Source organism: Engystomops pustulosus, chromosome 2, assembly GCF_040894005.1.
Source record: "Engystomops pustulosus chromosome 2, aEngPut4.maternal, whole genome shotgun sequence".
NCBI lineage: Eukaryota > Metazoa > Chordata > Amphibia > Anura > Leptodactylidae > Engystomops > Engystomops pustulosus.
In genome coordinates, this window is record NC_092412.1 from 215,684,275 (window position 1) to 215,828,453 (window position 144,179).

General features: G+C 42.3%; 3 protein-coding genes across 5 annotated transcripts; 1 reads left to right on the top strand and 2 right to left on the bottom strand.

Moving 5' to 3' along the window:
• Nucleotides 1-6,152: 6,152 nt before the first annotated feature.
• RPA1 (replication protein A1) lies at nt 6,153-39,389 on the bottom strand. 2 transcript variants are annotated; one of them, XM_072138115.1, is made up of 17 exons: nt 39,228-39,389; nt 39,051-39,098; nt 35,423-35,501; nt 32,108-32,216; nt 30,702-30,790; nt 26,873-26,944; nt 25,802-25,925; nt 23,104-23,206; nt 21,691-21,759; nt 21,408-21,600; nt 21,186-21,325; nt 19,565-19,713; nt 18,015-18,144; nt 16,477-16,653; nt 13,656-13,763; nt 12,616-12,702; nt 6,153-7,288 (listed from the first exon to the last, which is right to left on the bottom strand). In XM_072138115.1, exons 1-17 carry the CDS (start codon nt 39,261-39,263, stop codon nt 7,178-7,180), a joined length of 1,824 nt encoding a protein of 607 aa, XP_071994216.1. In that variant the 5' UTR covers nt 39,264-39,389; the 3' UTR covers nt 6,153-7,177. The 2 variants fall into 2 exon arrangements, with proteins under 2 accessions (XP_071994216.1, XP_071994215.1); XM_072138114.1 differs by having other exon boundaries at nt 25,802-25,928.
• Nucleotides 39,390-39,406: 17 nt separating this feature from the next.
• SMYD4 (SET and MYND domain containing 4) lies at nt 39,407-65,231 on the top strand. 2 transcript variants are annotated; one of them, XM_072138111.1, is made up of 11 exons: nt 39,410-39,651; nt 46,834-46,990; nt 49,727-49,871; nt 52,477-52,566; nt 54,435-55,335; nt 57,363-57,545; nt 57,983-58,140; nt 58,907-59,039; nt 61,241-61,357; nt 61,459-61,582; nt 62,493-65,231. In XM_072138111.1, exons 2-11 carry the CDS (start codon nt 46,857-46,859, stop codon nt 62,635-62,637), a joined length of 2,130 nt encoding a protein of 709 aa, XP_071994212.1. In that variant the 5' UTR covers nt 39,410-39,651; nt 46,834-46,856; the 3' UTR covers nt 62,638-65,231. The 2 variants fall into 2 exon arrangements, with proteins under 2 accessions (XP_071994213.1, XP_071994212.1); XM_072138112.1 differs by lacking the exons at nt 61,241-61,357; nt 61,459-61,582; nt 62,493-65,231 and adding an exon at nt 59,813-60,571 and having other exon boundaries at nt 39,407-39,651.
• On the bottom strand, nt 63,071-121,238 carry SERPINF1 (serpin family F member 1). Its single transcript, XM_072138116.1, has 8 exons — nt 121,118-121,238; nt 83,290-83,372; nt 78,332-78,512; nt 77,132-77,287; nt 75,945-76,145; nt 74,400-74,542; nt 65,237-65,447; nt 63,071-65,118 (listed from the first exon to the last, which is right to left on the bottom strand). The coding sequence occupies exons 2-8, from the start codon at nt 83,362-83,364 to the stop codon at nt 64,856-64,858; spliced, it is 1,230 nt and encodes a 409-aa protein (XP_071994217.1). The 5' UTR covers nt 83,365-83,372; nt 121,118-121,238; the 3' UTR covers nt 63,071-64,855.
• Between the last annotated feature and the right edge of the window lie 22,941 nt (nt 121,239-144,179).

Here is a 144,179-nt window from a genome sequence, read left to right on the forward strand (position 1 = left end):
TCAATGCTACTATTTTGGGGACTTTGTGACTTTTTAATGCTTCAAGGGGTTAAAGTACAGGTATATCAATTAACACCACAAATTGGTCAGACATGCTCAATTCTTCCTGCACCATGTCAAGAAATATATGAAAGCAACATAACTCATCCCACCATGTTGTGTTTTGCAGTTTATATTCACATCAATATAATATCAGACGGCTAAAACTGAAGTGACTTGTGCGAATGAGCCCTAATACAAGTGACTGCAGGATGAGAAAAGGAACAGCGTGGCAGGAAGGGGTTACTGGGGGTGTAATCTTATGTCTGAATTAACAAAATGTAAAGTGATAAAACAAAGGAGAAAACTAAATAAAACAAATATTTGGTCCAGAACAGCATTGACTCTTCACTTTTTTGAAGAAATTCTACCTGAAGGTTCATGAAGACGTTGAAGAACTACAACCAGATCTTCTGTGGATGAAGATTGTGGATTCATTTCATTCCATACAAACTTTATAATGTAGCGATCCGGGTTCTGTGGGAGCCGTATCATCACTACTAGGACTCCTTCTTTATGCTGGAGACCAAACCCAGCCAGACCCAAACATGGATCAATCATGGCTGACAAATGCTAAAATCAGGACCCAGCAAGGCCCAGAAAGAATATAATCAGTGATTCAGCAGACTGGCCCCATACCTATAGAAACTACTCTACCCCAGATACTGACAGATCCTAAACCGAACAAGCTGGCTATCAAGTATGGAGAGCACAGACAGACATACTGTATATGAGACAGCAGCACCATGCCAATGGTACCAGGACTGAGGGTAAAGTCCACTTCTTTCTACACAACTCCAAATACTCAGCAGTGAGGGACACTCATTTCAGGAGACTCTGAAATCTCCTCTCAGGCCGGTGCCACACGCACCGCTTTGTCTGCGTTTGAAAACGCAAACGCAGACAAAGCCGCGCCTAACGGGGTGGGCCGCGGCCCGATCGCATCGGCATTTCTATGGAAACGCCTGCGATTGGGAACAAGCGGACGGTGTTTTGCGTTAATTTAATCCAAAACAACAATGGCTTGTTCTCGATCGCAGGCGTTTCCATAAAAACGCTGATGCAATCGGGCCGCGGCTTTGTCTGCATTTGCGTTTTCAAACGCAGACAAATCGATGCGTGTGGCACTGGCCTCAGGCTTCTGCTCCATGGCAGGGGCAGAGCAGATCTCTATCCTGCTGGCGGAAGAAGATACCAAAATGGCACAATGGGCTTATTTACAAAGGGTCTGCAGCCGCACTTTTGTTGGTTTTTCCGGCGTTTTCAGGATTTGCGCCTCCTGGACAGGTATTTAACTGGGGATTGTGCTGCATGCGATGGGATTGTGACGCAGCTGCGCTGGCTTTCATGCGACAGAAGTCGGGGATGTGTGCCGTCGGACGATCTGACTGATTTGGACCTAGCGGGGGTTTAAACTTTCAAATTGTGTCGTAAGCCCAAGCACTTACATGCACCAGGAAGAAGATGGTGAACTCTGTTGGAACTGAGCGGGGAAGTGACACATGCAGTACATCGGGAGCACAATCTTAGTGAATCGCGGCACAGTGCATGATTGTCGGACAATGCACTTTTGTGAACTCCGCAGGACTGTAGACTAAAAGATGTGGCATATACCAAAGACTGCAGCCCACGTCCCATTCAGTCTCCCAAAATCCCCTATTCTCTAAATGCTTTGGCAATTTGTATTTGGTTCTGCCAATAAAGCTTGGAATTTAGTGGAGTTAGAATAAACATCTATCCCTTCTTTTAATATTTTGTAAATCGTTCTTACTTTGCAGCGTTTTCGGCACATTTGCACAGCGCTGTTTTTACCAATAACAGTCACCTGCTCCGAGGTAACGTCCCCCCCCCCCCCCGTACTCTCGCAGACATTTGAGGACATGAATGAATGAATGATGTCTGTGTTGCGAGCATTTCCAGATATTTACCCAGCCTTCATGCAGATGAAATAGGCAATTATATTTATATATGCTTAGTAAATCTTCTGTACATCTCTGGGTAAATATTAGCTCATATAAATGAGTTTGGATGCATGTTTGGTTAGCAGCGGCTTTGCATAACCCCTCCCATAGCAGAAACACTTTTGGAAGAAGAAATTAAACACTGCAGAGGCGGACGACTTTAACCAGTCATTGGAAAACGAAAATTCTGAGAGGGTTAATGACCAGGTGATGGGGCTTCAACTTTCCAGTCTGCCCAAAGTGGCATGTAGGGCAGAAAATCCCCCAAACTGGAGGATAAGTCTGGCCCAATGTGTTGTGATCCATTGCAACGGCTAAATATATACAGCACAGGTATATTACATGAGCCATTTTTTTATTTTGCAGCAATTCTTGTCACTGTACAAATCATCCTTATGGGGCTTGTAGGAAACTACATCTTTTCCTGTTCACAGAAATTGCTGCAATAATTGCAAACATTTGCTTTCTGGTAAAAACATATATATGTTAAGTAGATCTAGGTGAGGGTGAAGACACGTGGCGTTTTTAGGACGTTTTTACTAAGTGCGTTTTCAGATCGTAAAAAACGCATCCGTTTTTTTAAAACGCATGCGTTTTTGTCCGGTTTTACAAATTTAACCTCCTGATCCCCAATATAACCTCTCTATCAGCCATTCTAGTTTACGCCACATGGGCATAAAGAGGCGCGACAGCTGGCAGCATTCTGGTCCCGTGTCTGTGCACTTTCTACAGGCCTGCAAACATTTACCCCTAAATGTTCACAGGCTTTTACACAAAACTACGGCAGGTCGGACCTGTCTCCAGTGCAGCACAGATGAGATATATCATAAGGTCTAATCCTCATGAGGTATTTGCACGTTAAATCTCCCCCCAAAGTTTCTAGAGAGTTTGGCACTGAAGTATGGGTACCTACCTTCCACGCTAGAAGCACAATGTGAAAGTTAATATACACTCACCGGCCACTTTATTAGGTACACCATGCTAGTAACGGGTTGGACCCCCTTTTGCCTTCAGAACTGCCTCAATTCTTCGTGGCATAGATTCAACAAGGTGCTGGAAGCATTCCTCAGAGATTTTGGTCCATATTGACATGATGGCATCACAAAGTTGCCGCAGATTTGTCGGCTGCACATCCATGATGCGAATCTCCCGTTCCACCACATCCCAAAGATGCTCTATTGGATTGAGATCTGGTGACTGTGGAGGCCATTTGAGTACAGTGAACTCATTGTCATGTTCAAGAAACCAGTCTGAGATGATTCCAGCTTTATGACATGGCGCATTATCCTGCTGAAAGTAGCCATCAGATGTTGGGTACATTGTGGTCATAAAGGGATGGACATGGTCAGCAACAATACTCAGGTAGGCTGTGGCGTTGCAACGATGCTCAATTGGTACCAAGGGGCCCAAAGAGTGCCAAGAAAATGTTCCCCACACCATGACACCACCACCACCAGCCTGAACCGTTGATACAAGGCAGGGTGGATCCATGCTTTCATGTTGTTGATGCCAAATTCTGACCCTACCATCCGAATGTTGCAGCAGAAATCGAGACTCATTAGACCAGGCAACGTTTTTCCAATCTTCTACTGTCCAATTTCTATGAGCTTGTGCAAATTGTAGCCTCAGTTTCCTGTTCTTAGCTGAAAGGAGTGGCACCCGGTGTGGTCTTCTGCTGCTGTAGCCCATCTGCCTCAAAGTTCAATGTACTGTGCGTTCAGAGAAGCTCTTCTGCCTACCTTGGTTGTAACGGGTGGCGATTTGAGTCACTGTTGCCTTTCTATCAGCTCGAACCAGTCTGCCCATTCTCCTCTGACCTCTGGCATCAACAAGGCATTTCCGCCCACAGAACTGCTGCTCACTGGATGTTTTTTCTTTTTCGGACCATTCTCCCTAAACCCTAGAGATGGTTGTGCGTGAAAATCCCAGTAGATCAGCAGTTTCTGAAATACTCAGACCAGCCCTTCTGGCACCAACAACCATGCCACGTTCAAAGGCATCAAATCACCTTTCTTCCCCATACCGATGCTCGGTTTGAACTGCAGGTGATTGTCTTGACCATGTCTTCATGCCTAAATGAGTTGCCGCCATGTGATTGGCTGATTAGAAATTAAGTGTTAACGAGCAGTTGGACAGGTGTACCTAATAAAGTGGCCGGTGAGTGTAGTACTGATCTTAACATCACAGGTCTCCACCAAAAACAGAAGGTTTTTTTTTTTTTTTTACTATTACTGCAGTAAATTCCCAGACTGATTGCAGGTCTAATGACCCAAACTAACAATATCATTGCACCTATGCACAGGGTGTATAAGCATCTGTCCTCCCCTGCTTTTAGTCACACCAGTGGGGCTTCCTCATGGTCAGACTTGTATAGGGTAGATCCTTGCATTAGGAAGCACTAGAGAGAACACTTACTTTCTTGTGAAATATCTTTATATACTGCACCATCAAAGCTACACACATTGTGGGAACACAGTGAATCACATGACACAAGCTTTGCGATCACCCGCAAGTATTACTATACATTTTACTTCTACAACTCATTTTGGCTGTGCAGCATTTAGTTGTTGCCATATTTAAGATTGTCACATACATGGAAGTGACTTGTGCCACTTCTGTGCACACATTTTCTTGTCTAATGCAATCCATAGGGGATATCTATCCAGTACTATGCTCCTGAATAGTAAGATTTCATGTATGAATAGTAGAAGCCATGCTTGATGACCTGGATTTTGGCCTGGCACCTGTACACATCATAGCCATAAATCCTGACAGTGAGTGGTTAAAGGCCACAGAGGAAACTCATTTCGCACAATGTATATATGGGATTGTCACAAATCCAATACACTACAATCATACTTAATTATGGGGTGTTTTTGCATGTGCAGAACCCCTAAATGCCAGGCTGCCCTGTTTCACTCCCCACAAGTGAAATTATATACCATTTTGGGAAAAGATGCAGGTCCATCAAGTCCAACAGATTAACAAATTGTGAACAGTGCACAGATGGAGCATACACACCGAGTCCCCAGCCTGTGTGGGGCCCCTCAGAGGACATTCAATACCCTTTTTCCTTCTAACAGAAGTCCAAGCAGAGACAGGCAACTATCCCTGCATTGTGTGATAAAGGTCTTCAGTGGCAGAACCCTTTTCAGGCTATCCGGCCATACTGCATAATGGCTACCTGAGGGTAGACCACGGCCACCATCACTTGTATCAGAAACCAGTTAGTTTTGTGTGTGTATAATGTCACATTTTTACCTATGGCCGAGAAAAAGGGGGGTGGATGGGCGGGGTCGGAGTTCAGCCTTTGCATTGCAAATGTTGATTCCCACATGATCCAGAGCAATCTATGTAATAAGTGACATGTCATTAATTTGTTGACAAATTTCTCGCACACTGTGCATGGGATTGTGCTAAATTACACACTACAACGCTACTGTATTAGGCATCTTTCACACAGCCGCAGCCCGGGAAACTACACAGCAGCAGCTGCTCACCCCTCCCCTCTCCATAGCGGAGCACAGCCGCAAATACAGGAAAAAAGCATGCCATAGCCACAGACAGATCTACTTCCCTGCAATGGCTGTTTAATAGCAGTACAAGGCCGCATTCACACGGTTGTAATGGGGACCAATATGTGGCCCCATATTCGGTCCTTCGAAGTATATGATCTTATGTGAACATGGCCAAATAACATGCAGTACCCAAAGTAAATGTATGGGACCACCCTGATATATAACATAATATAATGCTATAATCAGACACTCGCCAAGTTCTCCTGCACTTCGGACTGGAAGGCCTAACAGGATTGAAGTGGCTGGAGACCTGCAGCGGATATAATGAAGCCCTCACACAGGCTGCTAACAGCTACTGAAGTATCCCACTAGCAGAATTACACATTTCTAGGCAAATTTTAAATCCTGCTTGGTTTCAGAGGGCTGTGCACATGTCAATAAAGGCATAAAAAGCTGCTGCCTCAGTTCTTTAAGACAGAGGAGGCTGAGAATCCTATCTTACAGCGGCAAATGGTAATAAGCCTGGGAAATGTCAGATTTGCCGGCTTTATTTTGCTTGCACCTTTTAAGAGAAAAATTGATTGCTTTCTAGAAGAAATTGGTTTATATATTAAAAAAAAAAGCAAAACACACATGCAAAAAAAACTAAACTTTTTATTCAGTCTTCAGAATAAAAAGGGAACATTTTTTCTCTGAGCCGATTAATTCCATTACAAATAGAAGAGAAAATAAAAAAACACAAAAAAGCAGCTCAAAACATAGGGAAAGGCGGCGAATGTACAGACCGCAGAACTTCTGCAATTACACACTGTCAAAAAAAAAAAAAAAGGGAGGAAAAGCACAATATTAATTTAAATGAAAAATAAAGCAAAGCTTTGTAGTTGGCCAGATTTCCCCAGGGGCCAGAGAGTCAATGCTTATCAGAGCTTCTCAGAAGAGACAATTTTGATTAATATCAGGACCATCTGACTCAGTCTATTAAACCCCGAAGGAAAGTCTTCAGATAGAAAAGATAGGTCTTTGATTAATAATTCCTCCATATTGTCATTCCAAGCATTTGCTAACTGTACGGTGCATCTCCCCCGCTGCAAGCAGAGGTTCTCACTGCGAAGGCAATAAGCCCCTGGACATCGCAGGAGCGGCCCTGAGCTTAGGGAACCTTTAAGTGTGTTAAATGGGGATGTGGGTGGGCGTCCGATGGCTCAGCAGCAGCCAATTACTTCCATGGATGCTAATTAAGTCCTGGTAAAATGTAATTAAGCCTTCTTGTAAATTAGCATAAGACAAGAAGGCAAAGTATGAGAGTTATAATTAGATAAACATATTTACAATAGTCGCAGGCTAATGTACAAGATGTCACCCTCTGAGTGCTCCTCCAGCTCATCGGCAGTAGCACTGGGCTTTAGAGGGAGTGTTCTGCAACCTCAGGAGGGACAGAGACCTGCTGCGTGGGAGGAGGGCAGGAGCTAACCATTCTGGCAGTGTGTCTGCAGGAAATATTCTTGTGTGATGGGAAAGATTGGTTTATTATCAATTACAAGTAACAGACTTTACACATTAGCTGAAGATACTCGAGGGCACAACCCAGTCGCCGTCATATCCACATTTTTTTCACTAGTTTCTCAGGGAAGAATAGATCTTTATACATTTAGCCACCGCTCAGGCTCCTTGAGAGGCCAATTTCCGGATATTCATGATAAGACGTCTAGAGTATTCTTTGTGATCGACTTGCTTCACATCCATGGCTGTGGCCTTGATACGAGACTCATCCTAAAAGGAAAACAAAAAATATGATTACATGGCAGCACAGTGAAAGCTCGAAAAGAAAAATGCACCTAAAAACTGAAATAAAACCTAAAAGAGCTGCCCACATATACTCTCCCCTCCCCATCTGATCTAGAGGGACCTGTGCACTTGCATCGCTAAACAATCCTCGTCAGATCAAGAATACATGTAACTCCTGTAATAGCTTCCAAAACGTACAACATTGTATCAGCTTATATTTTAAAAAATCAAATACATTTTCCTAATATTTAGCTTCGACAGCCAGCATAATCTCCTGCGAAGATCCTTCCAGAAGGATCATCCAACCAGGTTTATTCTGTTACAGTCACAGAGCAAAGTTCCTAAAGATGAATAGGGATGGGTTTGATAGTCTAAGGCAGTGATGGCGAACCTTTTAGAGGCCGAGTGCCCAAACTGCAACCCAAAACCCCCTTTATTTATCGCGAGGTGCCAACCAAAAATTAAAGCAGTAACTTGTTGCTCCCTGTTCAACAACTTTCAATCATATTGACCTCCTGAGGACAGCAACACAGTAGAAAGATGGGAAATTTGCATCATTTTAGCTTCTTTCCAGTGTCCCTCAGTACAGAGAAAATCGTGGGGCCTGCAGGAGGTCCTCCAAAAATAATTCAGCCCTTTCTATTCATTCTCCCTCTTCCTACAGTCCCAAGTGGAGAAGTCCGTATCAAAATATGACTGAAAGCAGCATATTTTAAGTGGCTTGGAACTGCAGGAAGATTCTTTGAGTCTTGTCTGGTGTGCTGGGGCGAAGGCCGGGTGCCCAAGAGAGGAGAGCCATCAGAACGCTTCTATGGCTGCGCTGTATGAGAAAGACTTCAGGCTGTAGAAACAAACAGATATTTTTTAAAAAATCCTATTATTGTATTATGAGTACTAAAAGATGAAAAAATACTTTCATAAAATGTCTTCCACAGCATATGTCAAACACAGTATAGGGATCTCGCCCCCATCTGGGAAACTGTGTTCCTTTGACCCCCGTCACACAGCATGGGTCACATGTAGAGTTTATCATGTATGTACAGCCACGGTCAATGCAAACAGAGTGCAGAAAATATGTTTGGGAGCACCACTGCTCAGCTAAGCATAGTGGCCACTTATCAGGTTGATGGACTGTTACCAAAGTCAATGTAGATCCAGGCACCAATAATGTGGTAATCGTCCATCCATAAATATAAGATGGAGGCCACGGATAAGAATCAACCTTTGGAATTATGCTAATGAGTCTGAAGGGTTCTGGGGGTGTCAGAGCCCCTGTGTGCTGCAGCTTCAAAGGCTGTTACACTGTCTTGCCCTCCTTGCTGTTCCATAAGCAATCCCCCCTCCCCCCACTGCCTGCTGTAATCTCACTGCAGCAGAGGAAGATTAAGAAAACAGAAGGAAGAGGAAGCGCTTCAGCGCTTGCTTCAGGCTCATAGGTATGGTTTTAAAAGTTGATTTTGGAAGGAAGGAGGACATGCATAACAAATATAAGGAGATTACCATAGTCACAGCGCCTGGGGGATCTAAGAGTAAGCATCCCTGGTTTACCCATGCTTGATTTTTATGGTAGATTTCCTTTAAGAACTGTTGATATGCGGGGTGCCAGTATTGGTGCCTCACCCTCCCCCAATTGCCAACCACATATGACAAATTTACATGATCCCAGACAAAGTTAGGTGAAAAATTTCACAGGGATCAGGATTATTTAATATATCAGGAGCTTATACATTGTATCGTATAACTGATGACATTTACAAGCTTTGACGACAGCAGCGACCTAGAAGTGCACGGCCTGACACCGATTTCCATGCGGCCAAATTTTCTCCAGTACACAACGCTCACGTCTTAATGGTGCAGAACTAGTAATGAAGCACTAACAATCTCTGAAGGCTTGGAGGAAGAGCTGTGCTGTGTGTAATGCAAAACTAGGACCATAGCAAGAAATGAAAGTGGCGGCTGGTAACCAGTTGGGCAGCGGGAGATGTAGCCGCCAGATCACGCAAGAGATCAGCGTCATGTGTCTAAATTCACATCTTGAAACAAGATACAATTTGGCAACCTAAGGAGCAAGAATGGGGATTTCGGCTATTAACATTCAACCTAACTTTATATTCACATAGCAAATATTCAATAATCAGCTTCACAAAAGAGCTCTGAAATTATACATCACACACAAATAAATAAAAGCCTAGATTATTCACATTTAACGTGCAGTTGAGAACCACTTTGTTTTCCCAAAAGCCTTAACAAGAGAGCAGTGGGAGCCACATAACTGGTAGGCATGTTATAAAATAATGCCTTTTGTGCCAGCGCCTAGGAATCGCACAGGCACAGTGTGACGGCCTATAATTGATGTATATCTCTGCCCCCTTTATTATATTACAGTGTTTTGTGAGTCACATGTGTTCGTTTTGTAATGAATTCCAATGAAGAAAACAAATTAATTTGCATAAACCTAAAATAATAGGCCATGGGTTAATTGAAAAGCAAAACTCTGGGTCATAAAAAAAATTTAAGTCCAATTTTAGTCAGATTATCAGGTTTCTTTATGGTCAAGTCGCTGTATATGTAGTACAGTAATAGAACGGGTATTAAAGGGCTAAGGTCTTTAGTTATCACCCCATTAAACTACTATCCACAACAGGTACGCTATGAAATGCACTTTCTAGTATTCTGTCTTTCATGTTATATCTCACCCTTTTACCTACTAAAAAATAAAACTCCTCCAAAGTTATGTGAAAATGAGTTAAATTTAACCTGAGGCTACAGGGGAAGGTCTGTTCAAATGCCCCCATCGTCAGTTCTCTATAGCACCTAGATACATGCTCCCAGTGTCAAACTGAAGAGAGGAGTCTAATCTTTCAGATCACATGAGAATGGTGGTTCTGTGATCTAAAGACAAAGTTGGGAGAGAGCTGCAGATAAACATCCGCTTCTTACTTAACTTCCTGCATTTCCATTGCTGTAGATAAAGTTTTTGAGACCAGGGCCTGGGAAACCTCAAAGCATATGCCAAATTTGGTCACCAGTTGATCACAATGGGGTTCAGGGTGCACCTTTAGTGCCATCTCACTTATGACACAGTCTGGGAAGACCACCAAAATAAGATGGCTCAAAATTTCACCTGTATGACAAATGCTCATGAAGCGGATGACCCATCTGTAGAAAAATTACCTTAGTTTGCATTGTTCATTTGTGATTGTTGAACAATTTCTATATTATGGGGTTTAGGAGCGCCTCATCCACAACCCCTGTAGTGCAGACCAAATTTGTTCACATTAACCTGCGACGATGCCATGCATGTCATGTGTTAATAAGCACATTGCTTTTGAGTGTTGTACTTCATGAAATGTTCCAAAATAGACACCTCTGGCAGATTGAAAGCTCTGACATTTGCCTCTGTATAGGTAGTCAGTGGCAGACTTCACTCATACAACCTCAAGCTAATATATTATACACTCAGGCATGAAATGACCCGAGTGGTTCAGTTCAGTTACCATGTCTATCCCAAAATTCAGCCTCCTCGCCATTAAATAGGCTTTACACATCTACCCTGAACAAGGATCTGTAAGACTGTAAAACCCTCAACTGAGCGCTGAACTTATTTCTGGATCTAGAACACAAAGCCAAAATGTAGTCATTGTGATGTAGACATGCCAAGAGTGGTAGTTCATCCAATGCTATCACAATGATTTTCTATCTAAAACTAAGAGTAGGCGGTACTTCTCATGAAAGCAATTAAAATACATCTTGGAAGCTGGCGAGATAACAACAACTGGGTAAAATTGACACACACATTTGTAACTTGCAGCAAGCTGGAACATTACACTCAGCCCACACATGTACCGGGAAGCTGGAACAGTCTGCTAGTGCTAGGTGGCCTTTCCTGGAATTCGCTCGTATGGAGGCTTAACCATTTTATTACATGCAAAAGCCACTTCTACAGCGGATTCTTAAACTTTGAAGGAGATTGTATGTGAACTCATCTATTACTAAATAAAACAGGTAAAATTGTAGGCCAAGGTCACATCGTGTGAGATCTGCAGTTATTTCCTTCAAAGTGCAGTCTCACGTGGCTTTTAACATGTGGGTTTCAAAAGTCACCGCAGAAGCTGGAGAGATTTGCCCAATTAAACAGCTGTTAACATTTGTTTACCAAACTCAAATGTCAACGGCCAACGAAAAGATCTCAGGCTGCATTCACACATTGCAGTTAAAACTGCATCTCGACTGCACGGTAAGCAGTTCTGGGGGTATAGGTGCAGGTAACATTTATTGATCAGGTTTGCTCTTCAGTTCATTTCTTTCATTAAGAAACTGCAGCTAAAACCGCATCAAAATGGGATGGATGGATGGATGGTCATGCAATACACAAACATTTTTCTGGGCACCAAACGATGGTTCAGACACAATGGTGTGTAGACCGTCCAGAAAAAAAAAGTCTATATTGCATCTGTTTTCTTCACATTCTTATTAAATAAAGCCTGAGCTGCAAACATGGGGCAAGAATAGGACCTGCCCAAAGTTTGTATGACTGCATCCGTACACATTGTCATGTGGAAAATACGCATAAAATTCTGCATCAACTATGCACAGTTCTTATGTGCATTTCTGTTAATTGTAATAATTTTGCTTTAAAAATTCACATCTGTTTGACAACTTTTTATTTCACTTGCTCTGCTGTCATTTCTCACAAAAATCCACAATTACATTGCGTTTTGAAACCATATCACAGATGAGGAGAGATTAGCCCAATTACATTGCTGTTAACATGTGTATTTACAAAACCCAATGTTAACACGTTTTGTAAATAAAACATTAACACAATGTTAACATTGTGTAAACACATTGCTTTAACATTTTATTTGTACACGCAAATGTTAACAGTAATGTAATTAGGCATAACTCCTCTCCTCAGCTGTCGTATTGGGTTTCAAAATGCAATGTAAATGCCTCGTGTGAATGCAGCCCAAGGGCGATATACCCACTTATACCGACTTGTCAACCAATGGAATTTCACCCACACAATACAGAATCTCTATGAAATCTGTATTATCTGAAAATCTATATTTTACCTCCTCAGGGAATGATGCAAATGTGATCTGAATAATTAAGAACTTAGCCTCAGATGTTGAAACAGACCCAAAACATTTCTGGAGACAGATTTGTGAACCATTGCAGGTACACTCCCTCTGCAGTTACCAAAGATTACTGCACTTATTTCTAACCACCGGAAAGAAAGTTATTGCATACAATGATTTCATTCATATGTGGCACAAGCAAAACTTGCTAGAAAATCCTCATGTACTTACATTGTAAGTCTCCAACTTGACCCGAACTCTAAAGGTGTAAGACCGGAAGTTTGCGTTCTGAAATACCTCATCGTAAGCTTGTTCATTCTGCAATGAGAACACAAGACGAGCTGTCAGGAGAAGCTCCCTCTGTCCAGGAACTAATTGCACCTTTAAACTTGTCAAAATAGCTCAGCAGCCATTTGGGGGGAGGTGGGGACAGTCCTTTTCTCTCTTCCCAGAAGACATTTACTCGACAAAGAATGTGCTCGCTCTAAGTGTGGACACCCACAGACTACTTTTAAATGAAAAGCAGCAGAGAGCACTTTTACCCTCTGGAGAGCAGACAAATCCGTTTGCATTCAGATATAGTGAAAAATCTTCTGAGGGGGACGAAAAATAAGTGCTGCTTTTACTGAACAGAATCTCACAAATCCGCTCTCACAGGACACAGAATAGACGTCTGATTGAACTTCACAGATCAGGAGGGCAGGACTCCATCACCTCCACGTTCTCAATGTCTATGGGGCCCTACATGAAGCAGATTCATACCAGACTTTACTCAATATACATTGTTAGTGATAACCCAAATCCTCTGAACAGTGAAGGTAAATCAACTTTGGCATTGAAAGAAAAATTTAAGTAAAAAACAGCTATAACATGAATTTCTGTCCAGAGTAAAAGAATAATATCACATAACTGCAGACCAAGTCGGGGAAGTAAGAGCTCTCTACACAGAGACTATGGCAATTGGGGCCACATTGCAGGCATGTGGAGACTTAAAGCCACTGATACTCCACTAGGGGATTCTGGGAAATATGCAAATATGTTTCTCAGGATGGTAAAAGGAAAACATTGCCTCTTAGCTACATTGTAAGACTGCAGACAAAAGGATTACATATAACATGCTCTACAGCTGCACTGCCAGAGGCAGCCACTAGAGGGAGTGCACGGTTATTAAATCCAGTGTATAACACATTGCAATAAGCTCCTTCCAGCTAACATTTCGTTTGGCAAGACCTTAGCTACCATCAGAGCCCTACACAACCAAATCACCATACCTTTTCCTTGAGTTCTCCAAGGTAAGCTGCATTTTGACCAAGTATAGACTCTGCCGACTCCTGAAAACATGTGATCCATTGATTCTCTCCAAAATCAGCAATGTTTGCCTAAAAGAGATAAGATCAAATAGTTTATCATAGAGAAGAGAGAGAGACTAGCAGCAAGTGGGTTTTAATTACAGGAACAAACCCAGCACATGTTAAAAAGTCTGTGCGTTGGTCAGATTTCACGGCCCTATCACAGTGCGGCAGGTGGGATTGGGCATATCATAGTCATATATGAGGCATGGAGTCCCTTCTTAGGTTCTGTATTTCTGGTAACTGCTGTGTAGCGGAAGAAGGGCTCCTTACATCATATATAACTATTTTGCTCAGATTCCTTTTTTGGACATCGTGGTCGATACTCAATATTTGTCAGTATCGTTCAAAACAAGTTTTTCCACATCCTCTGGACAGTGGACATGTGTCTGACCACCGAATTATTATTTATGAAGGTACATGACTGCCCTGTGTGAATGGGATAGGAAGTAATCCCTTATGTAAGGTGCCTTTTACACAAACTTTTTCAATCAGTTGTGGCTGTATGCTCGGCCGGGTGAGCATACGTTTGTGTGAAAGAGGCCAAAGGGTGATGCCAAACATGGCGCTTTTAGTCCGTTTTTAAGCATGCGTTTTCAGTCCGTAAAAAAACATGCATTTTTGACAGTTTTTCCCAATTATATTAAGATAATTGGGAAAAACTGAAAAACAGATTGAAAACACATGCTTAAAAACGGACTAAAAACGCCATGTGTAGAGGATAAGCACTGCTTACAGAATAACCCTGCATCAAAAGTTTGCTTTCATTAACCATATTGATGCACAGACAAACCAAGCGAGAAAGATCTTGACGTAATCGCTAGAAAGACATTAAATAATGACAAGTCTTTGGGTACAGAATCCAGGAACACTGAATATAAACCTTCACAAAGCTGCGATGGAAAGCAGAAAGCTCTACGAGAGGTATTTTTAAATATAGCTTCTGACATCACCGCCTATTGTGAGATGCACGGATCTGAAGCTCGCGGTCCATCACAGCAGGCTACAAACACAGGGTGCTCATGTCAGAGGGCAAAAAGAAACCACGAGTTACAGCGAACAAGACGAGGACTCGAATCACAAATCCACCAAAACAGCCTGTTGTTTCTACGTTCCACAGCATCCGCCTGCCATTGTGGATCATTAGGGATTGGGGACGGCTGGATTGTAAGCCGTTGCAGCTGCCGAGGGGTTGATGAATATAATGAACCCAAGAGAAGAAAGCAGCGCAATCTCCCTACTGGGGTCAGGGCCAATGAGCACTTGTATAGAAGTGGGGAGGCTGCATGTGGAGAAGTGGAGCACACACAAGGCAAAACAGGCTCTGCCTTTGAAGCAGACACGACTAAGGCAGGAGGGGCAGGGCACAACTCCTGAGAGTGGACTAAATATAGACCTACATCAAGTGTAGGACCATGCAAACATTTCATGATCAAGATTGATGAGATCTTTCATGTAAGCATTGGTAACTGCATACACTAGTTAAACAACAAGTTTTTTTTTTTTTTTTTAAACAGCTTCAAAATTTGTGTTTGCTTCTAGAACAAGCTGCTTGGTAATTGACCCACACAAAGACACCCGGCACAGACATCTGTACTAATACAGTGCAGATTCAGTGATGTGGTCTTTACACAAGTACAAAGGCTTCTCGGAGGAGAAACTTGGCAGGAGATTTGAGCTTTATATCTTGGATTTTGGATCAATGACAGAGTGAGTGAGCCGTATTTATACAAGATCGTTCAGCAGCACTGGAATGAGATTGGAATATCAGTACGGCTGCAGGTCTCCGAGCAGTTATGGAGAATACACCAAGCGTGCCACACATTAGCGCCGCTGCTGAGGGATCTTTAACTAAACGCATTTAGAAGATTTGTATATTGTCAGGTCTGCTTAAATGCTTTTCCTATCACTCAAATTGTTTAGCTACAGCCAAAACAGAGAAACTTTCTGCAGTGTAAGGCTCCTGCACAAATATATTTCTCCATGCTCTACCTGTTAATCTTGGTTGTATGTATTTCTATGGGCTCATACACACGGATGTGGTTCCTACATGTATGAACTGACTGCACAAACTGTTTCTAGTGCCATCTGTGTATGAGCGCACCTCATACCATGGCAAACAGACTATGGGTCCGTTTTTTTTGCAGTCTGAAAATTAACACATTTGTGGGCAGGTAGACACATTCTAGGTGACATTTTTGGACCACAAAAACTGGAGCTCAATATTTTCAGCAGTTGCCATAATGGTGCATTTGGTGGTTTTAATGACTTTTTGCCAAAATCTCCTAAAGAGACTACAGAGTGGGAAATATCCAATATAGCAAGGAGTCCCTGTCTGCCAGCTGGACTGCAGAGCCAGTACCATAACAGTTTGACTGTGACAGGGAGCCCTTGCATTATACTTCTGAACGATGCAAGGACACTTGTCTACTGCATTGTGTTCAGCATGTGGGGTAGGACCAGCATATGGGTCCCTTTCCATGGGATAAACACGCAAATGCACAGCCATCCTGAGATTGTGGCTGATTTAGTCAGTAAAGGTTTTCTTTCATTTGTACCAAAGTTAAGATCTGCAAGTATCGGTATAGGAATGTAAAATATTGGCAAGTTTAACCACTGTGGCTTATTTGCTTCCTTCGACCAATGGCTACAAGAATGTAGGTGAAAACACTTATTCTCAATAAAGGAACAATAAGGCTTGCACTTCCAGGCAAAATTATCTCACAAATGTTTTCACACTCACCGATAGGATGAGGCGGTACTTAAAGTTGGGAAACTCTTTGTCGCACTTTTCACAGCGGAAAAGTCCATTCTGTTGGTCGATCACCTTCTTATTACAGTCTTGAGAAGGGCAGGCCTGATACAGGCAGTTCTCTTTCCGGAGATAGACAATTGTTGCCACGCTGGTATAATAATCTGCCTGGAAGGGATAAGGAACATGGACACCAAAATGTAAACCAACCCACATTATAATGTAAAAAAGCTCAAGTCATCAGTAGCCTGGTGCTGGGAAACGTATTTGTTTGCTAGCCATGTATACATCTCAGACACTGCTCCCAGGCTCCATTAACTCAAATGAGCTACCAGAGCCGACCATTTCTCAGAAACTAATTGCATCACTCAACCCATACAGGATCTGCAAGCAGAAGCTGAATGGGGTGGGTGCTGCTATTCCTCTGAAAGGAAGGATTTTAGGCTCTTCCACTGTGAGAATCACCTGAGCCACCTAGTAGGCAACTTTTCATTAAAATAAATAAAATAAAAAACCATAACATATTCAAGAGACTGTACATTTCTAGGCACCCTATATTACAGAGCAACAAGGACAATGGGGCCAATGTTTTAGGACTGGAGCACTCTGTCAGACCTATTAATCAGGGCCCTTGGTTTTGACCTGTGATTAAAGGACATCTACCACCAGGATGAAGGATTGAAGCGCACCTACATGCCAGTTTGTGCCCCCCCCCCCCCCCCCCGGCAGGATTTGCTCTCGTTTGGCTTCTTATGCCCCGTTTTTCCCCAAAAAAAATAGGCTTTTAAAGTTATGCAAATAAGCCTGAGGGACTAAGGCTCCATAGTTGTTAGTGGAGCACGGAGCCCATCTGCCTCATTTGCATAATTTTTAAAGCCTATGTGTCTTAAAAACAAGGGCATAGGAAAAGAAGAGCAGATCCTGCCAGAGGGGGCACACACTAGTGGTGGTAGATGTCATTTAAAGCACAGCACTTGCATGTCAAAATTTATGCCAGGTCTGCTTTGGCCTAAATTTCAGCTATTACCTGCACCAATTTTTTTGCAAACTGTTTGTGTTGCATTTTGAAACAATGCAAAAGGCTGAGGGGATGGGGCTTGTTCGTGTGAAAACACATCAAACACTATGTGTGAACATGGCCCAATGGAAAGGCCTGCACCTGTTCTGTATGTTCAATGCCACAAAATGGATTCCAGCGCAGAACTTTAGACTGTCTTACATAATTCTTTATTCGTGCAGCAGTAAAATCAGGTACAGGTATAATGAAGAGAAACGATCAACGCGTTTTGGCTGTTAAGCCTTAGTCATGATCCATGAATCCATTTTGTTGCACTGTGTTTGGTCCGTGCATAGGACGTTCCATGAACACGCCGAGAGTAAAGGAGTAGAGCCGATAAGGACTTTTTATTTGTTCTGTATGTTCGATCCATACAGGTTGCTAACACTTGTTATGTGTGTATTGCTGCAGCACAGGACACAGGCTACAAATCCCCATAATCAATCTATACAATGAGCATTTTAATACTCACTTTTTCTCCGTGGCCCAGGTTTTCATTCTTAACTTCCAGCAAGGACTTCCAATTTGTGTTTCCTCCTCCTGCGCCTCCACGAGATTCAGAAATAGATGAGCCTTCGATGACTTGACCCTCCGAATCAAACCTTGACAATGTAAACTTTGTGTTAATACAAGCATAATGTAACAAAATTCAACATAAAAAACCACAACCATCCATTTGATAAATTCCCTGTGAGGGGTTTAGTAATGTTCCCGGATCAAACTGACACTTAAGACATCTCAGAAATAATGGGCATTAGACATTCATTCTGATTTGTGTCAATCAACAGATAGAATGTATATAATAGACACATTTCTTCACAAAGGGCAAACTTATTTATGTGCCAGCATTTTACTGCTCTGTATCAGAAGTGGGTCTCTAGATGCTACATGGTACCACATAACAGAAAGGCATCCTTACCAGACTGCAAGGACTAGAACAAAACCTCAGTCAGGGGACTCCTATGAATGGTAATATGCGCTTCTGTTTTCAGGCTCTTTAATGCAAGTCTGCAGTTCTACCCACAGCTAGGTTTTTGATGTGTTCGCTTTTGGGAAATCATTGTAAAACGACACTCCAGTAGCAAACGGGTTAAGCTTGAAAAAACAATATTTAACCATTTGGCGTTGTTAGAGTGCCCACTAGTGCTCGCACATGGAAGTGTGGGTGAAGGAATTAAGAAGTTAGAAGGAAGGAACTTTAAAATTAAAAAAAAAAAACTTATTTCTCTCTATCACTTAATCCAATATCTTTAAACGATCATTTCATACTAGAGGTCATTTTTAGGGATAGAGGAGTTTTTTCATATTCACAAAATAAAAGCTTTTTTTCCCTTAATTGCTGAAAGTATAAGCAGCTCTGTTAACATTTACCCCACTGCATTCACTTCAAGCAATGAAGAAAAATGCCTTCAGGGTGCGTTCACATGTTCAGTTTTGGATGTCCATACCAGGAGTGGAGTTAAAAATGAGCAGGAATAGTGGCAATTATGTGTTCGCACCCATTATGATCCACACCTGCTTTTGGCTTAGGGATGCTCCCTAAGCTGCCAATGATTAGACACTTGCGTCTAGTTTTTTGGCAGAAAAAGTATCTTTTTCTGATAGTTTTGGCTTTATGCTGCCTGACATGCCACCTTGGGCGTGGGTGAGGGGAGGGTGAATGCCCTGAATGGAAGTTTTTACTAAAGTCTGTCAGAAAACTGAGGTCTCCAAGCTGAAAGTTCAGCAGGCAGAGGGATTGTCCCCTGCATTATATATTTATATAAAATGCAGGGACTCCCATCCACTGCACTTCCATACAGGCGCAAATCGTCCCCATTCACCAGGCAAAAGGTGGATTTTTGAGGTTTTTAAGCATGGGAAGATATGGCTTATATAAAAGTCTCACTCTTCTGAGATTTTTCCCTAATGCTCTGTGGTTGACAAGCATTTTTGCGAGGGTTTTAACTACTTGGATTGGTTCTGCTGTCCTTCCCCATTACTTGAGCAATAGAAAAAAAAAAAAAAAAATCAATGTCCTACCATCCTCTGAGCTTGAACGCTTCGGGTAAATCTGGATTTATCATTAGAGTGCTTGACGATAACACAGACAGGGACCGGCCTCCGAAATCAGAAAGCCGCGCTCCTTTAATCGCCACAACAGGTTGTCTGGAACCATCAAATTTATCAGCCTATTTTGACCAAAAAAAAAAAAAAAAAAAAAAGGCACAACTCGATAAAACGATAATTATTAGAACAGAGCAAGTACATCTGACTTCAACTTATACCAGGCAGACTATCAAGCACTTTGATCCCCAAGCAAATGGGACCTACGTGCACCCATTAAGACTAAAAACAAAAACACACGTGGTTGGTCCATGAATCCTGGACCACACAGGTGGCCAGATTTAAACAGATTGAACACTATGCCCTGAACAGCAAGCATCATTGTGCTATAAGACACAAGGAGTGCCTGCTTGATGCAGAATAGCAGCACCAAACTACAATTATGATCTCAGTATGGCCCTGTTGTCCAGGGGTTAGGAGACATCACTTTTTATCATATTTCACCGATGCTTGAAGTCCCTTTGCCATATTCGGTCAGTGTAATCTGCCAATCTACAGACCAACAGTAGGTGTTCTCCTTAAGTAGAGATTGCCAATTAAGGCCACCTTAAAGCCATAGATTCTCCATTAGGGAATTCTGGGAAGTATGCAAATATGTTTTCCAAGGTGTAGAATGGAAAACAATTCCACCTTTTGCTACCTTGAAAGGCAGCCCCCTTAACACCAAGTATGACCTACAAGAAGTCTTACAACATGATGTGGGATTAAGCCAAATCAGTATATCTATTCCAGAAGGAACAGACTCCTAACTGTAGACAGCACTGTTTCCACCTGATTGGGTCTCCTCAGTACAGTGTAGGGAACTGGTTTGGTTGTGTCAGAGGCTATAGACTAGGGTCAGAAGTTAAGAGTTCTCATTATGGACAGTTGGCCAATTAAGGCCGCCTTATAGGCCTGTGGAGACTTAAAGCCATAGATGCTCTGCTAGGGAATTCTGGGAAGTATGCAAATATGTTTTCCAAGGTGTTAAATAGAAAACATGGAAATGGTAGTCTTAACATACTTTGTGTTAAGGGGGCTGCCTTTCAAGGTAACAAAAGGAGGCATTGTTTTCCATTTAACACCTTGGAAAACATATTTGCCTACTTCAAAATCTACAGTCCAGGACACAATATAAGGCTACCTTCACACTGGCCAAGCATACAGCAGAGTGCTGGAGGCATGAGCTCAACTCTCAATAGCGAGGCACGGCTCCCGGCAAAAATACACAGTGCAAGGTACGGCAGCAAACGTGTGCTTACTGTACTGCAGTTGGGCGCTATAACGTCCTCACGACAACAGTGTGAAAGGAACATAACACAGGAGAATATTCAGTGGAAGGCTAGTAATCAAGTAATTGCTATGCAGTAAACGTAAGAACTTCAAAAGGAACGTATAGACTATGCGGCCAATGTAAATCTGTATCAGTCAGGAAATCCTCCCAACACATAACTTTTGACGTTTACCACTGTCAAAAGATTCTTAGAATTAGAATGGGACTCTGTTATAACTAAAGCTTAACATAGAAAGTGTTTTTGCTGTTATAAAGAATACATACGTCTTCACCCCATAGAGTTGTGGAAACCACTTTGCCAGATGTATCCATTAAATGAATTGTTCTCTTTGAAACTTCACGGTTGTTTGATTTTATCGTCACCTTTGTGACATCTTCAAAACTCTTGCAAACTCCTATGATGTCTGCAAAGCAAGACAATGTGAAGGGATAACGAAGGGTCTAGGAGATCAAAACAACCTGACAGCTAGTGAAGAGGATACAAACCTAATAGTGTGTCTTTATTCTTATTTTCAAGCTCAGAAATGGGAACAAACTCAAACTGCACCATAGGGACATCTGAAGAGTCATCACAAGGGATAACAGTGGTCTCACTGTTGAAAGTCATCTCATAGTCATTCTTCACTGCCGTATACTGCTTGTTAGCAATCTTCAAAGTGCCTTTTGAGAAGTAATATACCTATCCAAATATAGAAATAAGGGATACTTTAAGCAAAAAAACCTTGCACATCACATAGGATAATTCTTAACTATTCACACCAACACATACCTTATTCACTTCAATGAGAGAGAAAAACTTGTCAGCTTGATCATTGAAGGCAGTAGCCCGAATCTCTCCCTTAAAACAAAAGGAATATATAAAACTCATATTAATGCTAAAGTATGTGATAACCGAGTTTCCCCACAATAGGTTCTCAAATCCTATACAGAAAGATATCCATCACATTAACCTTTAAAGGGAGCAGCACAAGACCCGTCGCTGAATTCAGAGGTGGGACATAGGAGGATGAATCAGACACTTACCCCCAGAGTTTGTGTGAAAGATTAAAGATTGGGGGGGTAGATAAAAAGCAAACATTTAAACACTGTTGACGCGACCTGACAACACCATGTAATAATTTGTATTGTAAATATCTATGGCCCATGTGTGCATCAAGTCAGTGATAAGTTAAATAAGTTAATCATCTCGATCAGGACTGTGCATGATGTGTGGGCTACAAAGTATTCTGCACCTAATTGATGACAAAGATGTCACCACTCGCTGCCCAAGCTTTAGGCTGACTCATCCGCCCCCTCTATACCGAGGGCAAGGAGAGCTAATTATTTGATAACAGATTTCTGTTCTTGCATCAGAGAAACAACATCTGCACATAAAAAACATTTTACTCATTGCGTCTGTCTACAAGTCACCAAGAATAGAAAAGTGTGACGAGTCTGGAACAAGGTTAGGAGGGCAAACACTAAAGCAAAGCTGTCTCTGCAGCAAGGAACAGCAGCCCACGGCATCAGCCTGCCAGCAAGGAGCCGCGTTTCCTAGTGATGTCAATACTATATTGTGATCATTGTAAAAAAAAAACCACACATGAAAAAACACTGCTGCTTTCCTCCAAGACAGTCCCTTGTCTCATCATGGGTAGTGCATGGTATTGCAACTAAGCTCCATTCATCTGCATACAGATAAGCTGTAATACCAGCATCAACCATGGACAAGTGCGGCGCTGTTTTTGGAAGAAAGCAGACATGTTTTTCAACCTCAGGGCAACCCCTTTAGCAGATTGTTAATGAAGAAAGTAATACCACTTCCAAAAAAATACCTTCTGTCAGCCCAAATCCTTAATCTCTCATTGTTGACAGACAAGTTTAAACAAGAAGTCAACACATAAGAGCATGGTCAGTACAAGTTTGCCAGAGGAGGGAAAAACTCACACAATGGGGCAGATTTATCAAGTGTCTGAAAGTCAGAATATTTCCAGTTGCCCATGGCAACCAATCACAGCTCAGCTTTCATTTTACCAGTGCTCATGAATATTTTAAAGGGGAGCTGTGATTGGTTGCCATGGGCAACTGGAAATATTCTGACTTTCAGACAGCTTAATAAATCTGCCCCAATGTCTCTGCTTTCTTACATAGGATCATAAATCATGTGCCCCAATAGAAAAATCATTATGCGCAATCTACTTACACTTTCATCCACCATCTCAATTGAAAATAACTTTCCATCCCCGCGGGAATTGCTCCAAGTACGTATCTGGCCTTTATTGGTCACCCGAGCTCTAATAGTCCACCTATAAAAAGAAAAAAAAAAAGTATCAAAAAGTAAAAATCACTACTTCGGCTACATTCACACAAACGTATGGGGGGGTGGGGGGGTGTTATATATATATATATATATATATATATATATATATATATATATATATATATATATCCCCCATACACAGCGCCCTATGGGAGCTTAAAGTAAGCAGCTCCTACTGCTACAATTGATGCAGCAGTGATGACACTAGCAGACACCGCCGCGCTGTACAATAGAAACGCTGGACTGCGCTGTTGGCGCCTCTTCTCCCCTGGAGCACCGCTCCTACTCCATAGGACGGCGGTGACTGCCGAGCTTCATGCAGCAGTCACGATCCTAATCCCACGCCCTCATGAGTACATCGGACTGCTTACAGCACAGTACATTGTTTCTAGTGTACAACACGGCAGCGTCTGCTAGCGTTATAAGTTTCCGATAACGCTAACAGTGTAACACTGCTGCGTCCGTTGTAGCACTAGGAGCTGGGATTTTTTTTAGTACGTAGCTCCTAATGCCTTTGTAGAAGTGAAAGGTCCTCTTTAAAAATTGATGCAAATGAACACGAGGGGCTTAGGGCTCCATTAACACCTATGGAGTCTGAGCCCCTCATGCTCATTTGCACCATTTTAAAAGCCTCTGAAAAAACCAGGACATAAGCAACTAAAAAAGCAGATCTTGTCAGAGGGGGCACCCCCCAGTATATGTCAGTGTTTTTGGTTTACAATATTTGATCCTGGTGGTAGCCAAGGCCAAGAAAGCCCCATATAATGAAATATCCTGCAGCTCCCACCATCCCCTGATAATGAAATGCTTATTTTTTGAATAAGTTTTCACAGGTTTTTTGTGGCAAAATTTGGGGCCCCAGCTTATACTCAAGTACATACGGTAATTCTCCCGTGTTAACATTTCGGGTCTGTCTACATTTTGAGATGGGGGATTTGTGAAGCTTCACATAGAAAACCTGAAGCAGTTGCAGACCTGATTATAGGGCTAATTATAATAGGGCCAAGCACTTCAGAGTTCCAACATTTGCACAAATAATTTAGTTACTGATCATCAATGTATACTTATATTTGCAGTGGAATTCATGTATTTATACAAGTTTATGGCGTGTGTGTAATATATATATATTTATTAATCTGGCATCCACGGCAAAAATATTGTAATGTATAGGAGCTCATTGAAGGAAGGAGGGGCACAAAACATTACATCTCTTCTGAAATTAGACGGAGTGTAATGACAGTACAGGGCAGAGGCAGCGAGTGTCGTACCACAGGAAGCTTTTATGGGTTTGAGCACAGCCAACAAATCTAATCAATTGCAGGTAGTTTGCATCTCCCCCAATCCTTTCCGTAAAGCAGCGCACAGCCTGCACACTGAAAATTCGATATTCCAGACAAAGGTAATCACAAAAACTACTGAAGTGGAAATGGGATAAAGCGAGATAAAGTGTGCTACGTTAGTGTTCATGCTGGCAAACAAGCCCGCCGAAGGGTTCACTGTACCTTGATGCATTACAGTTTTTTTTTTTTTAAATAAGACAAACTATTTGGTAGTGGCGAACTATAGCGGACAGATTTGCAATAACCAAAAGTACATGATGTAAAAGGATTTAACAACCCCATGGTGGGTAAGCTGTGGATAACCTCCAGTGTGATACAGGCAGTGCAATAATTGACATGTTGTGGATACTAAGCCCAGTGCCTACATTAATTTCTTTTCTTCAATAAATCCCATCCATGATGCAGCGACTGTAAAAATGCTGCGAGTTAGCCACCAGCAAAGTTGCTCCAGCTAAGGCCATCTGCACAAGAAGGTGTTCATTGAATGGAAACCAACCAGTGTGCTGGTCAGATCTTGTAGAACGAACACAATGGGATGCGAGTTCTTGCATCATATAGATGTAACTTGTTACAATGTCTGCGCGGCTTTAAAAACTGATACAGGGGGTCAAACTTGTAGCCATTGAATTGCACTGGTTTCCAGGTTAAATAAAGTGCTTTTTCTGGACTAATACATGGCAGTTCGTCAGTAATAAAACCACCAGCCTTATTCAAGTGAACAGAACATGCACCAATTTTCTGGGTGTCATAACCACTCTGATCTAATTCTGGACAAATCTGTGTCAATAATATATAAGAATTGTGACACCCCAATATGCACACATTTAGGTCCCTTCACACCCAATATTAAATAGAGGAGGAAAAAAAAGTGCAGCAGGCCTTTTACTATTATAAAACGAACCTCCCGTACATTGAAGTCTATAAGGAAATGGAAGTTGAAAGGAAAGACCTTCCTCCATCAACTCCCATATTGGTTATGCTCTCCTAAAGCATAACAGAAAGCCCCAATACAGATGTGAATCAGCCCTAACCAGTAAAAATACACACAAGTGACTGAATGAAGTGAATGAAAATGAATGAAAATGAATCACATTATCCAGCATGAGCCGGTTTATGGTTTTGGACCATGTTTGTACAGAATTAACAGATCTATCCGAAAAAAGCTTTCTTGAAGCCTCACTGTTATTTTACACTCAAGACACAGAAATGTAGCTGTAATATATGTACAATGGCTCACTTACTTTGATTGGTATGGGTTAAGGCTGGCAATTGGCACCACTTTTGACTGAGAGCCACCAGGTGTATTTGGTGCACCCCCTCCTCCAAATGGTTTAGACAGTCCTTTGTTCATAGATAAAGGTGGAGCTGCTGGGAGATAGAAAATCCATAGTAATCTCTTAAGGATGATCAGCAAAACAAATAAAACACACTTAAGGATGCAGAGTTATTAGACATATATAGAAGGCTATGATTGAGTAGAGTTTTCAGTTCCTAGTTCTACAACCACATAAGCTTTTAAGCGTATGCAATATAATGAAGCAAAAAATAGAAATATAAACCACAAAGTCCATAAGGAATAATGCAGACAAGAAAGAGGTTTAAAGGGGTCTTTTAGATGAAACATTAGTTCTGAGATCATGACAGTCTGCAATGCAGATGTAAAGGGAAATACAAAGACGGATACAAGAATGCCCTAATAAGGCAAATGGAAAAACATCCTTTGTTTCGCTTATAGAAATCAACAACTTTATGTGGCACCTCACAGACACCTCCTTGCAGATAACAATGCAAGAATTTTATGGCTGCTCAGTGTAGGGACTTTTTTTGAGCAAGAATAGAGATATTTAATTTAAAGGGGTTGTACCAAATTCCTGTCCTTAGATTAACAAATGTTTTATCACAATGAGTTTGACCCATGGTGTCCACAACAATTATGAGATCCATGGGATGAAATTCATAACAAAAACACTAAATATTGTCAGCTCCTTGGTCACATAATCTAAACATGTAATCGCCCCAGCACCTTAAAGAAAGTTATCCATGGCAAATGTATAAATGCCTAGCCTCGTGTAGTGGTGGTAGGTTATAGATACTGCAGGCGCAGCCCCCACTAATGTGAATAGAAACTGTGCATTAACCCAACACTGAGCATCTACTTCTAAAGGTTGAGATCCATTTTATTAAATTGAGTTGGTGTCACTGGTCATAACCCTCAGCAGATATTTCAGCGGTACCCTTAGCAAACACCAAGCTTACATAAACTTTCGGGAAATATTTTGTACTATTATCACAATTTTATGTAGTCGTCTTACCAGAGTTTTGTGCAGGTTTGCTTGGTGGAGGAGGAGCTGGAGCAGCTGCAGCAGGTTGGGGCGCTCCTTGTCCTGCAAAAAAAAGTAAAGGTTTGAAAAAAAAAAAAAAAAAACAATTTTAAGTAGGTTAATATGGCGTGTATAAAGACACTGCCTTAAATTTTGTGCCTGTAGCCAAAAGAAAATAAATGGATATGAGCAGCAGTTGTAGGAGGTCTCCAGCCGTGCACCATGACAAGCCACTGGGAGCAGTCACATATTGGGATGTCACTGACCTAGGCGGATAGCAAATCATCTTAATGTGCATTTTTTAGGCCAGTATAATGCTTGTTTTATAAGACTCTAGATTTTAAAAATTATTTAGATATTATAGACAAAATGTATTTTGAAAATGCAAGTCAGTACTCAAGTGCCTTTACAAATTAACAACGAAGTGTGAGGATAAACTTGGAAAGGTGACAAATGCTAAAAATACAGCATTAGGTCACATCCAGACGGCCGTCTGTTCCCCGAGTCGGGTGTTGGGTGTAGCCCAGCCGGGAGGAGGAGGGAAAGCCCTGCTCTCCATAGAAAGGCAAGTGGCCCTGCCCAAATCCACCAAAACAGAGGACATGCTCTATACGTCGCAGTGCCCCTACCCAGCTCAGTAAGAGTGTGCTGACAGAACTGCAACTGGGTGCCACAGACCTCAATGGGGGCTGTGATCAGGTCACAAATTATGCAGCCACATCAAGTCCCGCATTACAGTCATGTGAATAAGCTCTTACATTTCAAGCTGGATAAAGCATATCAATACAAGGATGTGAAGAAAGGAAGAGCCTCCACACTAAAAAGTACTACAAACACCACATCAACAAGCAACGTCATGTTCAGATCTAAAAGACAATGCACAAGATGAGATTCCCATGCAGGCAGATGGCTGTGAACAACAGATGTAGTAATACGCAGGGAGGACAAGTCACAAAAGAATTATCATAGAGATCAATATACAATCACATCCGTTACACTACTGGGAACATTCAGAAATACTGACAAGTAAACCTACTCCTACACTAAACTAAGATATCAATCATATAAATTAGATTAAATTAGGTTAGAATCATCCTCCTGAACAGGTGGCAAATATCCCAACTGTACTGACTTATAGGTTCAGTTTTACAATTGAGATGTACAAGTTAAGCTTCATGAAGGTGATGGAGAACTACACCTCACTCAACCTGCTCAATAGAGTGCAAAGAGCCGCACCTCTGATATCTATGATACATCTTCAAGGACATCTACCACCAGGATGAAACATGAAACACTGTAGGCAATCTGTTATTTTTTTCCCTTTATTTTTCTCTAAATTGATTTTTTTTCATATTTTATCAAATATGTCTCATAAATGCATCCTAAGATCAAGGTATTATATACATATGGCAATGGCATAAAACAATGTACCTTTGCATTTGGATACATTTCTATCATGCATCATTGAAAAACTCAAAAAATGATTGTTCAAAAAGAATCCCTCTAGGTAAATGAGCCGGAGGGGCTCCAGACTTCATTAACAGCAATGGAGCCTGGAGCCCCTCAGGCTCATTTGCATACAGTCCTTCATCCTGGTGGTAGATGTCCTTTTTAAGGAAGCTACTGAAAAATACCTCAACATGCCATTTGTTTAGTACAACTTTTAACCCTGTTAGTGAGAAGCCAATAACTGCAGTGCCCATCACCTTGTGGTTGCTCAGTTTACACAATACCTAGAATTCACCTAGAACTATGCAAGAGTTGTCTTTTTCCTTTAATATAAATATTTCTTGTACTATTGCAGCCCTAGCCTACATCTTTTTCAAGCTGATCCGATCCTACCAGAGAAAAATGCAGCATGCAATACTGTGATCCAAGTTGCGCATGAAAGTTGCCCACTTATGGCAACGTGAAAAATAAATAAAGAGCCACTCAGACGCCACCCTAGTCAGTATTTCAAAGAAAAACCCAGTGCTAAGAATATCTAATGTGAAAATCTATCAGCCAGGAAGGTACTTTAAAGGGGTTTTCCCATAAAGACAAGTTAGGCCCTATCCATGGGATAGGGCCTAACTTGCTGATCAGTGGGGGTCTCGTGCTGAGACCCCCAGAGATTGAGAAAACGAGAGGTCCAACCAACCCATCGCTGCTCCCAAGACTAATGGGGCAAACTACCGTTCTGCTCCATTAATCTCTATGGAGCTGATGGAGATCGCCGAGCGGATTCTCAGGAGCAGCGAGGAGTCGGACAGACCTCTAATTTCGCAATCTGTGGGGGTCTCAGCACTGAGAACCCACTGATCAGCAAGTTAGGCCCTATTAACTTGTCTTTATGGGAAAACCCCTTTAAAGTACCTTCCTAGCTGATAGATTTTCACATTAGATATTCTTAGCACTGGGTTTTTCTTTGAAATACTGACTAGGGTGGCGTCTGAGTGGCTCTTTATTTATTTTTCACGTTAGGGCCTAACTTGTCTTTGTGGGAAAACCCCTTTAACTTCAAAAATAGATGGATGACCCTACTTCCCCCCCCCCCCCCAATTCTCCTATTTGCAGGGTCACGTGCAATTTTTTTTACATGTTCATAAGAAAAAAAACAAAAAAAACTTTAAAAGGTTAGTCTATTTTGTGACCACTCACTGGTGTACACCACCTGCTATGACAATATTTAAACAGTAGGGATTGCGGTATAGTAGTGAAAGCGAGTGTAATAAAAATAACTTAGTCAATATTTATGACTAATTATTACTTATGTAACACATGTAAAAAAAGTAAAAGCTGATGTCTGTAGTTGAATATCGGCATATTGGCAGTTCCATACAGCAGCATGTCGTAGCAGTGAGATCAGTCAATAAGGAATGAGGCGGCAGGGCAGTGCCTGAGATTTGAAGAGAAACAGAAGCGTCAGTGAAAATAAGTGTTCACTGGCAGCCTGGGAGAAATGAGGAGTCATTTGCAGGATAAACGAGTTAAGCATGCTAATTTGCATAATAGATACAGTGCCTCACTGGCAGCCGATTTACTCATTTTAGGTGATATGGGTAGGACTTGCAACCCTTTACCAGGGTGCATTGTTGGCTTGAGAGGTGGAGAGGGGAGGGGGATTCTGGCGACAGGTCTTCTTTAACAGGGGATTTTTCTTAGGTTAAAAAAAAAAAAACAATGGTTTCCAGTTTAGGCTACTGAACCATTGTTAGTGCCGAGAAGGAAAGCTCAAAATTGTAGACAATTCTGTGCACCTAGTCCCACTCTTCAAAAATGCTGATGTCCATGGCGGAAAACAATTATATCTACGCTTGGCTGGCTTATTGCTGCTAGCTGTATTGAAAAGATGTCCGGGTTGTTTAGATCCGAAACTTATGCCCAATATCCACATTTTACATCGAATGCAGGATCCCGATTCAGTTATAGGGCACAGTTCTGCAATGTATGAACATAACCCCATGTTGCTGAGGGTCAGGGGTGTTGGTACACTATGGAGAACATCCGGAACTCCAATGTACTGAACTGCCAATAAAGCTTATGTCCCCTGAGAGAGGTGCAATAAAGAAGTGACTAGGGCTGGGGGTGCAGTAGTATTATAAAGAGACATTAGTCCATCGATTACCCCAAGGTTAAGGTGTACCCAATTGTTAAAAAAAAAATAAATCATACATATATATTTAAAATTGATAACTCCCACTACCGCTGCCCATAATCAGGCAATGGACCTTTATCTGCTTACATTCACAACCATGTCTACTGCTCATATTCTGTAGATCATAGCTCAGAATTTGTTTAAAAAAGGAGATTGTAATTTTTACAGCACTAGATTCATTACCATCATTATAAGGTTGAGGATTCCCAATCTTTCCATGGACCGAATCAGCTGGCTTCAGCACATCCATTTCCATTATTATAATTATTCGCCTATTTAATAACAGAGAAGACATGTAAATTTGGTTTATTTATATGTTAAAAATAGCGTAACCTTTTGTGAGAAAATATTGCAACAGGTAACAGACACTAATAGCCTGTAAAGTTGCAGTACTATGAGTTGCAGTGCTATTCAGACTCATTAGCATAATTTACAAAGTTGATTTTAGAAGAGAGGCGGCCATGGATAACAAAGAAAATGACTACAGTCAGTATCTAGATCTATGAATACGTGCCCTTGGTTTATCATGCTTGATTTTGACAGTAATTTCCATGAAGGAAATCTACCACCAGGATGAAGGATTATAAACCATGCACACTTACATGGTTTACAATCCATCATTGTGGTAGATTTCCTTTAAATATAAATGATCTAGATATAAGATATACCGTATATACTTGTGTATAAGCAAAGTTTTTCAGCCGAAAAACATACCTTCAACGCAAGTCTTTTGACGCCCCATGGCGTCATAGTGTGCGCCTATAGAAAGAAAATAAGCTGCGCCGATTATCGGGAGCGCCGCAAGGCAAGTATGCAAGTTTGTTTTAAACAACAAAGGGCTGCAGGTAGCATTTCATCAGAAGAGGGGGGGGGGGTGCTGCTGCATGGGGCATTTGATAACTGGGCTGTCTGATTGCATGGGACATTTAATCATCGGAGTGAGGGTGGGCAGCTGGATGCATGGGAATTTCATACTCAGGCTTCATATTTCAGGCTTATACTCGAGTCAATAAGTTTTCCCAGTTATTTGTGGCAATACTAGCGGCCTCTGCTTATACTCTGTAAATGTTATTTTATAAGGAAAGGAGAACATTATAAAAATATACCAGGGGCTGAGCTCTAGAAGCCAGAAGTAATAATTAAAAACTGTATCCTTATATGCATATAACATGATTTCAAAATCTGAGCGAAAAACAATGGTTGGATGTCCACAAACATGACAAATTATAGATTCAAGCACTTTTTCCTGTTCTTATCATGGGACAATAGCCTTGAGGCCAGTCAGGTGCTGATCAGGTACTTATTCCTTACTAGAACAACACACCTTAGTAGGTGTCTCCGGCCCATTCCCATAGAACAAAGACCCAAGATGGAAAACACAAAGAACCAAGTGTTCCAGAAGCATATAGTAAATGAGGCATTGAGCAACACCACATTAATAGAGAGAAATCAATAAATTCCTCTAAACAGCACTGGAGACAATACATAGATACATGAATCTTTACTGATGAGAATGGTCAGGGCGAAGCGCCATCACATGGGAGAGATGTGCACACCAATACACAGAGCACTAACAAGGGGCTGAATACCTTCCATCTTTCAAGTTGTTCACAATGTATCGGGAGACCTGACAGATGCAGTTTGTGGCAAGGAGGTTGTCATCCACAAGAGAGTTCAGCTGTGTTGCCAACATAAAAGCTAAAACATAGAAAATGTACAAAACATAAAAAAGAGCACTTGGTGGAACAGATCTGCGCACTGTACTTCAAACACATCAGGGTGAACCAGCACATTAGAGGCATGGCAGCCATGACTTTTTATGACTACAAATTGTCTAGTAGCAGCACTAGAAAAAAGATAGCACACTGAGATTTAAAGGGAACCTATCATGCACATCTATCCTCCCAAATTGAAGGTCCTATTGTAGCAAGTGGCTCTGCATGATGATGATTGAAATGAGTCAGCGGCTCCTGTGAATTATAAAATGAATCCCACAATCAGAGGTCGCATTAACGCCTCACCACGCGTCATAGACGCGTGATGAGGCGCCATTACCCCCCAAAATAATTGCCATGCGTAAAGTTACGCATGGCAATTATTCCCTGTAGCGCGCAGGCTGAGAGGCCCGGCGCGCGCTGCAAAGGAGGTACAAGTCAGTAGCGCGATCGCAGCGCGCCGGGCCGCTCAGCGCGACACAGTTTCAGGGGCGCGCCGGAGAGACCCGAAGTGAGTGCAGCGGCCCCGGGGGAGACTTGTGGGCTGAAGATGATGCTCCCCGTCCCGCTCTACCTGCCCGCAGCTGCCTGCGTTTATGTGATCGAGGAGACCTAGAGCAGTGCTGGGTGAGTGTATACAGTGTTGTGAGTGTCTGTGCAGTGTTGTGAGTGTCTGTGCAGTGTTGTAGTGTGTGCTGTGCAGTGTTGTGAGTGTCTGTGCAGTGTTGTGAGTGTCTGTGCAGTGTTGTGAGTGTCTGTGCAGTGTTGTGAGTGTCTGTGCTGTGTTGTAGTGTGTGCTGTGCTGTGTTGTAGTGTGTGCTGTGCAGTGTTGTAGTGTGTGCTGTGCAGTGTTGTAGTGTGTGCTGTGCAGTGTTGTAGTGTGTGCTGTGCAGTGTTGTAGTGTGTGCTGTGCAGTGTTGTAGTGTGTGCTGTGCAGTGTTGTAGTGTGTGCTGTGCAGTGTTGTAGTGTGTGCTGTGCAGTGTTGTAGTGTGTGCTGTGCAGTGTTGTAGTGTGTGCTGTGCTGTGTTGTAGTGTGTGCTGTGCTGTGTTGTAGTGTGTGCTGTGTTGTAGTGTGTGCTGTGTTGTAGTGTGTGCTGTGTTGTAATGTGTGCTGTGTTGTAATGTGTGCTGTGTTGTAATGTGTGCTGTGTTGTAATGTGTGCTGTGTTGTAATGTGTGCTGTGTTGTAATGTGTGCTGTGTTGTAATGTGTGCTGTGCAGTGTTGTAGTGTGTGCTGTGTTGTAGTGTGTGCTGTGTTGTAGTGTGTTGTAATGTGTGCTGTGTTGTAATGTGTGCTGTGTTGTAGTGTGTGCTGTGCTGTGTTGTAGTGTGTGCTGTGCTGTGTTGTAGTGTGTGCTGTGCTGTGTTGTAGTGTGTGCAGTGTTGTGAGCGTGCAATGTGCAGTGTTGTGAGCGTGCAGTGTGCAGTGTTGTGAGCGTGCAGTGTTGTGAGCGTGCAGTGTGCAGTGTTGTGAGCGTGCAGTGTGCAGTGTTGTGAGCGTGCAGTGTGCAGTGTTGTGAGCGTGCAGTGTGCAGTGTTGTGAGCGTGCAGTGTGCAGTGTTGTGAGCGTGCAGTGTGCAGTGTTGTGAGCGTGCAGTGTGCAGTGTTGTGAGCGTGCAGTGTGCAGTGTTGTGAGCGTGCAGTGTGCAGTGTTGTGAGCGTGCAGTGTGCAGTGTTGTGAGCGTGCAGTGTGCAGTGTTGTGTGTGCGTGCAGTGTTGTGTGTGCGTGCAGTGTTGTGTGTGCGTGCAGTGTTGTGTGTGCGTGCAGTGTTGTGTGTTGTGTGTGCGTGCTGTGCAGTGTGTGTGTGTGTGTGTGCGTGCTGTGCAGTGTGTGCGTGCTGTGCAGTGGGTGGGTGGGTGCTGTGCAGTGTGTGTGTGTGTGCTGTGCAGTGTGTGGGTGGGTGGGTGCTGTGCAGTGTGTGTGTGTGTGTATGCGCGTGCTGTGCAGTGTGTGTGTGTGTGTATGCGCGTGCTGTGCAGTGTGTGTGTGTGTGTATGCGCGTGCTGTGCAGTGTGTGTGTGTGTGTATGCGCGTGCTGTGCAGTGTGTGTGTGTGTGTATGCGCGTGCTGTGCAGTGTGTGTGTGTGTGTATGCGCGTGCTGTGCAGTGTGTGTGTGTGTGTATGCGCGTGCTGTGCAGTGTGTGTGTGTGTGTGTGTGTGTGCTGTGCAGTGTGTGTGTGTGTGTGTGTGTGTGCTGTGCAGTGTGTGTGTGTGTGTGTGTGTGTGTGTGTGTGTGTGTGCGTGTGTGCGTGTTTGTGTGTGCGTGCAGTGTGTGTGTGCGTGCTGTGCAGTGTGCTATGTGTGCGGTGTATTACCAAAATTTTCATACTCCTCAAAAATGGTGAGAGGAGTATTTTTACCCTTTTGGAAAAATGTTAGTGCGACCTCTGCCCACAATGCAATGTAATCCTGCGAGTCAGTCAGGTGTTCCTCAGCTGAATTAGGCTGCTGCACCCCCTTCCCTCTAGTAAACACCACCCCCGCTAAGCTGCAGCACAGAAAAGGGTATGAATGATAGGTGCAGGAAGGGGGTGCTGCAGCCTGACAGACCACTATAATAAGGTAGGACCTCCAATTTCAAGGGCCTAACACTTCCCTTCAAGTCTGGCAGTAACGACTGCCTCCAATAGCCCCGAGGACATCCACAAGGAGGGACATGTTCATTGCTTAGAGAAGCATCAGGGAGCTTGGACATTTGTGCCTGAGATGGAAATAACCACCAACAATTCCTATTTGATTGGAGTCTCTATACAGATTCTGCACAGCTGAATTTATTACCATGGATCCTACAATTTCCAGCCAATGATTATACAGGCAGTCCCCTACTTAAGGACACCCAAATTAGAGACGACCCCTAGTTACAAATGGACCTCTGGATGTTGATAATTTACTGTACTTTACCCTACAATACACAGCTAACAGTTAAAGGTGTCTGCAATCCAGCTTTATTGTTAATTCTGGTGCTTATGAGAATACTACTTTTTTTAAATCCAATTAAAGAGCACAAAAATTTGTCTGGAGTCACAATTTTAAAAAATACAGTTCTGACTTACATACAAATTTAACTTAAGGACAAACCTACAGAACCTTGTACCTAACCCCCCGGTATGCCTATACTGTCATATTGAAATATTATATTGATGCCAAACTGATATTATGACAAACTAAAATAAATGAATACTCACAGGAAAGAGTATTTAACCCATCGCTCATCAGCAGTCGATAGCGCGGAGGACCATTGGCTGTGTTAATTGGACGAATATTCTAGAACAAACAGAGATCATTTTTATATCAGACACCAAAAAAATTGTGGTTTATTTTAAATTAACAATAAGTAGAAGTCTTGTAATAGTAAACCTCTGACCTGCTTAAAAGGTGACAAGTTTTAGTGGCTGCATGCACACATGCACCTTCTGTGGCAAATCTTCACTTCAGAAAAAAGCAAATGAGGGCGAATTGCTTTGGAGGACATTAGAGATCTTCACACATGATGTTAACACATGCTTGTTTTCAAATGCATAGTAGCACCACCTAAGTGCCCCAAAAATGAGATGCCAGTGGGGCACTGTAACTTAGACGGTTTTCTGATATGCAAATTAGCTTTTGTGACTCATCTCAGGCTGACAGTGAGCCACGCCCCATTATTCTGACTGACAGCTCTGTGCCTCTTCAAATCACTGCCCTGCCTTAGGGACCGCCTGCTAATATTCAACTACAGACATATAAAGCTCCATTTACTTATAGGAAATATTGTGCACACATGTCTTGAATGTAACACAAGGCACCGTGTAAAAAAAAATTGAGTGACATCACTGCAGGTCCTTAAGCATTCTAACAATAGCAAGTTGTACACCATGTATGTGATCACATGAAATCATAGTCTCCATGCAGGATGAGGAAGAATAGAAGTTCATAGAGGCTGCTGTGACTTCACGTGGTCAGATACATACATGGGGTACAGTTTGCTGATAAGAGGCTAAAGGACCTGCAATGATTTCACTCAGGTCACATGAAATGAGGCATGGTGAGGAGTAGATGGGAGGGGCCGGATGAGCAGGACACGGCCCCTCTGATGCCAGGTAATCATATATAAAGGTGTGTGTGTGTCCATTTACAATCACCAAATTTTGCACAGCCACCTGACTCAGGGAGCGTCGTAGACCACATTTTGAGCAGAAATTTTCACCCCAAGCTTTCCTAAATCCACTTAATAACCACCATATAAAGGAGCCATTGTCTGCTGCTGCAGCAGTTAGATGCTGATACGTGATTGGTTGCTGTTCTGCCACAGCTCATTAATATGAGCTCTGAGCTTTGGTTGGTTACTATATGCAATGAGTACAAGATGCTTATGTGTGAGGCAAGATGGATAGGGATACATAGATGGGGGAGATTTATCAGAAATGTAGAACTGTTCCAGTTGCCTATGGAAATTAATCAGATCAGCTGTAATTTTGTAAACAGCTGTGCAAAAATGAAACTTGAGCTCTAGAGCAGTTCTGCTCTCAAACACTTCTGATAAATCTCCCCATAGACAAAGTGACAGAGTGTCAGAGGCGGTCACTGAAAGAGCTCGCCACTGGAAATCACCACACATTAGTTTTGATTCCTTTAAAGCTAAATTGTCTTAGATAATGGTTAATAACTTGTCCCCTGCTCTGAACAATAAGATGTCCCTATTTATTGGCACCTAGGATCCCTGGATTTGTTTTTCCAATAGGCCTTTTTCCTATTGGCTTCTTCCTCGGCTGTGTTTCACTGTACCTGGTAGATACCCGTTCTCCTCCCGCCCCGTTCCCTAGGTGTGTGTCGAGTCCTCTGAACATCCCAAGAGTGTTGTATGCCTATGGCAGAGTCATGCACTTTTGAGAAACTACTTTTTGTACTCCTTCACTGCAGGTATTTTTGCCTTATTAGAGAGATATAATTATTGCCTAGGATAAGCCTTATGTCTAGGTTCTACGGATTTGCCATCTGTTTTACACGTGATATTGTATTCACTGTTCAATAACTCTTGTATGGTAGTTTGTCGGCTAATAAGTCAAATAACATCCATCATGATAAACCAGGGACATTACTCATAGTGGTTATCTTATATTTGTTATTCATGGCCTCCTTGCTTCTAAAATCAACTTTTAGAATTATGCTAGTGAATCTGATGGGCTCTGGGTGGGAAGTATTACCAGAGCTGCTTAGCGCTGTTACAATGAACAGAGGTCTCCCATTTCTACGTACTTTGTTGCTGCTAGATTACAGATTACACGTTCTGCTCATTTTAACAGCCTGTGAATCTACAGCACTGATCGTCTCTGGTAATGGCCCCCAGAGGCCTTGTGGTTGATTTAAATAAATTGAAAAAGTTGATTTTATAAAGAAGGAGACCATGGATAACATAAGATTATCAGTCACACTGCCTAAATCTATGGGTTGGAGTCCCTGGTTTGTCATGATAGATTTTCTTAGAACACAACGGAGGACGTTTATCAGTAGTCACCTTGGGACAGTGCCAAGTCTGTCTTGGGAGATTCACTGCCCCTTCAGATTAAAGCTAAAAATATGGCTTTGCGCAGAATTTTTTAAAATCTATTAAAATCTATATAAATTTGGCTTCCCGTGATCAAAGGCACACAAAGAGGTAATTTGGAGCGCAGAACTGATACTTAAAAAGTCCATCTCCAGCAATGGATAGACAGTCTTGAGGTTGGATTCCTCAGCCATCACTCAGAGCATGGAGGAGGGGCTGTGGAGCGGCTCAATGCACAAACCAATCACCGACTGAGAGCTGAGCTGCAGTTCCCCATTATTTAAAGTGTACGGAGTCTCATTCTCACTAATTGTTGGAGCAGTGGCTCAGGCGTGCGTTCTATCCCTCCATTCTACGGGAGTGCTCGGCTATCTCCGTCTCACCCATGGTACTGAATGGACACATTCGCCACCTGCGTCTCAATCAGTGAGAACTAGATCTCCATTCACTATGGCAGGGGGGGGGGATATGTCTAACAATTATCCTTTGTAGAAAAAAACAGAACAATAATCCAGCACTTGTTTAAAAAGATTAGTAGAAAAAACAATATTCTTGGAATAAAAATCGGGATAGATACAAAGCAGTAAATTGTCATAGAGCAGACATGCTTTTAGTCTAAAATAAACAGTAGCAGACCTACGCATTTCTGACACTATATATTGTGGTCCTTAGTCATGGTAATTATCCTTGCTACAACTCCTTAAAGGGGTTATCTAGACATATGAAAAACCTGGCTGCTTTCTTCCACAAACAGCGCCACACCTGACCATGGTTTATACCAGTATTGCAACTAAGCTGCATAAAGATGCATGGAGCCGAGTTGCCACACCAGTACAAACCATGGTCAAGTATGGAGATTGATAAACCATGGCTGCTTTCTTCTAACACCAGACAACCGCTTAAAGAGTTTAGCCATTAAGTTTTACTTTCTAAGAACTTTTTAAGTTCCTAATGTTTTTTTAGTGTCAGAAACATTGCATTTTTCTGTATTACGCTTAAAACTATTATTTTCTTTTCCCATTCAGGTCTCCGTTCAAATTCAGTTGTGAAAACGCAGTAGCCGGCTATTTCACACATTACTAATGTAATTTCCATGACAAAAACACATTTCAAGCAATAAAAGGCCAAAAAGTGCCACAAAACACACCAAATTCACTAAGGAAAAAAAAACCTATAGGAGGGAGTGTGTCACAGCACAAAGTACTACCTATCCTGTCAACCCTGACACATAGATCGTGCCAGGTGTGAACACTCCCCAACAATACAAGCCCCCATCATGAGGTACTCACAATGACCTGCAGGGTGGGCTTGCTGGAAGAGTCGCCTTGTAGGATGGCCTGTAAGAGATAAAGAGATAGTCACTGAGCACAGGGGGGCCACATGTCCGCACTACTCTCCATAGATGTGAGTGCAGGTATATAATGACATATGGGATGGAGAACATATAGGCCGCAGTGGTCACTTACCGCTATGGCCCCCTCACTCAGCTTAGGTAGTGCCATCCTGTGTGGACTGCTGTGCCGCGCTTAGTCAGGACCTGTCTCTCTCTAACTGCGCGCCTAGTTCCCCTCAGTTGCCTGGCGCCAAATTCCCACGTCCAGTCACGCTGTGAGTGACAGTGACGTAACACCGGAACCACACTGACCTCCGCCGCCATTTTTGTTTTGGGCAATGGCAACCTGAAATCTTATTTCGAGTGCCGGGAACGGAGCTGTGACAGTGGAGTTCAGGTTAGACTAACCAGCAGTAATGATGGCGGTATTGGTATTTACAGATCAAGTCTGTGGACGGACTGATCACCGCCCACTTAGAGAAGGGCAGAAAGCTCCCGGGATTGCGGCGCCAAATCTGACGAGTCACGTGACAAGTGCTACAAAAGGAGCCCAAAAAGTGAGTGACTGCTTATGGCGGGATGCTGTGTGACATGAGGAGGTTACCGCACAGTACACTGAGCGCCTGTTATAGGACAGGCATAGTATTTTGCATGGTGGATATGGGTTGCCCTGTCACGAGCGTTTTCTCTCATTTGTCCCCACCTGTAACATCCATTATTGTATCTTTCGAATGCTGTGGCCCTTTTCAATTCTTTACTCCCCACCTCCCCCAAAAAGGGGTTTCATTTTTTGTTAATCTCTATACACAGACGTATGAGGGCTGACTTTATGCGGGACGAATTGTACTTTCTAGCGGCACAGTGTAATAGGCCACACAATGTACTGGAATAGCGTTCAAAATGCTTTGGTATCAATGAAAAATCTCTGCTGTTTTTTTTTTTTTTTTTTTTTTTATGCCTTTCTCATTGTGCTCTGACGTGTTCACTATATTTGGGTCAATCCGATGGTAGAGATAAATTTATATAGTTTATTTTTTTAATGCCTGGAGTCAAAAGAAGTTGGAGAAAAAAAAATCCATATAGACCTAGTTTAACACTCCAAACTTTCCTGTACTTTGGTGTATGGACCTGCTAAAGGTGTCATTTTATTGTGAGATTTTGACTACTCTTTATCCAAGGGGAAAGGGTTTTTTTTTTTTTTTTTTTTTTTTTTTTGTTTAAATATAATTAAAAGTAAAAAAAATTGTTTTATAGGGGGTTTGATTGTTCAATATACTGCAGCATTACTGTACTGCAGTATATTGTTGTTTTGCTACATCTATAATATGGAGAGAGCTCGGCCCATAAACCTGGGATTTAAATATACTTGTGTGTGTTGTCTGTCCATTGCGGTTTGCCTCCGTTTTGATTCTGTTTTGTCCCTGCGTCTGGAATAGTAACTGAAAAAAAAAAAATGACCTGTCATTAGTTTTTTGGGTTTTTCTGTGGACCTATAGACTTCTATTGCCTTCCATGATCCGCTTAAAGGGAACCTACCACCACGAATCTACCTATAAAGGTGGATCAATAGGACGTGAGGATAGCCCTTCTAAGGGCTAATCCTCACGTCCCTGCGCTGTTTTGTGAACTTATATTATCACTTTATGCTAATTTTGTTATGCGGCTACTGGGAGCGTGGAGTAGCTGTGACTACACGGCGCGGCTACTCCACGCCCCAGTAGCCACTTTACCCCTCCTACCCACAATCTTCGGCGCGGAGCAGAACAGCGCGCCTGTGCGGTCACTGCTCCGAAACAGGCACGGGCCTGCTGTTCTGCGCATGCGCAGACGGCAGGTTCGTCGGACGAGGGCGCGCAGCTGCAAGGAGCTGCGCGTCGAAGATTGTGGGTAGGAGGGGTAAAGTGGCTACTGGGGCGTGGAGTAGCCGCGCCGTGTAGTCACAGCTACTCCAAGCCCCAGTAGCTGCATAACAAAATTAGCATAAAGTGATAATATAAGTTCACAAAACAGCGCTGAGATGTGAGGATTAGCCCTTAAAAGGGCTATCCTCACGTCCTATTGATCCACCTAACACCCGATCTATCTTTATAGATTTGTGGTGGCAAGTTCCCTTTAAAGGGGATTCCCCACAAAGCCACTTGCTGATCGGCAATCTCCTTTGGCTCCTTAGAGATGAACACGGCAGTCCGACCATGCAAGACCGGCTGCTCCGCTCACCTCGGGGAGGGGTCCAACTACGGTTCATTAGATCACTGTTCTCAGGATCTGTGTTTATTGAGAAGCTCACAGATCAGCAAGTTAGGCCATATACTATATATAGGACCTAACGTATTTTGTGGGAAAACCCCTTGCCGATCATTTCGATGATCATGTTCGCAGGCAGTGACAGGGTCTTAGGGTGCAGTCACACGTTGCAGTTAAAACTGCATCGCAATCAGCTTTGAGGTGGTTTTAGGTGCAGTTTTGTCAATTGAACAGGTGAAAGACATGAACTGAACGAGTGAATGACATTTGTGGAGCAGGTTTCCCCTTCAAAATCAAATTAATTCGTTCAGTTCATGTCTTTCACCTGTTCAATTGACAAAACTGCACCTAAAACCACCTCAAAGCTGATTGCGATGCAGTTTTAACTGCAACGTGTGAACATACCCTGAAAGGCACAGTGTCAGCCTATGCATGTGCATACTCAGCTGATGCTAATGTACTGCAGGGTATAATCAGATGATTGCTTGTTCATGTCCCATGGTGGAGCTAATAAAGCTTTTTAAAAAAAATGTTCTTAAATAAAAATTAATAAATAACGTAACAACCCGTAGAATAAAAAATTATTATTGAACCTGCTCGATGAACACCATAAACAACTGTTAAAAACCCTCATAAAAAAGTTAGTACATTTTCAACAATAGGAGATACCAACCCCAAAATGGTAACACTGGAAAATGCATCTCGTCCTGCAGAAAAAATGCTGTCACATGGCCCCAATAATGAAAAAGCTAAAGTTTTATATCCACCAACTAAACTAAATCCTGGCAGCTGCAGGACGCTGTGCCTTGCTCTGCGTCCATAAAACAAGTAACGGGGGGGGGGGGGGTCTCTGTAATCGGGAGAATTTGCATAACAAATTTTAAGATGAGTTTTCTCTTTTTATCTATTGGAAATGTGTAAATTTTAGGGCTAAATGAACGTAAAACCGACAAAGTTTCACTCTTCTAAATTTCATCTCCATTTTGATTTAATTACTACGAAGATCTCAAGGCTTTAAAAGCTGTTTCTGATAGTTTGAGGGGTGCAGATTTGAAAATGAGTTGATATATAGGGGGTTTCTAATGTAATATATTTAAAATTTTAATTAAAGGAAGTCATGCATTATGAACCAAACATACGTTGAGAATGATGTAGCTACACTGATGCAGAAACATATCTTTTTAATCCATGAACTGAGCAGTTTTGCTGAAAAAACAATGATAAAATGATGATAATGAAGCTCTGTCCCTCCTTTTCCTGGCTCAGCGCTTTTCCTCATTAGTTATGCACTGCACCAGAGAATGATGTAATCACAGTGTTTTCCCTGAGAGGCAGAAGTAATCCCCCAGCTGCTGTGTATGAATCATCCAAGTCGGGTTGATAAGTCCTTTATAGACTGTTCAGAAAGCTCTGTGTAATGTTTATCAAGGGCAGCCCGAAGCAACCGAGCTCTCTGAAGGACCACTCACAAGGATTAAACAAGATATGTTTCTGCATCAGTGTAGCTAGAGCAGTCTCAAGATATGTTTGGTTCATAATGCATCAAATCAGATGGTAGATTTCCTTTAAAAACAAGAGAGGAATAGATTCTCATGATAAAGACATAGTTTTGCCCTTCTACAAATCCCTGGTCAGACCACACATGGAATATTGTGTACAGTTTTGGGCACCAGTGTATAAAAAGGATATAGTAGAGCTGGAACAGGTGCAGAGAGAGAGAGCGACCAGGATTATTAGGGGAATGGGGGGATTAGAATACACTGACAGATTATAAAATTTGGGATTATTCAGTTTAGAAAAAAGACGGCTGAGGGGAGACCTCATTACAATGTACAAATACCTGAACGGACAGTACAAGGATCTCTCCAAAGATCTTTTTATACCTCGGCCTGTGACCAGGACAAGGGGGCATCCTCTGCGCCTAGAGGAGAGGCGATTTTACCATCACCATAGACAAAGGTTCTTTACTGTAAGAGCAGTGAGACTATGGAACTCTCTGCCGCAGGAGGTTGTTATGGCCGACTCTATGTACATGTTCAAGAGAGGCCTGGATGCCTTTCTGGAGAGAAAAAATATCACGGGTTATGGGGATAAAACATTTATTTAATTCTTAAAGGTTGGACTTAATGGACTTGCGTCTTTTTCCAGCCTTATATACTATGATACTATGATCCCTAAAAAAGTAAATTCTGAAATCTTGAACATACAGAAAAGCAATGTTCGATTTGTAAGCCACATGATATAAAGTAGACATATGGGAAATGTTATTCAGCAACTCATTTAGGGGGTAAAACATCTGCCTGAACCAAGATAATATAGAATTTTGAAAATGGCAAATTTTTTTTAAAAAATCATCACTTTTTATTTTTTCTGATACTTAAAAGCAAAACCTATCAGCCAAAATTTACCACTACAAGGAATCACTTTGATAAGTAAAAGTGTTCAAAAATTCCCACCATATAAAGCGACGCAAGTCAGAATCCAAAAAATGCGACTTAGCCGTAAGCTATGAACTGGCTGCTTCCTGAAGGGGTTAAATGAAAAACTATGGACAGGTTTCAAAATTTTTTTCCATGGACAATGGGGAAAAAAAAGATAATGTGAAAACATAAATAGGAAACAACGAATCAGTAATGCATCCGTGAAAATCGCTGAACCTCAGATGTGAGAACCACGGTCAGTGGTAAGGCAATAGTTAACTGGTATATGTAATTGTCCAATGATGTGTCTGTTATGCTGAAAGGTGACTGGAGAGGGGCTACCACCTGACCAGGGTGAGTATAAAAACCCCCAGGAGAGGGGGAGAGAGAGACCGAGACCCCTTCTTGTGCTGCCACAGTGATTAATCCCAGGAACTTCTAGTGACTCAGGCCTACTGCCTGGCACTCAGGGAAAGTCCGGAGACTTAAGCCCGGACTCAGTTCCATCTGAACCTCCCCAGCCTGCATCTACTATCAGGCTGCGTGCACCTTTCCTGCGGACCAACTATCCATGAACAAATAATCTGCTGTTATCATGTTTGCCCGTTGCCTGCTGTTCAATAAAGAACTGTAAGTTGATTTGCACAACGTTGCCTTCGTCTGATCCCAGGATACGGCTGCTTAACACCCCGGGCTTCCCCATCCCTCACCCAGGGATTCACCCTACAGACACCTCAGGGGTTGCCCAAGGGAGAAACCAGTACATCAGCCTCTCCCTCCGTATTTATTGCACACACCACCTGCTGGAGACCTGCCTCCAGGCCCACAAGAAAAGGCTAGGCCCCGGTGGGGGATGTTGCACATCCAGTCTATAGAAATATGTCCATGGCCACACAGGTGCACAATTGATACATAAAGTGAAAAATTGTATAACTTTCGCTTACACAAACCATATCAATTATTTGCTGAAAGAGGACAACCCCTTTTAATAAAGTATATAAGTCAATAGATAATAGTAAACTTTGTAATTTACTTTATTAAAGAAACATGGTCCCGTGTCCTTCTTTTCCCTATTAATTTCTTCCTTATGTAAAGGACATCTACCATCAGTTTTACTCTTTAGTCTTTTAATCTATGTATTCCCCCGTTCTAATACAAGTTCCATCCATCCACAGTGCATAGAGCAGGTGACAGTCAAGACTGGTGATGTTGCCGGATCGCCCAGACTAATTAGCATAATTGTTATAACGCTAGATTGTGGTATAATAAAAAGAAACCATAAGGAGCATAATTCTTTAGGAACTTCTTAGCAGGACACTTCTATCACAAATCGCTCTTCTGTCCTGTATCCACCGACAGCTCAGAGATAAAGGAACCGGATAAAGTGTCTAATGACTTAAAGGGGTTTACTCATTTGGCCATATCCATTTAATTCATCTGCCATATACATACATTTCTTCGCTTGGAGGTTATTAAAAAAAATGTTCCTGTGTGCAGATAATTTCCCATAAATGTAGCCATGTTGTCCCTTAGAAATTGGACAAATGTCCTTGGATACGACCACTGCTGCTGGAGGGATTGCAGAAAGAAACAAATAGTTTTTTCATATGAAATGTCAGAGAATTACTTCACGCCCCACAGCCGACGTGTGGTATTAATTGCTAAATACAGGTGGTCAGACAGCGCTCAATAGTGTCTGGCCACTGCTGCCAAAGTCCTGGGGTGGTCGTATCCAAGGACAACTATCTCATTTTTAAGGGACAACCTGTCTACATTTACTGGATATTTTTCTCACATTTATTAAATGACAGATGGTGACAACGTATTCCAGATGGACCGGAGAGGGGCTCCACATGATCGTATATATGTGTGATTAAATAGAAAAGCAAGATTTCAGCAAATAGCATCCTTTGTTTTTCATGTAAACAATTGAAATACATATACAGTTGGCCAGAGCCTCTCCCTATTTTTTTTTGGAATGCGTTTTGAAACCAAATCCAGTCGGAATGTGTGAACACAGCCTAAGAGAGCTGAATCATCAAGGTAAATATTTGTGTGAGGAAAGAGTTAATCATTAGCCTCCTTATCTGTCTGAGGTAAAGGGCCTGCAGAAGGCAGATTCAGGCTACGTTCACACATTGCATTTACATCGCGTTTTTAAATGCAAAACAAGAGCTGAGGTTTAATAACACTTTCAAAACCCTAGTTTGTGTGAACCAGTCCTTACAGTTACGATCAGAATTGGTCAGTCTTGTATAGATTACTGTACTGGATGTATAGGATTCGTATAAACTCACTGACATGTTCTAGTTCCATACATCCTATTGTGGTGGAAAGTGATGTTAAGAAAACCTTCTATTCCTGAGAACATTTTGTGACGTTAGTCTCTAAGTGATTAAGATTGAAAGGTAGAGTGCTCTCTGTCATCTCGCGGGGTAGGGTGCTGATTACCGTCTGGGTGAAATCAGGCTAAATATTATCTGCCAGGCAAATCGTTCTCCATCACTTCTATTGTCCTCCCCCAGCGAGACCTGATCATTAGCGCAGGAGGCCGCTGAATTAGCATACACTGAGTGCTAGGTGACAGCAGAGAAGGCAATTATTTCATTAATACTTGACATAACTGATATGCAAAATATAGTCATAATCTCGTCTCTTTCTAAATAAAGTTATTTTCGGGCTAGCCTCTTTGTGCTATATACATGGTTCCGGTGCTTATAGCCTGGACTATATATATATGTGTGGTGTGTCTTTTGGAGCGCAGTGTGGATCTTGCAGCTCAGCAGTGGTCCTACAGATGGTCCTAGAGCCCATAGGGGCCATCACTGCATAATTGTTATAACCGGCTGATGTTTGTTATTGAGGTGGGAAGCCACCCTACTACTTCTGTGTAATTATAAAGCACTTAGCTGATGGGTTGTCTAGCAGTTTAGATGCTACACATGTTTTCCAGCACATTTCCCCACCCTATTTGCATATTCCTTACCTAGAATAGCAGAGCATACATGGCATAAGATTATAGTATAGACCTGCTTGATACAACTGTGTTATGATCTTATTGCTCCCTGTTTGCAGATCTGATTTACTTTGTGTTGGTGATGGAGTTTCCTGTCGCACATTGGCAGGACTATGCCCGGCTCAAGTGGTCACAGCTCTCCCCGCACGAGAAGGCAAAGTTTTCTCCAGAATCAGATCTGAAAGACAGCTTCAGCTCTTGTTGGTCACACCTCCAGTAAGTAATAATTCACATCCCCTGAGGAAGCCTACCTCTACTACTCTGTTTACCTTTATGTTGTCTAAGAAAAGGAGGTGCTTTTTATTTTTATATATCTTTTCTATTTTCTTAGGCCCCACGGGGGTTGATTGCAGAAATCTACCATCTAAATTAGGCAGGCAGTGTGACTGTAGTAATCGTATATGTGTTACCCATGGCCTCCGTCCTTCTAAAATCAACTTTTAAAGTTATGCAAATGAGCCAGAAGGGCTACTAGTGTTATCACCAGAGCCCTTCCATATTGTAGTTTCACATGCTGTTACACTGTCTCTCCCTCCCTCCCGCACTTCCCCCTCTCTCTCTCTCTGCCTGATGTAATCTCACTGCAACAAAGGATGTTTCATCACACAGTGGGAGGGGTTGTGCTCCTGCACAGTGTAACAGCCTGTGAATCTGCAGCACGATGGGGTCTGGTAACACCCCCAGAGCTCTTCTGGCTGAGCATAATTTTAAAAGTGGATTTCAGAATCAGATCCCTGGGACTGAACACATTGCAGAGAGTGGAGTGCTTGAAGCATACAGAAATGTGATGCAAGGACCCCCTCTCTGTTGAGCAAACTGTAGCACCAGTACTGTAATACAGTGTCGGGCTGCAGTTCGAAATATTTTCATCATATTACTTCTTTTCCCGTGCAATGTGTTTCAACCGTGGGATTCCATGGACCAGCCTCAGGCTGAATTCAGATGAACGTGTGCTTGCCTGGCAGTAGTTTTTACGGCCGAAAACAAAACATGCTCTATATTTATTGCGCTGACAGCCCAGTTCAGTGAGCACACGTTTTGCTCAGCATATTGCGCCCAGGCGCCATAGGCGTCTTTGGAGACATATATTCGTCCACAAACTATATTCGCCCAAATATACGTCCCCACAATCATTGTCTGAATGTGGCATTAAAGTGGGATTTACCACAGTGGCATATGCTGCATGATAAATATGTGCCATTATTACTGCGTATGAAGCTTTCTGAGTCTCAACTTTTATTTTTGGAAGATAATCAGCTATCTCCATCCGAGCTATTTCTGTATGTGTACGAGGAACTTAGGAGTCTGAAGGCTGAATGTTTGGGGTTTACACTATCAATTACTTGACACCAGAAGAGCCTCTTGAAGTTTTGGTGGCCGCAACTTGGGTCATGGCTACTCTCTGATTAGCCACATCCAAGCGAGTTGAGCCTCTTGCCTCAGGAAGCACTACCTGCAGCAAGATAGTGGTCAGCATCAGGAAAGCAGTCTCCTGCTACAAAGCAGCACCTGACACTTAAAGGGATTTTGCCACGAACAATAGTTAGGCCCTATCCACAGGATAGGGCTTAACTTGCTGATCAGTGGGGGTCTCAATGCTAAGACCTCCACATATCACGAAATGAGGATTCCCACGTACCTCCAACTGACCCCTCATCGCTCCGTCAGACTAATGGAGTAGACGGCCATACATGACTGTTCTGCTCCTTTAGTCTCTATGGGGCTGACGGAAATTGCCATGTGCTGCGATCTCCATTAGCTCCATAGAGATTAATAGAGCATAACGGTCATGAGTGGCTCTCTGCTCCATTGGTCTGAGGGAGCAATGAGGCTTGGTTTTCATGATCTGTGGGGGTCTCAGCACTGAGACCCCCACTGATCAGCAAGTTAGACCCTATCCCGTGGATAGGGCCTAACTTTTGTTTGTGGGAAAACTCCTTTAAAAATATTGGGGCAGATTTACTTACCCGGTCCATTCGCGATCCAGCGGCGCGTTCTCTGCACTGGATTCGGGTCCGGCCGGGATTCATCAAAGCAGTTCCTCCGCCGTCCACCAGGTGGCGCTGCTGCGCTGAAGTCCGCTGGAATGCCTCGAAATACACCGGCCTATCCAGGATGAAGGTGAGTGAAATTTTCGCGACACAATTTTTTTTTTAAATGCGGCGGTTTTTCCGAATACGTCGGGTTTTCGTTCGGCCACGCCCCCCGATTTCTGTCGCGCGCATGCCGGCGCCGATGCGCCACAATTCGATCGCGTGCGCCAAATACCCGGGGCAATTCAGGCACAATCGGCGCAAATCGGAAATATTCGGGTAACACGTCGGGAAAACGCGAATCGGGCCCTTAGTAAATGACCCCCATTGTCTCTAAACACCCAATGTCTACTGGATGGGATGGAGGGGGCACCGTACTCTTATTTGCCTCACGCAGCAAAGCGTTTAGGTTCACCCCTGGGCACATCTCCCTCCCATGGGACTACTCCGCTTTATAGTACAAGTCATAAATCTGTCTTAAATGTGGAGCAAGACACGTTAGTTTTAGAGTACAAATTAGAATTTTGCTCTGTAAATCCTCCATATTACATTTGGCTAATATATTACAGATTTTACTCAGTTCTTGCCTTCCGCTGCAGATTTGCTGACGTGTAAGGTAAAGAACCAGCAATCCAATCTACAAAAGAGGTTGACGGGTTTCGGGTCAGTACCTTTTTGTAAAGCAGTCAGTCTGATGTGTTACAGATACTATACGTCTAGGCTGCAATCTGCTGTGACTTGTACAAAGACTATAATATGTTCCCTATTCAGTACAAATGTCAAGAGATGGTTTTAGATCAAATGATGAAAAGAACATTTTGTTGCTGTAAATGGGTGAATACTGTTAAGCAGAAGGGATTGGGATTGCATTTAGTGGGTACACACAGTACAAGCACCTGTCTCTAATTTCTCTCCACAGGCAGGAAGAAGAGGAGGTATTAGAGAGGTTGTGCAGCGATCTGAGCGTTGGGAAAGAACCTCGTGCTGTGCTATTCTACAAGGAAGAGGGAAATAAGAGGTTTGGAAGAAAACAGTACACAGCTGCGGCAGTGCTATATTCCAAGGTACAAGTGGCGGTGATTTAGGAAAAGTGAAATCTCCATTTTCTTAAATGTTGATTCCTTTTATGCTAGATCGCAGGATGTAAAATTGCTTTGCATTCTCAAACAGTCTTTTGTAGTTATTATTGGCCTCCTATCAATGCAGCTTGAGTTTGTCATTTTAATAGCAATTTACTAAGGCTACATAAACACCACTGTCCCTAGTATCCATTACAATAAAGCATGATAAACCAGGGGCACTTACTCGGAGATCCAGGCCCTGTGATTGTCGTAATCTTCTTATTTTTTATCCATGGCCTCCCTTCTTTCTAAAATTAACTTTATTCTAATGAGCCAGAAAGGTGCCTGGGAGTGTTAGCAGAGCCCCTCCATGCTGTAGCAACACAGGCGGCTACATTGTGTCCAACTTGCGCCCCCACCCTCTGCCTGATGTAATGTCACACAATGGAAGATGAGAAGTTCTCCTGCGTGGCACACGTTGGGTGGGCTGGAGAGGAGGAAGGATGAGCGCTCCTCACCATAGAAAATAGTGCCACATTACCGTTATTGCGGCCAAAGAAAGAGCATGTTCTATGTTTTTTGCGGCCATGGCACGGTACAGAGAGCACAAGTTGTGGCACCACAAACACATGTGCTAACATGTTGTTAACGTATTTACGCTGCATTTTGTAAGCACAAATGTTAATAATAATTTAACTGGGGAAAGCTGTTTTAATGTGTCTCAAAACGCAGTGTAAGGGTGAAGACACACATGGCGTTTTTGGGCCGTTTTTGGGCCGTTTTTACTAAGTGCGTTTTCAGATCGTTAAAAACGCATGCGTTAAAAAACGCATCCGTTTTTCAAAAACGCATGCGTTTTTGAAAACACATGCGTTTTTGTCCGTTTTTCATTGCGCAATTTCGGGAAAATGGACAAAACCGCATACATTTGAAAACGCATGCGGTTTTGTCCATTTTCCCGAAATTGCGCAATGAAAAACGGACAAAAACGCATGCGTTTTCAAAAACGCATGCGTTTTTGAAAAACGGATGCGTTTTTTAACGCATGCGTTTTTAACGATCTGAAAACGCACTTAGTAAAAACGGCCCAAAAACGGCCCAAAAACGCCATGTGTGTCTTCACCCTAAGGCTGGTCACACCCGTAGCATTTTTGGTGCATTTCTTTCATTGCATTTTTGCACCCTTGTTAAACGCATCAGTTTTGCATATTGGATTTTTAAAGGGTTTTTGGATAATGTGTCTTAACTTTGTGTGTTCTCCCTTGCGTTTTTTTTTTTGCCAATCAAAGACATCCCTAGTTGCTAGTTCATTGGCATCACATCCATGTTAGGCTGAGCTGCCATGTGGAGAACACCTAAGGGTGAAGACACACGTGGCGTTTTTAGGCCGTTTTTGGGCCGTTTTTAGTTAGTGCGTTTTCAGATTGTTAAAAACGCATTGGTTTTTTGACCTGTTTGGATTAAGATAATTGGTCAAACCTGTCAAAAACACATGCGTTTTTAACTATCTAAAAACGGCCCAAAAACGGCGTTTTTGAGACGTTTTTTTGTCCAAGTGCGTTTTCAGATCGTAAAAAACCGCATGCGCTAAAAAATTCATCCGTTTTTAAAAAAACCGCAAGCATTTTTTGAAAACGCATGCATTTTTAATTGCGCAAATTCAGAAAACCGGACGATCTGAAAACGCACTTAGTAAAAACGGCCTAAAAACGCCACGTGTGTCTTCACCCTAAGGCCGGCGCCACACGTACCGCTTTGTCTACGCTTGCAAACGCAGACAAAGTCGCGCCCACCGGGGCGGGCCTCGACCCGATCGCATCGGCGTTTCTATGGAAACGCCTGCGATCGGGAACGAGCCGCCGGTGTTTTGCGTTAATTTATTTTAATGCGAAACATCGGCGGCTCGTTCCCGATCGCAGGCGTTTCCATAGAACCGCCGATGCGATCGGGCCGAGGCCCGCCGCGGTGGGCGCGACTTTGTTTGCGTTTGCAAGAGCAGACAAAGCGCTACGTGTGGCATCGGCCTAAGGCACCAGCCTAAGGGTGATGCCACACATGGGAGTTTGAACCCGTTTTTGGGCCGTTTTTACTAAGTGCGTTTTCAGATTGTTAAAAACGCATGCGTTAAAAAACGCATGCATTTTTGTCAGTTTTTCCGAAATTGCGCAATGAAAAACGGACAAAAACGCAAGCATTTTCAAAAAACGCATGCGTTTTTAAAAACCGGATGCGTTTTTTAACGCATGCGTTTTTAACAATCTGAAAACGCACTTAGTAAAAATGTCCCAAAAACGGCCCAAAAACGCCATGTGTGTCTTCACCCTTAACCTAAAGTTCGGGTCAGCTCATCTCTACTGACACCTGAATTTCATTCCCACACACATGGAGAAAGTTTATCAGAACAAATTAGCTCACGGGCATCGTCCTGAGTGCTGGTCACAGTGCACATCGGAGGAACAGATAACTTGTATGAAAATACATATATATCTCCTTCACTATAAAACTGTTCATGTACCTTTCTACTGGGCCCCAGGAAAAAAAAAACATTTTCAGTAGACGCATAGTATATTAATCTATCATAATTGTACCCGTTGTTCCCGTCCTGCAGGGTATCTCTCATGGCATCCCTGGCACGGAGGAGCTTGCATTGTGCTTTGCTAATCGCTCAGCAGTCCTCTTTCACCTTGGCCATTACTCTGTGAGTATTTGCTGTACATCTCTACTGTCATTTTGGAGGTTTGTCCTATATGAGATCTCGGTGTAAATCATGATTTTGGTGAGCCCCGTGCTGTAGATCTGGGTATTTCTCAGCCCTGTCATTTTTCTTATTTTTCCTCTCACCCTCCCGCTGCTGTACACTGTGATGTCTCCCTCATTCATCTGTCATTTCTCCAGCGGGGTCTTTCAGTGCTCTATATTTTTTTTTTAATCGTGAAGACTTAGAAGCATATAAATAGCTTGTTCACAAGCCGCAGGTAGCGCCGTAATTGAATTATTTCTCCAAAGACCTTTTTTATCTTAAAGGTGCAGAGTTGACAATTAAATTACCTCTTTGGTACTTATCCGGCAATTTCAATGATTCCTAACTACAGAGTAAAAGAACATTTTTTAATGCAATTACTTTGAAATTGTGGCACATTTTTTCCATAAAGTTAAGGTCCGAATCATAAGCAGCAGGAAAGTTCTAGACTTTTCCTATATTGAAAGTTTAATAATCCCAGAAGAAGGCAAAAGAGACGCCTCTGTCATGGTTGTGTGTATATATATATATATATATATATACGCACCTGCACTGTCCTGTATAGCTGGACCAAGCAGGAATAAAAGGTGCAAGGCTATGAACTGAATTTTATAGGGGTTGTCCCAAGTTTAGAAGTTATGCCCTATCCACAGGACTGTAGGACTGACATCTTGGTCCCCACCAAACACGAGAACAGGAGAGGGGGGATGCCGTTCTCACTAATGGGTGTAGTTGCAGTCTGAAGATGCACCCTGTCACTCCATTATATTTTATGAGAGTGCCCAGGATGGAAGAATGGGATCCCCACTCTCCGGATTGAGAGGGTCTCAGCTGTCAGACCCTCACCAATTAGGAAATTACCCCTATCCTGTGGATTTCGCATAACTTCCAAAGTTTGGACAAACCATTTAACCACACAAACAGAAGCATTCAGGAACTACACTTCCTAGCAAAAAGGTAAAAATGGGTCCTTTATAAGTATTTATTTAGACTGCTGAATGGTGTGCCTTGCCTAGAAGCACAGGGGCTTAGTCTTAATGGGGTTGTACCCACTGTACAAAGTTTTCCCTATGCACAAGTCCGACAGCTTGTACCAAATGCTAGAACAGGACCCCCAGCAATAACTAATGTGTGAAGCGCCAGGTTGAGCAGATGTCCTTCCAATGCATTCACTATGGGAGTCCTGGAGATAGCTGAGCACCGTGCTCAGCAATTTTCAACAGTCTCATACTATTGAATGGAGTGGAAGGATACATGCTCAACCTGCCGCTCCACCCATTGGTGATTGCTGGGGGTCCTGTTCTCACTATCAGTCCCAGCAGTGGGATCATCTTGTTAACCCCTATCTTGTGCATAAGAAAAAACTTGTACAGTTGAAACAACCCCTTTAAGACAAAGCCCCTGTGCTTTTAGAGAAGGCAAACCATTCAGTGCTCTATCTAAAGAATTACTCATAAAGAGCCATATTTACTTTTTTGCTAGAAGTGCAGTTATTGTATGCTTCTGTATGTGGTTAAAGGTGTTGTCCCAAATTCCACAGGATAGGGGTAACTTCCTAATTGGTAGGGCCTCCTCCATCCGGAAAGTGGGGATCCCATTCTCGTGAATGGACCTACAACTCTCATTGATTGCTGGTGCTCCTGTTCTCCTGATCGCTGGGGGTCCCAGAAGTAGGACCCTCACCAATCAGCTTATTATTTCCTATCCTGTGCACAGCTGGTGCAACGCTTCTAACTACTGAAATTTTGACATTCATCTGCTTACGACGTCTTACAATGTTGGATGTGAGATGAAACTAGTGTCAGGCTGTGTGTTGTCTTCTTCAGGCATGTCTGGAGGACATTGATCGGGCACAAGAGAATGGATATCCTCAGCGACTACTCAGCAAAATCCTTCAACGACAAGAAAGTTGTTTGCAGAAACTGAAGCAGTGTGACACTTCTAACACTAAATCCCATAAGACTGAAAGAAATCAGGAGAAAGTGACGGAGAACCCGCTGCTGCCCAATGCATCGCGCTCTCTGAAGCTAAAGTTTAGCACTTCTAAGGGGCGCCACTTGGTGGCTTCTGAGGATATCGCCCAGGGTGAGCTCTTGTTATGTGAGGAAGCCTATGTCACCGTAATAATCCCTAACAGAGAGACAATCACAAAGAAGAGCACATGGGATCTTTCAGTCTCTCTCTGTGATCTGTACTGTCACCATTGCCTGCAGAGAGCAGCGGCTCCTATACCCTGTCCGCACTGCAGCGTAGCCAAATACTGTACTAGTCAGTGCATGGACCAGGCCTGGAGCTATTATCACTGCATTGAATGCTCTTTGGGAGGCCTACTTCTTAATTTTGGAGTATTTTGCCACACAGCACTAAGGACAATTCTGCTGACTGGTTACAGGCAGGTATCAGAGGTCTTGTCACATGAGACATCAGATCCAGTTCAGGCACCTATTCAGCCATATCCCGGTGACTATAGATCCATATTCAGTCTCCTGTCACATAGCGGACATCACAAAGGGGAGCACGTATTTCTCTGTGCACTCACTAGTGCTGCCTTGTGCAAGAAATTGGACATTGGTCGGCTGAGCAGCATGGGAACAGCGCCGCCTACTGACGAGTCTATGTCACTACAAGACGACGTGCAGATACTTGGGTCTGCGGTTCTTCTTCACCTGCTTCAGCTCCACTGTAATGCCCAGGCTGTGACTGTAATACATGATGAAAAATATGAAGGTAAGTATTATTAGTGGTAGTAATATACCAAAATAAAAAGCCCTAGTTGAACCATGTAAAGTAATCAATACTCTACCTCTTAACGCTGTAATATTAGAGGGTAGATTTAATCAAATTTATTTATGGCTCAAGATTTTTTTGGACTATTGAGATACTAGGTTAGCTACTGGGGGGTGGGGAACCAAGTGTTAAATTGGGCTTCGCTACCACAGGGGTGATGGGTGATAGCGGCCATTGAAAGCACAGGGTTGTCTGTCTGATTCATAGGGCGCCTAGCTGGGCAGCAATAGTTGATGTTTGTAATTACAAAACTTCCACTTAAAGTAAAATGAAATGCCAGGCGGTGGTCCTAATACTATGTAGAGATCCAGGGTAATATTTTACGTGTAGTACAGCGGTACAACCCACCATTGAGGTAATTATGTGGTTCTGGTTAAAGAATCATCCTTACTGTCAGGTATTGGGGTGTGCTTATTCTGTACCTGACAACAAGATTTCCTCTTTTGGTTATAATTAAATAAAATCTACCATCAGAATCCATCATGATAAACCAGGTGCACTTACTCATGGATCCTGGCCCTGTGACTCTGGTAATCTTCTTATGTATGTTATCCGTGGCCTCCTTCCTTTCAGAATCATCTTTTAAAATTATGCTAATACTGATTAAACCTACATACAAGGTTTGCGTTCTTAGAATATTTGTAAAATCTGCCTGAATAGAATGTTTGAAAGCAATATTCATTTTTAATCTCAATAAAATGGGCTGAAGAATCAAATCTCAGACTTTCTCTGTGTGTCCCCCAGTGGTTATATCTTGGTAAATGCCACTGTTGAACAATGGATATAAAAAAAAACACAAGTTGGGCACACTGGGGCACATAAACTTACCTGTCCAACGAAGTTCCCCGAAAGTGCATTGTCGATCACGCACTGTGCCGCATTCACCAAGATCATGCACCCGATCCTGCATGAGTCACTTCCCCGCTCAGGTCCGACAGAGTTCACCTTCTTCTTCCTGGTGCATTGGATTGCGACACAATTTGAAAGTTAAATCCCTTGCTCAATCCGAATCAGTCGGATCGTCCAACGGCAAGCCCCCCATTCCCCCCCCCCCCCTGATTTCTGTCTAATGAAAGTCAGTGCAGCTGCGCCAAAATCTGATCACGTGCGACCCAATCCCAGAGCAGACCTCTTTTAAATTCCTGTCACTGCTGGTACGTTCCTAAACACAGAGACCCACACTAATTGAGGTAAAAAAACAGAGCCAGCTTGCTGTTATGTTGGAAGCAAGCTCAATGCCCTCCCTGTCTGACACGTTTCTGCATCAGCCCTTGTAGCTGATGTGTCATCAGAAGCAACATCGGGTATTCACAGGCATAAAGTACAGACCTCAGGGCTTAAAACAGGTACATTGGTACAACAGTCACCTGAGTCTACCAGTGCTATGAGCACTGTAGCAGACATAAATTTATGCTAAGGAGCAAGAAGGACTCTGGGGGTGTCTTACCAGAGCCCCTCCATGCTCTGGCTTTGCAGGCTGTTACTTTCCCCTCCCTCTGCCTTCTATAATCTCACACAGTGGGAGGGTGGAATTGCTCCTGCACCGTGTACGTGTAATAGCCTGTGAAGCTACAATTCTGGTAACACCGTTCTGCCTCATTAGCCTAATTATAAAAGTTGATTTTAGAAGGAATGACGTAATGGATAAAAAAATTCAACATTTAAAAGTTAGAAAATTGTAAAAATATTTTTCAACTTTTTTTTTTCCTGAATTGTTACCCCCCCAAAAACCCAGCCAATCAGCAAAATGATACTACTAATACACACTACAGTGTGTCGCGAGAAAACAATCTCAAAATCAGTTGGGTAAGTTAAAGTGTTAAAAAGTTGTTATGACACGAAAGGCACTGGTCAGAAAAAAAAACGAGCTGAGTCTTGGCTCGAACTGGCTGTGTCCTGAAGGGGTTAATGGTTTTATGTATTGTTGTTGTTTTTTTTTTTTTTTATTGTTCTTCCACATTTAACAGCGTCCACTACTTCACTGGTGGAGAGCAGCAAGAGTTCACGTCTAGCCACAGGACTCTTCCCTGTCCTGAGCCTCCTAAATCATTCCTGTGACCCAAATACCAGCGTGTCCTTCCAAGGGAGATGTGTCATGGTCCGAGCTAACAGAGCAATCAGAAAAGGAGAGGAAGTCCTCCACTGCTATGGTACGGGTTTCTAGTAAATTGTACTTGGTAAACCTCATAATACTTTTTGTTAGGATTCAAACAGATGATGTGGTCGGACCGGACTACTTGGACCAATCAGTGCAGAGGATGGGATTCATAATGATATATGATACAAGGAGTCTCCTCTTCATAATAACAGCAGGGAAGAAGGGACTCCTTGAATCATCATGCACAGTGTCCTATCCTCTGCATTGTTGTGGGTCTAAAAAATTGAGTTAGTGCATGGTCCATGATTCACGGATCGACCACCGTCATCTGAATGCGTCTTTAGTCTGTAGCTGATAATTCATTGTAGTATTTATTTCGCTTATTTGTGGTCATCATCCCGGACATATGACCGTCTTATATAAGTGCATCATGAACACAGTAATGTCATAAGATCTCAGTACTCGATCCTTTTCTTTAATGTCTTCTAGGGCCTCATAAATTACGAATGAACTTTGCAAAAAGGCAAAACTTACTGAAGGATCAATATTTTTTTACTTGCGAGTGCGAGGCTTGTACCCAAGAGCAGAGGGGGACAGAGGACACAGCCACTGATTTCTGCTGTCCTAAGTGCCATTCCTTGCTAAAGGTGATGTGTTACCATATATCAAAAGCTAGAAAAAGTGTATAGAATTTTTGTAGCTATGTATATATGGTGTGTGTGAAACCAGAGCTCACGTTAATAATAATAATACTTCTTTATTAATATAGTGCACACAGATTACGCAGCGCTGTACAAAGCATGTCAAATTGGTCCCTGTCCCCATGGAGCTCACAATCTAAACAACCTAATAGTATGTTTTGGAGTGTGGGAGGAAACCGGACTACCCAGAGGAAACCCACGCAAACACTGAGAGAACATACAAACTCTTTGCAGATGAAAATCATAATGCCTATACGAGAATCAAGGACACTTGTTTATGTAGTTTTATTTATTTTAAAAAAACTTTTAGGTGGATAAATCCGCTTGATAGCTTTTTCCTTAAGATCACGGTTTAAAAGAACAGGACATAAAAACACCTAAAAAAATTTTTAAAAAACAAACATTTTATGAAATGATAGGCGGTGTCCGCCAAAGCCTGGTCTGGGGAGATAGGCGGTGTCAGTCATATTCTAGTTTGGTGGAGGGGGGCACCAGCGTCAGCAATAGGGTGCAGGTTGAACTTTTTGAGGAGACGGAAAAAAAAATTTTGTGCATCCCTTATTTCATTACTTATGTATTTGTATCACGGAAAATGTCATACTCTTCCTTAGTTAAAATTACTTCTAAAAACTGGTGAGAGAAGTATTATTACCCTTCTGGATAAATGTTAGTGTGATGTCTGTGTGATAGCCATGTTTCCTTTCCCTGTAAGGGTGAAGATGACCTGCAATGTGTCAATGAATCCTGTGGACTTCGGTTGACAAGAGATGACGTTGGGCTCCGTCTGCAGAATCTTCAGCACGATATTCATAGGGCTCAGGAACAACTGCAGGCTGGCCATTCAGGTAACTACAGGCAGACCCCGGGTTACGTACAAGATACGTTCTTTAGGATTGTTTTTAAGTTGAATTTGCATGTAAGTCGGAACAGGGATCTTTTATAATTGTAGCTACAGACAAAAAAAAATTTTTGTCCATGTGAAAATTGGATTTTCTATTTTTTTTTTTCTGTAATGGAAACAAGGATTATCAATAAACCTCCATTACAGACATCTTAGAGCTGATCATTGCAGCCTGGGAGTATAGTAACATCCAGAGCTTCACCAGAGGTCGGAGAGGTCGGACCATTGTCTGTAAGTCGGGTGTCCTTAAGTAGAGGATCACCTGTAATGTATATGAAATCGCAGTTTAGTTTTTTAAGTATTTGGAAGCATTGATGCCCTTTGAGAAGGCGTCCGGCTACTGAGTGTTCAGCACATGCGCACTGCTACTCTGGAAATTGCTTTTATCGGGTAAGCTTAGAAGATTCACTACCCGCATGCTACTTCAACTCCCTATTAACCCATTCTGTGCACTCCTCCCATTAAACACCAAATACCAATATCCAGACTTCCCTGCAGTCCCACTGGCCTTGGACTTGGACTGATTCATTATACCCCCTCATCCTAATAGACTGTAAGCTCTTGAGAGAGGGCCCTCACTCCTATTGTTCCACTCTGTAATCTCTTATTTTGTTTGTTTATGTCCCCTATGATTTGTAAAGCACTACGGAATATGATAGCGCTATATAAAGATTATTATTATTAAGCTCCAGCTGAAATGCTGAATTCTTTTTACAGGCTTTTACTCTCTCTCCTGACTTTAACATTTGTTGGTGGCCATCTTTTCACGTAAATAGACTTCCATCAGTGGACAGCAATGAGGCCCAACATTGATGCTCCCTGAACCATGCAAGACAATTGAGTACTTGCTGTGCCTGGAGTTCTACACCATTCATCATCCGCTTGCACAGGGCATTGCTCTTAATGCAGTTCTAATTAGTGCAATCTATGGACAAAGGGTGTCCACTTGTTTGCCTTTCTGTGACTATTCTGGTCTCTATGTATCTCTGTTACAACCTGCTGATACTCTAATTTCAGCTGTCACTTCCGTCTGAGAACATCCTGCTTGGTGTGGTACCGATGAAGAATTGTTTGTTGTTTTGGTCTCATGATGTCAAAATGTGAACAGCATGATGAGGAGGACTGTTTGAATACCAGTTCTTATTGACCCAAGAAATATATTGGGCGATTCAAAAGAATTTTGCCATTTAGCTCCTTGTTAGAGAACAGCAGGTGCACATGAAATATTGACTAGGTGCACATGTGTATTCAAAAGTTTAGAGACGGTCATAGTTTACCAGGTTAGAGAGCATTTAAGGTTTATCTAGAAATTCCAACCACAAGCCAAATATCCCTAACTTGTTGTTAGAATTGTGTTTTGTAACAGATGACAGAATGAATACATTTACATGAGGGATCTGATCTAGGTTATAGGCATGGAACCATAACGTCTCCCAATAGATTGAGATACATGTATCTCATTTTTGGCTTGGCTTTTTCTTGTTTATTAGGGACTTTTTTTTAGGCGCATGTGCACTTTTGCAAGTTTTTTGCGTCTAAGACAATCTCCCTGTAGCTTACCTGAGTTATCACCCAGTATCAAATGTTAAAAGTTGCTTTAAAAAAAAAAAAAAAATTTAATAAAATTTGGCACAATCCACACCTGCCCCCTACCAGGCGGAGGAAATGTCATGGAGCTGTTTTCTACTTTTTGGCAAACTTATTTGTGACTTTTTCTTTAAAAAAAAAAGTTGCTTATACTGTACACTAAAGATTTTAACTCCTCAAACGCCACATGTATTAATGAGGAAAGACCACTAAGAAGAAAAGCCAAACAAAGATAAACTTAAGACATAAGATACACGAGCCCCATTGAGTTCTGCTAGAGCAGTGCTTAAGGGGGTTGTCACTTTAGTAAGTGTAGTTAATGTTATGCAGAATTTTAGGAAATAATATATTGATAAGACTTTGAGGCGCTGAACTTTCAGAACTCTTGATTGTCAGCACAACATTGGATTTGAGATCAAGGCTCATATATTTATATGCAAATACAGACTGACTCCTTCAGAGATGTTTGGTATTATCATAAGTTACTTTTTGGTGCCAGTCTGTCCGCAATAGTTTCTCCAAGTATCATGTCTACATCATTTATTTTCTTTCCTTCAGACATAGCGATAAGGAGGCTGATGTCCTGTTTATCAGAAGGTAAAGAATTCCTGTCTGGGAATCACATGCTGCTCGGAGAGATCTTTGATCAGTTGGCTCAGGCTGAAGCCTCAAAGGGTATATTTTTCTTTTGTGTTTCTGTAGGGGTTTTTATGGAAAAATTGGTAAATACTATATGTGCCTTCCAAATTTTACTTGACCCTTACTGTGCTTTGTAGGTGAATGGGCCGCTGCAGCAGGGCACCTTAAAAAGAGTATTCAGCTTGTGGGCCAAAGGTATGGACCTTCCAGCATAGAACTTGGCCATGAACTTTTCAAGCTTGCTCAGATTTTATTTAATGGGTAAGTTAATTTGATTGACATTGATTTAAAGGGGAATTCTAGTAATAACATGTTACTACTTACAGGTCATATAAGTTTTATAACTGCTAGGCTGGTGGAAAACCAAACTCTGGTCTTTAAAACAAGGCACACAGTTCCATCCCAGCCGCTAGGCTGCATACAGGGGGCTTGAAATATAGAGCAGTGGTTCAAGGGGTATTTAATTTAAAACATTGTTGAAGACTTATCCATAGGTTAGGTAATCAATATGGTCATCAGACCATCGCTGACCCCCACTAATCAGGTTATATAATAATAAGAGAATACAGCTATGATTGCTGGGGCCAGCCACTACACAGACTTTCCACTCCTTTCCATGTTCTTCCTCTGCTAGGAGGCTGCCAGAGATAGCTTCTTAGTGAAGTCTCAAGTGTTGGGACGAACACTAATTTGTGGATAGGTCACCAATATGATTTAGAAAACCCCTTTTAGAATTCATGTTGCCAACAGTGTACTTAAAGGGCTGACGACAATCTCCGTCAGCTCCATTTAGAAGAATGGAGCAGAACAGACATGTGTGGCCGTCTGCTCCATTCATCTCAGGGAGCGACAGTTTTGATAAATGAGACCCATTGAGCCTGTCTTGCCTGTATAGAACTGTTGGTCAGGGTAAAATAGCCTAAGGATGTGCTTTGCTGTCTCCATCAGTCCCTTAAAGTGTGACTGTATATATATGACTGTAATAGTCCTTCATTTAAACACGGGACACTTATGGCACTTATCAGGGGTCAGGACCCCACTAATCTAGAAATTATCACTTTTGTAGTGGATAGGTGATAATGTAGTGCTGGAAAACACCCTTACCAGTGCCTTAAAGTATCCATATGTGTTGTCACAAGTGTTAAATCTCTGTACACATTCTGTTTTGCAGACGTGAAGTGGTCGAGGCTTTGGGTATCATTGTAAGAGCCCGGGACATTCTGTTATCCCACTATGGAGCTGACAATAATATGGTACAAGAGCTGCAAGAAATGAGAACATGTCTGCTGGAGCTTCCGGGTATTCGGGCTGTATAGGAGAGATATCCCATCGTTCACATAGGGACCACGTGTTGGTCATGGTGCAGGCCGCTCATCTCATATGGATCGATCATGTACCTGGCTACAAACATTACCCTGTTTTGATCCTGTTTTTGCACACGGTAGTGTGTACATAGCCTAAACTTTACCTCTGTTCTTCAATTCACCACTTTTTATACGACTGCATCCCCCAGCACTTGTGACCTCCCAGGATACACTTGCAATTAATGTATCTTTGAGAAGTGACTTCTGGGGAAACGTTCCTGGCTAATTAGACTTGTTACTGATTCTGTGGATGCTGTTCTTCCCATTGCATGAATTATTTTTATAAAGTGAATATCTTGGGTTAATATTCTGGCGAAGCAATGAAACAGGGGAGACAAGATTCCTGAGCAATAAGTAAATCCGACTTTATTGCATTGGATTGTTCTAGCATATAGCAGAGGGTAGGAGTTCAGCTGAGACCTCACCAGTATATAGCAGAACACCAGCTAATTTCTTGTAATGCAAACAGATATTGTTTTTCATTTCATTGAATTTAATAATCATTATTTTTTGAGAAGAATGCAAACCCTTATTAAAAATCCGCTACTAAGGGTTAAGTTCACATCTGCAGTGAGGATTCAGTTCTGCTCTGTTAAAGAAGCGGAACAAAAATATAACGGAAACTCCTGGGTGGTAAAAATGACTCCAGAGGGGCCACCTCTGGCGTAGATGTGAACTTAACATATGAAAATACAGATTTGAGAATGGAGATTTCACTCCGGCAGACTCTTAGCTCCTGTTTTTGTCTTTGGTTCTGTATAGGGGACAATAAATTGTGTGCATAGGTATGTACTTTGCCTGTAATACTTGGTAGGTACCAGATTCAGCATGGTGATTTTTGTTAAAAATTACAATCATAGTTTACAAAGATCTTTACTAGAAGCACCAAATAAACCAGTATTTAAATAGCACCTACACAGATTGTCACACAATATCCAATCCAAGGCTCAGAAGCCAGGTTGTATTGGCTGCCATTATTATAATACATGGAAGTATAAGGGATCCTGTTCTAACAAGACAACCCCTTTAACAAAATTTGAAAAAATTCTTGGGGACAAATAACTTTGAGTAAATGCAGACCAGACTCCTTTGAAAGATAGCACTTCATGTTTTGTTTTTACACACACGTTGAGCTTATGTACCAGGATAGCTCCTGCTGTATATACTGAACGTGACTATAGATGTATACTGCAACACAGAGACATCCTTTTTGCATCCAGCAGGAAACACAGGATGAAAAAAAGCACAGCAGTCTGCTCTATATCATTCTGCTTCCTTCTGGAAGCAGCAGTATACACTCCTTGGCAATTATGGGCCATGGGGGATGGATATTACTGTATGGCATCTATCCCTGGCCTTCGCTGGATATACACTCTGAACAGCAGCTGTAAATAGCTGGCTGGTGTTGATGTTTCCTTCTCCTGATTTCAGAGGGGAGCTGTTGATCTGTCAAAGGGGAGCTGACAACCTTATGTATGCACTTATATTGGGAGAGCTTTCACTAAACCATTTGTGGGCGAGGATTTAATTGTTTGAACTTGGCTAAATCATTTAAAGCACTTCTTAGGGGAAAAATATTATTTAAAAATATTGACTGATTGACTGATACATTAATGTATTCTGTGAATGTCTGGTCTTTTAAACAGCAAAAATAGGGTCACAATACTGCGCTAGTTAATTATCGAACCTGAGATCCAAATTCTTTGCATAGCTATGTAAAAGTTTTAAAAGATAACCTTCTGCTTACCTGCTCCCACCACTAGAGGGAGCTTAGGAGCATATTTGTATACATTGAGGTCAGTAATAACATGGTATGTAGTAAGACCTCATGCTCCCTCTAGTGGTGGCTGCAGGTATCTAGCATTTATATTTTAGATCTATGTCAATGCCATAGATTCAAAGTTACATATCAGACAATCGAGCACCAATTAAGAATATTCAGTATTAAAAAATTTGTCCATGCTGAATTGTTGACCTATAAAGCACCATGTTTGTATTTAGGTTTATATATAAAAAAAATAGGAGTAAGACCCCTGAATTCTGCAGATAAAATTATATTTGGGATAAGAGGGCGAGAATAGTCCCAGTGTCCATAAACATAATCCAGGATTCATTGTCAGGGTAATTCGTATCATTGCCAACAGTCCGAAACCAACGGGATACGTGTCGTTTAACGGGAAAGATTTTTGGGATTCATTACTTTTCCAATGAACAGGAGAGCGCCATTGCTGTCAGAGCGGAGAACGAATAGGAATGGGTGGTCCAGGTGAAACTGCAGTGGGAAGTGGTGGCGGGTGCTGGGGTCCACGCGGGGTGCGGTTTCGGCTCCATCTTCACTGAGTTCCAGCATAGCCTTATGCATGACATGTGTGAGCCTCACTGACTTGGAAGAGATCTTACTGAAGTCAGGAGTGGAGAAAAGAGTTTGAAGCTCTGAAATAACAGAATACATTGCATAAGACCCAGAGGTAAAACGGATCACAACAAACATCTTGACTTTTTTTTCCCCCTAAGTATAAATAGTCTAATACACAAAAAAAAGAAAACCTACTCATCTCCTGTAGTGTGCCTCCTAGGTCAGCGGCGTAGTCCACCTTAAGTTTTGGTATGCTGAGTGTTACGGTGACCGACTGCAGTGCCCGATCTATGTCATGGACAAACTCGGAGGTCAGACCTTCTTCAATCAGGGTCAGGTTTTGGGTGACTGTGAGCGGGAGGAAGAACATGATGCTCACTCCTCCGCTCAGTGGCAGCTGGACAATCTGGGGAAAGATAATACAAAGGGAGTTATTATTATACAACAGTTTGTAGGAAAATAGCACAAAGAAAAAATTGGTGTTTTTGGTGGAAAAAAAAAAATCGGGAAAATTTTATATAGGACCTCTGCCCCATTTACTTTTCAAAATGGGTCACTATGTAATCTGGCTGATCCCTGTTAGTTACCCTCTATTAACTAGTACAATACCTGAGAGGTGGTGTATGACACCAGAGACATTACCTGAGCCGTACAAAACCTCTTCTGGCGAGGCACCAGGCACAGGGAAAGCAGGAGCAGAGCACATTCAGGGCATTTATTATGGCTATGACACAGATAACCAAATACAGGACTTGGTTATTGTCCTCAGACTGTAAAGTGTAACAAAACTTTCGAGAAAAGTTTTATAAATCAATAGTTGATGTCAATAGATGATAATTGTAATTTTTGTAATATACATTATTAAATATGTTTTTGTCTTCTTTTTTCCTCTGCCGTATAGATATGTGTCAGGGTTTGGGGTCATTGAATCCCCTCGACCACCGCAGGAGATGGTACTTGGCGACACCTGGGACCAGAATCTAAGTGGCACCTTTTCTTCACCAGATCCCCCCGCAAAGCAGGATGGTCTTGCTGCGGCAGGGTGCCACCAGGTCGTTCCACAGGTGCGACTAGCCCGCGGTGGCAGCCAAGGTCGAGGTACAGAATCAGGAACCAGACTCGAGGTCAGGGACAGGCACATAGTCAGGGCTGGCAGCAGAGATGCAGAGGTCAGGTCCGAGGTCACAGGAGTACAGCGGAGCAGGGAACAAGGAAGCTTTCTCTATGGCTAGTTAGCTCAAAGACCCAGCAGGGAATGATGGGAGCCACCAGTCTTTAGAGAAATCCAGAAGTGGCCAGCGCCAATCAGTGGTGTGTTGGCCCATTGAATCTTCAAGTGCCGGCGCATGCACGCCCTAGGAAGCAGGGATGCACCCTCAGCCTAGCCTAGATGGGAGCAGGTTTGTGGGGGCGAGGGTGTGCCTGCGATCCGAGACGTGGATTGCGGGGGCACCGGTGACAATATGTCCCCCATAGATGGTTATGGCGCCCAGGCTAGGGGCTCAGTGTGCTTTCCGTGCCATGTCCGCTCAAAGGATAGCTTGCTCTTTTCTTTCACCGTAAGAACAGGCATGCAGTGTGATCTCCTATGCAGAGGGAATGGATGAGCCGCGCTCTTCTCTCCTCCCCTGCAGCACGCTAACGTGTGCTTGGCCAGACAGGCACATGTCCATGTGAATGCACCCTTGATGTCCTGTATCACTCACTGATTGGAACCACCCACCAGATGAGTGGATCCGAAATTTCGGGAGTGTTCCTTGCGATCTGGACGTATTGCTGGGCACAAGTTTTACAGATTTGTTGTTCGGCCGCAAATCTGGCAATATGTCCGGGTCACACACGACGCCCCTGAATGGAATCTTTGGTTTTGCTCATCTCTACTATGCTTAGATTTGAATGGGTAAAATATATGCAATCAAACGTAGAATTTGTTTGTGTGCCATCTGTTGATTAATAATAATGTTAAGCTTTATTTATACAGCGCCATCAAATTCTGCAGCACTTTACAAATCAATTCATTGGGACAAATGATTTTATATGGGCTCACACACACGACTGTGGTTTCTATGTCCCCATGTATGAGCTGACTGCCTGGGCCATAAATTACAGACCAGGTCTTATTCCTGTTGAGAAAGATTGGGGAAAGTCCCCTCATGAATGTAGCAGAGTATAAGCTATAAATTCTCTGTAGCAGAATTACTTTAGTGTCATTTGGGCTTTTCCTACACCAGACACATCTGTAGGAATTTCTCCATATACAAGGACAGTATAATGTGGCGACATCCCCTTTAAGAGCACTAGAAAACTTTACATGCAAGTACCAGTGTTTCCTGGCTGGAAAGTTATAAAAAAGACAATCTGTGTCACATTAGGTAAGTTGCATTATGCATTGTTTCTCATAAAGTCAATTTACATTATACTTAGTTTTTATGGCTCCCAGGAAATTTTTATCATGTGCTAATATATTTTTTCACATGTTTTGTGATGTGACAAGCACGCAGCGCCTTGTTATTTACTGCACAGTAGATGCAGAGTAAAAGCCTACAAAATATTGTGCACACCCGCTGGCTGTATGAAATGATCCTGTGCAAAAATGAAATATTGGCTCCATTTTTTTTTTGTACGGCATAAATAGCTGCCGAGAGAATGACTTCCCGGAACATATTTTGGTAATTATCATTTGATTACTAGAAATATAGAATCGTTTATTCTTCAGTAAATGTGAATAAATGGTGTTTTTAGTTCTCGTATGCCTCCAAGCAGTCTGTTCCTATACACCAAGGAGATGGCGGAGAATTGCTGATCTGAAGAGTGCGACTTCTCAGCGTGATGGGGTTTTAATCAGTTAATGCAGTTCCAGCATAAAATAACAAGTGGCAACTGGTTCTGGAGACAGTGACAGAAGGAGTCGAGAACACAGTCCCTGCACTTTTGATGCTAAAGGCAAAGGTATCATTACTGCTCCTGCCGGTGGTGGGCACTGATGCATGTGCAAAGTTTCTGTGTGTGTTTCTGGTGCTTTACTTTTTGTTATTTAGGAATTTAAGAGGTTGTAAGTGAAGAAAGGAAATGGTTTGCAATTCATCCAGTCATTGATGAACTTCATTTATACAAAATAACCTAAAAGAATTCACAGCCACAGTTCGCACCCTAAGATCAGAAATCAGAAAATACACCACGAATACAGGATCACCCCACACCCCCCAAAAAATAAAAGAAACGATGGCACATTTAAAACGACTCTCAGGCATCCACAATAGCCCTATCGATACTAGTCCTGGTACACAGGAGTCAAACTGGTCATTCATCACTACACATGAAACCCTTACTCCTCCCCCAGATACACAGTATCTGTCTTCGTCATCACCACTACACATTGCATCTAATAACCCACTTCCCTCAGTGGTTACCGAAAAAACAGATGCAATAACAAAAGACAACCCAATCGATAATCATTTTTTAGGGACAGACCCCCCGAAAATAAAAACACAACCAATACACACATTCTTTCTACAGGCGTCATCCAGAAAAAGAAAACTCTCAAACGAGGAAAACGAGGGGGCAAAAAAAGAAAAAATCAAACCTCCAACAGACCGACTAGTACAGTAAAAATTTTCAACCTTACCAATTACTCTTTTACCACCGAAGAAATATCCCTTTTACAAAAGGGGCTGTCTTTTTGTCCAAGTTCCAACCCTAACAATTTCGAACTATTCCTAGATCTCAACCAATATATTAGGAAACTGACGATCAAGAGACATTTTTTGAAAAAAGAAAGTGAAAATACCCAACAAGAAAGTCACACTGCCCCCCAAAAAAATCCCAGTATTATTAAAAATAAATCTAAATTTTATCCTATGAAGGACCAAAGCCATAACATAAAAACTTTTTATCAATTAGCATTAACTGACCTAAGTGAAATCATAAAAAAACCTCAAAAAACTACCCCCCAAAAAAATAACCTCACCAAAGAAGAACAGAGATCACTAAGGCAACTACAAAATAATAAAGACCTAGTGTTTAGAGGAGCAGACAAAGGGGGGGGCATAGTGGTCCTCACATACACGGCCTATAACCAAGAGGCCCTTAGACTCCTCAGTGATCAAAAATATTATAAAAAAATTAAAAAAGATCCAACACCAGAGATTCAAAAAACGTTGAAGAAATTCTTTGAAGAAGCACATAGCAAATGTCTGATCACAAAAGAAGAGAAAGCATTTTTATTAATCCCCTTTCCATCTATGGCTTACTTTTATTACTTACCAAAGGTGCACAAAGACCAAACCAATCCGCCTGGAAGACCGATTATTTCAGGAATCGGCTCCATCACCAGCAACATCTCACACTATCTAGATCTTATATTACAAAATCTGGTCATAGATCTTCCAAGTTATCTAAAAGATTCTGATCAATTAATCAAAGAATTATACGATCATGAAACAAGGGAGGACATGTGGTTTGTCACCCTGGATGTCAATTCCCTGTATTCAAACATAGATCATAAGAAAGGGATCGAATGTGTCAATCATTATTTGAAAAAAGAACCCTCCATCCCCAAAGAAAAAAGGCATTTCATTCTTGAGTGCCTAAGAATTGTACTAGAAAACAACTATTTCATCTATAACGCTGATATCTACCACCAACAACTCGGCACGGCCATGGGGACCCGCGTAGCTCCCTCTTTTGCAAACCTCTTCATGGGGGCTTTTGAGGAAATTTTTATACAGGACCCCAGAAATCCATTTTTTGAGAATATTACATTATACAGGCGCTACATTGATGACCTGTTCCTCCTATGGACAGGAACAGAAAATCAAATTTTAGAATTCCATAAATACCTTAATAACAATGAATGGGGCATCTCTTTTACTTTGGTAAAGAACACCTCCGAAATCACGTTCCTTGATCTTAATATCTATCTTGAACAAAATATGTTTAAAACTAAGACCCATTTTAAAACAGTAGATTCCAACAACTACTTAGAGTATTCTAGCTCCCACTATAAAAAATGGATCGATAATATCCCTTTTTCACAGTACAAAAGAATTAGAAAAAATTGTACCAGCACTAATTCCTTTGATCAGCAAGCCAAACAACTAAGAGATCGCTTCAGCGAAAAAGGATATCCGAAACATCTTCTGAAACGTGCCTATCAGAAGACAAGACCGCTACAACAGATGGACTGTATTATGAAGAAGAACACACCAAAAGATAATAAACTGAACTCTCATGAGACTAATTTCATCACTCGATACAACACTAAACACAAAGAAATCAGGAATGTCCTAAAAAATCATTGGCACATTCTCACTAAAGACATCTATTTAGGGAAATATCTACCCAAACAACCAAAAATCACTTTCAGAAAATCAGCAAGTATTAAAAACATTCTAGCCCCTAGCGTCCTAAAACAACATAAAACAATAAAAACTGAAAAGGGAAAGGGACATATCAAAAAATGTAACGGAAAAAGATGCCTATGTTGTAAATCCATAAACACGGGCTCCTATTTCAAATCAAACAATACAAAAGAAATATTCAGTATCAATCATAACATGTCCTGTCAAACAAGATACGTAATATACCTTATAGAATGCAATATCTGCCACCTGCAATACGTCGGCAGAACGGTCCAACCTTTACACAACCGACTTAATAAACATCGAGTAAACATAAAGAAAAAATTCCTACTCCATGGTCTCTCAAAACATTGTGCCTTAAAACATCCAAAATCATCATTCCCTATTTCCATCATGCCCATAGACCATATCACCGAAACCACAGCTAACCGGTTCCAGACCCTCTGCAGACGCGAGGTATACTGGATTTTTAAACTTAATACATTATCCCCATTAGGTTTAAATGAAGCTAATGAAACCATTATTTAGACATGATCAAGCCTCGTTGTACCTTCTGTCTCCGTTGGAACCATTACTGGGAGTCCCCGCAGGAAAACAGATCCATCCAGTCAGCAAACTTTCCACGGAGACACTACACCTTTATGACCCCAATCGGCTTCCGTAGTCCAAACCCCGACACCGCACAGCATTTGGCATCTGTTCCACAAATACGGTACATAATATAGTTCCACGTATCACATTTACCATCATTTCTATATAGTTACATCCTGAAATAGAATTCACTCCTTTCTCTTTTGAAACATTATCTTCAAATAAGTTCTAGACATATCGCACTTACCTGTCAAAAAACAGCTGACCGGAAACTGTCATGCTCCTCATTATCTCCACTCACCTACAAATGTCACAGTTTTTTCTACCATGATATGAACCAGATGAAGCGCTCTGTTCGAGCGCGAAACGCGTTGTTCTATATCCCTATATCTTTTTATTTATTTTATTTAAATTTTAATTTCTCAAGAAAATAAAAGATTTTTTATTCCTGGCTACGTATCCAGCGCCTAAATACCGCTCAAGCACCTACCATACCTTTCATTTATACACAGACATTCCATGTAGTGTGGGTATGGAAAGTATTCAGACCCCTTTCAATTTTTCACTCTTTTTCATTGCAGCCAATTGGTAAGATCAAAAAAGTCCTTTTGCTCATTAACATAGACTCTGCTAATGTATTACACAAGAAAAACTGTAATATAGCATGGTGATAAGTATTCAGCCCCTTTACTCAGTATTGAGTAGAAGCAGCTTTGGAGCTAGTACAGACATGAGTCTTCTTGGGAATGATGCAGCAAGTTTCTCACACCTGGATTTAGGGATCCTCTGCCTCTTCCTTGCAGATCCGCACCAGTTCCCTCAGGTTGGATGGTGAATGTTGGTGGAGGCCATTTTCAAGTCTCTCCATAGATGCTCAATTGGGTTTAGGTCAGGGCTTGGGCTAGGCCAGGCAGGAATTCTGAAATCCCTGCTTTGTTATTTAGCTGTGTGCTTAGGGTCATTGTCTTGTTGGGAGGTGAACCTACGGCCCAGTCTGAAGTCCAGAGCACTCTGGAAATGGTTGCCATCCAGGATATCTCTGTACTTGGCTGCTTTCATTTTTCCTTTCATTGAAAGCAGTCTCCTGTTCCTGCAGCTGAAAAACACCCCCATAGCATGATGCTGCCACCACCATGTGTCACTGCTGGGATTGTATTTGGCAGGTGATGAGCAGCGCCTGGTTGTCTCCATACATACCACTTAGAATTAACACCAAAAGTTCAATTTTCATCTCATCAGACTAGAGAATCTTCTTTCTCATAGTCTGGGATTCCTTTGTGTATTTTTATCTTGTATGCAGGCTTTCATATGTCTTGCACTGAGAAGAGGCTTCAAGCAGCACACTTTCCCATAAAGCCCCGACTGGTGGAGGCTGCAGAGATACATCTCCCTACTGCATCTCTGGAGCTCAGGCACAGGAAACTTGGGGTTCTTCTTTATGCCACTCACCAAGGCTCTTCTCCCAAGATAGCTTAGTTTAGCTGGACGGCCAGGTTGAGGAAGAGTTGTGGTCATCCCAACCTTCTTCCATTTAGGATTATGGAAGCCACTGTGCTCCTAGGAGCCTTGAGTATTGCAGAAATTATTTTGTTACCTTGATCAGATCTGTGCCTTGCCACAATTCTGTCTCTGAGCTCCTTGGGCAGTTCCTTAGACCTCATGATTCTCTTGTGCTCTGACATGCACTGTGAGCTGTGAGGTTTTATATAGACTTGTGTGTGCCTTTCCCAATCAAGTCTAATCAGTTTAATTAAATTCAGTTTTTCTTGTTTAATAAATTAGCAAAGATCTCTACATTTCTGTGTTTTTTTCCATCAAGAGTGTGCAGAGTTTATCTGCAATTTGTCTTGATGATCCTTCTCCAACTTCTAAATGTGAATCATCTCAGACAAAAAGTGACTCTTCTCAGCTTATTTGCAGTGAGGGCTTTTTTTTTTTTGTAAAAGAGGCAATTCTAGAAAGGGTTTTTTACCCTACCTGAAGGTGCTAGTAGTTTAGTAGCATAAAATCTGCTGACAATTTCCATTTAAATCGCGGGTGCCAAGAGTCATACTGCCATTGATCTAATATTGATGAAAAATCAAAAGAATATACCCTAATCTCTAAAGATCTATTGATGGGCTTGTTCACATGGGGAAAAATCCATTTCAAATAGTGCATCAAAATCCGCTGACAACCCCCATATTGCAAGCAGCGTCAGTCTGAAAAACGGTGCCTCCAGCTTCAGTACCTATACTATAACGCTCACGGAAAATAGACACCGGTCTGTGTAGAGTTCCCTCCACAAACAATGCATCTATAGACTTCTTCATTCACAATGGATCCATATGAAACTAGCGGAATATGGAGGTACAATAATCCTCATAGGGGCTAACAAGTACCGCAAAGTTTCTAATTTGCTCTAAAATAAGTTGCAAAAAGGCAAAGAAAACCTCTGTCTTGGGAAGATACATTTACAAAACTTATTTTATTATTGGCCCCTATGAAGATTATTGTACCTCCATATTCCGCTGGTCGCAACAAATCCCCAAAAAACTGCAAAACCGAGACAAAGAAAAAAAAGACATTAGAAAAATCCATAGCACTGCTAAAGTATGCCGACTTCAGACAACTTTTAAAAGTCACAAAAGATAACATGTGATACATGTCCCCCCTAAAGTAGTCCCTATTAGATCCAACTTTTAAGAGGGCACCGAGTAGCAATTGTAGTCAGACATGGATCAGGACACGTAGGTTTGTGGAGTTCTGGACAGAAAAGACAGAAAACTGTCTTTAGTTGAGTGATTACCATAAACTGGCCATTTACAAAATTGGAAACCAGGACATGGTATGACCAATGGTCCGAGTGGTGGTCAGGAAGATCAACACTGGACGCCCCCCGTATAGCACACTGCAAGATCAGGACATTTCCAGATTGCAAAGAATACTAGATCAAGTTTGGAAAGCCACATTCCCCTCACTGCAAGTGTTTTAGAAAATATTTTTATCCTGCCGGTGACATTTTGGTTGATGCTCCTCAAGAATGTAAGAGACCTGAGACAACGCATGCAATTCCATGAGACATGGTAACTATATGTATACAACTTCTGCTGAAAATAACGCTACATTGATAAAGAAGGAACCAGGAAATGTATTAAACCCAAACATTTCCCGGTGACTCCTTGCTTGTGTTATGATGACTTGCAGCAGTTGTTTGGCATCTTGTCTCCTCGTTTTATGCAGCCAGTCATCATCACAAGGTGCTAGAGGGAGATGGTGAAGGACATGAGACAAGCGGCTGGTCTAGACTGCGCATTAATTGGAAGCTAACAACGTGATTTAAGGTGGAAAGGAGCTGAAGCAGCGTTAGGACTCGGCGTATTACTCCCCAGTGGATTTCTCAAAGATAAAGAAGATACTTTTCTCACCTTGCAGTTAAAATCAGGGTCTAGGCCGTATCTCACGGGAAGGTTGGAAGCTGACATCATTGGAACCGAAACAGATGTCTGCTCATCTATGTGGAAATCACGCAATGCGGTTTCTCGGGGGTTAAATTTGTGGATCCACTGACCTGTCCGAAATTTTGAGTAAAGTTATAACAGTTTTCACCCAACAAGCAGAATGTTTATATACAGATAGCAACAATAATTCAAAGAAATAGTCAACTAGTAACTAGCAAAAACCCACAAATTCTATATAAACAAGTAACAATCCATCGCTTTACTAAAAGAATCAGATCGGATCCTGTGGCGAACACCATTGTAAAAGACATTGGTGTATTGTACAAATGGTTTGGATGTAACACTAAAAAAACTTGCAGACCTGGCAATTCTTGACAAAGGGAGTCTATCACCTCCCAAGTGCCTTACAAAAGAAACTAGCATTGTGTAGGGCACCTTACGACCTTTCCAGATATAATTATATATCATTTTCCTGTTTTGTTGATGATCTGTTGTTTTAGAGAAAATTCTGTTTTTAGATTTTTTTTTTTTGCAAAAGAGCTTCATGGTGCATCTGGGATGTGGCTGATTCTGCTGCAGCATTTATTATGTGCTTTCTACAAATCTTTTCTGCAAGGGGTTTCTGCTGGTTAGATCTAGGAAACGGGTGCACCATCAGACGTAGCCACGCCCCTGGTGCACTGAGGAGCTCATTTGCAGATCTTTGAAACGGGAAAGGTAAGTAAGATAAGCTTGTAACATGCCGTATACGATGCTGGAGTTGGAAGGTGCTAATTCTGCTACATTATATACTTAACCCCCGGGTACTGTGTCTGTCCAGACATCTAGACTCACGTCTGGTCCTATCCGCTATATACAACTTGCAATAACCATAACTCCTAATCTGGACAATTTTGACACTTTAGTGAGCCCACTGGAAACGTTACAAAGGTAAGACCCAAGGAAAAGCCATATACCTGTATGTGTGTATGAGGGTAGAAGTGCTGTGATGTGCCCACATATACAGGATAAGAGCACACGTACTGTAAACTGCCCATATATACAGGATATTTGTACTTTTCTGTAAGTATACATAAAGAAGAGTAGTCATGCTTTATTGTGCTCATATAGGAGTGGTACTCTCCCCATATATACAGAATAGGAGTAGTCGTGTTGTACCTATATATGCAGAGTCCAGAGAATGAAGATAGATTCGAAGTGGGGGGTGAGACCCTGGTGTTGAGATTGATGGGGGTTCCAGCAGTTACAATGTGGCTCTATTAACACAAAACTACTGTATTCCACTCTCCATAATAACAGTTACTGGTAGAATTAATGTAGAAGTGCTGGAAACCTCTTCCCATTCTCATTCCTGGTGTGATTACTTCATCTAATCTCAAGTAAAAAGGAATATCTGGACACAATTCGTTGTTCTTGGGATGAAAATCATCTCTCATACTAAATGCATTTGACATAGACAGTGACAATGCTTCTACAATTCTGTACACAGTCATCGCATTTCTTTACAGTTACCTTTAAAATATGCCGCCCCAAGCAGGAGGACACTGATGCCCGCAGGCATGTCCTTGAAGAACTTGAGTGCTTTGTCGGTTCTTTTCTGCACAAAATCATTAGCTTCTGCCAGATCAAGACGAGCATTTCCTGACAGAACTCTGGGCTTATTCCCATAGAACTTCTCCAACTGGGTCACAAAATCTATACGCTGCTTTAGCCCTGAAATCCAGAAGACATTTGGGAATTTACCCATGTGCAATGGAGGATTAAGTGTCCATCATCAGATATTAGGAGTGTCGCACAGGAATAAAAATATGTGTAAAATAGCCGAAAGTTGGCCTCTCACATAACAAAACCAAAACCCATAACAAAACATTAGACGTCTGTCTCCTGAGGATCAGGTGATGGTCGATTCCCCACATGTGTCTCCCCCCTAAGCCAGATACTGGGCAGAGCAGTTACCCAAATCCACCAGTGATTGTCTGAGGGGGCAGGAGACAACAGGAACTGAAGGGGTACCCAGGAAGTATGCAGAGCAGCAGAAGGTGATCAGGAGTAGGTGAGTATTGTTCTGGTGTTACTCCTCTGGAATCCTTCTTTAAAGGAAACCTACCATCAACATGAAGCATGATAAACCAGGGACACTTACTCATAGATCCAAAGACTGTGACTGTATAATTTTATAATATTTGTTATTCATGTCCACCTTCCTTCTAAAATCAAGTTTTAAAATTATGATAATGGCCCAGAAAGGCCCTGGGGGTGTGATACCAGACCCTATTGGTGCTGTAGCTTCACAGGCTGTTACACTGTTGTATAATGCTTTATTTTGATGGTAGATTTCCTTCAAGATTGAAAGCTCCCTGTGTGCAAAATCATCATAACTTTCTCCATAACAATGTTCTCCATTAATTGTCAGCTACACTGGGCAATAATAGGTGTTTATTGTAAAGAACGGGAGCGGCACCAAACAACCCAATTATACATGCACTAGTCTGTTGCAGATCAGGCTGACAGACCCATTTTCACCGATTGAAGTGAATGGGTCCATGAAGACGTAATTTTACACCCACAAGGTTGAGTTGTCTGCCGTCGGTTTTCTATCAGTATTTAACTGAAAATTACAATTGGGCCTTAAAACCAGACCAAGGGGCCGCACAACCCATGTACAGGTAGGTAAGGGTCTAAGTGAAATAGCAGCTTACGTCTCTCGAGTATGACTCGGGAAATGCTTTTTAGGCCTTTGGGGCTTGATGAAAGGCTTGCAAGTAACTCTTTATATGTGGCATGGAGCTCTGCATCATTGAGAAGGTCGTAGTACAGGGAACGATGTATTAAGGATTCAGTCCGCTGTCCACCACCTGAAAAGAAGGAAAAACAATTGTTTGCTTTATCTAAAATACAGGAACAGTAGTAAATCGTGGTTTTATTTTTTAGATCTTGAAGCCCCCACACAGAATAGTGTCCTTTTTGCATCACATTCTTGTATTATGTGAGGGGCAGGATATTAGTTGACTTACCAATATACATCTTATAAAAGTTCTGCGCCACTTTATTGAAACCTCTTTTATCTCATCAGCTCCAATTCCTGTTCATAAAAGGGGTCGATGGGATTCTTACTCTCCATGACCAACCTACCTTCCAGGACCTTCATTTTATATTCATAAATAGTATCATAAGGTCCTGGAAGGTAAATTTTATGGACTGGAATGGCAGCTGATGAGGTAAAAAAAAAACTCACCACATGATGGCATATTGGGGCACATGGATCAAACTTTTGATTTGCCCTTTTCTTTAATTTTTGAGACTTTTAATAGTGCTTGTGCTCATTTGTGACTTTTTTTGCACACAAGACAGTTTCCCTTCAAAGTTTGCGATTGTCTAGTAGAAAATTTTTGGACAATTCTACAGCGGCTCCTGACCAGGTGTAGAAATTAGCTCAGAACTTTTTGTAACTTTTGTTTTTAAAAAATTGCAAATTCACTAAAGAACTGCTGAGATACATCTGACCAGCAGAAAAGTCAAGAAAAGTCCCGAAAAACAGACAGACAAAGCCCGATTTATGATACATGTGCCCCATTGTGAAGTACTGACTGTTCGGTAAAGATGGGAGCATATTGTAAAGTAAAAGATTTTGTGCACTACAACTTAGACTTGGCTTCTACATGCGTCTCTGTATTTCAGCTTTACACAGTTAGGTAAACATGCGTCTTCTCACTAGTGGCGTAACTAGAAGCTGATGGGCCCCAATGCAAAGTCTGTACCAGGGCCCTGACTATAATGTATGGTTTATAGTAATAGTCTCCGCATATGGGAAAGTGACACCATAAGGGCCCCCTAAACCTCTTGGGCCCGGGTGTGACCGCAACCTCTGCACCCCCTCAAGTTATGCCCGTGCTTCTCACCCAAGGAGATACTGGACAGGGCTGTGGCGATAGTCAGTGGTGACATAAAAATGTTGCTGTTTGGATTTTTGAGGGCTTGGGCACGGTAAAGATCATAGGCAAAGTTGGATGCAGAAGAAGCAAGTCTATTCAGTGGAGTCTTGTAGAACGGATCCTCTTCCTCCTCCACGACAGTGGGGACCTATGAAATCAGAAGACACAAGTACAATTACTATGTGAGGTCATGCAAACAATGTAATGTAGATGAACAGAAGCACATAGTAAAACATATATCATTGATATATCTAATATTTATCACGGTGGGAGATATTTAGTTTCTGTAAAATGTCAACACTAAGGAGGAAGTATGGCTACAAATGGTGAGGATACGGATATTCTCTGTGATAGGTGTCATATATATTCACACAAAGGATCTTTATAAAGATCCAAGGTACCTCAAGGTGCTCTTCCACAACAAAAGTGTTATCTTCTTATGCCTATGACCGTAATTGTGGCTGTGATTTGGACGCACAATGTGCCACAATTATGGCCATCAGTGGGTGAGCACACCGTCATGTGAATGAGGTAAGTGATGTCATACATGTGGTGTAAGATAAGACTTCAGAACTGCACATTGCTACTAACAAAAAGTGATCTCCAAAAAGTGATCTTGCAACCTGCCATAACATTTACTATCATTAGGTGTGACTGTATATTAATGTAAAATGGTCACAAGTTGCTTTCTAGGCCTAGTCTAAGAACCATTGCACACCACTAAGTCTGGTCTAAAAACAGGCCTGGAACCAGTACAACCAGGGCCTGCTCCAGGTTTCAGTGGGCCCTTGGGCGACAGAGCCTCAGTGGGCCCCTTTGCAGTAAACTTACGTAACGGCATGGATTCATTATATACAGCCCAGCCACCTCCTCACCCCCAATACATTCTATGCAGCCCCCGCCTCACCCCCAATACATTCTATGCAGCCCCCTCCTCACCCCCAATACATTATATGCAGCCCCCCTCATCACCCCCAATACATTAAATACACCCCCCTCGTCATATTTCACATTGTATACAGCCCCCTCCTCATGTCCCATTCATTACTAACACCCCCAATACATTAAATACACCCCCTTGTCATATTTCACATTATATACAGCCCCATCCTCATGTCCCATTCATTACTAACAGCCCCAATACTAGTAAATGGGACCATTAAAAATAAAAGAATAATACTTCCCCCTCTCCGTCTTTCTTCTCCTTCCGGCAGCCTCTCAGCGCTTCAGGCCGCGGTCACAAGTTCCACTAGCATCGCATTCATAACCTTGCGATCGGGCCGATTGTCACCACCTGTGCGCTAGCGTCACATTGTGAACGTGACACTAGCGGAACCTGTGACCGCGACCAGCATGGTCAGGCTGCTTGGGACGGGGGCTTGGCCACAAGTTGGCCCTCCCAGCAGCTGGGGGCCCTGGCACTTACCTGGGTTTGCCGGGTGCTGGCGCCGGCCCTGAGTACAACTGAACTGAACGCTGCTTGTCGGTTCAACTCAATAAAATCGGGTTTGAACTAATACACATACAATGGGGCTCATTTACTAAGGGTCCGCGGACCGCACTATCGTTGGAATATCCAACGATTTCCGATGTGCGCCGCATTTAGTATGGCTTTTTGTCGCATGCAATCGGATTTTCACACGACACAAACCTGGGGGCGGGCCATCGGACGATCCAACAGATTTGGACAACGCGCGGGATTTAACATCTCAAATTGTGTCGCAAGACAATGCACTCACATACACCGGGAGGAAGAAGGTGAACTCTGGCGGACCTCAGCGGGGAAGCAACAGATGCAGGATATCGGGCGCACGATCTTGGTGAATCGCGACGGACTTCATCCTCGTCGGACAGTCCGGATCGGGGATCGCGACAGGACCGGGTGAGTACATGTGCCCCAATGAGTTTGCTGGATCAAACTTAGCTGTGTATAGCTAAAGACATTTTAATAGGACAACCTCTTTTACTCCTATTTCCCTTTTGTAACTTACACATTGTAATATAATTGTAGTTATTAATTGTGGGCACTATAATTAACAATAAGAAGTTGGATGATATTATACCAATCATCAATGATTAATACTGGATCCAAGGCTTAATATATCTATGGCTTACACAGTGGTAGACACATTAGGATTTTATTCTGGAATTAAAGTCCATTTTCTAACACTCAGTGCCTGCCAGTGACACACATAAAAATGATCATTTAGAAAAATTGGAGCTTCTTCAAGTCCCTCCGCTCATGTAGATGAAGTACAGGACTGTACAGGCCAGATCATGTCATTATGTAGTGAGCCTGCATGTAGCCGGGACCAGAAACGTGTAGTGTTATAAGCTAATTCTTCCCAAAAACAAATTCTTCACTGACATCTGCTCCCTATAACAAGCGGACAGGTGCCAGGGAGCCTTGTAGTCTGTGACAACACCCATCAGCACTAGAAAATGTGAATGTAGTTTTCCTTTCTTTGTATTGCCAGTATACACCTCAGCACTGTACCAGGAATCATTCTATTTTCCAGATGAGCGTATAATGTAATTTCTCTACCATATGGGCACAAACATAAACGCTAATAAAAGAGGGAAAATAAAATCACATATAACATTTATTTTCTGTGTATGGGTTTTATGGTTTCATTTAAAACATTTTCGGCAGTGTACTAAGAAATAGTGCCAACCTCTGTGCTGCCAGGCTGCTTATATGGATTACCTACTATATATACAGTACTGTACATTACAACTGGAAGCGGGGAATTTATTAAGACTGGAATTTTAAACATCAGTCTTAAAGGACATCTACCACCAGGATGAAGGACTGTATGCAAATGACCCTCAGGGGCTCCAGGCTCCGTAGGTGTTAATGGAGCATGGTGCCCCTAAGGCACATTTGTATACAGTCTTTCATCCTGGTGGTAGATGTCCTTTAATATTCTCCCTGGCGTCCTGGATCTACTAAGAGGCTCCAGCCTCTTAGCAGATCCATTAGCCTTCTCCTTGAGGTAGGATACATTTAGACCACGTCTGACCTCATTGAGATTTTCCCTTGGAGATTAAAGTAAATATGGCGAGTCGGGGTGTTCAATTTATAATGTGTATAAGGGAGTTCTGACTTTTATAATGTAATGGAAAATGATCATGAATTAGAGGTTTCAACGACAGATAGACATGGAGTAAGACGAGTCTGGCAGCAGCTTATTCCCCTCTCTCAATTTAAAACACATGCATGCTTGGCTGAGCTTTGATGCACACTTTCTGAAACCATAATACTAATAATAATTTTGGGTCCGTTCCATTAAGATTTTCTTTCCAATAAGAACATGTAGGTGAATCCTCACATTCTTAGGGTACCCATACACGTAACAAGAAAAAGATTAACTACTTTATATGTAAGAGTAAGTACAGTTTCATGTAGCATGTTTTTCAGGTTCTGTTCACATTTATATTCCCTTATTGGGGTCCATCAGACACACAGAGCAATAACAATAGCTGGCAATGGCAGATACCAACGATGTCCAGTGAACGGATCCCATTGACTACAGTGGGTTTAATGAGAAAGGAATCTGCTATTGAGTTACTTTGCTGATGTGCACAGAGTCTTATTTATCTCAAACACTCCAAAAAGATTAAAAACTCTTGATACATTGACATTTTACATAATTCCATTACTCAGTTGTAATGGGCAATATGATTCCCTTCAGATCATAGTATCTTACCATATTATCATAGCTTGGAAAAAGACACATGTCCATAGTTCAGTCTATAAGATTATACTTCCAGTAAAGAACCTTTGTCTATGTTGATGGCATAATCCCCTCTCCTCTAGTCGTAGAGGATGCCCCCTTGTCCTGGTCACAGGCCTAGGTATAGCAACATCTTTGGAGAGATCCTTGTACTGTCCATGTAGCTATTTGTGCATTGTAATGAGGTCTCCCCTCAGTCGTCTAAACTGGAAAACCCCAGGTATAGTAATCTGTCATTGTATTCTAGCCCCCCCCATCCCCCTAATAATCTTCCACTATGTCCTCTTTATACACTGGTGCCCAAAACTGCACACAATGGGACTCATTTACTGAGGATCCGAATCACGCGATTCCGTTGGGTATGCCGCCGATTTCCACCGAGATTTTGGCACACGCGATCGGATTTAGGCACAATCGCACCGGGTTGAATGCGACGGAAATCGGGGCGCCTGGCCATCGGAGAACCCGATGGATTTGGAAAAAACGCAGAATTAAAAAAAAAAAAGTGTTGCTTGACACGCACTTACCTGCACCAAGAAATAGAAGGTGAACTCCAGCGGACCTCGACGCAGCAGCGACACCTAGTGGACATCGGGCGCACGGACCTTAGTGAATCCCGGCCGGACCCGAATCAGCGTTGGAGAACCCGCCGCTGGATCGCGACTGGACCGGGTAAGTAAATCTGCCCCAATATTCCATATGTGGTCTGACCAGTGATTTGTATAAGGGCAAAACTATGTCTTTATCATGAGAATCTATTCCTCTCTTGATACATCCCATAATTGTATTTGCTTGACCAGCAGCCGCCTGGCTCTGGTCACTAAAATTAAGTTTACCAATACCCCCAAGTCCTTTTCAGATTCAGTTTTACCAAGTAATTGATATCAATCTGAATCCTCTAGAAGGACATATCCCTGTATAGTGCACCACTATTTATATATGCGGAGAGATGAAACCTGTCTATCAAACGCTTCATTTTGCACTAAAGATTTTGTGAAATGAAAACGCATGAACACATTTTATACCATATAACAACATTAGGCTATATTTTTTACACCCCGCATAATAAGCCCCTCCTATTCCACGGGATTGAGTCAGTGCTTTGCTTACACATTCGCTGCGGTCTGTTTTTGTTTACTACACTGACACACACAATATTTATTGGTTGTAAACATGTGTCTTTCTCACCTCCTCTGCAGCATCTTGAGAGCTGGTGAAGGAGAAAATAGATGATGCAAGAAGAAAGACTAAGTAATTCTTCATGGTGAGACCTGTTGAAGACATCGAAACAGAATGAAAATGTGGAAAAAGGGTTGTGAATGTGTAATATTAATCATAATATTTCATCACAGTGTAGGAAAGGATAGAAGGGTGATCATTTTATTTGTACTATCACAATAGTCTATGACACGTTACTCACGTAGATCAGAGCATCTCCTGTGCTCCAGAGTCCAGTAGGTGCATATATGTATGTTACTGCTGGATATTAGCAGATCTTTCCATTCATACAAACATAGTTTCGGCACTAGCCCTGTGTATGATACGAACTGCTAAACTAGGAGCAGGACAAAGTTTAAGGTTTGTGCAGTCTGTCATCAAGATGTGACCGGACCAACTATTTGTTGTAAAAGATGTGGTAGGGAGGAAGCTGATGATGTGCATATCTTTTGGTTTTGCCCGTTTATTAAAAATTTCTGGGAAGAAGTCATCAAGGTAATTAAGAGGTGCTGTGATATTCAAATCCCTTTGAAATTCATGGTCTGTGTGTTGGGTATCTGGCAAGGGGTTGATTCTCTGGATTAGGGGAAATATGTAGGCAAAAATTTTTTATTCCATAATAGGTTTTGTATCACAAAGAAGTGGTCCTCCCCGGATCCGCCCTCACTCATTTTCTGGAAACGAATAACCAACAAGACAGTTCTGACTGAAGGCTTTGAAAATAGAGGAATGGGCCCCCATTCAAAACAAGTTTATTTTAAGTTATGGTCCAAATGGCTGGAGTTTTCTCACCGGAAAAAAAAAGGTTACTGGGTTAATCAGGCAAAATTTGGTTAGCTGGAGTTGAGGCATGGGGAGGGAAAGAGTTCTGTTTTGTTTTTTTTCTTCTGGGGGTGGGGGTTGTACATCAAGCAAAGTTATTAGTTTTGGGTATTATGTGATATACTCCTTTCTGTATTGTTATTTATTTAAAAATTGTATAAGTGATTATGAACATTTTTGTAATGCATATTTTGTATAATAAAAAGAATTAAGAAAAAATTTACAAAAGATGTGGCCGGACCTCACATCAGATGTTTTTTGTAATCCGTTAATCCGATCCAAGAAAATTCTAACATGCAAGTTGTGTGGGAAACTTTCATGACCTAAAAGGGAACCTGTCATCAGAAATTGGCCGAATAAACCACTACCAGTATGTCGTCAAGCAGATGAACACCTACCATATCATGTTTCTTTCATGGCCCAGCGCATCATCCAGAAAATCAACTTTTAAGTGAGATGTAAATTGGTTGTATATAGTCAAGGAGGCCGAGAGGTTAACACTGAAGTCAAGCTCTCTTCCTCAGAAGCGCCCTTCACTGTAATTGATGGTCCTACATCCAGAGACATCACTAACCAGATCTCTGTGATTTCTATGACAGAGGTTTAGGGATTCAGAGCTCCCCACCTTGACTTTAATGTTAAACTCTCCGCTTCCTTGACTTTGTACAACCAATTTACATCTCACTTCAAAGTTGATTTTCAGGTTGATGCCACCACACTGGACCATGAAAGAAACAAAAACTAAAAAGGTGTTACACTGCTTGACAATATACCGGTAGTTTTTTTATTAGGCCTCTTGCTGATGACAGGTTCTCTTTATATTTCAACCAAACATGATTGGAATCAAATTGACTTGAAGTCATGGGGTGTGTGAAAAAAACCATCAGACCATGACTAAGCTGTTCAAGCGAAACGAGTAGGTCGGTGGACCTGTGTCCACGTTTGGCTGTCAAGTCTACACCACTGTCAAGATTTGTTAATATTGTTACCAAGATATGCTTTTAAAGAATAAAGCCTTGTGAGAATTGATCCCCAAGCATGCTGGATGCATTTCTATTGGAGTGTGCAGAGGGCGCCAGATTCAGGATTTGTGGCGCCCGTTCTTCATGAATCTGGTGCCCCCTGCACAGCTCCGACAGAGTGCACCACTTTTTTTTGGTGCACCTTTAACATAGGGTGTGCAACACAATTCTGTTGGACTTTGCATGTTAAATCTGTCGCACAGTCCGACTGAGCACCGGAACGCCTCCTAATTTGTGTTGCATCCAGTGCAACTGCGCCACAAAAGGGTCGCATGCGACTCAAATGTGGCGCAGGCACTTTTTACATACCTGTGCAAGCAGTTTCGACTAAAAAGAAGCCCAACAGAAAACTGGCGCACGGCCCTTCGTAGATGTGCCCCTTACAATTTCTTTTGAGAACAGACTTTTCTAGGAATTCTCATTCCCAATAATTGGTTCAATAATTACATATACAGGCAGTCCCCTGCTTAAGGACACCCGACTTATAGACGACCCCTAGTTACAGACGGACCCCTCTGCCCACTGTGACCTCTGGTGAAGCTCTCCGCATGTTACTATAGTCCCAGGCTGCAATGATCAGCTGTAAGGTGTCTGTAATGAAGCTTTATTGATAATCCTTGGTCTCATTACAGCAAAAAAATTTGAAACTCCAATTGTCACTGGGGCAAAAAAAAAAATTGTCTGGAACTACAATTGTAAAATATACAGTTTCGACTTGCATACAAATTCAACTTAAGAACAAACCTATGAACCCTATCTTGTTTGTAACCCAGGACTGCTTGTATATAAAATACCCTTAAAAGAATTTCAAAGGTCGCTCCCCAGGTCTAGAACACTTTCCGCTGTCCAAATGTTATACATTGGTAATGTGATATCAGGTGAATTAGTGTGAACTGCTGCCAGCTTTACAGAGGCGATAAGAAAGATGTATCGATCCGGTGTTTTCCTGCTGGAAATGAGTAAACAGCCAGAGAACAACAGCACAAACAGATTAAAAATGAAATCTACACAGTATTGGATATGAGAATACAAAGGCTCCACGGACAGTGCCTAACAGATGTAATAGTTGTGTGGGATCTGCTAAATAATGGATCTGATCAATATTGTTATTTTATTTATCTGCAAGCCTGTGAAGCCGTCAGATGTCAGGCTTCTGCTTTGTGAGCGGAAAATAAATTGGAGAGACATTTATAATGATGAGAATAAAAGTTTCCATTGGAGTAAATTAGCACCATGACATGAATGTAGACAACGCTGTATTGTGGGTAATTTAGGGATATAGGGAAACTATTCTATTTTATCAAATAGAATAAGTGCTGGTTACATCAAAGAATCCAGGACTCGTGGGAATGCTGAGGAACAGTTGGCCACATTTCGAGGGGACCACCATAGCACAGACACAATTACAGAATAAAACACTAGAGGGAGCACAGTGTACACTCACTCATTCATACAGCTGATATGGTGTTCCGTAGGAATTCCCTAGTGGCGACTACTGGCTGTGAAACATTTAAGGAAATCTGTTATGTTGAACATAGTGGGGGACATTTACTATGAGTAGTGCAAAGTGCACAAAATGCAGTTTGCTTGCATATAATGCAGGGTGCTCCAGATTCAGAATTTATGGCACACGTTCTCCATGAATCATGAGACAGAGTTCGCCAACTTTTATTGAGGTGCACCTTTAAAGGAAACCTACCACCACAGATCTACCTATCGAGGTAGATCCGGTGGTAGGTGCATCTAACGTTTGTAAGGATACTCATCAGGGCGTAACTTAAGAGGGTTCAGAGGTTGTGGTCGCAGCGGGGCCCAAGAGGTTTAGGGGGCCCATAAGGTCTCACTTTTCCATATGAGAAGACTATTACTATAAACCAGTGGTGGCTAACCTATGGCACGGGTGCCAGAGGTGGCACTCAGAGCCCTTTCTGTGGGCACTCAGGCCATCACCAGAGATAACTCCAGGTATCTTCCTGCAGCCCCAGACAGCCCAGGACTTGCTGTGCACAGAGTTATTTTAAAGTGACAGCTCTCCCTGGGACTACTGGAGGAGTGGGAAGGTGTGGACAGATCTGGATCATCATTGTAGCTCCTGCTCCGGCACTGACAATTCTTCCTGTTAATGGACCCTGGAGGGAAGCTACAATGATCATCCAAATTTCTTCTATTTTCTGCTTTATTGGTGTCCTCAGGGTGCTGGTACGAATGAAAGCGGTGACAGAGCAGGGAGTATAAATCACACATTAAATTTCTGTGTTGGCACTTTGCGATAAATAAGTGCGTCTTGGTTGTAGTTTGGGCACTCAGTCTCTAAAAGGTTCACCATCACTGCTATAAACCGTACATTATAGTCGGAGGCCCTGGCACAGACTTTGCACTGGGGCCCATCTGCTTCTAGTTACGCCACTGTCCTTTACTCCACTCTATCTTTTATAATCTTTAATCTGGGAAATATGCAAATTTTCTAAAGAGGCTCATGAGGCCTTTCCTTACAAACGTTAGATGCACCTACCACCGGATCTACCTTAATAGTTACCTCTACGGTGCTAGGTTTCCTTTAACATAGGGCTTGTGACACACTTCTGTGGGACTTTGCAGCTGAATAGAGTGATATAAACATATATGTATTTATTGATTTTTCTAAGAGTCCAGTGGGTGGTTCTATCAATGACTGACAGCTTCAGGTACTAGTAAAATACGTGTGTTGGAGAAGGAAGGGAAAAACCCTGGACATACAAGCACAAAAAAATCCAATAGTATGGAGAGCAGCTGGGTTGGGCGTTGGGTTTACTGGCGGAGAGGAATGGCTCCAGCATATGGCAACAAATAGTGATCACATGACCTAAGTTTATTCCACAGATTTCAAAATATGGAATTATGTGTAAAAATAAAATACAAGCTTGTTCATATTGACCCATCTATGGTCCTAAAAGCTTATCTACCACCAGGATGAAGGATTGTATACCACGCACATTGATATACTAGTGTGTGCCCCCTCTGACAGGATCTGCTCTTCTTAGCTTCTTATGTCCTGTTTTTTTTTTTTTTTTAAAGTGCTTTTAGAATTATGCAAATGAGCCAGGGGGGCTCCAGGCTCCATAGGTGTTAATGGAAGCTGTAACCCCTCAGGTCATTTGCAGTATTTGAAAGCCTTTTTTTCTTAAAAACATGGGGCAAAGAAGCTTAAAGCAGAGCAGATCCTACCAGAGGGGGCTCACACCAGAATGTCATTGTGCTTGGTTTACCTTCATCCTGGTGGTAGATGTCCTTTAATCACAGCAGAAATTTATACTATGATTAAAAAACAGACATGGTTTGAAACACGTAATTTATTATTATTACTTTTAATACTCCTTCACATGGCATGTATTGCAATGTACCACAATAAAGAAAAACAAAAAACAAAGCACCTTCTAATGATTCAGTATTTTTATGCTTCATATTTAGAGCTAAATTAACAAAATATGGAAACAGTGATTTTAATGTTATTTTTGATCATGAAGTTTCTAAATGTATCTAAATCATCAAAAGTAAAAAACTAAGTGATTGCACATGTCCAACATCTCTGTCATGTATGGGCATGCTGAGACGCCCATCTGCCGCTCCATCTCTTACAGTGACTAGCTGGCGGACTCCTATGGAATAGCTAGTGCTGCTGGCATCACACCCTCATCCAATTTCTGTTCGAAATATATGACACCGTGTTGTTAAAACAATTCTGTACAACCCTTGACTCATACTTTTTTAATATTTTTTTGTAATTTGTCGCTAACAAATGATGAATCACTCGTGTTTTAGAACAAAAAGATGGAAAATTGGTGAAAGCAGAAAAGAAAAGAGTGGAAAACATTCTGAGGGATAAGAAGGATAACGTTTCCATTTATGGAAGGAATCGGCTGTTTTATGCAGGAGAGACGGGGACATTAGGGATTGTGTGAGAGGTTTTTGAAGGACATTATTACAGATATTGCTGGTGTTTGTTAAAGGAACACTTACCATCAAAATCCATCATGATAGTAATCTTCTTATATTCTTTATATATATATTCCTTATATATTCTTCTAAAATCAACTTTTTGGAAATCAAATTATGCTAATGAGTCATAAGTGGTCTGGGGGCTTTACCAGAGTCACTCCATGCTGTAGCTTCAAAGGCTGCTGCACTGTCTCATCCTTCCCCCTGCTCCCTCAGTACCTCACCACACCCTCATGGTTGCTGGGAATTTCATAATGAGTGGGAGGGAAAAAGTGCGCCTGCACAATGTAACAGCCTGTGAAGCTGCAGGAAGAAGGGGCTCTGCTGACACACCCAGGAGCCCTTCAGACTCATTGGGGGTCATTTATTAAGGGCCCGATTCGCGTTTTCCCGACGTGTTACCCGAATATTTCCGTTTTGCGCCGCTTGTACTTAAATTGCCCCGGGATTTTGGCGCACGCGATCGGATTGTGGCGCATCGGCGCTGGCATGCGCGCGACGGAAATCGGGGGGCGTGGCCGAACGAAAACCCGACGTATTCGGAAAAACCGCCGCATTTAAAAACCGAAAATGTGTCGCATAAGGACCGCTTACCTTCACCTGGTCCAGCTCGGTGCATTCCGGCGCGATGAGTTTACTTTCAGCGCAGCAGCGCCACCTGGTGGACGGCGGAAGAACTACCTTATTAAATCCCGGCCGGACCCGAATCCAGAGCGGAGAAGCCGCCGCTGGAACGCGAATGGACCGGGTAAGTAAATTTGCCCCATTATTTTAAAAGTTCATGACCATGGATAACAAATATAAGATTATCACAGTCACAGTGCATGGATCTATGAGTGCCCCTGGTTTATCTGGATGTATTTGAAAGATTCTTTTAACTATGTACATCAAAGGCATGCAAAAGGACCACATATCAATGAAAGACGCTAAATCTGTAGGGTAGTTGGGATAGTGCTTCAGTGTATAGATCACTTTATAAAAGTTTGGATGTATTTCTGGTACCTGTGGACCAAGGGGGGGTTAAGACTGCCATGGGCTCTGGGCTGTATGAATGTCATGGCCCCTGCAAGTCTGGAATCACTTCCTACATATGGTATTATGGTACCTGATTTCATTCTGCGGTTTCAGGACCTTTGGAGGACCTTCAAAGGTCCTGAAATGGCTCTCATCTACATGTGTGTTTAGAGCATTAACATATGTACAAGGATTTCATGGTCCTTCTCAGTATAAAATTTGGTGGTTGGGCCCCCTAGAAGGCTTGGGCCCTGGGCTACCACCCAAACCGCCTATATTATAATCCACTACTGGGTGCTGCTTGGCTATATTTGCAATAGTGCTGTATGGAAGTTCTGTAGTCACAGTCCAGGGGTGAACCTGAGTATATTCGGAGTGTTGTTGGGTGGTAATTATCTGTCTACACTGGGGTTGGTGGTTTCTATTCACAGGCTAAAATTATGTAAAAAAAAATCTTGAGCTCTTTTCCCAAGCGCATTTTCTGATGACTCAGAGGTAAATTCTCACACATTTCAGAAAAACTGACAAGAAAAGACATTTTGAGTGATCAGATGGAGTCACAGATAGGTCACATTTATGCAGGAATGTAGAAACCACTGGAGGCAGCCGCAGAACAGACTCTCACCCCTGTCTGGTAAAACCGAGCTTCTTCAGCTTCTTACATGAGATTGCTTTGACTAAAATGAAGAGAAGTTCTGCAGACTGAACTCTTCTTGCTACAATGTTACTAAAAAAGCAAGTGTGAACCCAGGTAAAGGGGTACATGCTGACACTGTCTGCTGTATTTGATATTTGCCTGCGTGACTTCAGCGAGGTGTTATGGTAGAAAGATTTATTCATACTTTTACTACATCCTCTAGCAAGGGTATGATACATTCTTTATAGAATTTCCTCTTTTATGTTAAATTTCACATGTTGACCTATAAAAAAATCTCCACAGTCAAGTAAAAATGAGCAGAGATGAGTCATATTTCGCTTGCAGGGGTATGTAACTTCATACACTGCTTTCTTGGGGTTTATAGCACCTAGAAACATGGTTTGGGTGTCATATCAAAGATAAGACTCTCATATTTCAGATGTAGTTCTGAGAGCTAAAGAAATGTTTCTTAATGTGGCCCATAAATGTGTCTAGAATGCCATGCACCACATTTAGCGTTCTGATAAAAGAAGTCTTCCATCCTTTTCATGTTGTGATTTCAGTGAAAATCAAGATGGGTGGTCACACAGAGATTGATCTCTTTGGATGGGTCTAGCAAAATACAGTGGAAAGTAGAGGCTAAGCATAGCTCCCAACCATCCCGGATTTGCTGGGACAGTCGTGATTTTTTTACCTCTGCCCCACGTTACGGGCAGCAGGGAGATTGTCTCGGATATTCCCTCCTGGTCCCATCCCCTTTGAAGCAAACACCATATTTCACAGACTAACCACAGTGCTGCGAATGGGACTTCAAGCTGCATAGTGATGTATGAAGCAAGGAGTCCCTGATTCCCCACAAAACAGCAATGCCGAATGCCGAACTGTGACTACAGGAGCCGCGTGTGTATATAGTTCTAGAACCTCACAACAACAGACATCGTAGTATTCCGATCAGCCTCAATTTTCTTTCATTAAGGCACATTTAAAGAGCAGATGTCAGTCATTTATCATTTCTAACCTTAGATGCAAAAATTGTATAAAGAAACATGTGGACGGGAGGGATCGTCCCATTAGTACAAAATGCTCTAAACAGTATGTGTAAGATCTTGACTTCTGTGCTAATTCTACAGGACATTTGTTGTCTCCAGGGAAGTGAGAACGGCAGTGACCCACGGATCTCCTTCATGGTCGGCTTCATCCGTGTGAAATCAACATATTTCTGTTTATCATGTGTCTGACATCCAAAGGCTCCACAGCCAGGAATTACACATCACTGTCTCCTGCAATTTCCCAAAGCAAAGTAGATTAATTGCACCAACATATTTCTGAGAAATATGTGCAGAGGAACAAGGTACACAGAGGTAGTATAGTATTCCTCTGCCAATATTATTTCCTGAAGTCAAAATGGTCCCTTTTTCAGCTGTAGTCATTGATCATTCAGCGAAATATGGCCTCCTAGTATTACAATGTAACAGCACTAAAACGCCTTTGCGCTCCAAACCTTGTAACATTTCATCTACCCTAAAGATTCTCTTTCAGGTGGTCACTACAAGTAGAAAGAGTCATTTCTGCTATGGAACCTGTTACCTGTCCAATCTGTTGAGCTTCTCTTGTCTGCAGATAGGGCACGATGTACAATTTGCATATCTTCTCCTCTATAACATGCTGCCTGCAGCTTGGACTATGTGCAATCTTCTGCTCTATATGTGCAGCTCCTCCTGCTCTATAACATGTTGCCTGGGGATAGGGCACTATGTACCATCTGCTCAGCTCCTCCTGCTCTATGCTGCCTGAATATAGGATAATATATACAATATGTTCAGCTCCTCCTGCTTTATAACCTGATACATGTAGATAGGACACTATGTACAATCTGCTCAACTCCCCCTGCTCAATAACATGCGGTCTGCAGATAGGACACTTCAGCACATTTACTTACCCATCCGTCAGAGTTCACTGAAAGTGCATTGTCCGACTATAATGCACTGTGCCGCGATTCACTAAGATCGTGTGCCCAATATCCTACATGTGTCGCTTCAGGTCCAACAGAGTTCCCTCAGCTCCTCCTGCTCTATAACATGCAGCCTACAGAGAGGATACTATATACAATCTCCTCAGCTCTTCCTGCTCTATAACATGCTGCCTATGGATAGGACTCTATGTACAATGTCCTCAGATCCTCCTGCTCTATAACATGCTGCCTACAGATAGGACACTATGTACAATGTCCTTAGCTCCTCCTGCTCTATAATATGTTGCCTGTAGATAGGACACTATGTACAATCTCCTCAGCTCCTCCTGCTCTATAACATGCTGCCTACAGATAGGACATTATGTACAATCTCCTCAGCTCCTCCTGCTCTATAATATGCTGCCTGTAGATAGGACACTATGTACAATCTCCTCAGCTCCTCCTGCTCTATAACATGCTGCCTACAGATAGGACACTATGTACAATGTCCTTAGCTCCTCCTGCTCTATAATATGCTGCCTGTAGATAGGACACTATGTACAATCTCCTCAGCTCCTCCTGCTCTATAACATGCTGATGTTAACTATTCATCTGTCTAAAATTGTGTTCTAATTTTTCAAAAGTCATACAATTCCCCTTTGGGAAAAAGTATTTAAATTTAAGTTATTGCATCTATAAAAATCAGCACAATATAATCTAGAAGTTCCTCTTTTGTACTTTACTAGTCATAAAAAGAGTTAACAAACTTTATTATAATTCTTTTTTTTTGCATTAAAATCAATTTTAATTATCTTAAGGAATCTAGGCACATAAATTAATAATGAAAACTGAAGTCACTGCATTAAAATTAATTCTAGGGGGAAATCACTGAAAACAGAGACTCCTGACCACGAATTTGGTTGAATCGAAAGGAATGGCTGTGTATTTTATCATACATATCCACCGTATACGAAACGCCAAGCATCCATCCATCACTCACTGTCATGACACGTGTAGTTTTTAATCATCTCATCCTTGCTGTAGTATAATTCATTTTTCTATGCACTGTATACTGGTCTTGTGCTGATAACAAGCAGCCTATCAGAATAGACAGAGCTATGGTGACACTTGTGTAATACAATGTACAACTGCTGGATATCAGCCTCCCTATGGATCAGAGCTGCAGAGCATCCAGCCATGGAGAAATTGTTGTGTTAGCCCTACTAGTTACAAGGGATCCCATGCCCCCTGCCAAGGAACAAAATACAGAGCAGGAGGTGCAGTATATTCCAAATTTCCTTTAAAGGAAATTTACCACATGGGTGGAGTACTTCTAATCCAAGAATACATACATACTGGTGTGTACCTTCTGAAACAAGATCTGTTCTTCTTTTTGCTTCTACTTGCTTATTTTTTGGAGAAAGCATCTTTTGAAATTATGCAAATGAGCCTCAGGGGTTCCTGTCAACATCCCAGGACTCTGGCTCCGTCTATTCACGCCTCTATTCTGCATTTTCTTTCAGAGGGAGGGGACGGGCAGAAACATTGAATGGAGGCGTAATTAGCAGACGGAAAAGAAGGAAGGTTCTACTTTGACATAGTCAGGAGCCCCTTAGCAATAGAAGCAAAAATAAAATCGATCCTGTTTCAGGAGGCACAAGCCATAGAAGTGTGCTTGGTTTAGAAGCACTGCTCATATGTGGCAGATTTTACTTTTTTACTTTTGTCAGGACCATTGAAGTTCCAGAGATCAGACCTTCAACTGATCATAAAGTGATGGTATTTTATAAAATAAGAATTACACACTTCTTGGTTTGTGAGCATAGAGCCAGGTAAAATGTAATAGAAAATGTAATAAATAACTTTAGCTTCTTATTAAAAGGGTTGCCTATCCATCTTGAGATTGCGGACAATAATGGCCTTCCATCAGGACCAGTAATCAATATCAGATCAGTACTGACACTTAGACCCTACACGGGTTGCCCTCATATATATAGGGGTCAGAAGATGAAAACTAAAGCATTTATACAAATTGACACATAATTATTTGTAGCTCCCCCTTCCTTTCCGGTTGATGTGCAATTCCCCAGTATTGCCACTACACAGTGGAAGGAGCAGTCCCCTCTATAGGATCTTGTGATAAAGACTGTACGGGACATATGATCATTTCATGGTCCTCCCTTTGATCTGATTAGGATGACACATCCTGCTCATAGGTGATCCGTAACTGTCAGGTGCCAGACATCCCCTTTAATGGGGAATATGACATGTCAGCCTCCGGAAAAAGTAATTACCAGAGGAATATTTTCCCTTTCCGATATATTGATGCACTTTCCCATATGAGAAGACTAGTATATAAACCATACATTATAGTCAGGGGACTTGAGGCCCATGAGCTTCCAGTTACGCCACTGGATCCCGCAAGACTTGTGCGGCTCAATCCTTTTAGATTCCGAAATATCTAGACACATTAAGGCATTCAATAAGGAAGAATTATTCTCAGTTATAAAGTTTTCGGCCAGGAAATAGTAAATGTTACAAGACAAATAAAACATTTAATATATGCAATCTTGTGGAATTCCTCAGGGCCTTACTGACAACCTATCTGTGTGTGTCTAACAGCAGGCGCGGAGATTTGCGAGTGCGCGGCACAATCTGTGCGTCTCTTCAGAATAGGCTGGTTAAATAAAAACCCAATTCATGCTGGGAAGTCATCATCAAACAACAGTCTCCTTGCGCTGTGCATCACATCCCGTTTACATGCCGCTCACATAGCGCCTAATCATATATTCAAGACCTATGCAAATTCTTTTTTATCAGTGGGGCTCATTAAAAACAGTGATGCTTTCACAGGTGATTTACAAATCCTCTCTCTTTGCTTTCTTCTCCCTGTTAAGAGCAGGCAGCCATTAAAGGCCATGGGTCCCCGCCATCTATTGTTGCTGTAGTTTGTGTAGGAGCCATAAATTCCACCATGCCTTCAATTAATGTGTTGTGTCTCAGCCCCCGGTTCAATACCTGCTCGGAATTATTAGGAAAAGAAGGTTTTCTTTGTGGAATGTGACTGCTTTGTGCTCTCCATTACGGGTCACTGAACAGAATTTAAATGCTATTAAGCCTGGCGTCAAAATAGCAACCAAACTTTGGGGAAAAAGGCACAGATGGTGGGTGGTTTCACCTCCTTGCAACCCCAATACATCTTTCTGCTTGGAAGTAAAGTTTGAATAAAAAGCAGCTCCATCTCCTCCGTCCAAGTCCCTTCTTCGCAGGCGCCTCCAGCTGTTATTTTGTTTAATCTCGCTCAAGCATTGAAATGTCTCCCCTGCTTCCTCTGACCTTCTCCTATGTCCATAAAATAACCTGGTTAAACCCAGACATAAGGCCGCCCAAGGATAGATGGATATTTTATGGCCTAGGTCCTCAGAGGATGCAGCTTGGACGTTTATCACTCTATTGCTGTGGTCGATCTTGGCCGCTCTGAATTTCTTTACACCCTTCCAGAACAATGTGCTTGGGAGCTGGATGTTTTCTTAGGATGAAAACACGACTATGCACAATGGAAAAGAGGGAGTAATGACTTTATCAACTTTCTAAGTACTACAAAAAATATTGGGTGACTACTTTTCTTATTTCTTTGATATTGCATATTATTGGTATAACCTTAAACTTGACTAGTTACACTTCTTGAAAGGAGTTTATCACAGCCCCCTCTGGACCACAAGAAAGCCCCCTATAACTCATGTACAGGAGTAGGACAGGATTTAAAGGAACACTAAAGGAAATCCAGCGGAAATTTATTAAGACTGGTTTTGCCTGGCAGTCTTAAAATTTCCTCCTTCCTCCACCCGCACCAACCCCGGCGTTGTTTCCCATATCTTTAAGGCTTCTTAGTAGATCTAATAGCGATCTTTGCTGGGTATTCTTATTTTTGTATAAACTGTTTTACGAATAATGAAATGACTGCTGCTGGTTCCATCAGTAATAGCAGAAAAAATGGAAGGTGAATTGAAGAACTTCCGTTAACCTTCCATTATTTGTTTCCGTCTAAATGGCCACAGTTGTGAACAGGGTCTAAGGGATGAAACTGTCAGTTATTGCCCTCTCAGGGGCAGTTTTATGCATAATGAGGCCTCAGAAATTGGGGAGCTCCATGTAGTGACTGGATACAATAGTTTCATAGAACCAGTAAGAAGTGCAATGCTCTTCTGGATCCTGTCCATGGCCGTGAAACTGTAACAATGTCCTCAAGAGTAAAGCTATGGCAAAAGACTCCCTATTCTGTTATTTGAAATGGGGACAGTCTGTAGTAAACCATTAAACATACATCGCCTGAGTACAGTAAACATATTTGGATCCCTTCTTTTGAAAGCTGCAAAGTTCTTCCATTTTGAAGTCTTGTTTGCATGTCACCAGACATCCACCACAGTTTGGTGGTATATAGGAATGGTATAAAAGGTCACAGCACTCTACTATGGGCAGATCCTTATTCCTAAGGCAATTAAAGGACCTTTGGTGCATTCATGACATGAGTCAGTCTCCCGCAACACATGAGATTGAGGCACATATGGTTATAATGTCACAGGTCTTTAAGCCCAATAACATCTACCATCTATCCAGGATAGAGAGGAGTGTCTTGATTAAATGGTACCAGTTTGTGATATGCCAAATCCAGAATGGACCAAAAAAACTGGTACCAGCTTTCAAATGGGAGAGGACCATATATAGTTACTATAACTTGGTAATTCATAGCCACATTTTTACTTTGTACTGTCACTTTCTCTGTCCCAATTACTGCATTTAAGCTGATCCAATTACTATTATATGGCTATGTATTATAGATCTATTACTATTACTATTCTATTCTACAGTTTAAACTGCATTTAAGGTGCAAATGAGTGTACTCTGCCAGGGACATTTATTATTTTTGGCGCAGGGTGGCGCTAGAACTGTTCTATACTTTTTAAGTTTATGGCACAAGAAATAAATGAATTGGTGGACAGACTGAAAGGTTTAGACCCCCCCCCCCCAGACTTTCTTTTAGCTTGTCTTTTTGTGCGCCAAAAAAAAAAACCGCCAAAAAACATGTAGGAAAAATAGAAGCGCCAGGAAACTGGTGGATTTACAAGTGGTGCCAAAACTTTGCGGCCAAAAATAGAACAAGTCGAGAGTGTTGGAAAACACCAATATTATGGCGCCGACACTTCATAAATTCAGGTCCAAGAAACACAGAGAGGGGGAAAAAAACACAAAAAAACAGATACTAAGTCAAAAATGGATATTGCAAATAGATAGATATTCTAAAGAAGATAGATAATCGATATTGTAAATTTGAATACAGCAATATAAAGTTTACCCCAGGACATCCAGAATACCAGAAATAGGTGGGCATTTATCAGTAATTCTAGCCAGTTTCCGGCGTGGATGCACTGAAAAAGTAGCAATTTCATGTGCACTACAAGAAATTGTGATTATTTTTGCGGCTACACCACATGGCGTGGAGGGGGAACGGCCACCAGTGGAGTGGGCTGGCATAGGGCTTTCCTGCCCCGTGCCTGCATACGTTTTAGAAACCTGCGCAAAACTACGCGAAATCAGACCTGAATTTGACTTGACAGGGCTGCACGAGCGCCGGTATCGGATAAATTCAGTACCAATCTGTCTGTCATCTATTAAGATACTTTCACCTCTTTCCAATCTTCTTCAGCTTCAGAGTAACACAACCTTCCTCTGTCGTATTTGAATCTTTGTGGCTTCACATCAAATTAGGTAATGGCCAAAAAGATTTTTATCAATGAGCCTCCCGTAATGAAACTATCGGATTCTACTTTCCACAGTATTAAATGAGATGCAAGAGATGGTCGAAAACCACACAGGAAAAGAAGCCCACAGTTCTCTTGGAATATGACAGCACTTCAAGTCCTTAAGAAGTGCAAGTTCAGGGAAATAATTCTGCTGATACCACGAAAAACATGTTGGAGAGTTGAAACTATTTATGTGATAATGAAAGACGTGTCAGACAAAGATCTGCAATGCTAGTGGCGAGATAGAATTGCATTTAATCACATATTTCTCTAATGCTGCCAGAATACAATTTGCCAAAAGACAAATCGTCTCTGTGTTTTAGCAAACCGGTCCAATCTGGAGTTGTTGGCTCAGTACTATCATTTATCCTCACTTCCACTCCCTTCCTATGCCCCAAACAAGCCGAATACCCAGACATTGTGCCAAAGTATCCGAAATCTCCTGATCTTCCCTTCCCTCACATCTGTATTTGTCACACGTAACAGCTGTTCCCTATCAACACTATTGATGAATGAACACATGGAGAAAAGTTATGTGAGACCCATATGGCTCCGTCACATTATATCCTATGGGGGTTGAAGAATATATCCCATTATACTAGCAGCCCCTCAGATCAGGTATGAAATGTCCTTTCGAAAATTCCATCTTTTATGTGAAATCTCACAGGTTTACCTATAAGACATCTCCTCCCAATTCATGTGAAAATGGGCAGAGAAGAGTGATATTTGTTTAGAGGCTTCAGGTGGAGCTTCACTTCAGACGCCCCTATCTTTGTTTCTACAGAACCTAGAAACATGGTCTCATATTAAAGAAGGTTGGAAATGTGAGCTGCAGACAAAATTCCGGTTCCCACCCAGTTCTTAACTGCTTGTATCTCCCATTCTGTAGCTCAAAGAACATCAATCCTGATGCAGTTTGAAGATGAAATTCTTATCTTTAATATGTTTTTTCTAGATACAATAGAACAGAATATAGAGGTTTCTGAAGTGTCACTCCTTCTGCCACTAAATGTGACTCATCACAAGCAAAATTAACTCTTTTCAGCTCATTTTAATAAGGATGCTGAGATTTTTTACAAGCAGACAGATAAGATTTCACATAAAAGAGGGAAGTCTACAATGGACATTTGATACCCTACCTGGGGAGACTAGTAGTTTTACTGCTTGAGTTGCATACTGGTTTTCAAGAACCTCACTTGTCTTATTATAACCTGTTAACCAAAAGGATAATCATAATTTGAGCAATGCCAGCATTGCTTTGATGGATTGCTATTGGATGCTAACAGCACGACACATCCCTGCAGATGCCTTTCTATTTAACCTTGTGGTTCCTAGTTATAAAATACTGTAAGCTTCTCACAGGATTCCTACTCTGTGTACATGTAAACAGCATTTAAAAATGAATGTTTCTCCATGAAAAAGAAACAAAAAAAAATAATATAGAGCAAGTGTTGCTGAGCACATTGTACATAGTCTCCTATCTAAAGGCAGTAAATTACAGAGCATGTAGAGCTAAGCATGGTGTACGTAATTTCTCATCTGCATGCAGCATGTTATAGAACAGAAGGAGCTGAGGTTATTGTATAACGTATCCTTTCTTCAGACAGCATGTTATAGAGCAGGAAGAGCTGAGCAGATTGTATACAGTATTCTATCTGCTGGCAGTATGTTATAGAGCAGGAGGAGCTGAGCAGCGTGTATACAGTATTCTTTCTGTAGCCAGTATGTTATAGAGCAGGAAGAACTGAGCAGATTGTATACAGTATACTATCTGCAGGTAGTATGTTATAGAGCAGGAGGAGCTGAGCAGATTGTATACAGTATTCTATCTGCAGGCAGTATGTTATAGAGCAGGAGGAACTGAGCAGCATTCATACAGTATTCTATCTGCAGGCAGTATATTATAGAGCAGGAGGAGCTGAGCCGATTGTATACAGTATTCTATCTGCAGGCAGTATGTTATAGAGCAGGAGGAGCTGAGCAGATTGTTTACAGTATTCTATCTGCAGGCAGTATGTTATAGAGCAGGAGGAACTGAGCAGCATTCATACAGTATTCTATCTGCAGGCAGTATATTATAGAGCAGGAGGAGCTGAGCAGATTGTATACAGTATACTATCTGCAGGTAGTATGTTATAGAGCAGGAGGAGCTGAGCAGATTGTATACAGTATTCTATCTGCAGGCAGTATGTTATAGAGCAGGAGGAACTGAGCAGCATTCATACAGTATTCTATCTGCAGGCAGTATGTTATAGAGCAGGAGGAGCTGAGCAGATTGTTTACAGTATTTTATCTTCAGGCAGTGTTATAGAGCAGGAGGAGCTGAGCAGCGTGTATACAGTATTCTTTCTGTAGCCAGTATGTTATAGAGCAGTAAGAGCTGAGCAGATTGTATACAGTATTCTATCTGCAGGCAGTATATTATAGAGCAGGAGGAGCTGAGCAGCGTGTATACAGTATTCTATCTGCAGGTAGTATTTTATAGAGCAGGAGGAGCTGAGCAGATTGTATACAGTATTCTATCTGCAGGCAGTATGTTATAGAGCAGGAGGAACTGAGCAGCATGTATACAGTATTCTATCTGCAGGTAGTATGTTATAGAGCAGGAGGAGCTGAGCAGATTGTATACAGTATTTTATCTGCAGGCAGTATGTTATAGAGCAGGAGGAACTGAGCAGCGTGTATACAGTATTCTATCTGCAGGCAGTATGTTATAGAGCAAGAGGAACTAGATAGATAACAGATTGATAGCTGTGTGTATAAATAAAGGAATTATTATTAAAAGATGGATTGATAGTTACTTTGATGAATAGACAGATAGATGATAGATAAATAGATACTTTGATGGACATGGAAGTGGATTGATAGATGGAAAGCCGGATACATTTGCATTCATCACACTTTCATGGCGAGTGTCACCTTTGTCATTTAAAAACAGCTATAATTAGATCAAAGACGGTTTCCTAATTATAATGAAAAATCACCCTGCTCTAAACCCCAAAGCCCATAATGAGATCCCACTACTGCAAATAATTAATCTTATTTTGCTGTACATAAACTATGTAGGGTTCTTCATGACAAGTAACAATGGCTGGATATATAGAAGCCAAATATTTGCTTCTGATAATTAATCGGGGTACTTTATACATGAAAACAATTCCGCCCTGATTTGCCCTAATGATTTGCAGTTTATTTGTATTCAGCACTGTAACTATGTATACAGTAACTAATGTTTCATCTTTTTCCTTGCAGCGCTGGGGTCCTGGGTTCAAGTCCCAGGGTCAACATCTGGAAAGAGTTTGTATGTTCTCTCTCTGTTTGCGTGGGTTTCCTCTGGGTCCTCCGGTTTCCTCCCACACTACAAAACATACTGGTAGGTTGATTAGATTTTGAGTCCCATTGGGGACAGGGACTGATTTGGTGAGTTCTGTGCAGCGCTGCGCAATCTGTGTGCGCTATATAAATAAATGGAATTATTATGTTCCTAAACCAGTAATATACATGGATATAAGAAATGTATTGTTATTTAATAAAGAATTTTTTTTTTTAAATCTAATTCATAAAGAACATAATTGTAAGTTCCTGCGCTGTCATTCCTATGTTTTTATCTGACCATGTGATTCCCCTGCTTTGTCTATGTGTCTGTAGGGCAACATCTGTAAAGTGCCACGGAATATGATGGCACTATATATATATACTATAGAATGAAATGTTGTAAATGTTTAGCCCCAGTTCACATCTGCAACAGGGTTTTCTGTTAGACTCATACGTTACATAAGATTGTAATTAGAGATGAGCGAACATGCTCGTCCGAGCTTGATGCTCGGTCGAGCATTAGGGTACTCGAAACTGCTCGTTACTCGGACGAATACTTCGCCCGCTCGAGAAAATGGCAGCTCCCGCCGTTTTGCTTTTTGGCGGCCAGAAACAGAGCCAATCACAAGCCAGGAGACTCTGCACTCCACCCAGCATGACGTGGTACCCTTACACGTCGATAGCAGTGGTTGGCTGGCCAGATCAGGTGACCCTGGGATAGACTAGCCGCTGGCCGCGCTGCTCGGATCATTCTGTCTCTGGATGCCGCTAGGGAGAGAGCTGCTGCTGGTCAGGGATAGCGTTAGGGTGTTCTATTAGCTTACTGTTAGGCAGGAGTGATTCTCAAAGAACCCAACAGCCCTTCTTAGGGCTACAATAACGTTCTACTTTTTTTATTTTAATTTGCATCTTTTACCATTTTGTGAGGAATTAGCAGGGGGACTTGCTACCGTTGTGTTTAGCTCTTAGTGGCACACATATCCATAGCAAAGACCGAAGTGGGAAAATTCAGTAGGGGTTGGATTTCTATTAGGCAATAACTCAGTGTCATCTCATCTGGCATAGTACTGTGCTTCCTTTGATACTTGGCTAGAAAATAGCCATAGGAGAATACAAACAGCTTCTTGAAGCCTACAGTAGCGTTCTATATATTTGATTTCTGGTTGATCTGCTGGTGGCTGTAGTTTCTGCAGTGCATGTACTTGCCAATTCTGAGCAATTTGTAGTGAGACTTGCGACCGCTGTGTTCTGCGCTTAGTGGCGCACATATCCATAGCAAAGGCTGAAGTGGCAAAATTCAGTAGGGGTTGGATTTCTATTAGGCAATAACTCAGTGTCATCTCATCTGGCATAGTACTGTGCTTCCTTTGATACTTGGCTAGAAAATAGCCATAGGAGAATACAAACAGCTTCTTGAAGCCTACAGTAGCGTTCTATATATTTGATTTCTGGTTGATCTGCTGGTGGCTGTAGTTTCTGCAGTGCATGTACTTGCCAATTCTGAGCAATTTGTAGTGAGACTTGCGACCGCTGTGTTCTGCGCTTAGTGGCGCACATATCCATAGCAAAGGCTGAAGTGGCAAAATTAAGTAGGGGTTGGATTTCTATTAGGCAATAACTCAGTGTCATCTCATCTGGCATAGTACTGTGCTTCCTTTGATACTTGGCTAGAAAATAGCCATAGGAGAATACAAACAGCTTCTTGAAGCCTACAGTAGCGTTCTATATATTTGATTTCTGGTTGATCTGCTGGTGGCTGTAGTTTCTGCAGTGCATGTACTTGCCAATTCTGAGCAATTTGTAGTGGGACTTGCGACCGCTGTGTTCTGCGCTTAGTGGCGCACATATCCATAGCAAAGGCCGAAGTGGCAAAATTCAGTAGGGGTTGGATTTCTATTAGGCAATAACTCAGTGTCATCTCATCCGGCATAGTACTGTGCTTCCTTTGATACTTGGCTAGAAAATAGCCATAGGAGAATACAAACAGCTTCTTGATCTTGAAGCCTACAGTAGCGTTCTATATATTTGATTTCTGGTTGATCTGCTGGTGGCTGTAGTTTCTGCAGTGCATGTACTTGCCAATTCTGAGCAATTTGTAGTGGGACTTGCGACCGCTGTGTTCTGCGCTTAGTGGCGCACATATCCATAGCAAAGGCCGAAGTGGCAAAATTCAGTAGGGGTTGGATTTCTATTAGGCAATAACTCAGTGTCATCTCATCCGGCATAGTACTGTGCTTCCTTTGATACTTGGCTAGAAAATAGCCATAGGAGAATACAAACAGCTTCTTGATCTTGAAGCCTACAGTAGCGTTCTATATATTTGATTTCTGGTTGATCTGCTGGTGGCTGTAGTTTCTGCAGTGCATGTACTTGCCAATTCTGAGCAATTTGTAGTGAGACTTGCGACCGCTGTGTTCTGCGCTTAGTGGCGCACATATCCATAGCAAAGGCCGAAGTGGCAAAATTCAGTAGGGGTTGGATTTCTATTAGGCAATAACTCAGTGTCATCTCATCTGGCATAGTACTGTGCTTCCTTTGATACTTGGCTAGAAAATAGCCATAGGAGAATACAAACAGCTTCTTGAAGCCTACAGTAGCGTTCTATATATTTGATTTCTGGTTGATCTGCTGGTGGCTGTAGTTTCTGCAGTGCATGTACTTGCCAATTCTGAGCAATTTGTAGTGGGACTTGCGACCGCTGTGTTCTGCGCTTAGTGGCGCACATATCCATAGCAAAGGCCGAAGTGGCAAAATTCAGTAGGGGTTGGATTTCTATTAGGCAATAACTCAGTGTCATCTCATCTGGCATAGTACTGTGCTTCCTTTGATACTTGGCTAGAAAATAGCCATAGGAGAATACAAACAGCTTCTTGAAGCCTACAGTAGCGTTCTATATATTTGATTTCTGGTTGATCTGCTGGTGGCTGTAGTTTCTGCAGTGCATGTACTTGCCAATTCTGAGCAATTTGTAGTGGGACTTGCGACCGCTGTGTTCTGCGCTTAGTGGCGCACATATCCATAGCAAAGGCCGAAGTGGGAAAATTCAGTAGGGGTTGGATTTCTATTAGGCAATAACTCAGTGTCATCTCATCCGGCATAGTACTGTGCTTCCTTTGATACTTGGCTAGAAAATAGCCATAGGAGAATACAAACAGCTTCTTGATCTTGAAGCCTACAGTAGCGTTCTATATATTTGATTTCTGGTTGATCTGCTGGTGGCTGTAGTTTCTGCAGTGCATGTACTTGCCAATTCTGAGCAATTTGTAGTGGGACTTGCGACCGCTGTGTTCTGCGCTTAGTGGCGCACATATCCATAGCAAAGGCCGAAGTGGCAAAATTCAGTAGGGGTTGGATTTCTATTAGGCAATAACTCAGTGTCATCTCATCTGGCATAGTACTGTGCTTCCTTTGATACTTGGCTAGAAAATAGCCATAGCAATAGGATAGCATTGTTTGGTTTTAAAAACTCAAAAAAAAACAAAAAACAAAAAAAAAAAAAAAAACACAAGAAAAAACAAAAAAAAGTAAAAAAAAAAATAAAGTTATAACTCTCATTTTAAAAATGTTTAACCCGAGGGCTAGGGGTAGAGGACGAGGGCGGGGACGTGGGCGTCCAACTACTGCAGGGGTCAGAGGCCGTGGTCCTGGGCGGGGTGAGACACCACCTGCTGATGAGGGAGCAGGGGAACGCCGCAGAGCTACACTCCCTAGGTTCATGTCTGAAGTTACTGGGACTCGTGGTAGAGCACTGTTGAGGCCAGAACAGTGCGAACAGGTGATGTCGTGGATTGCTGACAATGCTTCGAGCAATTTGTCCACCACCAGTCAGTCTTCCACGCAGTCCACCCATGTCACCGAAATCGCCACTCCTCCAGCTCCTGCACCTCAGCCTCCTCCCCCCCAGTCTGCCCCCTCCCAGGAAAATTTGGCATTTGAACCGGCATACTCTGAGGAACTGTTTTCTGGACCCTTCCCACAGTCACAAACCACTTGTCCGGTTGCTGCTGAGCAATTTTCCGATGCCCAGGTTTTCCACCAGTCACAGTCTGTGGGTGATGATGACCTTCTTGACGTAGTGGAAGTGTGTAAAGAGGTGTCCGACGATGAGGAGACACGGTTGTCAGACAGTGGGGAAGTTGTTGTCAGGGCAGGAAGTCCGAGGGGGGAGCAGACTGAGGGATCGGAGGATGATGAGGTGACAGACCCAAGCTGGGTTGAGAGGCCGGGTGAACACAGTGCTTCTGAGACGGAGGAGAGTCCTCGACCTGAACAGGTTGGAAGAGGCAGTGGTGGGGCCAGACGGAGAGGCAGGGCCAGAGCTGGTGCATCAGCGCCACTGTCAACTAGTGAAGCTCCCGTGGTGAGGGCTCTTGCGGCGAGGGCTAGATCTTCAGAAGTGTGGAGGTTCTTTAAGGAAACACCGGATGACCGACGGACTGTGGTGTGCAACATTTGCCAAACCAGGCTCAGCAGGGGTTCCACCACTACTAGCTTAACTACCACCAGTATGCGCAGGCATATGAATGCTAAGCACCCCACTCAGTGGCAACAAGCCCGTTCACCTCCGGCCGTGCACACCACTGCTCCTTCCCCTGTGTCAGCTGCTAGTCAGCCCCCTGCCCAGGACCCTGCCACAAAAACCCCATCGTCGCCTCCACGATCCTCCACAGCATCCACCAGCGTTCAGCTCTCCATACCCCAGACGCTGGAGCGGAAACGCAAATATAGTGCAACCCACCCGCACGCCCAAGCCCTTAATGTGCACATCTCCAGATTGCTTAGCCTGGAGATGCTGCCCTATAGGCTAGTAGAGACCGAGGCCTTTCGCAACCTCATGGCGGCGGCCGCCCCTCGGTATTCGGTCCCCAGCCGCCACTACTTTTCCCGATGTGCCGTCCCAGCCCTGCACCAGCACGTGTCAGACAACATCATCCGTGCCCTGACCAACGCCGTTTCTGACAAGGTCCACCTGACCACGGACACGTGGACGAGTGCTGCCGGGCAGGGCCACTATATATCGCTGACGGCACATTGGGTTAACTTGGTGGAGGCTGGGACCGAGTCTGACCCTGGGGCTGCTCATATACTGCCGACGCCGAGGATTGCGGGGCCTACCTCGGTCCAGGTGTTTCAGGCCTACTATGCCTCCTCCTCCTCCCACCCCTCCTCCACCTCCTCCTCCGAACTACCATCCGTGGGCACGGCGCCATCAGTCGGTAGCTCTAGGCACAGCAGCAGTGCCGTCGCTAAGCGACAGCAGGCGGTGCTCAAACTGCTGAGCCTAGGCGACAAAAGGCACACCGCCCAAGAGCTATTACAGGGCATCACGGCGCAGACTGATCTGTGGCTGGCACCGCTGAACCTCAAGCCGGGAATGGTTGTGTGTGACAACGGCCGTAACCTGGTGGCGGCTCTGCAACTCGGCAGACTGACACATGTGCCATGCCTGGCCCATGTGTTAAATCTGATAGTGCAGCGTTTCCTCAAGACATACCCCAATCTGTCTGATTTGCTCACGAAGGTGCGCCGCATCTGTGCGCATTTCAGGAAGTCCAGCCCAGATGCTGCCACTCTCAGGGCAGCGCAGCGCCGCCTCCAACTGCCCGCTCACCGACTGTTGTGCGACGTGCCCACGAGGTGGAATTCAACACTGACCATGTTATCCAGAGTTTACCAGCAGCGCAGAGCGATTGTAGACTGCCAGATGTCAACTTCCACCAGAACTGGTAGTCAGGTCAGTCAGCTTCCTCAAGTCTACAATGAGGAGTGAACGTGGATGTCTGATATCTGTCAGGTGCTGAGTAACTTTGAGGAGTCAACACAGATGGTCAGTGGCGATGCCGCCATCATCAGCCTCACCATCCCGCTGCTTGGCCTGTTGAAAAACTCTCTGGTCAGCATGAAGTCGGAAGCTTTGCGCTCGTCACAAGAGACGGGGGAAGAATATTCCCTTGTTGATAGCCAAAGCACCCTGAGGTCTGTTTCTCAGCGCATATCGGAGGAGGTGGAGGTGGAGGAGGATGAGGAGGAAGAGGAGGAGAATGTTGGCGAGACACAAGAGGGGACCATTGTTGAGTCCTTCACTGTTCAGCGTGTATGGGCAGAAGAAGAGGAGTTGGAGGAGTTGGAGGAGGAGGAAATGGACAGTCAGGCCAGTGAGGGGAGTGAATTCTTACGCGTTGGTACTCTGGCGCATATGGCAGATTTCATGCTAGGCTGCCTATCCCGTGACCCTCGCGTTCAAAGAATTTATTCCAGCACCGATTACTGGGTGTTCACTCTCCTGGACCCACGGTACAAGCAAAATCTTTCCACTCTCATCCCTGGAGAGGAAAGGAGTGTGAGAATGCATGAATACCAGCAGGCCCTGGTGCACAAGCTGAAACAGTATTTCCCTTCTGACAGCGCTAGCGGCAGAGTGCGTAGTTCTGCGGGACAAGTAGCGAGGGAGAGTAGGCGAGCAGGCAGCTTGTCCAGCACTGGCAAGGGTACGCTTTACAAGGCTTTTGCCAGCTTTATGTCACCCCAGCAAGACACTGTCACCTGTCCCCAGTCTCGGCAGAGTAGGGCTGATCTTTACAGAAAGATGGTGAGGGAGTACGTAGCTGACCATACCATCGTCCTAAATGATCACACAGCTCCCTACAACTACTGGGTTTCAAAGCTGGACATGTGGCACGAACTGGCGCTCTACGCCTTGGAGGTTCTTGCCTGCCCTGCCGCTAGCGTCTTGTCCGAGCGGGTTTTCAGTGCAGCTGGTGGCATCATCACCGATAAGCGTACACGCCTGTCGACTGACAGCGCTGACAGGCTGACGCTTATCAAGATGAATAAAGCATGGATTTCTCCTAATTTCCAATCTCCAGCAGGTGAAGGAAGCTCAACCTGAATAATTTATCCACTCCTCCTCCTCCTCCTCATTTTCCTCCTTCTCCTGCTCTTTGTACAGTAAAGCAGAGGAAACTGGCTATTTTTTGACAGGGCCCACTGGCTCTACCTATAGTACTTTATGCATTTAATTTTTCTGGAGGGCCACCTACCCGGTCCTCTGTTTGAAACAATTTTTGTGAGTGCCACATACAGGCACTCAATCTATTCCATTTTTCTGGAGGGCCACCTACCCGGTCCTCTGTTTTAAAAAATTTTTGGGACTGCCACATACAGGCACTCAATCTATTCCATTTTACTGCAGGGCCACCTACCTGCTCCTCTGGTTTGAACAATTTTTGGGACTGCCACATACAGGCACTCAATCTATTCCATTTTACTGGAGGGCCACCTACCTGCTCCTCTGGTTTGAAACATTTTTGGGACTGCCACATACAGGCACTCAATCTATTCCATTTTACTGCAGGGCCACCTACCTGCTCCTCTGGTTTGAACAATTTTTGGGACTGCCACATACAGGCACTCAATCTATTCCATTTTACTGCAGGGCCACCTACCTGCTCCTCTGGTTTGAACAATTTTTGGGACTGCCACATACAGGCACTCAATCTATTCCATTTTACTGGAGGGCCACCTACCTGCTCCTCTGGTTTGAAACATTTTTGGGACTGCCACATACAGGCACTCAATCTATTCCATTTTACTGCAGGGCCACCTACCTGCTCCTCTGGTTTGAACAATTTTTGGGACTGCCACATACAGGCACTCAATCTATTCCATTTTACTGGAGGGCCACCTACCTGCTCCTCTGGTTTGAAACATTTTTGGGACTGCCACATACAGGCACTCAATCTATTCCATTTTACTGCAGGGCCACCTACCTGCTCCTCTGGTTTGAACAATTTTTGGGACTGCCACATACAGGCACTCAATCTATTCCATTTTACTGCAGGGCCACCTACCTGCTCCTCTGGTTTGAACAATTTTTGGGACTGCCACATACAGGCACTCAATCTATTCCATTTTACTGCAGGGCCACCTACCTGCTCCTCTGGTTTGAACAATTTTTGGGACTGCCACATACAGGCACTCAATCTATTCCATTTTACTGCAGGGCCACCTACCTGCTCCTCTGGTTTGAACAATTTTTGGGACTGCCACATACAGGCACTCAATCTATTCCATTTTACTGCAGGGCCACCTACCTGCTCCTCTGGTTTGAACAATTTTTGGGACTGCCACATACAGGCACTCAATCTATTCCATTTTACTGGAGGGCCACCTACCTGCTCCTCTGGTTTGAAACATTTTTGGGACTGCCACATACAGGCACTCAATCTATTCCATTTTACTGCAGGGCCACCTACCTGCTCCTCTGGTTTGAACAATTTTTGGGACTGCCACATACAGGCACTCAATCTATTCCATTTTACTGGAGGGCCACCTACCTGCTCCTCTGGTTTGAAACATTTTTGGGACTGCCACATACAGGCACTCAATCTATTCCATTTTACTGCAGGGCCACCTACCTGCTCCTCTGGTTTGAACAATTTTTGGGACTGCCACATACAGGCACTCAATCTATTCCATTTTACTGCAGGGCCACCTACCTGCTCCTCTGGTTTGAACAATTTTTGGGACTGCCACATACAGGCACTCAATCTATTCCATTTTACTGCAGGGCCACCTACCTGCTCCTCTGGTTTGAACAATTTTTGGGACTGCCACATACAGGCACTCAATCTATTCCATTTTACTGCAGGGCCACCTACCTGCTCCTCTGGTTTGAACAATTTTTGGGACTGCCACATACAGGCACTCAATCTATTCCATTTTACTGGAGGGCCACCTACCTGCTCCTCTGGTTTGAAACATTTTTGGGACTGCCACATACAGGCACTCAATCTATTCCATTTTACTGCAGGGCCACCTACCTGCTCCTCTGGTTTGAACAATTTTTGGGACTGCCACATACAGGCACTCAATCTATTCCATTTTACTGGAGGGCCACCTACCTGCTCCTCTGGTTTGAAACATTTTTGGGACTGCCACATACAGGCACTCAATCTATTCCATTTTACTGCAGGGCCACCTACCTGCTCCTCTGGTTTGAACAATTTTTGGGACTGCCACATACAGGCACTCAATCTATTCCATTTTACTGCAGGGCCACCTACCTGCTCCTCTGGTTTGAACAATTTTTGGGACTGCCACATACAGGCACTCAATCTATTCCATTTTACTGCAGGGCCACCTACCTGCTCCTCTGGTTTGAACAATTTTTGGGACTGCCACATACAGGCACTCAATCTATTCCATTTTACTGGAGGGCCACCTACCTGCTCCTCTGGTTTGAAACATTTTTGGGACTGCCACATACAGGCACTCAATCTATCCCATTTTACTGGAGGGCCACCTACCTGCTCCTCTGGTTTGAAAAATGTTTGGGACTGCCACATACAGGCACTATCCAAATTAAATTGTCTCCATAGCAGCCTCCACACGTTGTCTCCATTGCTACCTCCAAAAGTCGTCCATATAGCTGCCTCCATACATCGTCCCTTTATCAAACGAGGTGTGTCAGGCAGAAATTTGGGTTGTTTTCATGGATTCCACATCAAAGTTGTTAACTTTGTCGCCACCCTGCTGTGTAATCCCCAAAATATACTGGCAAACTTTTACCATTTAGGGATATTATTTCAGCGCTTCTTGCGCATCTGTTTACATTCCCCTCACCCGGCATATCCTAAACTTATAAGAACGCTACTACACTTGATCTTATACAAAAGGTTCTTAGAAGTGCTGTTTGGGGAGTAGCCTAGAGACAGGGGCTTGGATTGGCGAAAGCTCGCCTGGCAGCGGAACGCCAGCTCCATGCGCATCATGCGCTTCTTGCGCATCTGTTTACATTCCCCTCACCCGCCATATCCCAAACTTATAAGAACGCTACTACACTTAACTTGGTGCAGGCTGGGACCGAGTCTGACCCTGGGGCTGGTCATATACTGCCGACGCAGAGAATTGCGGGGCCTACCTCGGTCCAGGTCTCAAAGGCCTACTATACCTCCTCCCACCCCTCCTCCACCTCCTCCTCCTCCGAATTACCATCCGTGGGCATGGCGCCATCAGTCGGTAGCTCTAGGCACAGCAGCAGTGCCGTCGCTAAGCGACAGCAGGCGGTGCTGAAACTGCTGAGCCTAGGCGATAAAAGGCACACCGCCCAAGAGCTATTACAGGGCATTCCACATCAAAGTTGTTAACTTTGTCGCCACCCTGCTGTGTAATCCCCAAAATATACTTGCAAACTTTTACCATTTAGGGATATTATTTCAGCGCTTCTTGCACATCTGTTTACATTCCCCTCACCCGGCATATCCTAAACTTATAAGAACGCTACTACACTTGATCTTATACAAAAGGTTCTTAGAAGTGCTGTTTGGGGAGTAGCCTAGAGACAGGGGCTTGGATTGGCGAAAGCTCGCCTGGCAGCGGAGCGCCAGCTCCATGCCAAGATCCAACTAACATAGTTTTAACTGCAGCACCTTTAATCTACTACTAGTTCACTGCCTCCATACATCGTCCCCTTATCAAACGAGCTGTGTCAGGCAGAATTTTGGGTTGTTTTCATGGCTTCCATGTTAACTTTGTCGCCACCCTGCTGTGTAATCCACAAAATATACTGGCAAACTTTTATCATGTACCGATATTATTTGAGCGCTTCTTGCTCACCTCCTTTGGTTCCTCTCTGCCACCCATTGGTTTGAAGCCTGAGTCCATTTAGGGTATGTCGCCATGACACTCTCTAGCCTGCCGCTGCTGCCGCTGCCTCTGCATGCCGTCCCCTATAGTGTCAGGGTCAATTATTGGATGTTTTAGATGCTATCTAGCTTCATTCTGTCACTCTGTCATGGCCATGCTGTTGCCCATAATTTTGGCATAATGGTGCGATTATGCAGCCTCAGAGGCATCCATGCATGCTGCCCCTGCTGTTTCCTGTCCATTTCCGTGGTGTTTCCATCCTTTTCTGAGGTTCCCAGGTGTTTGGCCAAGCTTCCCTGTGCAGAGCCTTGGTCCCCTTGAAAAATGCTCGAGTCTCCCATTGACTTCAATGGGGTTCGTTATTCGAGACGAGCACTCGAGCATCGGGAAAAGTTCGTCTTGAATAACGAGTACCCGAGCATTTTAGTGTTCGCTCATCTCTAATTGTAATGTAAATTAAATATAGAAGAGTATTGAGTCTGTATATAAGGGTATAGGGCTCTTTTATGCTATTGCTATTTATAAAGGAAAAAAAAACAGAAGCTGCTGGAAACTGATGTGAACCTAGCCATATGGTTAACAGTTCACATAAAGAGAGTCTAAAATGTTGATAATGTTGGCCAAGGAGATCTGTATAACTAAAACCTTGTGTGTATTGTTAGCATTGTAGCTGGACTTGATGTACTTAGTGGTGCTGCACAGCCCCATGGGAAGAGCTGGGAAGCTGCTTGAATACAGAGATAAAAAAAACAGCAGTGTGAGGAGGCTCCCTTCACTGCTCCAAGTACAGCTACAATCCTGGAATATACGTAGATTTTTTTAACAGTTATGCTGCTTTTATCAACACACACAGAGGTATATTTACACAGAAACAATACCTAAAACTGTCTGTAGCCTTGTATAGCCATATCTGCTGGACAATCTGGAGCCCATAGACACGAGTGGGGGTATCATGAGGAGCTGTTGGAAGGAGCCAGACTTGGACAAACACAGTTGTTGATAATCAACTTTTTCTATACCCAGAGAATATGTTCCTTGATAATACAGCCCTGTAAGGAGATAAGAATATTGTGGAACTATCTTAAAAAAGTTATTGCATTAGGTTTCTTATCTATGAGCTGTCAGTGTATATCTATGGCAGGAAAAAGCTTATGGAAGGATGGAAGCTTTTCTTTTCTTGTAATAAATGTATGTTACAAAGTTTACGATTATCATCTGCACTATTCATTTATGAAATTTTGTTAACTGTTTAGTAATGCTTTATTCAGACTTCCGTTTAGCAGATTCCATTTTTGGAATGAATGAATTTTAATTCATGGGATTACATTTGCGTCTATGATGTAATGCTTTTTCTTTTAATAAAAATTGGGGAAAAAAATTTAAACAGATGTCTGGACGGATCTACCAAACTAGTATTTTAAACAGTTGACTTTAAATGATCAGTTAAAAAAAATGGATAGCTTGCTTTATATAAGTCTTAAAGGAAACCTACCACTTCTGAGGGTAGGTATGAGATGTAAACACCGGGCACCAGCTCAGGGTGAGATGGTGCCGGAGCTTACCTTAGCTAGTGTTTTAAACCTCTATAGCGCGGTTTAAACACATTTTGATTTACAGCCGCGAGGTAGCCTCGGCGCTGCGTGCGGCCGCGCGCGCGCGAGCCTCCATAGGAAGTGCCGGAGGCATCACGCGCGAACGGCCGCGCGCAGCGCCGAAGCTAAGGTAGCTAAGGTAAGCTCCGGCACCAGCTCACCCTGAGCTGGTGCCTGGTGTTTACATCTCATACCTACCTTCAGAAGTGGTAGGTTTCCTTTAATTAGTTTTTGCTATGGCCATTACATGTCACCATGAAACTCTAGAATTTACAACCAGAGCTCAGTATAAAAAACTGATGCAAATCAGTGAGATGAGATGAGACTTCCGTTTGCCTTCTGTTACTTCAGTTGGCGTCTAACTTTTCGCTGAAATAACAGAACACCTAATAGAAAAGGTAAAAACGGATACTAACGGATCCATCCAGCCTTGTATCAATGGTTCAGGCTGGTGGTGTCATGGTGTGGGGAATATTTTCTTGGCACTCTTTGGGCCCCTTGGTACCAATTGAGCATCGTTGCAACGCCACAGCCTACCTGAGTATTGTTGCTGACCATGTCCATCCCTTTATGACCACAATGTACCCAACATCTGATGGCTACTTTCAGCAGGATAATGCGCCATGTCATAAAGCTGGAATCATCTCAGACTGGTTTCTTGAACATGACAATGAGGTCACTGTACTCAAATGGCCTCCACAGTCACCAGATCTCAATCCAATAGAGCATCTTTGGGATGTGGTGGAACGGGAGATTCGCATCATGGATGTGCAGCCGACAAATCTGCGGCAACTGTGTGATGCCATCATGTCAATATGGACCAAAATCTCTGAGGAATGCTTCCAGCACCTTGTTGTATCTATGCCACAAAGAATTGAGGCAGTTCTGAAGGCAAAAGGGGGTCCAATCCGTTACTAGCATGGTGTACCTAATAAAGTGGCCTGTGATTGTACATTACAATATGTACCCTGGTACTTTGAAGTTGTCCACTTACAGCAAATATTTCATATGGTTTGTGTAAGGAAAAGTTAAACAATTTTCCAATATACATTCTGTATATATTCCTCACAGTTTTCTAGATCTCTGCTTGCTTTCCTGCTATAGAAAGCTTCTATGTTTACTTCCTGTAGATAGAAAGAAATATGTCCATGTGATGTGATGGACATGCAGGAGCACAGCTCGTTATTATCACAGAAAGTAATCAGAGCTGTATGACTTGTGCACCTGCCTGTCCATCACAGATAATGGACAGATTTCTATCCACTGAAAGTAAATAATGAAGTTTTCTATTGTAGTACAGCAAGCAGAGATCTAGAAAACCGTGTGGAATTGATACAGAAAGTATATTGGAAAATTGTATAACTTTTTCTTACACAAAGCATATCAATTATTTGCTGAATGTGGACAACCCCTTTAACTTCAAAGAACCAGGTTGCATATTGTAATGTATGAACAATTTTGTGCAAGCTTTCCCCACACTAAAAGTGGCCATGTATACCTCATCCTAGACTGGATCTGCCTATAACATATCCAACATAAATGAATGTGGCCTTAGGCCGGTGGCACACGTTGCACATTGAACCCGTTTTTGGGCCGTTTTTAAGCAGTCCGTTAAAAACGCATGTGTTAAAAAACGTGTGTGTTTTTGAAAAACGCATGCGTTTTTTGAAAACCCTTCCGTTTTTGACCTGTATTAATAAAGATAATTGGTAAAACCGGTCAAAAAAGGATGCGTTTTCAAAAAACGCATGCATTTTTTAACGGACTGCTTAAAAACGGCCCAAAAATGCCACGTGTGCCGCCGACCTTAGGGACCATGGGAGCGCCTATATAGTAGATCCATGCATCTGATCCTCCACAACCACTTGTCTACTGACCTGTGTGTTATAAACTGTATCGCAGACTCAGGGCTCCAATACAGTTTAAAGTTATGATAGAATAGAGATTAAACGAAAATAATTGACCTCAAAAACAGAAACTTGCTGAACTTTTTCCTAGTTATGGGATCTGTCACTTTACACCGGTATCCATCATTTTGCAGATCTGTCCCTAACCTTCATTCCGTATGTACCTATAACAAAACATGGAATGTCCATCATGTCCGCTGATTTGAAGTAAATCGAGTTGATTTCAGGTATTAGCTCGTATATACGCACAAGTCCATCAAAGGCTAATAACCCTTTACTTCATGCTTACTATGGTATAACACACCTACATACATTTCTGCTACAGCAGTTTCTCATCAAAAAGAATAAAACGTGGTCTTAATAATAGAAACCAATAATGTGTTCTAAATGAAACGGAGCAGAAGAAAACAGGATTTCCAGCTGAGGCTTTGGAAGGCAAGAATTTAATACAAAGGATATTTTGTTCTAGTACATACCATAGACATTTGTCTCCCAGCCATCAAGTACATTTCCACATTACCTGGAAAAACCTTGTCCACTCATCCAAAAACCTTGTCCACTCACCCAAGAACTGCAAGCTTTACGAAATGTGGACCCTAATCCAGCACCCATATGTGGGACCCATCTATACCTGCATATGGCTGCGCATTGTTGTGCAGACTGACAATGTAAGGCCTGTTTCACATGAGGGTTACCAAGTTTGATCTTTGTTTACAGAGTTTAACATCTTCCATCAGAGTTCAATCAGTCTTCAGCCGGAGTTTGTTCAGTGGCTCAGTTTTACACACGGATCTTTGATCAGTTTATACTGGATTTTTCAGGGGAAAAAAGACTGATGACTGTGGTCTTTCTGTACTTTCCTGTATCTTAGGCTACATTCACACGAAAGAATGGGGGACGTATATACTTCCCCCATAGAAGGCAATGGGCACACGGTGCCGTACGGGAGTGGTACAGTGCAGCATGAAAACCGGAGCAGCATGCCTGACAAAACCCATTGAACACAATGGCCCACATTTATTAAGCGATATACGTCATAATTCTGGCATCGATTGAACATAAATACATGTTTTTAAATGTTTCTGACAGTATTGTGCACACGGCAGCACAATTCTGTGCACCTCATGGAGCGTACTGGTGCATATTCGCACTGGCTGCCACATTAATATCGGAAGATCGACATAATGGTGGCACATGCCTGTTAAACTAAGTGCACCAGAAAAAACTTTGGGCGCCCGCAGGGGGCGCCAGATTCATAAGGACTGTGCACCGGTCATCGTGAATCAGACGCACTCTGCACGAAAGTGATGCAAATGCAAGTCCTACACATCAAAGCATGCACATGAAAAACGCTCATGTGACAGGGGCTTAATACAGGCAGTCCCTGGGTTACATACAAGATAGGGTCTTTAGGTTTGTTCTTAAGTTGAATTTGTATGTAAGTCGGAACTGTATATTTTATCATTGTAATTCAGGCAGAACCTTTTTGGTCTCTGTGACAATTAGATTTTAAAAATGTTGGGTTGTCATAAGAATCAGGATTAACAATAAAGCTTCATTACAGACACCTGTGATAACTGTTACAGCTGTTTATTGTAGCCTAGGACTAAAGTACAGTAAATTACCAACATCCAGAGGTCCGTTTGTAACTAGGGTTGTATGTAAGTCGAGTTTTCTTAAGTAGGGGACCGCCTGTATGTGATCTGATGCTGCATTACGGGCAATGGCATGGTATGGTGCACAAAGCATTCTTTGGGCGACCGTATGCTAGCTGCCATTCATACAGCTAGAGATATGGCCGCCATATATGGTCTTCTGAAAGGGGCTTCAAGAGAACCTGCCATTGAAATGAACCTACCAGAATTAAATACTTCATTAAAAACTATGATTAAAACGTATTGCCCTTAACCCTAAATGGTTCCTTTCCATGGCTGCAATGTTAAACTTATATGCAATGTAAACTTATATGCAAATCACCTGATGTGAGTCCAATGACACTAAGTGAGTCCAATGAGGCTCTGCATATTCAGTGGTTACTGCATTGCCCTGCCTCCTTGTTCCTGATTGACAAGTCTCACTGCTATGCAATGCTCCTGTATGAACATTAAGAGAGAGCGCTGTTATATCATTGGACACTTAAAGTCATGCTGCCAAGGTGATGTCATGTAAGGTCCTGTTACATCTGAAATGTGTACCCCATGTATGTATCTAATCACATGAAACCACAGTGCTGCTCCATGGATTTCTGCTCCTCTCCAAGCCTCCATGGACTTCTACACTTCTCCATCCTTCATGGAGGATGCTGTGATTTCATGTGATCAGATATATACATACATGGGGTAGACATTTCAGATGTAACAGGACCTTACATGAAATCACTCTGGTCACATGACATGAAGTACTGAATATTAAGAAGGGGCATGGGACATGGGGAGGAGCAGTTGGGAGAGGTTTGTCAAAAAGACACACCCCCTCTGATGCCAGGGAGTAAAACATAAGGTTGATTTATGGGGATGTAAGGAAAACAATTTTTAGCTAAAAGAAGGGTGTAACAAAGTGCACAAAAACGTGTCATCAGTTATTATGTGAAATAGGCTTAGTGATCATGTCACCATATGCCTATAAAGCGGCATACATTGGAACCTTCTATATCTCTTATGCAGGACAGTGACCAGATCACATTGATGCCCTTCTATATATTACAGAATTATACAGAAAAAGAACTTTGATTCCTGCATACAAATTACATAAGGAGTCACAGGGGCGGCAAAGGGTTATGCTGGCCTGACCTTTCCAGGCTTGATTGATGTCCCTAGGATAAGTACATCATCAACAGGAATCCACAGCAGCTGCCAACCATACGTTTGCTGATGTGCCTGGCATATGGGATATCAATTAAGACAAAAGTGGGCTCTTTTCCACTCTCCTGACTCCTTACTCATCATCTGTTCTGCAAAAAGCAAAATGTCTTAAAATATAGAAGGACATAGATCTGGTCTTAGATACCAAGATAACCATCCTCATGACAGTTTCCCTTTAAGAAATGCTCATATGACTACAATGTAAACTTTTTGCATGCAAAAAAGATTACGCCCTGGTATCATAAAGAGCAGTGTTCCCCAACCACAGGGCCATGGAACTCCTGGTGCTGGGCCATGGCGACCTCTGTAAAAACAAAAACAAATAAATACTCACCTTCCCTGTTCCCCTGCAGCAGTCATCTCTTCCATTACTTAATTTCCACAGTAATGCACTGCTCTATTGAAACTGAGAGTCAGTATGTCATCACAATGTATCTACCGACAATATAACTATGCATTAATGTGGAAAAGAAGTGAAGAAAGAGAAGACTGCTACGGGGGAATGAGGAAGGTGAGTATTTTTTATTTTTTTACAGAGTTTGGCTGGGAAAGGGGACATTGGAAGCAGAGAGTGGAGGAAGCTAAAGGAAAGGGGACATGGAAGGAAGGCATGATGCTGAAAAGAGGAATTTGGAAGGGGGATGCTAAGGAAAGGGGTACAATGTAAGTGGGGGGGCTTCTTCAGGAAATGGGACAATATAAAATAGGCACGCAGGGAGCTATGGTGGGGCATGCAAATATAATATAATTTTTGGCTATGAAACTATGACACTAGACGCCATCACCCTCCGTTCCATGGAGAAAATTTATGGTTGCAGCCAGTCTCTTGGCAAAAGAAGGTTGGGGACCACTGATATAAAGGCACCATAGATTGGCACACAGTCCACCCCTGGCTCTGTAGACTTATACTGCAAACATACAAACAGTGTGCCAGATGCTTTACACCCACTACTACACAGAAGGTGAATAGGAAGTGGTTCATGTAATCCCTTGAAGTTTTTGATCCAAAAGACTGGACCTGAAAATTTCTGACAGCTGCAAAACTACCGGGACCATTTCTAAAAGTCCAACACTGCGGAGAATGTTTGATAACTTTCTGACAGCGTTTCTGTTCCAGTCTGACAGGTTTTTTTTCCAGCTTCCAAAATAATCTACAATATCCTGATATTCTGTAACCCCAGCGTGTGCTACCCTGTTTGTCAATGAGAAAAGCTTTGACATGGCAGCAGCCAAAGAGATGTGTTACTCCCTGACTTTGATTTATAACCCCGACTTTTGTGAGGTGAAGGGAATGATACATGTGCCATTTGGGGCTTCTTTTTCAAAGTTTTCTACTACAAACAAAATGCTCAAGGTTTGAAGAAAAAGTCAAGTTGATCTGATCTTATTCTCTCTGTAATGTTTGGAGTATGTCTTGGCTAGAGATGTAACATATTTTGGTAAGATTGATAATATTTTTGTGAAAGAAACAGTCAATAAAAACAAGTTTTCCTAACAACTAAACTCAAATCATTGTATCCTAGAATCATAATTTTTAGTTCTTATTTAGTTTCTTTTTTTCAGTTTTTTTTTAGTTTAATTTCTTTAAATGTTTTCACATTTAGTGATAGTTATAGGCATCTGTAACTAAAGAGTCAGGGATTTGTACTAGAAGAGTATATCTCATGATAGACATGTCTCACATCCCACTGTGCCAAATACCTCCCCTTTAAAGGAGGCGGGAAATGAAAACTTTTTTTTTTTACGTGGCAAACAATATATGATGAATTCAATATGTAAAGATGTGAGAGAGCTGGATTTGTCATCTTTTGTAGTAGTTTACCAGATTTATAAGTGTGAAATCACAATCTGAGCTGTTGCAGGGAAAGGAAATATTGTACTCTATTTATAAACTAGAATATTACCCCATAAAAAGATGATACTGTATCATGTACTTTATAATACATGAAGTGTTACATTTTGTTATATAGTAAAAACAAATACGTAATAGAAATGTCATACAGTTTCTAACTCTATTTTACAGGTTACTAGGAATTACTGAGCACTGGAACAGGGTTAGTATCATAGTATCATAGTATCATCTATGTGTTGAACGAGAAATAGAGTAGTCAAAGTTGTAAAAAGTTAAGTCTTATGTTCCCTCCAAAAAAAGTAGATGATAAAAAAAGTAGAAAATAAGAAGTATTCTCCCCAATATGTACTACTATATATACAGGCTCTTAGGATGGACCGCAGGACAGATCGCCCCTCATACCTTGGTAAGGATGCTGTCTCCTGGGACAGGCTGCCTAGGGCTTCCTCCCACCCCCAGGTGGCTTCTCTGTGGATGTGGAACTAGGGAAGACCCTCAGCAGCCTCTTTATCTAGGCTTTAGATCACTGACTACATGAGGTGGAGTTAAGGGCGGCTCTTAAAGGCAGCACAGCTGGACTGCAGCCTCCTGGGATGGGAGGGGGGATCATTATATGTGGCATTCCTAGGAACTCATGTAGGGTAGCACAAAGCCAAGGCACACATGTGAGCTGTGCTGGCGCTATCCTGGACTATCCTTCACAGTCACATAAAAGAATATCGCAGCTGGAGGCCAATGCATCTCATCACCTGCAAATAGACCCATCAGCTCTACACATATTACAGTGCAGAGCCTATAGAAGAGGTTAGCTGAGACGAGGAGAGCCATTCAGTGGTAGCACAGCTCCACCTTATGTATCGAGCAGTAATACAACCTACTATATACACGATATAGGATATCAGTACCCAGCGCAACACATCAGTACCTGATAATAGGAATGATTGATGCATTCATAGGGATTGACTTATAGTAGGGTATGTAATAAAGAAAGCTGAGTGTATGTATGTGTGTATTTATGTATATGTGTATGTCGGTAATCGGTAATGCACAAATCGGTAATCGGTAATGCACAAAGAAAAAAGATGTGTATTTGTAAAATAAATTGTATAATAAATCTTTATTCAGAAAATATCCAAATATCTCCAACAGAGAAAAAGTAGACACATTGGGGCTTATTTACTAAGGGTCCGTGGATCACATTTTCGTCTGACTTCCTGCAGTTTTCGGGGATTGCGCTGCTGGGACAGGTATTTAGCAGGGGATTGTGTCACACACAATCGGATTTTGGCCCAGCTGCGCCAGCTTCCATGTGACAGAAATGGGGGGGCGGGCTGTCAGACGATCCGACAGATTTGGACAGAGTGTGGGATTTAACATTCAAATTCTATTGCAAGGTCAAGCACTTACTTGCACAGGGAAGAAGGTATTAGTGAATCACGCTAGAGTGCATTATCGTCGGACACTCTGTACTTTGTGAACTCCTCCGGATGGGTAAGAACATGTGCCCCAATGTGTCCCTAACAGAAGAGCTCCCTTGAAAACTAATTTTCTTGGGTAAGCGACACATGCAGGATATCGGGCGTACAATTTTAGTGAATCGCGGCACAGTGCATTATACACAGACAATGCACTTCGGGTGAACTCCCTTGGATGGGTAAGTAAATGTGCCCCATTATAACCAACAAGTAGTTGGATTAACCAGATAGGGTTAACCAACAATACACCTCCTCTACTAGTGAGTAACTCCTAAACTGTCCCCTATAGTTAATGAATATAAGTTACATGCATGATACCAACCAATATTATATGAATATGAAAAACGCACCAGTCTGTACAGATGAAAAAGTGAATGTCCAAAGTACTGAACAGATCAAATTAGAGTCACTAATGTAGTGTCATACACTATAGGTAGATAAGATAGTGGAAGTTATAAAGCTCAGAGTAACATGTAGAAAGGGCAGCGAGCGGATATAGAGGAGGTGGAGGGCTCGCCACACGTTTCGTCTCCTGTTGGAGACTTCCACAGGGGTGAGGAATCTAAAGGAATCTGCACCGTCACTTTTACAATCACTAAATTTTGCACAGTCACTCCCTGTGACTCGGTTTTGTGTCGAAATTTTTACCCAGCACTTTCCAAAATACACTTATTAACCTTCATATACAGGAGCCATTGTCCACTGGCTGTTGTGGCATTAAGCAACTAAACACAGATCAGTATCTAACAACCAATCACAACTCAGTTTCTATTTAGCCACATGTCATTAATATGAGCTCTGAACTTTGATTGGCTAAAAGACGGCTCAAGTGTGAGGTAATTAGATATTAGATAGATAGAAACAGAGAGAGACACACACAGACAGAGAGAGAGAGACACACAGATGGAAAGAGATGGAGAGAGAGACAGAATAAACACACAGACAGATAGTGACAGAAAGAGGAACAGAGAGAGAGGAACAATACAATACAACTTTCTTGATCCCCAGTGGACAAATTATTTTGTACAGTACAGTACAATAAGTATCCAGCATGGTGTTACGATTGGCAGACAAACAAAAAACATTTAGCGTTTCTATTTCATGCTTTCTTAAGTTACTAGTGACATGATTAGATACAACAATACATTACGATACACTACATCACAACATGATATGGGGGGACAAGCACATTACACGCTTACAATTGACATTCACAGTAGACACAACACAGAGAGATCACATAGTGTGTATGCCGGTTACCCGCGTTTGGCAGGGTATTTGGATGGTGCTGTGATACTAGTTACTGCTGTTGGACCCCACACAGTGTCTGTACTAGGAAAACAGAGAGATGGACAGATAGATAGAGATACATTGATATGAATAAAATAGTTTTTATTTTGTTATAGCTAAGACCAGTTTACTATCCCAGGCAACACCGGGGGCTACAGCTAGTACAGATCTATAATAGCAAGTGACAATGTGGAATCAATCCACTGCACTCTCACTTTCTATGCTAGAATAGTGAAGCAGGGGTTAATAATGCAACTGTAACCAATAAGGGAGCAGAAGGACCTTTCGGGTGCACATGGGATTTAGGTCCACAACCTCTGCACCTCCTTCATTACATCCCTGCATGTACCTAATATAAAAGTCCAACACTGGTATTATTAACCCTAAAGTGAATCTGTCACCATACAAATCAGGGAGCCTATAGTCTATTGGGGAAATATTCCATACAATTTATTCATGTCAATCACTGCTAATTCTAGGCTGAGATCTTTTGTATGCAGTCCTACTGAACTCATAGATTGTAAGCTCTTGCGAGTAGGACCCTCCCTCTTAATGTTTTATATATGTTTGTTGATACTTTGTAATGTCATATTTTATTTGTATCTGTACTCCATGATCTGTAAAGTGATGTGGAATATGAGGGCAATATATAAGGATCTATTTATTACTGTTATAGCATAGTGATTGGCATTTGCAGAAAGAAGGCTGAGATAGCTAAGAATTCCTAGAGGAAAGATATTAATTACAAGTTACACAGAATCTTTTACTATAGTATACAGTAAAACCTTAGAGTATATCAATCTACTCCATAACATGCTACTGCAGATCAGACTGTATCTTCCTGTAAAGATGTAAGGTTTATATTCATTCATGCCTTGAACAGGTTTGGACCACATGTGCAGACCCTCTGCTGCTGTGGGTGGAATAGTTTATTTACCTTTCACACATCCATATAGGTGGTCTTTATGGAGAGGCTACATAGAATAACCCCATACTGGCTCCCAAAGACATATGTCAATAAACAACATGTTGCAGACACACTCCCTGTGCCCTGGATTCCTACATATAAGATTTATCAATTGAATTAAATATCTGTGACTAACTAATTTAGCTTTTAAGGGGACAGTCACACATGGACTGCTGTTTGATCCCATTAAACTTAGTTTGTTCACCATAATCGATCTATGTATGACCAAGTAACAAATGAATGGGGTAGGTCCTTCAGACCTAAAGCCAGATCTAGAGTCCTTATACTCTGACTTGTAAGGGAGTATTAAGATAGGGCCCCCCTGTGATATCAAATATGTTTGGGGGGGGGGGTGCTAATGTGTATGGGGGTGGAGGTTGGTGGTGCTAATGTGTATGGGGGGTGGTGGTGGGTGAGTGTGCTAATGTGTATGGGTGGTGTGGTAATGTGTATAGGGGGTGTGGTAATGTGTATGGGGGGTAATGTGTAGGGGGGTGTGGTAATGCGTATAAGGGGGTGTGGTAATGTGTATGGGTGTGTGTGGTAATATGTATGGGTGGGTGGTAATGTGTATGGGGGGGCTGGCAGGCTGTATACTCCAGGGGGCTGGCAGGCTGTATACTCCAGGGGGCTGGCAGGCTGTATACTCCAGGGGCTGGCAGGCTATATACTACAGGGGCTGGCTATATACTACAGGGGGCAGGCTGGCTGTATACTACAGGGGGCAGGCTGGCTGTATACTACAGGGGGCAGGCTGGCTGTATACTACAGGGGGCAGGCTGGCTGTATACTACAGGGGGCAGGTTGGCTGTATACTACAGGGGGCAGGCTGGCTGTATACTACAGGGGGCAGGCTGGCTCCCTGTATGCTATACATTATACTCTAAGTAACTGTGGTATTTTTAGGGGCGCAGTGAGGGGGATCTGCTTCCCAAAGCTGAACACATCTGGTTGCAGAAAATTCTGCAACCAGATTTTAGTTTGATTCTGGATTTGAATGAGAAGACATGACACCTGTGAGGTACTAGATGCTACTTCTTCCTGTGTCAGATCCAGTATTGTAGTCACTGAATAACATTCTAGTGTGAGACAGCGCTCAAATTATGTACTGTAGGGTTATTGTAATCAGTTCTTATAAAGGTTTTCAGAATTAACTTATTGGAAGGTTGGTGCAGTGCGAACACTTACATCCCTAACCACAGCCCAGCCACCAGCAGAAGCCCGGGAAACAAGGGGTAACTGTTATACTATCCCTAACCACAGCCCAGCCACCAGCAGAAGCCCGGGAAACAAGGGGTAACTGTTATACTATCCCTAACCACAGCCCAGTCACCAGCAGAAGCCCGGGAAACAAGGGGTAACTGTTATACTATCCCTAACCACAGCCCAGTCACCAGCAGAAAGCCCGGGAAACCAGGGGTAACTCTTATACTATCCCTAACCACAGCCCAGCCACCAGCAGAAGCCCAGGAACCAGGGGTAACTCTTATACTATCCCTAACACTAACGCCCTGAGATAACGTCACCACTGCAGCCCCTGTACACAAACCAAGAGCCGAGCACTAGCAAAGAGGGAGGGAGAAAGGGATTACCTTATCCTTTATTTCTCTGCCCCCGCTAGTGCTTAGAGATTCCCTTAACCCAGAATATTTCTATGTATTAGTAGGTGGGCCCCCAAAATCAATTTCACTGGTGGGCCTCAGGTACCCCAGTCCGACCCTGCCCTGCGGTCTGCCACCTGCAACACCCCTGCCGATACAAGGGTTATACCTGGTGTTGTGAAACGAAATCCCTTTCCATTCCATAGAGATTTGTTCAGGAGCCTGATTAACTCGCTGGGGGTCTCAAGTGTTGGATAATGGTAATGCAGCTGATAACACTGCCTGAGGAGCAATGTTAATAATGTTGACCAGATTGCTGATTGCAATGCAAAGAGAGAGTTGGTTGGATGACACACCTGAGCTGGACGATCCCCAAGGTTATATAAACATTGGATGTGGAAGGTTCTGGTCTGTCCCCTGAGGTGTCTCCAGGGAGAGCCCAGAGAGTGCTGAGACACAGATCTCCTCAGCACATGGTCTGCAGCCATCAGGTACCTGCAGACCTCCACCACCAGGACTCTGCTTTACCCTGCTGCTGAAGCAGCCAACTAACCCATCCAGCCTGAAGCTACCTACCAGGCTGTGAGCACCTCCTGTGAAACCGTATCCAACCAGCCATCTATATTTAGCTGGTGCTGCTGTTGTGGCCGTTGGCAAGTACCAATAAGTTGAATGTTTTAGCAACGTTACCTCTTAGTGATCCCTGTGTCAGGCTGTTTACCACTAAGGGTGCCCCACTCACCAACACCAGGCATCCCATAACTACACTGGAGTGGCCCCAGGTAGAAAACTACACCTTCGGCCACTCCCTCCATTTTCTACTTTATTTCCACCTGCCAGAGACCTGCCAGGGTCTGGACAAGGCCTCCATTCCCTGCTACCAAGCACCATGACCACCCTGGAGTGCTAGGCCTTGCTTAGCCATTCACTCAGGTACCTAGGGCTCCGGCTTCCCCAAGCCACGGAAAAGGCTAGGCCCTGGTGGGGGATGTTGCACATCCACTCTCTAGTCCAATTGCACCACAAAAATCTCCCATTTGGCCTTGATTGACAATTATGGATCCTCCTTTAACAAAAATAATATCCTCATTTGCATTCATATAGGTCTTCATTCAGGTCACAGATTTGCTCAAAAAGGGCATATTTATGATACATGAGAGTTTATCCACATGTCCACCTAAGAATTTTTTTCATAACTGGACATATTGGGGTAATCTATCATGCCATGAATGCTATGAATTGTGAAACATTTTGATGCTTTTACGATGTGCACAGGGATTCCCTGCCAGCCAAATTTACTATTACCCATGCTGCTGCGCTCCCCCCTCCCGCAAATCCATGTCGCTCGTAAATGAGTTGGCGCAGGTGCAGTGGCTTCCGTTAAGTTGTCAGCTAAAGGGGAGCTCTGCGCATGTGTAGAAGCCTCTGCCGGAATCACTGAGCCTCACCGGTAGTCACTGCACCTGCCACAATAACCCGAGTAGCCTCTGCAGGTGATGGGGAATCTACCTCTAGATTTACTAAAAAAAAGTTCCAAATTCCAGACTGTAGATTTCCTTTAAAGTTTTTAAAGTACTCAAAATGATCGACCAAACGAACCCATTAAGAGCTATTACGAAATAGACAGCAAATTACAACTGAATGTTATATATTCAAATAAAAGAGTCATCCTGTGGACTCTAAACTACCTCAGAGGCTGAATAAATCACTGGCTGCTAAATTGATGGTAAGGGAGCAATTAGATATCATCCATTCCTTCAGGTCTGACAATGATTCATCATTTCAAAACCAGACACAATTCACTGTAATTTGCCCAATTTCAATCAAAAGCTTTGTCCCTACCGGTCGTCCATGAGACAAAGACCTAAAAGGGAACTTAATACAAGCATTTTTACCCCTACACTGCCAGCCTCCGCAGGTATAGTGGATACTATCATCTTAGCCTTTACTCTTACACGTTAAAAATTACCCTCGAAAACGTGTTACCCTTGGCTTTTACACTACCCCTGGTTTTTACTGATAAAAATCCTAAATCTACCTATTAAAATGGCGGCTCTTGTCTGTTTTTTTCTCCTCCTATTGGAAAAGTGTGACATAGTGGGAGTTTTGTGCCCCCGTCAAGGCACCCCAAGTTGGGGTGGCTTGATGGGGGCATCAGAGTGGGGCATTGCGTTAAGATCCTGCCACCGCAACTGTGGGCTCACTATTGCATGAGACAGGTGCACGGCTCATTATATGAGACACGGCTTTATGTGATAATCATAAGCACCTGTGTGACATCACATGACCACGGGAAGGTCTTTACCCACAGGAAGTAAACAAGGACACTTCCTGTTGAAGGACGGCACGCAGAAATGTACGAAACAGTAAGGAATTCATACAGAAAGTATATTGGAAAATTATATAACTTTCAAAACTTCTTTGATTTCTATCCGTTTTCTTCTGTTTGTGCCTCTATGGCTCTAATTTAAATCCTCCATGTGTAGTCCGCCTTGGGAGCCCAAGACATATTTAAGAGGAATTTGTTACTTTAGTGGAGAAAAAAACATTTTAAAAATGTATTTTCTTCATTTAAACTATTGAATTCAGCATATTTGTATGGAAAAGTTAGAGTCCATTGAGCCGTTTCTTTTACATTGTGCCCTTGTTCAATTCACTGAACATCCTAATATGTGATGTGCGTGTTATAAGCGTGTTACAAGCTAACCCCTTGCCATGGCCAGATGAAATCCTTTATTAGAACTAATATTTAGAATACATGGAGTACATTGACCTTTGAAATATTGTGAAGTTCCTTTTTAATTTCCTGAAAGGGAGACTCCCCTCTTTTAACTCACTGGGATATTTAGAGAAAAAAGAGTATGTGACCTTCAAATTTTTTTATTTTTTTTTAAATTCCTTTAATTTCCTGATGCTCTTTTTAAAAAAGGGTTTTGTGCATTAATACACGGGTAACCGTATCTAGTGTTCAGTAACTGGGAGACTTCACATGCATGTTAATGCCTCGTTCACCTTGACTTGGGACATACATTGGATCGATGTTCTGGCTTCATCACCTTAAGATATCATTGCTTATCAATTTGTCATGAATATTTTACGGATGAGATATTATAGTTCCGCTATTAGTCTGCTTGTGAATAATTAATATGTATCATCTTAACTAGATTCCAGATGTATATTTCTTGGGGTATCTATGTTGTGCACAAATAATTGTTACGGGGCTTATGTATATTTTTCAAGTTTCTCCGCTTCTGGGACATCTCAGATTGAATTATTGATTAGATGGGAGTTTTGTGTTCTCGGCGTCATACCACATTTGTGCTGATAAGGTTTTGCTCAGACATCTGTTAAGACAATCTTTCAACCGGTGCACAACTGAGCAGCCCTGGTATCCCATAGACCTCAAGTAAATCTTCTTTAATAGACAGAACCAACCAAAGTCATTGTGCATTCCAAAGGGACAATTGTCAACTTGTTAAAGTGATGACAATAAAGCAATTACTGCTAAAAAAAAAAAAAAAAAGGCGAAAACTTACCCTATACATAATTGTTATTACCTTCTGTTTTATACATTTTAAAGAAGGAGAAATCTGAAATAGAAGCAAATTTAACCCCAGGGTGACATAAAATATTTACAGAAGCTAAAATAATTACCGTATATTAGGGAGGTTTATGCTACTTTATGCTTAGTCAGCCAAGAGCTACAGAAGTGGAATGTTTCTAATATATTTGCTAAAATTCTGGTCACTGAGTTAAAGTTGGCAAAAACATTAGTTTAAAGTTGACCGAACTAATGTCTCTCCAAACCACAGATAATATGGGAAAGAAGAATCAGCACATGGATGATATTTTGTTTTATTGTTTTGGACAAAATAATTAATTTTCTGTATTTCATGGATATGCAATACTAATTATGTTTATTTATCAAAAAAATTAAGAATTTTTTTCAGCTTTTATACTTTAAATATTATTTTAAACCTGTTTTCAGTCCCACATGGTAAGTTGAACATAATATATGGTCACCTTTACAATATACTGCAATATAAATTGTACATTTTGGCAGATAACTATGGTGTTAAAAACACCAGTAAACTATAGGAACTGTAGCAAGGTGTTAGGAGACTTCACACAAATGGGAAACTTGAAACAAGACCAATCAGAACAAGGTACATGCAAGGCATTGTGGGCTTTGTAGGAAACTTCAAGTGTGATCCTCTACACTCCCTTTTTCTACTGTTAAGCTCTGCACAGTGAGTGGAAAAATAAGTAAACAAATGGGAAAACAATAATACACTGTTAATGCTTGTTATCAACATTAGTAATATTTTAGTAGAACTTATAGTAGTACAGGCTGTCACAGGACAACCTCTGTAGTGATCAGTATTAAACATGGAACTTTAACCTACCTCATTGGGTCAAGGGTTCATCTGCCAGTGGGAGCCAGGTATCAGCTGTATAATAATGCTGAAAAACCGCCAACAATGGAACAGGCAGAGCTTCATTGCTTCTTAACCCTTTAATGACTTGCGACGTAATAGTACATCACAAGGCTGTTAAGGGAATATAGAAAGGGCTCTCGGCTTGAATCCTTTTCCATATAAGCTGGGTACTTGCTGCAAATTGCAATAAACACCTACTGGCAAAACAACCGCCAGAAGTGACTTTATCGTGGAGCGAGGATCAGTTGCATGACAGTCTGGAGCCTTTATAAGACTCCAGAACTTGTCATTGCTGAATATCTGTAACCTTGTGTCAGTTGCACATTTTTACAGATCTATAGCAAATTCTCCCTATACTGCAATACATTAGTATTTCATTGTATAGTAAGAGAAATCAGACTCCATAGGGTTAAAGTATCCTAGAGGGTCTAAAAAAATAGCAAGAACAATCCGATCTATCAAGATATAAAAATGGTTATGCTCAACACTGAAACTTGTAATGGCAGATAGCAGCCACTTTTTTGACATTTCGCAAAAAAAAAATACAAACTTATATAAGAAGTTATCGAAAGGTTGTACAGTCTGGTAGCAAATGGTAGCAATGAAAATGTTAGCTCATTCCTCAAAAAAATGATCCTTACACAGCTCTGTACACTGATATGTGATAAAGTTATTGGTGTCAGAATTTAGTCAAATGAAAAAATTGCGTTTCGTATACAGAAGGTTGTAATTATTTAAAATGTATGAAGGCACAATAAAGCCTATATAAATTTGGTATCTCCATAATCCTACCAACCCAAATAATAAAGGAGATGCGTCATTTGTAGAGCAAAATGAAAGCCGTAAAAACTGAACACATAAGAAAATGACGCAATTGCGTTTTACGACACCAAATTTAAATTTATTTTTATGCTTCCCAGTACACGGCATGGAATATTAAATACTGTCACTGCAAAGTACAATTTGTTATGCAGAAAACAAGCCCATACACAGCTCTGTACATGGATACATTAAAAAGTTATAGATTTTTGATGGTCGGGAGTGAAAAATAGAAATGCAAAAACAAAAAAGTGTCAAGTTTTTAAGGGGTTAATTGCAGTGCTGAACAATTATGACAGTATACATTGCTTCACCCACTCTGTCCAGGTGATGGTCCTGGTTTATTGACATACGTTTTTATTTTTTTGGAAGCGCAGAGGACACGCCTCTCTGAATGAGTCGTTTTGTGTCCATTGTGTAATGAAAGTAGCAAGCTAATAGGAAGCAATTTGCTAATTTTCTGGTAAAAACCATATTTTAGTTCTCATTTGTGAGGACAAACCTACAGTCCTCTGGATCGGAACCAGTTATTATGAATATGAAACCTGTAATCTTATCCGTGCCCTGTAAGTCCTTGTCTCTCAGCCTAGTACCATGGGTTTCACGTATCCACAGAACCTTTCATGAATGAATATTTCCACCCTGTACAAACAATATTGCGGCAAGTTATTTGGATGTTCTCTTAGGCTTGTATTATTAGGAACTGTCTGGAAAGATAGTGTTCTGGGATAAAGAGAGTGAATTTGCTTCAAGTCCTGACCAAGAAAATGACTGTAATTGTGAAATGAATAGTAACCATTACTTGTTTTCCTCGCAGACGTGTTTAGGTTCCATGATTATAATTTTCATATGTTCTGTAAATGGAATCTTATTTCAATTCAGTTCTTGGCAGCGGGTAACATTCCTGCCGCGTCTGGAGCCATTACTTCTTTATTTCTGTATTTCTCGTAAGGATTGTGAAGAAACCTGGCATTGTCTCGGAGGTAATTGAATGTAAAAAAAATCCTTTGAAACTCACAGGGGTCTGTCATGCAATGCAAATAACCGTCCAACTGGCATTAGTAGCACTTTTCCTATTCAGGACTATGGGAGTATTAACTATGACTAAGTGTTAGGGCAGGTCTCTTATTTGTGCTGTTTTATCACTTATTATTGTTTTTTAGGTAGGCCGATCCCGTATGGTCAGTGCTTTGATTGTTTCTATAGGGCAGTGATGGCGAACCTTTTAGAGACCGAGTGCCTAAACTGCAACCCAAAACCTTATTACTTATCGCAAAGTGCCAGTACGGCTATTTAACCAGAAAACTGACGGTTTAGTTTAGAATCAATTTACACAGGTTACAGCAGTCCTATACACACTGAAACGCCACTTTTACACCATTTTACATCACATAAAAGAGTAATAAAAAGTTATCAAAAGGTCACGCAGTCCTCAAAATGGTAGCAATGAAAACAACGGCTCATTAAGCAAAAAAACCCAAATCTCCCCAGCTCCGTGCACTAAAGTTATTAGCGTCACAAGATGGCGAAACTATTTTCTTTTTTGTACACTGTTTTGATGATAGAAAAAGCATTAAAACACAATAAAACCTACAAATCTGGTATCACTGCGATAGGACCGAACCAAAGAATAAAGGACACAAATGATTTGGAGCGCACAGCGAAAGTATTAAAATCCAGCTTCCCAGTACACGACATGGAATAATAAATGAGAAGTAAAATATGTTATGCAAAAAATAAGCCCTCACACAGGTATATATAAATGCACATATAAATTTATAATATAATATGCATATACATAAATACATAAATAAAAATACATATGCTACTTACTCTTGCTCAGGTGTCTGTTGTTCCAGGGGGGGGGGGGGGGTCGGGGTGCAGCATCTGGAGTTCGTTTCAGTGTGGTTATGAGGCATGAGTTTCAGGGGAGGGGGTGATGGGGGGCAGTGACCGGAGTTGAGCGGGGGGAAGGGGGGGGGGAGTGAGAGCGGCCGGAGTCCTTGCGGGGGGGGGGGGGGGGCGGCGGGTTGCGGTAGCGGGCATAACAGGCTGGGGTTCGGGCGCGCCGGGGGGGGCTTGTTGTAGCGGGCGCAGTTTGGGCCGTGAGTTTCGGCCCGGTTGCGGGCGGAGTTTTATGGGAGGTGCGGGAGCGGGCAGGATGGATGCGCCGAATTAAAAAAATAAATACACTCACCTCAGACTCGTTCCTCCGGCTGATCACTGCAGCGCACACGGAGTAAGGTGCCCAGCGCTGGCAGCGTAATGACATCATTTCGCTGCCAGCGCGGGGATGCTTACCGTCCTGTGCGCTGCAGTGATCAGAGTGACAGCAGGCAGTGTCAGCGCCCTGCTCTGTCATGGCTGTTAGCATTATCGGAGCGCAGCTCCGATACTGCTAACAGCCATGACAACCAGGTGTGGACAGTGGTTGTCCGCACCTGGCAGTGGTTGGGAGGATGGGGCGCGTGCCAGCAGTGAGGGCTCTGCGTGCCCTCTCTGGCACGCGTGCCATAGGTTCGCCATCGCTGCTATAGGGGAACATTTACTTAGGACCATGCACCAGTTTTCTGTCGGACTTTGCAAGTTTTTTCTAGTGTAAACCCCTTCACAACACGGCGCGCGTCAGGTCCCGATGCATGGAGAGGGCTCGCGGGCTGAGCCCTCTCCATAGCCAGTAAGTCTTTGATGCATATTGCAGCAAAGGCTTACCGGTACCGCCCGCGATTGGTGCTAGCACTGATCCCGGGTGTTTTGCCGGCGGCATCAAAAAGATGGGGGCGCATGCAGGCCGCCATCTTGCCCCGCATCGTTGCTCCCCGTGACGTCATCGGGGAGTGGCGATCCATCGCCATGACAGCTTCGGGTCTTCTAAAGACCTGAGGCTATCTCGTTTTAACCCATTCATTACAAGGTGCTAATTGTAATGAATGAGGAGGAAAATACTGTAGTATGGCAGTATATGTTAGGATCGATCAGATAGCCTAGGGTTAAAGTACCCTAGGTAGTCTGAAAAATAGTAAAAGTAAAAATAAAAAAAAGTAAAAAAAAACTAATTACAATAAAAAAACCTAGAAATTTAAATCACTGATATAAATATTAATAAACAGTAAAAATCATAAACACATTATACACGTATCTCCACGTCAGAAAATGCCCGATCTATCAAAATATAATAACGGTTCTTCACTGCATTTAACCCCGTAACGGATAATAGCGCACTTTTTTGCAAATTTAAAAAAATATTAAAAAATCAATAAAAAGTGATCAAAAAGGTCACATAGTCCTCAGCAATGAAAACAAAGTTGCAAAAAATGACACCACCCATAGCTCCGTACACCAAAGTATGAAAAAGTTATTAGCCCCAGAAGATGGCAAAATGCAAAAAAATATTTTTGTACAGGAGGTTTTAATTTTTGTAAATGTATAAAAACATTATAAAACCTATAAAAGGTGGTGAGTGAAAAATGGAAGTGAAAAAACTAAAAAGGGCCAGGTCGTTAAGGGGTTAAGAAGTGTCTGCACCACAAATGTGTTGTACGCGATTATTTTGTGGCACAGCCGCACTAGGCACCACGCGACACAAATTAGGGGGGCGTTCCGGTGCTCAATCGGACTGTGAGCCAGATTTATGATGTTTATAGCTATTCCACGTCCTATGTTAAAGGTGCACCACAAAAAAGTTAGTGAACTCTGTGGGGCCAGTGCAGGGAAGCGCTAGATTCATGATTTCTGCCGCAGGTTCTTAATGAATCTGCCGCACCTGGCATTACACATGGGCATAGCAGTTTTAGTGCAGTTTCTTATATTCTTTGAAAATGTGCCTGTGATGAACAAGGAGGATTCACATGCCAGATCTGTTCTGTTCACAGGTCACACAGAGGGGACCAAGAGATGATAAATGTAAAGCGCTACACACATGAAAAACTGCATACTGAATACAACACAAACAAATTCAGAGCCCACAATATACACAGAAACAAGAAATAAATGATGTAGAGTACACCTAGCTCAGCATATATATTACCATATGTTGTTGGACAGAGTGGGAGAACAGGGCTCACTGCGCCCAAAATTTGTCCTGTTCATCCATGCCCCTTACTACCCCCCCCCCTTGCCTCGTCTTAATAGCCTAATTGAGGTAGCTAGGGTGTTAACTATCACTCCAGGAGGGATAACTTCAAAGGATTTCCACAGCCACTCCATAGATCTCTCCATGGATCGCCCTCCATTTCTTAAATATAAGACAATGGTGCTCATCTACTAAGGATCGCACACTGCACTTTCATCGGACTTTGCACCTATTTTGGGGATTGCACGGCTTGGACAGGTATTTAACAGGTGTCTGCGCTGGGATTGTGATGCATGCAATCGTTTTGTGGCGCAACTGTGCTGGCTTTCATGCAACACAAATTAGGGGCATGCCGCGGACTGAACGCAAGATTTAATTTTCAAATTGTGTCGCAAGACCAAGCACTTGCTTGCACCATAAAATAGAACGTGACCTGAGTGTGTAAGCGGCACAAGCAGGATATCGGGCACACAATCTAAGTGAATCGCAGCAGAGTGCATTGGAGTCGGACAATGCACTTTCTGTGAACTCCGGGGACGGAGCAAGTAAATGTGCCCCAATGATTCATAAAACCAATATGTTGGTTATGGACAGTTCTGGAGTTAAGGTCCATCTCAGCCCAAGGGAAAATACATTTTTGAAACCTGTATCACCAGGGTATCATATGAATAATTAGGTTCTATCCTTGGGTCCAGAGATATAAATATCTCGAGATGGGACCATAGCAAATGGGTCGTGTTTGGTATCAATGCAAACCAGGGGATTCACCCAGATGCAATGATACCAGTACCCTGACCCTATGACTTCCCCTTGAGAAGCTATGACTTCTCCAAGGTTCTGGAATTAATACCAGGTAGGAGGGTCCTAGAGCCCTCCTGGGGGTGTGCAGGGGTGTGCCTGCACCTAACATAATCAGAGCACCCCTCATAATCAGAGCACCTCAAGTACAGGAAGGATCTTTAAGTGAGGCTTAAGTTTCCTTTAGGCCCACACAATGTAACGTAACTAACATACCGAATTGCTGATACTTGTAGTCCTAACCTTGTATGTTGCACTCTGTTTAACTGTATATATAACTATTGTGTGTACTGTTTGTCTAGTGTAATTAATATAAAATTTAACCTGTATTGTTCTTTTTTCTCAATCCACGAATCCCCACGTTCGAGTCTTCGCTTATATACATGCTACCGGGTTGGTTCCTCACCCTATATAATCCCTTTACGGACCGGGCTTATATTAAAGGAGAACTGGTGGCAGCTGAGGGCATCGAAGCTAAGGTCTACTATGCTGGCTTCATTGAACAACTGTGCAGGCGCAGCGAGCAGCGGAGTAAGGCAAGTAGAAGGGCTCTTTTACATTGCCGTTGATGTTCAGCTTCAGTTGCAAAGCTGTTGTGTTTTGTCTCTGTTGTGTCTTCGTTTTACTTGCGTTTTGTCTCAGTGTCCGCAAAATAAAAAACTAAAAGTTTAACCCCTAGGGGACACAGCCTATTTTGGCCTTAAGGACGCGGCCCCATTCTTCAAATCTGGCCTATGTCACTATAAGTGGTTATAGTTTTGGAACGCTATGAGATATCCAGGGGATTTTGAGATTGTTTTCTCGTGACACATTGTACTTCAAATTAGTTTAAAAATTTGGATGATATCTTTTGTGTTTAGTTATGAAAAAAAACTAAATTTGGCAAAAATTTGGAAAAATTCTTTATTTTCAACGTTCTAAATTCTCTACTTTTGATGCAGATAGTCATAGCTCCCAAATAAATTCATAACTTACATTTCCCAAATGTCTGCTTTATGTTGGCATGGTTTTTTAAGATTCCACATATTTTACTAGAATGTTATGAGGCTCAGAATTTAGGTATCATTTTTCAAATTTTTTGTAAAATCACCAAAACCTGTATTTAGATGGACCTGCTCAACTTCTAATTGACACTGAGAGGCCTAAATAATAGTGAGACTCGTAAATTACCCCATTGTGGAAACTACACACCTCAACGTATGAAAAACCACTTTTAAGAAGTTTGTTAACGCTTTACGTGTTTTATAGGGGTTAAAACAAAATGGAGGTGCAGTCTGCAAATTGTAATATTTTTTCACAATACACTCATTTTGGGTGGAAAATTAAACATTTACAATGGATTAAATGAATAAAGGCTCCACAAAGTTTGTTACCCAATTTCTCCCGAGTACACGGATACTCTACATGTGGTGGTAACCTGCTGTATGGGCGCACGGCCGGGCATAGAAGGGAAGGAGGCGCCATCCAGAGCAGATTTGCTATGTCACATTGTACAGGCTATAATTTTTTTCTTTTTTTAATGTGGACCTATAGGGGCTTATTTCTTTTGCCACATGAGATGCACTTTTCTGGTACGTAATTTGGGGGAATCTATAGGCTAATTGGTGAGATTTTATTAACTCTTTGTTGGTGGAGGAAATGAAAATCATCACTTTTCAGGAAGATTTTTATGGGTTTTTTTTTTTTTTGGCTGTTTACCATATCATAAAAATAGTATATTATTTTTATTCTATGGGTCGCCACGATTACAAAAAGACCTCATTTATATAGATTTTTTATTTTTTTCCCATTTTTAGTGCATAAAAAGTAATTTGGCAAAAATGTTGTTACTTTTAGCATCACCGTCTTTCATATGCATAACTTTTATCACAAATCTGTTTAAGGGCTTATTTTTTGCGAGAAGGATTGTTCTTTTTAGTGATCTTATTTTAGAGTGCATAACATTTTTTAAATCCCTTTCTAGAGCATTTTTATAGGGTATTAATTGAAAATGATCTTTTTTCTGGAGCTTTTTTTTGTTTTGTTTTTTACGGCTTTAACTTTGCAGATCTAATAACAATTCTGTTTTATTATGCAGATTGTTACGGACGCAGGGATACCAAATATGTGGGGGTTTTGTGTATTTTATTCAATTGTACTGAATAAAAACCAATTTGGAGAAAATCTTGTTCATTTTAGCATCATCATCTTTTCATATGCATAACTTTTTTATTTTTCGGCTGACAAATCTAGTTAGGGGCTTATTTTTTGCGAGAAGAGTTGTTCTTTTTAGTGGGCTTATTTTGGAGTGCATAACATTTTTTAAATTACTTTTTAGAGCATTTTTTTATAGGGTATTAATTAAAAATTATCTTTTTTCGGAATGTTTTTGCGTTTTTTTTTCTACGGCGTGTACCGTGCGGGTCCAGTAACGATTCTGTTTTATTATACAGATTGTTACGGACGCGGCAATACCAAATATGCGGGGTTTTTTGTGTTTTTGTGTTTTTTATGGGAAAGTGACATTTTAGGGGCTTATATTTTTATGTATTTATTTTTTATTTATTATAATGTGTAGTGTTAAGTGTTTTTGCATATTTTTACTTATACATACTTGAACTTGAACCAGTGATGCTCTGATCACTGGTTTAAGTTCAATACACTGCTCTACAATACTTTTTTATTGTAGAGCAGTGTAAACTGTCTGAGCAAGCTTGCGCATGCTCAGACAGTTTACAGTCAGACCCGGAAGGGGTCTGGCTGCCATGGAGACCGGGCAGCTCCAGGGCACATGCCAGTCCTCGGAGCTGCCCAGAAGTGGATCGGATCCCCCGGTAAGCGGCACGGGGGATCCGATCCACAGCGCAAACACCCTTACACGCCGCGGTCATGTTTGACCACGGCGTGTAATGGGTTAACACCCGCGATCGGAGCCGGCTCCGATCGCAGGTGTTAGCGCAGGCTGTCAGCTGTACTAGACAGCTGACAGCCGCTGCTTCTGGTACCGGCTCCATTCGTGAGCCGGTGCCAGAAGCAGGACGTTATAGAACGTCCCCGTGCGCTAAGCATCTAGCCCCGGGGACGTACTATAACGTCCTGGTGCGCCTAGGGGTTAACATGGTTTTGAAAACATCACACCTGGGTTTTTTTCAGCCTCATCAGTGAAAAAGAAAAGGATCTTTTACCATTTTTTTTTTTCAGACCCATAGGGGCAGATTTACTTACCCGGTCCGTTCGCGATCCAGCGGCGCGTTCTCTGCGGTGGATTCGGGTCCGGCCGGGATTCATCAAGGTAGTTCCTCCGCCGTCTACCAGGTGGCGCTGCTGCGCTGAAAAGCATCTGAACGCACTCAAGTTCACCGAGCCGGACCAAGTGAAGGTAAGCACGTCCCAAGCGACACTTTTATTGTTTTAAATGCGGCGGTTTTTCAGAATCTCGGCCACGCCCCCCCCGATTTCCGTTGCGTGCATGCTGGCACCGATGCGCCACAATCCGATCGCGTGCGCCAAAATCCCAGGGCAATACAGGGAAAATCGGCGCAAATCGGAAATATTCGGGTAACACGTCGGGAAAACGCGAATCGGGCCCTTAGTAAATGACCCTCATAGACTTCTATTGCCTTCCATGATCTGCATCCATAAAAAAAAAGGACTTTTCATAATTTTTTCCACAGATAACGGATCAGTGAAAATACAAAACCAATGTGAAAACACCCATAGAAATTAATGGCTTTGTGAGGCATCCATTAAAATCACTGAACCACGGACGTGAAAGACAACGCCAATGTGAAAGAGCCCTAAGTGTTGGAACACTAAAGCCAAATAGTCCTGACATTTCCACTTTACCTGTTAAGTTACATATGAAAGCTTGTTGATTGAAAGACACAATTGACCAGTTAAAGGGGTTGTCCGAGTTTTGAAAAAAAAATATATGTGGCCGGGAGCGGGCTGCCTAAAACAATAAAGATGTACTTACCTTCCGGTGCCCTCCGGTATCCAGCGCTGCTGTCGCTCCGGTCCGGGTGCCATGTAAACAAACATGGCCGCCGAACCAGCGCTGTATTCAGCTTCCGGCCGGACCCGACAATCTTCCGGCCCCCATACACAATGTTCTGTATAGGGACGGAAGCTGAATGCAGCGCTGCTCCGGCGGCCATGTTTGTTTACATGGCGCCCAGACCAGAGCGACAGCAGCGCTGGATACTGGAGGGCACCGGAAGGTAAGTACATCTTTATTGTTTTAAGCAGCCCACTCCCGGCCACATATAGTTTTTTTTCAAAACTCGGCCAACCCCTTTAAGGAAAGTGATTCACAACAAATCTTCTCATAGAGTGAACAACTAAAAGAGCAGTAATAATTATCTGTGTGGCCACTGGCTATTATGATGAAGATGTTAATAACAACTAATAAATAAAGAAGCAAATAAACAGTTATTCCCTCCTCTTGTTCCTTCCTCGTGTCTCCATATGTGCCTATTTGCCCTGTCAGTGTAGTTTTGAGAATTTTGTGTTGCCTTGATGATTGATTCATTGTTTCTTGTAACCGATGCTACCTTGATGACATTCTCTCTGCAATTGATGTGAGTCATTGTAAGTACTTTACCCTCATGCCTGTTACATGTGTATGTTATACCTTTCAACAAAAATGTATTAAATGGAAAGAAGCAAAAAAAAATGCACACAGAGGGAATGAAATAACGTTGGTTTTTGGAAACCACAGATAGGACGCCATTCACATTGTTCTCATTTACCCCTGTACTATAAAAATTATGTCTGCATACTACTGTATGTACTGTGTGTTGTCAGCTCTTGCTCTATAAAATATCGGGTGCAGATAGGGCACTATGTACAATCTTTTCATCTTCTCCTGCTCTATAACATACTGCTTGAAGATAGGACACTATGTACAATCTGCTCAGCTCCTCCTGCTCTATAACATGTTGCCTGTAGATAGGACACTATGTACAATCTTCTCAGCTCCTCCTGCTCCATAACATGCTCCCTGCAGATAGGACAATATGTACAATCTGCTCAGCTCCTCCTGCTCTAGCACATGTTGCCTGCAGATAGGACACTATCTATAATCTGCTCCTCCGGCTCTATAATATACTGATCGCAGGTGGCACACTATGTATAATCTGCTCAGCTACTCCTACTTTATAACATGAAATTAGGCTTTTAAGCACAATCTGCACAAGATTTTGCTCTGCAAGAAGCTGCCTGCAGATAGGATGTTGTGTGAGATTTACTCATCTCCTGCTCTGAACATATACACAATGGACAGCAATCAGATATTATACTAATCTAAATAAGTGTAGATTTATTGATGAATTTGTGCATCTGCTCACATTATCCTCCTCATAGATCTATTCTAGAGACAACAGATGATCCAGAGTATCCATTCAGTATGAAGTGTTTGTAGTGAGATCTGAATGGATCACTTCCTAGGACATCCAAATATTGCAGAAACCTGTGAGATTTATATATATATATCTGTATTCTTCAACAGTTTTGGAACATAAATGTATGTTATAAGGTATACTTCAATGTTTTCTCCAGATGGTTTACATAAACATTGTAGGTTGTTTTGGTAGCTGTAAATAACTAGTGGAAGTGTGGTTAGCATATTGCGGTAAGATTCAGCTTACAATTTGTGAGGAAAGGCCAAAAAAGTGAAAAAAAAAATTACTCACATATGTAACGAAAGTACGGTATATAGTGAAGGCGCCCAGCATATGGTTACCTATTTATTCCGCTTGTATAATAATTTAAAGTATAAACATAATGAGCAAGCAAATATGTGGGTCTTTAACCCTTTAATGTCCATGGCATTTTTTAACAAATTTTCGCACAGCAGTTTAAAGGCCATAACAGTTTTTTTTTTGTTTTTTTACATACTGCCTTTTTTCATGTCATGTGGGCTTTTAAGTTTTTTTGGGGAGTTAAATTTACAAAAAGTGGAAATATTCCTTGTTTTGTAATTTATAATATATATACATTATTAAAAATTTTCAAATGAACTCAAAATGAACATCATAGTACGGACCAATCCATCAACTAGAAATGGAAGGAGTCTGGATCACTCTTGAGAAGCTGCAGAGATTCGCAGCTCAGGTGGGAGAATCTGTCTACAGGATCCTGTACCTTGTGCGGCTGGATTTTATGAACCCGACATGGTGGAGAGGACAGGACTCTGAGCATCATAGTGATATATGGTACAAGGAGTTCCTTGCAGAACACTAAACTGTAATCATGATAAGTCAGTTGTGCACCAGTGAGTTTAAGGCATATGTCTTTAGCTCCCCCTAGAGTTCCGCAAAGAATAAGGAAAGATGAAAAAGAATGTGAGTGCAATCAATTCCTAATAAAGTCTTTCTCATTCAAAAATCAATTTTCTACCCGAATCCAGTTGGCATAATCAATAAATCTGATCTGTCTTATTCAATGACTGGTTACCTCCTCCTTGGCTGCTTTGACCTAAATCACATATAAACTATTTGGGAGATTTATCTTACGTTGGCAGGTGATAGCGGCCACGCTTGGGCTTCTTGATGCATCTGGCAGGTGGTCCGGCTGCCGAGAAAAACAACAACAGGTCGGACCTGGTGTAGTTTTGTCTAAAAAAACCAGCGAACAAAATTTTTGCAAAAGAATGCAGGCATGGGGCGGGAACGACACATGCCCGCCACCTGCAACGGCTGCCATACCCCTCTACGCCCACATGGTGTGGAGGGGGCATATTTGCGATTTAAATTTCAAATGCTTGCACTGCGCAAGAATTTGTGACCGTTTCACTGCTTCTACACCAGAATACTAACATAGAATCAGTGATAAATCTCCCACTATACGTTTTGAATTTTGTAGTGTACAAATTAGAAAAAAAAATAATATGTGTATGTTATTTAGCATGGGCATAAGTTTGCACCCTGTAAAATCATAAGGGATCTTTGGGACACAACTTCTCTTCACTCAAAATGTTGCACGTGAACAGATTTTCTTGTTTTTAGACTTTTTTTTTTTTTTTTTAAAAGGGTTTGTCGACTTTCAGCAAGTAATTGATATTGTTTAAGTAAAGAAATGTTATATAGTGTTCCAATATACTTTCTCTATCAATTCCTCTTTGTTCTCTAGATTTCGGTCAATCTAGAGGAAGCTTCATTGTAACTTCCTGGACAAAATAAACGATCCCTGGTCATGTGATGTCACACAGATGCATGGCTCGTAATAAAACACGGCTCTGATTAGCTCTGCAAAGAGTTTGTATGTTCTCTCCGTGTTTGCGTGGGTTTCCTCCGGGTCCTCCAGTTTCCTCCCATACTCAAAACATACTGGTAAGGTTGATTAGATTGTGGGCCCCATTGGGGACAGGGACTGATTTGGAAACTCTGTGCATCGCTGCAAAATCGGTGTGCGCTATATAAAGGAATTTTAATTATTATGAGCGAGTTTTATAAAATTCTCAGTGTTAGGTGGCTGGAACGTCCTGCGGGAAATAACACACCAAGTTCCGGTTGCTAAGTTCAACATTCGGACTGGACGTTCCAGCTAACATACACTGGATGCATCAAATTTGCTTGTGTTTAAGTGACCTTGTGGTACTAATTGGACCAGGGAGCGGTTTTAACCCCTAGGCGCACCAGGACGTTATAGTACGTCCCCGGGGCTAGATGCTTAGCGCACGGGGACGTTCTATAACGTCCTGCTTCTGGCACCGGCTCACGAACGGAGCCGGTACCAGAAGCAGCGGCTGTCAGCTGTCTAGTACAGCTGACAGCCTGCGCTAACACCCGCGATCGGAGCCGGCTCCGATCGCGGGTGTTAACCCCTTACACGCCGCGGTCAAACATTCCGAAAAAAACATTCCGAAAAAAGATAATTTTTAATTAATACCCTATAAAAAATGCTCTAAAAAGTGATTTAAAAACTGTTCTCGCAAAAAATAAGCCCCTAACAAGATTTATCTGCCAAAAAATAAAAAAGTTATGCATATAAAAAGATGGTGATGCTAAAATGAATAAGATTTT

What these genes read in the sequence shown, in the direction of transcription:
- SERPINF1 (XM_072138116.1), bottom strand. Translation starts at nt 83,364, where the DNA reads ATGAAGAATTACTTAGTCTTTCTTCTTGCATCATCTATTTTCTCCTTC. An exon ending in CTCAAGATGCTGCAGAGGAG is followed by an intron (nt 78,513 to 83,289) that starts GTGAGAAAGACA and finishes CTGATTTCATAG; the next exon opens with GTCCCCACTGTCGTGGAGGA. An exon ending in CCGAGTCATACTCGAGAGAC is followed by an intron (nt 76,146 to 77,131) that starts GTAAGCTGCTAT and finishes TCTGGATTTCAG; the next exon opens with GGCTAAAGCAGCGTATAGAT.
- RPA1 (XM_072138114.1), bottom strand. Translation starts at nt 39,263, where the DNA reads ATGGCACTACCTAAGCTGAGTGAGGGGGCCATAGCG. An exon ending in CTTAACCCATACCAATCAAA is followed by an intron (nt 23,207 to 25,801) that starts GTAAGTGAGCCA and finishes TTCTTTTTATAG; the next exon opens with GTGGACTATTAGAGCTCGGG. An exon ending in TTGGAGAACTCAAGGAAAAG is followed by an intron (nt 12,703 to 13,655) that starts GTATGGTGATTT and finishes TTCTCATTGCAG; the next exon opens with AATGAACAAGCTTACGATGA.
- SMYD4 (XM_072138111.1), top strand. Translation starts at nt 46,857, where the DNA reads ATGGAGTTTCCTGTCGCACATTGGCAGGACTATGCCCGGCTCAAGTGG. An exon ending in TCTTGTTGGTCACACCTCCA is followed by an intron (nt 46,991 to 49,726) that starts GTAAGTAATAAT and finishes TTCTCTCCACAG; the next exon opens with GCAGGAAGAAGAGGAGGTAT. An exon ending in GCTCAGATTTTATTTAATGG is followed by an intron (nt 61,583 to 62,492) that starts GTAAGTTAATTT and finishes TCTGTTTTGCAG; the next exon opens with ACGTGAAGTGGTCGAGGCTT.